The 143,899-nt window shown below is 42.0% G+C and overlaps 7 protein-coding genes across 9 annotated transcripts; 2 read left to right on the top strand and 5 right to left on the bottom strand.

Moving 5' to 3' along the window:
• Positions 1-30,695: 30,695 nt before the first annotated feature.
• Positions 30,696-35,172, bottom strand: LOC133891436 (glutamate receptor 3.4-like). Its single transcript, XM_062332149.1, has 8 exons — positions 34,970-35,172; positions 34,688-34,879; positions 34,233-34,593; positions 32,328-33,667; positions 31,943-32,220; positions 31,817-31,848; positions 31,326-31,732; positions 30,696-31,253 (listed from the first exon to the last, which is right to left on the bottom strand). Exons 3-8 carry the CDS (start codon positions 34,516-34,518, stop codon positions 30,807-30,809), a joined length of 2,790 nt encoding a protein of 929 aa, XP_062188133.1. The 5' UTR covers positions 34,519-34,593; positions 34,688-34,879; positions 34,970-35,172; the 3' UTR covers positions 30,696-30,806.
• A 16,715-nt stretch (positions 35,173-51,887) lies between these two features.
• LOC133890589 (putative disease resistance RPP13-like protein 1) lies at positions 51,888-55,563 on the bottom strand. The gene is made up of 2 exons (XM_062331033.1): positions 52,297-55,563; positions 51,888-52,144 (listed from the first exon to the last, which is right to left on the bottom strand). The coding sequence occupies exons 1-2, from the start codon at positions 55,292-55,294 to the stop codon at positions 52,083-52,085; spliced, it is 3,060 nt and encodes a 1,019-aa protein (XP_062187017.1). The 5' UTR covers positions 55,295-55,563; the 3' UTR covers positions 51,888-52,082.
• An 834-nt stretch (positions 55,564-56,397) lies between these two features.
• On the top strand, positions 56,398-63,855 carry LOC133890587 (putative disease resistance RPP13-like protein 1). 2 transcript variants are annotated; one of them, XM_062331031.1, is made up of 3 exons: positions 56,398-60,838; positions 63,095-63,312; positions 63,404-63,855. In XM_062331031.1, the coding sequence occupies exon 1, from the start codon at positions 56,445-56,447 to the stop codon at positions 60,807-60,809; it is 4,365 nt and encodes a 1,454-aa protein (XP_062187015.1). In that variant the 5' UTR covers positions 56,398-56,444; the 3' UTR covers positions 60,810-60,838; positions 63,095-63,312; positions 63,404-63,855. The 2 variants fall into 2 exon arrangements, with proteins under 2 accessions (XP_062187015.1, XP_062187014.1); XM_062331030.1 differs by having other exon boundaries at positions 63,095-63,288; positions 63,404-63,854.
• Positions 63,856-86,624: 22,769 nt separating this feature from the next.
• LOC133890089 (phospholipase A I) lies at positions 86,625-95,204 on the top strand. Its single transcript, XM_062330536.1, has 18 exons — positions 86,625-87,379; positions 88,512-88,659; positions 88,806-88,884; positions 88,978-89,131; positions 89,222-89,431; positions 89,533-89,778; positions 89,865-90,027; positions 90,123-90,383; positions 90,458-90,576; positions 90,658-90,819; positions 91,042-91,234; positions 91,372-91,508; positions 92,086-92,224; positions 92,393-92,599; positions 92,681-93,146; positions 93,227-93,443; positions 93,514-93,603; positions 94,500-95,204. Exons 1-18 carry the CDS (start codon positions 86,816-86,818, stop codon positions 94,932-94,934), a joined length of 3,990 nt encoding a protein of 1,329 aa, XP_062186520.1. The 5' UTR covers positions 86,625-86,815; the 3' UTR covers positions 94,935-95,204.
• Positions 95,205-95,232: 28 nt separating this feature from the next.
• On the bottom strand, positions 95,233-96,536 carry LOC133890090 (protein LHCP TRANSLOCATION DEFECT-like). Its single transcript, XM_062330537.1, has 2 exons — positions 96,131-96,536; positions 95,233-95,745 (listed from the first exon to the last, which is right to left on the bottom strand). The coding sequence occupies exons 1-2, from the start codon at positions 96,422-96,424 to the stop codon at positions 95,491-95,493; spliced, it is 549 nt and encodes a 182-aa protein (XP_062186521.1). The 5' UTR covers positions 96,425-96,536; the 3' UTR covers positions 95,233-95,490.
• A 1,275-nt stretch (positions 96,537-97,811) lies between these two features.
• Positions 97,812-100,623, bottom strand: LOC133889932 (uncharacterized). The gene is made up of 2 exons (XM_062330353.1): positions 100,366-100,623; positions 97,812-98,593 (listed from the first exon to the last, which is right to left on the bottom strand). The coding sequence occupies exon 2, from the start codon at positions 98,580-98,582 to the stop codon at positions 98,103-98,105; it is 480 nt and encodes a 159-aa protein (XP_062186337.1). The 5' UTR covers positions 98,583-98,593; positions 100,366-100,623; the 3' UTR covers positions 97,812-98,102.
• A 27,357-nt stretch (positions 100,624-127,980) lies between these two features.
• Positions 127,981-136,846, bottom strand: LOC133890591 (microtubule-associated protein TORTIFOLIA1-like). Of its 2 annotated transcripts, none has more exons than XM_062331037.1 (6): positions 135,705-136,846; positions 133,636-133,827; positions 133,478-133,550; positions 132,823-133,391; positions 130,678-131,556; positions 127,981-128,499 (listed from the first exon to the last, which is right to left on the bottom strand). In XM_062331037.1, the coding sequence occupies exons 1-6, from the start codon at positions 136,488-136,490 to the stop codon at positions 128,305-128,307; spliced, it is 2,694 nt and encodes an 897-aa protein (XP_062187021.1). In that variant the 5' UTR covers positions 136,491-136,846; the 3' UTR covers positions 127,981-128,304. The 2 variants fall into 2 exon arrangements, with proteins under 2 accessions (XP_062187021.1, XP_062187022.1); XM_062331038.1 differs by having other exon boundaries at positions 132,823-133,388; positions 135,705-136,845.
• Between the last annotated feature and the right edge of the window lie 7,053 nt (positions 136,847-143,899).

Below are 143,899 nucleotides of genomic sequence, written 5' to 3'. Positions count from 1 at the left end.
GGGTCTTGATCTTTCAGATTATGATTTTCTTAGTGTCTGCAAGGATGGGTTTGTGCCTGTGGTTGTAAAGCCAACTTGTGATAATTAGCTTTAAAATGTAATGTATCAATGAGTAGGGATAGAAATTTTGAATGGATGCAAAAGCATATGGAGCAATATCGGTAAAAAAAAAGGATATTTGTGAAGCAATTGAAGATTTAGGTGAGTTAGATAAGTTAGTCAAGGTCTTTCATCGGCCGATCCATTAGAAGAGGTTGATATAGGTGATGGTACTATACCAAGGCCGACATTTGTAAACAAAAATATGAAAGACGATTACAAGCCTAAAGTAATCGAGTTGTCTAAGGAATATATCGATTGTTTTGCTTGGGAATATCATGAGATACCTGGAATAGACCGAGAGTTAGTAGAACATCGGTTGCATATTAAAGCGGGATTTTAGCCTTACAAGCAGCCAACTAGGAGATTCAATCCTAATATGTATGATCGGATTAAAGAAGAAATAGATCGATTGTTGAAAGTTGGATTTATAAGACCTTACAAGTATGTGGATTGGATTTTTAACATCGTCCAAGTTGAGAAGAAGAGTAGCGATAAGTTGTAAGTTTGCATTGATTTTAGAGATTTAAATAAAGTTACTCTCAAAGATGAATATCCTATGCCTATAGCCGACATGTTAATTAATTATGCTTCAAGACATAGAATAATTAGTTTTCTTGATGATAATGCTGGTTATAATAAAATTTTTATGGCCGAAGAAGATATGTCTAAAACGGCTTTTTGGTATCTTGGTTTTGTTGGTCTATTTGAGTGGGTGGTTATGACATTTGGGTTGAAAAATGCGAGTGCTACTTATCAAAGGGCTATGAATTATTTTTTTTTCATGATTTGCTTGGTGTGATTTTGGAAGTATATATTGATGATATAGTTGTTAAATCAGATGACAATGATTCTCATTTGGCCGATTTACGTTTAGCTTTTGAAGGTTGCATCGGTATGGTCTGAAAATGAATCCACTCAAATGTGCTTTTGGCGTGTCGGTTGGAAAGTTTTTAGGTTTTATTATATATGAGAAATGCATAGGGATTGATCCCAATAAAGTAGAAGCTATATAAAAGGTTTAGGCACCTACATATAAATGGGATATGCAGAAATTTTTAGCAAGGTCAATTACTTGAGAAGATTTATATCAAACTTATCCGGAAAAGTTAGTGCTTTTACACCTATACTTTAATTAAAGAATGAGACGAATTTACTTAGGGGGCAAAACAATAACTTGCATTTGATGAAGTCAAGAAATATTTGTCTACTCTTATAGTGCTTCAGGCACCTAAAGCTAGATTGCCTTTTTGGCTATATATTGTTGTGGGGGATAATGTGATTGATGGTGTTTTGACACAAAAAATTGATAGTAAAGAGCATGCAATTGTCTATTTGAGCCGACATGTTTTGGAAGTGGAGACAAGATCTTTGTTGAAAAATTATGCTGATCACTATATTATGCTTGTACAAAGTTAAGGCATTATTTGCTATCTAATACTTGTGTAGTAGCATGTCAAGCAGATGTAGTTAAGTATATGTTGCAAAAGCCAATTTTAAGTAGTAGAATTGATAAATAGGCTTATGCACTTATAGAATATGATTTGGCTTATGAGTTTTTGAAATCTATGAAAGACCAAATTGTAGCTAGTTTTATTGTTGATCATCGGATTGATGATAAGCACAATTTAGAAGTCAGCTATATATCTATCAAACTATAGAAGCTTTATTTTGATGGTTTGGCTTGCGGGGTTGGACAATATGTTGGTCTTATTTTTGTTTCACCTAGAGGTTGAAAGTGTATCTAGTCCTTCAGTGTGGTTTTGATAATTAATAGCAATATCTATAGACTAACAATTTTGTTGAAAATCATTAGTAGGTTATTCCACATGTGATGCATAGAGAAGAGATATGCATTAAGATGAATGAGCTCTATATGATACTCGGGTAAGTGGTGAATACCTATGGACTAACAATTATGTTGAGAATTATTATTGGGTTATTTCAGAGGAGATGCATAAGAAATAAAGCATGAATTCGTTGAAGAATGATACGAGATCAAAAAAATGTATCATTGTCATTGAGCTCTAAGTGATGCTCATGAGAAGAAGGATAAGCTCATGAAGATTAACAATAAAAGTTAGGGCTAAGTTGCTTGTGAAGATCGAGTAACTTAGGGTATGAAATTGTTAATTAGGTTTTATGGACTAGCCCATATGCTTTGTGCTTGAGAGTGAGTTGGGGTTAGGTTCCATAAGAAGACATGTGTTGAATTGAGATATTCAATATGTCAAGTTGGAAGAGCAAGACCAAAATAAACTTAGTGGATAACTTATATGCTTGAATGCTTGTGGTTCATACCTCGGTGGTGAATAAAGTAAAGGGTGTGAAGATCCTGTATACAAAGTGGCTTTTTATGACAAGACGATGAAGGGTAAGCAATACTCGGATGCGATGGACCATCCGGTAGTGAAGGGCAAGCAAATAGCTTGGTGCCAAAGGACCAATACAGCGGTGAAGGGTGAGTGAAGGCTTTGCGCCAATGGACTGTGCAATATCATGGAAAGTTATGGGTGATTCGCATCAATCACACGAAGATAAAGAAGGGAAGCGAGGATGAACATCATCATCATCCTTAAGTGAAGAGTTGATGACAAGCCTTGAAGAGCTACGAGAAGTATCGTGACTTGGATGATGTGTTCGTCAAGTTCGATGGGATTACTCAAAGCAAAGGTATAATTAGAATATGTTTTCTAATTTTGTTGGTCTCAAGGAGTTTAGTGGGAGACCGAATTATAGGTATGCCGCATTATTAAGAAGGACTGGCGAAAGTGTTGCTCGATTATTGTGTCGAGTGCTCAAACCATGTGCTTAGTGCGGGATGGGTTTATGTTGAGAGTTCGCTTTAGGAGTCTAGTGCTGAAAGTGTGAAAGTTTCCAAATTAGGTTTTGGAGTGTTCATAGTTTTATTCTATATGTTTGAGATCATGATTTCTGTTGGGACAGGTAGCCCTCTAATTAAGCTTTCCGTAGAGTCTAAAATCACCGAAATCGGACTTCGGGATCAAATGTTATCACCGTTTTTCAAAATGTCAGTTGTGCCGAACTCAGAAGTTTCGGGCGAGATCCGGAAGTTCCAGGTAGCCGGAACCTTCGGATAAGCTACGAGCAAGGGTGCTCGGTTTGAGCTTTTTAGTTTTACCCAGAAGTTCTGGATTGATCCGGATCCTCCAGATTATGGTGTCCTGCATTGTAACCTCTGGATGGAGTCTAGATTGGGGTTCTCGGTTGCTGAGATTGTGTTAATCTAGAAGTTCTGGGTTAGGCCAGAATGCCCTGTAACAGCTAGTTCCTAACTGTTGGGATTCTTAGGACCCAGAAGTTCTGTGTTGTGCAAAATTTGCCCAATGACTAATTTTTGAGAGTACGGTATAAATACCCCTTGTTCTCCTAGCGTGGAGGGGGTTACTTGGCTGGCTTTGTGCTAGTGGTGTGAGGTGTTTTGAGCTTGGTGTTCCACCTTTGAGTGCTCCCTCTTCCTCTCTAACAAGATTTGGTGAGAATCAAACCTTGGTGGCTTAGTGAGTAGAGAGAGGTGTGAGAGGGTGTGGTGCTTTGGTAGTCCACGGATTGCCGCATAGTTTGCGTGTGTTTGAGCACTTGGTGTTGATCGTCGAGTTCAGGAGTTTGTTACTCTTGAAGCTTGGAGCTCCTAGGCAGTTAGGCGTCGCTGGCAAGCACCCAATGTTGTAGTGTGCAGCAAAAAGTTTGTGAAGGCTTGGATTTTGCCTCCGCAGCAGAAGAAATCAAGAGTGAAAGTCCAAGCACAAGTGTGACCGAGCTTGGTGAGGAAAAGGGTTGAAAGAGACCCGGCTCAAGTATAACAGAGCCCCTCAACGGAGACGTAGGAACCTCAAATGGAGGTGTCCAAACTTCGGTAACAAATTAAATGTCTTCGTGTCTCCTTTACTTTTATGCTTAATTGCTATATGCTTGCTTGCAATTCGTTCTATCTCCTTTTGTATATCTTATATAGTATTGAATTGCATGCTTGTATCTATATTTGTGATATCAATTCTTGAACCCTCTTGCATATGTTGCTTAGAATTGTTATGCGTGCCTATCACCCTAGGATTTCAATCCATCACACTTCGTTTAGGGTGTTAGAGCACTAGTTGAACCCAACGTGTTTAAGTTCTGCTCTAAACCTAGAAGTTTCGGATTAAACCCGGAAGTTCCGGGTTATGTATAGTACACTGTGAAGTTCTAATTTTGTAGGAACGCCTATTCACCCGCTCTAGACGACATCAGTGTCCTTTCAGAGGTGCTATTTTTGAAATATTTTGTCATTTAGATTATTTTTGTACCAATAATCAAGCCGAATATGAAGTTATCTTATTAAGATTAGAAATTTTAAGCTCCATGGGTGTAAGGAACATAGAGACTTTTGGTGATTCGTTACTAGTTGTGCAGCAAGTTTTCGATAATTATCAATGTTTTGACGAATCACTAAATAGCTATCTTGATAGATGTCTAGACATTATTGTTGTTTTAGATGGTTTTGCTATTAACCATGTGTATAGAGATGATAATTTTAGAGCTAATGACTTAGCACAACAAATATCCGGTTATCAAGTTAATAGAGGTAAATTTTTTGTGATTGGAAAGCCGATGCTTGGGAGTGTTGATCATTGTACAGCCCAATATAAATTTGTGGGTTCTGTTGTGTCTTATTCATCAGAAGAAAAGGTTGAAGCTCTTTAATTTAAAGATTGGAGGAGACCTCTCATTGATTATTTGGAGGATCCAAGCAAAAGTGTTGATAGAAAAATTCAATGACAAGCTTTTAAATATACATTATTAGATAATGACTATATCGCCGAACAATGGATGATGTGCTTCTTAAGTGCTTGTATTAGGATCAATCAAGAGTTGCTATGGGTGAAGTACATGAAGCCATATGTAGTACACATCAATTAGCATGTAAGATGAAGTGGTTATTAAAGAGAGTTGGTTTTTATTGGCCTACTATGCTTAATGATTGCTTCAGATATTATAAAGGATGTGAGACATGTTAAAAGTTTGGTGATATTCAATTGGTTCCTGCTGCTATAATGCATCATATCATCAAGCCATGGTCATTCCGAGGTTGGGGGATTGGATTTCGTTTGCCAAATACATCCTCCATCATCTAAAGATCATCATTTCATCTTGGTTGCTACGGATTACTTTACTAAGTGGGCTGAAGCTGTTCCTCTCAACAACATGACACATATGGAGGTAATTGATTTTATATTGTAGCATATTGTTCATAGATTCGGTATTCCGCAAATTTTAACTATAGATCAAGGTTCTTCATTCATATCACATCAGGTACGTGAGTTTGCCGAGTCATTAAAAATTAAGCTTCTTAATTCATCTCTATAGTATGTTCAGGCCGAGTTTAGTAATAAAATTTTGATTAAGCTTATCAAGAAGAAAATAGAGGAACATACTAGAAGGTGGCATGAAGTTCTATCGGAGGGTTTGTAGGTACATAACATATCTAGACATGGTGCCCCTAAAGTAACGTTGTATGAACTTGTTTATAGACATGAAGTTGTTTTACATGTTGAAGTGAATCTTAATGCTTTGAGATTGGCCGAGCAAAATAACCTATCAGCTATGGATTATTATGATTTAATGATGGACATGATTGATGAAGTGATGGATGAACGGTTGAAGGCTTAAGATAAATTGAGAAAGACAAGTTGAGGGTAGCCAAGGCCTATAACAATAAAGTAAAAGCAAAATCATTTTAGATCAATGACCTTGTGTGGAAGACTATCTTGCCTATTGGACCGAAGGACAACAAGTTTGACAAATGATCTCTATGTTAGAAATATCCGTACAAAGTTGTAGGTATCGTCCCTAGAAATTCTTATTTGCTAGAAAGTTTGCAAGGGGAGAAATTGTCTAGAGCTATTAGTAGGCGATACTTGAAGAAATTTTATCCTAGTGTGTTGCAAGATTCTTGAGGAAATATGGCTGATGTATCCGTTACCATCGTTCTAAGGAATATTTATGGTCGATATCTTGATTATTACCCTAAGAAAGGTAGAAGGGGAGATGATATGTCTTTTGGCGTGCAAGCTTTACCAAAAAACAAGGAGACATGTGTTGATAACCAAAATTGACATAGTGTGGAGAATTTCGGAGCTGGAGAATTCAACGGGTTGGAACATTCGGTCGTAATATCAGAACTTCCTATTTTTGTAAATACTGGATGGTACGACGTTTAGAAATTTGTTCTCACTAGAGTTTTTATCGGAACATCCAATTTTTGGATCGGAACTTTTGGTTATATATTTTTGTCCAACCCGAGAGTCCCATATTTGGATGAAATCAGATATTCTGGCCGACTGGAACTTCCGATTTTTTTAATCAAAACTTCTGAATAAATATTTTTGGCCAAACCGAGAGGCCGTTGTTTGAGCAAAAATGTACTTTCCGGCTATATCAAAACATGCGATCGTAAGATCAAAATATCCGATTAAATATTTAAAACCAAACCGAGAGCATCATGTTTGGGGAAACCCGGATATTCTGATACAATCGGAACTTCCGATGTTCCCGATCGAACTCGGACCTAAGATTTTGGGTAGAGATAGAGTCGAATTTGAATGAGAGTTTTGATAGATTCTAACTCACAACGGGGCAAAATCATCCCTATCTATAAATATGAAGGGACATGGCCGATTAAAGAGGACCATCATCCAATCGAATCAATACAATGTACTTTTATCTCTCTTTTTATCCCTTTTGCCTTAATTCGTTTTTCCAATCTATTTTGCTTCCCGTTATTGATCTCCACAATTAAGGACAAGCCACTGACCAACTACGCTTTGACGGGATCCCTCCCGAACGCGGGTGACGATGAAGGCGTGGTGCCACAGCGACGGTGTTGCCCGCTGAGTACACAGGCTGAAACTTCTGGAAAAGTTTCGGTTCGATATGCACACGAGATGTTCGGTGTTTGACGTGACCACTTTTAGCATCAACACAAGCTAATGTATATGGCCATATGAATAGTCTTGGCGGCTATTACGAATGATGACATGAATTCTGTTGCAACATAACTCTAGGTGGAATGATCATGTCATGCCAATAACAAACAAATAAGGTCCTTGAATTCATTGATACTAGGCAGACACGTGTCATCTTTAATCCTTGTGTCGCAGCTGACAACAAATACCACAACTAACAAGGACAATTAAGCAATGATGCTTACGGTTTAGGACTGCTGTTCGTTATCCATGATAAGGTAAACTACAAATGCCCAAACAGTTATACGACCACTGCTTGCAACTGAAAACCATATATACCGTTGATTCTCAGCACCATCCGTACCTACCGTTCTGGCCTGAAGAAAAAAGAAGGTTTCTTGCATGACTTGTAAACCTCTTGCGTGCATGGCTCACGTTAAAAATCTTGTAGGTTTTGGTTTATGTGCTGCAACTAATGTTGCAACCACTATGTGCTGCAACTAATGTTGCAACCACCGATCGTCCGAAAATATTAATCGGACCGCAGACAAGAGTGTAAGGTGTGACTTATTCTATACTTGCCTACTGAGATAATTAGTCTATACATATAGGCTGCATGGTATGGGTACGGTTGATTGATCTAGAGGAGGGCACCATATTAGTATATTAGACTCATGCTCAGTCAAATTTGTATCTTTGATTTAAGAGAAGTGCAAGAAACCGAGAGCTAACTGCTTCTGTTTATGGTGAACGATTCATCTGAGCTGATCTTTTCTATCTTTCTCTGAAAATTTTATACTGAAATAAACAAGGAGTAGAATTAATGCATTATGATACATTGGGATGGGAAAAAAAAGAAGTATGTTTTCTTGGTGCTGGTAGAGTCTCTTTCCATGGTAGCAACGCATGGTTATATATACTAACAATTTGTTTCAATATTTCACCTGACAATAAACTGACTGACCAACCAGCAGAAGATTTAATAACATTACGGTATCTTCCCTTTTGAGAAGCACTTAACTGGTTTCCTTGACAGCCCTACCACTACCGAAAAAGAATTGAGCACAAAAGTAGACAAGTGGAATCACAAACCACAAGCACAAACGAATACTTTTCGAGCTCTTTGCCTTCCCTTGAAGCACACCACTACAGAGAACTGCATGAAAAGCTACTCATGGTTCCTGGAAAAAAAGAAGGTACTCATGCCCCCATCAAGATCACATATATAGAGATACAGATTGCTCCAACCGATGGCTTTGTTTACTCGCATATATCACCGGGCTCATCATTCATCCTATCAGCAGCAAGAAACTAACAGCACGAGGACTATGTTACACCCCAGCATGTTGGCGCCACAGTACATGATAGGAATTTGGTGTCTCACACCTTCTGCACCGGTTGTCTGGTTTGCCATTGTAACAGTTGAGCTTAATCTTTTTCACATTTGCTAGGCGTAAGTAGACCTGTTCATGGGCAACCTGGCTTGAGGAACCCGACCTGAAAAAGCCTGACCTAACCAGTACACAGCCTGGGCTCGGGTTTCAAAACATAGACCCGCCGTTTCAGCTGGACTGGGCTCGGGTTTCAAAATAGGCCCAAAAACCGGAAAAACCAAAAAAACCCGGTCGACCCCAAAAAACCTGAAAAAACTCGACCTGACCTGAAAAAATCCAATGTTGGGCTGGGCTCGGGCTTAGCAACCCAACCCGACATCAGGCTTAGGCCAAGCTTGGGCCTGCGGGTTTCCTATTGGGCTTTTCAAAGACCGACTTGAAACCCAATCCAACCCGATGTTTGAACAGGCCTAGGCATGAGTCGACTGAAATTGGGAATGTTTACAATCGACATAATTCGCCCGGAGAAGAACAGTGACAGAGAAGTTAGGGGAGAGTTCGCCGGTGCTGGGCTTAGAGGAAAGGCGCCGGGAGGTGACCGGTTTGGAAAAAGCAATGGACGGTGGGTGGGGCAGCGAGGCGAGGCTAGGTGCCACCGGCTGCGGGTGGTGAAGGACATCTTGTGAGTGGTGTCGGCAAGAAATAACAGAGTGGTTAGTGCGGTGATGGTGGCGGGTGAGCCATTGGAGACAGGAGGGGTTGGGTGGGGCAAGGGCGAGCACACGCAAGGAAGAACACGATGGCTGCATGGTAAGAGAAATAGACATAAGTGGCTTTGGGAGGTTGAAGATGGCTGTGAGGCGTTGGAGGCCCAACGGTCATCGATAGTAACTAGGTGGTTTTCAGTTGATTGAAAATTAGTCGGTCCCAAATCTTTTTCACATATAACACACTAAGTTATCTGAAGAATATATATACACACACATACAGGGGCTCTATTCTACACGGTGAAATTTTTGGTGCAAACGGTTGTCTCCGTGCAACCGTGCAAACCGACGATCTGGACCATGCGATCCGCACCCAACGGAGCCCATGAGCCCACCATCCCCTGGGCTTTTTTTTGAAGATAACCCCCTGCACCCTCGCGATTTGGTGCCAAGTTTTCCTGAGTGAGGGGCCTCTGCCGTCGCGCTCGTTGCCACCGTGCCCATCGTCATCTCGCTCGTCACCGCCGTGCCCATCGCCGCTGCGCACGTCGCCGAGCCTGTAGCCATCTAGAGCATCGATGCCGAGCCCGTAGCCATCCAGGGTGTCACCGCCGAGCATGACGCAGCTAAGCCCAATGCAGCGAAGCCCGTTGATGCCGACCCCATCACCCCCGAGACCATTGACGCCATGCGCGTGTCACCATCCGCACAACGTCCACCTCGGTGAGCGCCATCTTCCTCTTCCTCTGCCCCCTCCCCCCCCCCCTCTCTGCTTAGCGTTGTGCCGTCGAGCCAACAACCTGTGTCCTCCTGTGTGTCGCTGCTATGCTCTGCTTCTCCCTGCCGTGCATGTGTCACCGTCCCGCTCACGTGTGCGTTGTCCCAAGCCCCACCCACATGCTACCCTAGCAGAGCCTGGTTGGTCGTCTCCTCTCGCACTGCCTGGTCATCCTCTCCGATTCCTCTCTTCCTCCTGCCGCCACACTCTTCGCCACCACCCTCTACTCCTTCATGCTGAGACACCGTGCCATCTCGGCTCTTCCCCGCACCGTCGCATCATGCCATGCCGCTGCTCATACGTGTATCGTCCCGGCTGCCATCGCTATCACGCTCTGCATCCCACGCCGCCCTCGTGCCGCTGGCCCACACCACCCGCACGCATCACCGCTGGCCCAAGCCAATGTGTGCTCCTTCGTGCCTCGAGCCACCACCTGCAACTCGATCGAGAAGCCCGATCGGCCATCTCCCCGCGCGAGCTACCTTGGCTGAGTTCAGCGTTGCTTCTTTGGGGCAATAGGGTCGGCGATGATGAGCTCAGCACCGATGGGCTCCGCTGTGTCAATCTTGGCTTGGTCAGGCTCGGCGGTGACACCATGGACGACTATGGGCTCAGCTACATGCACAGTGGTGATGGGCGACAAGGTGGAGGCCGCTCGCTCGGGCTAACTAATCACCAAATCACGAGGGCGCAAGGGGTTATCTGCAAAATAAGCCCAACATGATGGTGGACTCGTGGTACTCCATTGGATACAGATTGCATGATCCAGATTGTCGATTTGCACAATTACAGAGAGACAACCATTTACACCAAAAATTTCACCATTCTTTATTCTACACCCACCCCGATCCGCACCCACCACGTCTCTCACGCCCCTGCCCCGCACGCCGCGTGGCTGGCAGTTTTAGAGCCTCCTGTCCAAGCCGTATCGGCTGCCGTGGGTTCTCGTGCGCGGTAGCGGCGAGACGGACGGATCGCATCGGTTGTCGTAGGTTGGACATGTCGACTGAGTGATTCGCCAGCGAGTGCAAATCATTTTGTTTTACTGCGACGTCCAGTCCGTTCTGAACATGGTGAAAACAAGAGAGAAGCTGGATTATGAAACTGGTTCGAAGTCTTTCGTTCAAAGAGAGAGAGAAACCATGTCAAGTCAACGATTCCCGACACATGCTAGAAATAGCATGAACCAAGAAAACAGGTTTGATGGGCGCATGCACTATTGTACGCAATACACAGGTACCTTGGAGTACATCTAGTAGACTAGTACACCTCAAACATGGACTACTGAACAACTACTGACCACTAGGTTACGAACTAGTTACCGATAACTACTGAAACAAACTATTAAACAAAAACTAATAATACTACTGAACAAACTACTGATACTAATGGTAACTATTGATAACTATTGACACAAACTACTAAACAAAAACTACTAATACTACTAAACAAACTACTGATACTATTGGCAACTACTAACACTACTAAAACTACTGAACAGTTACTAACATAACTACTGAACAAAACTAATAACAACTACTGAAGCATTCGAATCATAGAAAATTATTGAAGAATTTCTGAATGACAACTACTAAACACTACTGTGCTGGGCGGGAGGTCGCAGGGGCGCGCGGGGACACGTGGTGGCACGGGGCGTGTGGGGCGCAAGGGGGCGAGCACATGGGCACGTGTTAGGTGGACTGTGTTGGCGTGGGAGGGGACGTGGGCGTGTTGGGCCGGGGCGTAGAATAGTTATTCTACACCCCAATTGTACAATAGCACATGTATGTGTGTGTATATACAACAAATATATTCCACGCATATGTGCAAAACAGACCTCGACTGCGCACTGGTCGGCCGATCGAGCTATGCTTCCTTCCCCATGCGCGTGTCGGCTGAGGCAGCGTCCCTCCCGCACGCCCCCGGCCACTCCAATGCGCGGTTGACTGAGTCCGCCTTGTGCTATAATGTAGTTATAACTTGGTTCTGTAGTTATGATTTAGAAACAACTGAGTTACAACATGCTTAACAACATAGTTAAAACATGGTAGACAGTCTAGTTACGATATGTATTGTTGAGTGAGTACTAATTACAACATGATAGACACTCTAGTTATAATATGGCGAACACTCTAGTTACAACATGGTGAACACTACAATTACAGCATATAGACACTCTAGTTATAGCATGGTAGACACTCTAGTTACAACATGGTAGACACTTTAGTTACGATATGCATTTTTAGTGTGGACTAATTATAATATGGTAGACACTCTAGCTACAACATACTAAATACTATAGTTACAACATGTTAGACAATCTAGTTACTGTTGGGGAACGGGTAGGCTACACTAGCCTAAAATAAATAAAAAAATTCTACCATATTCACCTAGAAAATTATGCTAGTAGGAGATAGCGTTTGGTAGCCTCAAAGTATGTCACTACACATTCTGGGAATCAATGATGATCTCAGGTCTAAGGATCCCGCAGGTACATCATTTGAGATAACAACTGATGGCACATCATAAATAACAATCCTAACAATATCTTAAGATGGGTCTATCCAGCATCATGTTCTCTAACATAAATGTCCATATTATTGACCTGATATCTCTATACTATGATCCATAAAACATGATCATCAATCAACATATATATTGGTCTATGTATCATCACAATGATATGCGACCAGGGATCGACTAAGAATAACATCATGATATAAACAAAGAGTTTAATGAACAAGTTACATACTTGCCAATCAATGTAAATGATAGTCATTCTTGGAATAACACATTATTCGGTAGTACATGAACATAGACGTGTGATACAATCATTTCTATGATTGCCTCTATTGCATATCACCTTCAGTTACAACATGCTGAACAATACAGTTGTAACGTTGCCGATTACAACATTCTGAACAATACAATATGCATATACTTATAACCATTCTATGTCTGTAGTTGCAAGTTACATTCACTATATATTACATGCTGTAACTCATATATGAACGTAGTTATAACTGGTTGCAATCACTACTCCTAAGGTGGGAACACGCTCGGTAATCCAGTGGGCCTATGGGGTCAGTGGGTGGAACCGTACTCTATACCTATAGTTGCAACATGAAGTTACAATCACCCTATGTTTATAGTTATAACTTCTCTATGTACGAAGATGCAACTGGGTACAATTGCTGCTCGGTCTTTAGTGGGCCCACGGGGTCCGTGGTGGGAGCGCGCTCGGGGCACGGGTGGTGCGTGCTCGGTCCGTGGGGCTGGCGAGCGCGTTAGAGCCTAGTTGGCTATTTGCTTGGGCGCACACACTCGGCCTATGCGCATTTTGCAGGCACCTATAGAATATACATCCACTATATATCTACCTATCTATCTATCTATCTGTCTATATATATATATATATATATGTATATGTATATATATATATATATATATATATAGGAAAACTAGTATGTACTCCTGGGTGTATGTACTCCCACCTCTCATATACCACTTTTACACGTGTGTTATACTTCTTTATCACTTTAAATATACTTCATTAGTAATTATAAGATACTACAATATAAATCCCACGAAAATTTTTATGAAATTCCATGATTTTTATCTTAATTTGCGTATATACTTCTTTTATGTATAAAAAAGAGTATATAGCAAAAATAAAAGGCTAACATTGAATTTTTTTTCATACAACTCATATTGGAGTATCTTAGAATTAGTATTAGAGTATACTAAAAATGATAAAAGAGTATAAAGTGTTTGTTTAGGTGGTATATTACACGTGGGAGTACATACTCCTAGGAGTATAGAATAGGTGTCCTATATATATATATATATATTATGCACAGGCTCAACTCTAGTTAATGTTACGTCACCTTCAGTTACAATCTAAAAAATAGTAGAGTTACAATCCATGAGACAAGGAGTTACAACCAGATACAAAAAAAAAAGTTGCAATTGCATTATAGATGAACGTAACTCCTAACGAATTCATTGCCTAATGATGTATAACCTAAGGAATACGATTGTAATCGAAGTAGAATCTAAAACGCAACTCTGGTCCTTATATAAATGATTGTAACTCGTTACCTTTCGTGTTGTAATTATATACTTCTGGACGCACGGTTGTATTTGGTCTACGTAGTGGACTGTAACTGATAGTTTTTAAGTTGTAATTAGGGGTGATGCAACAATAATTAGAGTTCAGCCTAGGCGCATGTTGGGGGGAAAATAAGCCAGTCTGAGGATAACGGTTGAAGATCACCATCCCGGTCCCCTCGAACCCTCTGCTAGAAGCTCGATCTCTGATATCATCAGATCCTCTCACGGTACCCCTTCGCGCCGACGAAGCCTTCCCTTGACTCCGCTGGCTCAACCCCCCGAGGCCTTCCAAAACACGGCCTCCCGAAGCCTCGATCCTCCAAATCTTCGGCCTCCCGAAGTCCCGGCCCTCCGGGGTCCCGCCTCCAAACGCCTTTACCTCTCTGCTCTACGCCTCCCAAGGCCCTCGCCTCAGGATGGTCAGGCCACCTTCTCGAAGACAGCAGAATGAGTCAGCAGGCCCTGGGAAGATCTGCCGGAAGGAGAGCACCGGTCGTGCTTTGCCTGCCAGGAAGTGACCGACATTAAAGGCCTAGGCTGATGGGCGCCATCCTGGCACCCTGGCGTAGTGAGGGCTATCCTGACACCCTTAATAGTGCAACGCTGGGCGGCAATTGGCAACCAGCTTGCCCCCTTCAGGGGGCAGGCACCACGATAGTTACTACGGTGGATATTTATTTCCCAAGAAGGGTAGAGTTATCTGGGATAAGGCCCAGTAATTCGATCAGATCCCAGATATTTGTACATTGTGATAACTTGTACGCCAAGCTACGCATGGCCCTATAAATAGGAGCCCTGGTCGCCTGGGCAGAAGAGGGGGCTAGACGGCGGAAAGACACAGAGGTGGAAAAATACCAAGTCACGCTGTGATACTCCCCCTAGATCGATCCATTTTTTCTGCCATCAATACATTTGTAGTGTTCCTTCCTCTTAAACTTCGTCTCTAAACTCGAGTCTCCTCCTTAGAAGAAACTCTCGCCGTACTTACTGGGCCAAGACGAACTCTTGCTCCAACAGCGTGGAATATGCATTAGTACAGCATCGCAGAGGTATGTGTCATAGTTACAATTGCATCACCCTTATGTCAATATTTGTCCTTTTTTCTTTTATTACATGTCCATACCCTTGTGTGTAGTGAGAAGGTCTTTCCACTGGATGCAGAGAAAGCATATGAGGCACATCCTCCTTCTCGAACCCCTCCACCTGATGATCGTGATGTGCCTCGGTCCACGCTAAGCACCACATAGGTATGTGTTGTAACTTGCCACTTTTCCCATATTGAAACTAATTATTCTCATAGTTTGCAATTGCATCACCCTTATGTCATTCTTTGTCATTTTTTCTTTTGTTACACCAGGTCCCTAAGGGTAGTGATAAGGTGGTTCCACTGGATGAGAGAAAGCATCTGAGGCACATCCTCCTTCTCCAACCCCTCCACCTAATGATCCTGATGTGCCTCGGCCCGCGCTAAGCACCACAGAGGTATGTGTCGTAACTTTCCACTTTCCAATGTTGAAATTTACAACTCTCATAGTTGCAAGTGCATCACACTTATGTCATTATTTATTATTTTTTCTTTTGTTACATTTCCAAGCCCCTGGGGGTAGTGAGAAGGTCTTTCCACTGGATGCAGGGCAAGCATCTGAAGTCCCTCCTCATTCTCCAACCTCTCCACCTAATGATCTTGATGTGCCTCGGCCCGCGCCAAGCACCACAGAGGTATGTGTTGTAACTTGCTATTTTGCAATGTTGAAACTAATAACTCGCATAGTTGCAATCGCATCACCATTCACGTTTATCTCTTTTTTCTTTTTTGTTACATGTCCAGGCCCTAGCGGGTAGTGATAAGGTTTTGGGATCACATGCTACCAAAGCAGCTGGTGCACATATCACTTATGGACGGACCTTCAATCTAGGAAAGATGACGCACATGCAAATGCGAAGAAGGATGATGTCGCCAAGAAGGAGGAGGGTGGGAGGAATAAAGTGGTTGATGCCAAAAAGAAGGGTGATGTGGGCAGATAGAAGAAGATGACAGGTACCGAAAAAGAAATTACCAAGTTTAATGAAGAAATTAGGAAGGCGACAGAACTGTCTATGGCTAGTGCAGCTAGGCAGGTTGAAATTGATGCTATACTGGCTCAAGTTGAAGCTTCAAAGGATGATGCTTGAGGCGGTGAAGATGACGAGGATGTGCAATTTATAGATGATGAAGATTCTTTTCAACTGTGTATGCCGCCGTTCACTCTACCTGAAGAGCAGGCTACGCAATAGTCTATAATGGATGATGCACGAGAATTTTGGATGGCCATGTATGAGATGCTTGGTGAGAGGCTGTGTTCAATCCCGAGCAAGTACACTTCCCCTTCAATTCAAAAGGGCAACGACCACAAGTAACAATGTCCAAGGTTGTGGCTCTTAGAAGGAAGATAGAGCGCGACCCTAATCTGAAAAGGTAAGAAACTAGTCACAACTGTTTCGTTTATTTCCTATATTTTGTTAGCCAAATTATCCATTTTGAATCACCTCACCTCATTTTTTTTTTCTTTTTCTTTTTTGTTTTGCACTATTAAACTTAGCGGTTTTAACATGTTTGTTCAGCTAAGCGGTGAAGACATTGTTGACTCATTTAGTGATGGAAAACAAGTGGATCAGCAGGTTATTGATTATATTATTGCATGTTTGTGTTGTGACGATATGATACACGCGGTGGATGCTTCTGGATATAGGGTCTTCATATCCCTTGATTTTTAGTGAGTCATCTATTACTTCTGCTTAGTATTTATCGATACACATATGTTTGTTATTTTTTTTAGGCACAGTTATATGATGAGTTTTAACAAGTTTACCATGTTGTAACTAGAGTTTTTAGTATGTTATAACTTGAGTTTTTACAATGTTGTGACTCGTTTGTTTACCATGTTGTAACTGGTTTTGTTTCACCATGTTGTAGTTGATGTGTTCAAAATGATGTAACTATTGTGCTTCCGCATGTTGTAACTGGATTTTTTTTTGCTTACCATGATATGATTGGTTTGATTGGGGTTTTTATAACATATAATGATATCTTGCATTTTACTTGTTTTGCAGATACATTTGAACAATGATAATTTTTTGATTGCTCTATGGAGTATGAATATGTTGTTAAAGTACTGAGAGTTGAGCTAGAAAAATATTACGTCTCCAAGGGAAAACTGGCCAGTTCTTTTGATATGCAATTGATTTTATTTTATTTTTCATGTTGCAACTGTACTAAGTGACCATGTAGCGACTAAATTAATCCCTTTTTCTACTTTACATGCAGATACTGATTCCAGTGTTTCACTCTTTGCACTGGTTATTATATTGCCTTAACTTTATATATAATCGCATCGATATTTTGAACTCAAATGATTATGTCCTGAAGAACACAAACAAGGTTGAGTGGCACAAATCGATCAAAGCAAAGATCCTACTAATGTATGATGCATTCATGGAGGCCATAGGGTGGAAGAAGATGCCTAACTTCAGGAGATTTAAAGCTTCTTTCACCGATTGCCCAATACAAGTGCTTAATAATGATTGCGCCTTCTTCCTTTGGAAGTTCCTGGAGACGGGAGGAGGCTAGGATGGACTAGGATTAAAAAATCAAATAGATCTGGTTAGTTATCTTTTTAGTTTCTCAACCTCATTTGTTCCATTCTTTAAAAGAGATGGCTAATAATGCACATTTGTTCTTTTGCTTTATTTTAGATGAAGGGAAGCGTGTACAGAGCTGAGCTACTGCACTACATGCTCTACCACCCCATGAACCAAAACCATGATCTACCTCACTCGCTTGATAGGTTCAAGATAGGAGGAAGGCAGCAGGAGACATGAAGATGATTTTTGGTCTGCTAGCTAATCATAGTGCAATGATGTTAGGATAGGAGACGTGATGCAAAGCTGCTTTTGTTTATCACTCTATCAAGTGCAATGATGTTGCAGTGCACACTTTTTCACTAATCGTGTGACAAGTTTATGTAATACATAAGTAGTATGACACTTTTATCTAGTGATTGTCATTGTGTTTTATTTTTGGTAATAACTAGTTTGATCTTCTTATTGTAACTAGTCTTTTGTATTAGCCAGCGTACCTGCCACTGTTATGTTGCACCTGTATTTCATTTCAGATTGGAACTAGGCTGTGTGCTAGTTGAAACTCGGGTCCCTTTGCATGTTGTAACTACACTGCCTTGCATATTGTAACTGCCCTTCCTTGCATGTTGTTACTGTCATGCCTTGCATGTTGAGAGCCTAGCTTTCATATAAAGTCAGGTTACAAAAGATGCATATTGTTTTTGTGGTGAAATAGGTAGGATAGCAAAACACTAGCTTTATATACAGGTTTTACCCTTGTAGATGCTTAATTCTCAAATAATATCATGTTTCTGCTTAGCCATGCTTTTAGATGAACATGTAGTATGTAGGTGATGAATCATGAGCTATGAAATTAAAAGTTGACATAAAAGTGTGTTAAGACAATTGATGTTGTTAGGGAATTAGCAACAGAGAATCCAGGGTTTGGGCAAGAAGGGAATGTTGGTATGTGCCTGTTGATGTGTTCTAGGCATGGTTATTTTGGATGTATATGTTTGGTGATAACACTCGTTGGATGATTGGTGGTCTTCCCCAAACCATGTCAATGACCGATTCGTGGAGTGATCACCCATGAAAACAGTACAACCACGAGACCTATATGGTACGGCTTAGCTAAGTAACTAGATATTTTCCTAGTGGTATATGGGCTAGATGGATGTGTAGAGAAGGAAGTGGTACTTCACGATTCTACCTAGCACAAGAGGGGGCATCTGGGGTAGAAGGTTACTCTACTTATGTACAACAGTGAAATCTCAGTGGAAAAGTACATACTAGGAGACTCTTTAAAAAAGTCTCATAGTGATCTCTCGGCGCACACTTGATAAGTGTGTAAGGTACAGACGGGTATCGACAAAAGAGTTGATCATGACTCGTGGGTAAAGTGTACCAACTCTGCAGAGTGTCAAACTAAATATTCAGTCGTGCTCACGGTTACGAGCAGCACGGACCCTCGCATGATTAGTTGAGTGGATGTTTTCCATGGTTAAAAACTGGTTGAGTTCTCGGAGATTAAAGGAGATCTTTTGTACTTCTTTTCTTTTTTAAAAAATTGTTTTCTGTAGTTATTGTCTAAAAACTAGCTTTTATGCAAATTGAACCTTAGAGCATAGGAAATCTTGGTTTAAGCCTCCATGTCATATTCCCCCCACCTGCTGAGTATTGGAAATACTCACGCTTGCTTTTCAGAAGGTGAAGTTTTCTAGGAATATCCTAAAGATGACGCAGAGTTCTAGGTCTGTGGAGTTTCCGATCAACTGCTTGAGGAGTGGGCACTGTGTTGTGTTTTCTTTCCGCTGCTATGTATTTTTTTAGACATGTGTTGTTATTTTATAATAAATGACGTTGTAATAATGAATATTGTGTCTATTTTTCACTAATGACGTCGCTATATGTATGTGTAACTGATCCTAGCATACATATAGTTTACATTCGGTTTGGCCTTAAAACCGGGTGTGACACCTTTTCAGTACTTGGTCATCCCCTTTTCCTTGTACCGCTACGTGCTTTTCCTATTATTTTCATCTCTACAACATGACTTTGGTTAGGGTTCATCTCGCAGGTGGTGGAGTAGTAGCATGTGAGCTCACATTGACCACACGTATGTGGTGCTGCTGGCTCTTCAATCTGCCTGAGTTTGTAGGTGCTTGTAATCCGACCTTCACTTACGATTGCAATTTGCTTATGTGTTCCTGCCTATTGCCCTTTTGTTTGTGATACAAGTGGTGCAGATACAGAGATAGGCACATATGCAATGACCATCTTTTTGCTTGGTGCAGCCTCCGAGGGTGACTGGCCCCTGTGATGAGGTATTGTCTCAATAATTTGCCCCAACTTTGTCACTCCTTTTAATGTTTCCTCGTGCACATGATTGGACTTGCTTACCACCCGCGCGAGTCCTATTACTATTGGTATAAGCTTTGTCAAATGCGTCTGAACAGTACAACCTTTTGGGCCAATTTATACGACATCATGCATGTCCCAGTCAATTTGGGATCAAGTGTCTTGTGTGTATCTCTTCGTAAAATATTTCAATGGGATTTTTTGACTTGAAGATTACTGAACGCCTTTAGGATATACATGCAGAAAAGTCATGCATCATAAGTACAACTAATCAATTGCAACTTAGTAGCCACATTTGTTAGTAAGAAACATATATCAACTTTTTTTAGTGTTTTTTTGCATGTTGTAACTAGAGTTCTTAGCGTGTTGTAACTTGAGAGTTCATCATACTGTAACTAGAGTTATCACCATGTTGTAACTGGTTGTGTATCATGTTGTGACTGGGATGGTTACCATGTTGCAATTGGGATGTCCAAATTGATGCAACTATGGTGCTTATCATGTTGTAACTGCATTCATCTCTTATACAAGGTGCGACATGTTGAGCATAACAACTCACCAGTGTGCTCCCATTGAAGGCATTCGCAGCTGTATTCTCCTCTAGACACGTTGGCTTTCACCTTGAAAGCATGCTTGGACCAGTAAAAGTCATATGTCCCCTTCTCATGCTTTACAAGGTATGAGTTTTCTTCGGTGGGATCAACATCTAGGTGGAATGTTGTGTTGTTCAACCATGTCCTTTTGTATCCCTTGTAAACTTTTCTAGTATACGTCCTGTTGAATTGATCATCAAACATAGCAAAGCGGGTCTTTACATTCGGTGCCTACTCATTTGGATACAAAACAATCTAGAATAGTAATCAATCATTGTTCATAGTAGCAACTGCCTTTCATACAAACAGTAAGTGAAGTGCCTCCCCCGCTTCTATATGATCCACATGTTGAAGTGCCTCCAGCATTTTTTCAGCAAACATGTGTAGTGAATTCATACCGTTTATAAACCCATCTTTTAGCACCCTATTAGTGCTTTCACTTCTTTGTGTAGATGTCATTCTCCCGCAATATATCTTTTTGAAGTAGGCAGCGATCCACATAGCTCTCTTATCCCACAGGGCCTTGATTGCTGGGTTCTCCCTTATGCCGTATGTGTCCACTGTTTCATACTAGGCCTTCTCAAATCCTGTTGGCGAGAGTGGCCGGTTGATCAATGCTTCCAACTTCTCTTTCAGCATGTGAGGGAAGGAGAGGCGTTGTCGCACAGAGAGAAGATGGTTCGTTGAGAGATGGCTCAATCAGGTAGAAGCATGTGAGGGAAGGAGAGGCGTTGTCGTGCTAGCTAATTAATTAGCTCCTCGCGCCACGTGCAGAGGTGGTTCTTGGTCAGACGTGAGCGATGGCTTAGTCGGGCGCGCGGGAGGTGGGAGCTTGGGTTGGGTTTAGTCTGGTAAGGGGAGTTCGATTGGTTGGGTGAGATCTATGGTGTAGAATAGTATTCTATCCTTAGATATAAAATAACATTTCGCGCATACATATACATACATACATACATACATACATACATACATATATATATATATATATATATATATATATATATATATATATATGAAGCATATTTGGTACTCCCGGCAGTACAGACTAATTTTTCTATATATATACATCACATAAATGAACTAGATATACTCATTCTAAGAGTATACATTCCACTTAGATGATCTTATATACTCACATGCTCCATATACATACTATTTATCACATGAGATACTCCCTATATTATGAGATACGTATGTGGGAGTACCAAATATATATATATATATATATATATATATATATATATGTTGTATGTATATTCTGCAGGTATGCTCACTGTAGTTTATGTCTGCGCACACCTCACAAGTTGCTCACAGTGTTTCGGGTTGTAACTGGGAGATGTGCATAGTGCGAATAACAAGTTGTAACTCACAGTGTTAGCTTCTCGTGTTGCAATTATGTATTTCTAGACGTGAAGTTGTAACTCACAGTATTTCGAGTTGTAACTGGGGGATGTGCGCAGTGCGAATAACAAGTTGTAACTCACAGTGTTAGCTTCTCATGTTGCAATTATGTATTTCTGGACGTGAAGTTGTAATTGGTCTACCTAACAAATTATTACTTACAGTGTTTGGAGTTGTAACTGGGGGATGTGCGCAGTGCGAATAACAAGTTGTAACTCACAGTGTTATCTTTTCGTGTTGCAATTATGTATTTTGGACGTGAAGTTGTAACTGGTCTACCTAACAATTTGTAACTCACAGTGTTTCGGGTTATAACTGGGGATGTACGTAGTGCGAATAGCAACTGTGCATAGGCGCATAATAGCCTTGTGTGTATGTGTATATATATAGCTTTGAACCCACGCATGTTGGAGTTCTAGGCATGGTTCATAAATTCGACTGTAACCGAGCAAAAATCGCGATAACCGACCATCTTAGTCCGGCTCGGTTTCATAAACCAAACGGTAACCGAATTTGAAATCAAACAATTTTAAAAAATTAAAAAATTAAAAAAACTTCAAAAAAAATTCTAGAATCACTAGACACAATTCTAAGATCTTATGTGAAAAAACTTTTCAAAAATAATGTCATTTGCGTCATATTCTATAGGGAGAAAGTTTGAAAAAAAAAATTGAAAAAGTTGAAGTGTGCGGCTCAGTTACTAACTCATGTTAAGGAAAAATTTAACATGCAAAAACATATTTTTTGTGTAGAACGTATCTTAAGAGGATCTTTAAAATTGATTTCACTTTATTTAGAGTTTTATTAATTTATCTATGATTTTTACAAAGTTCACAAGCATAAAGTGAATATGTTAAGAAATAGCACTGTAATTAACTTTTTTATATCTACTATTATTTTTTCTACGTAAATCATAGTATAAATAAACTAATAAAAGTGGTTTCACTAATTTTGAGGTGTGATGGGTCAGTTATGAATTAATCTAGTCGCAACACATTTACACAATCCTGCATGTTACAATAACTAATTCATGAGTTCATGTATTTTTAAAATACATAGCATCATGTAAGAAGACTAACAAAATTAGTTTCATGATTTTTGGATTAGCAAAGAGTAAACTATGCATTTAACTTGGTTTACCAAATATATTTTCTCACAGAAAATTTTGAACTTTTTTATGAGTATAAATACTTTTATCATGTAGATCATGTTACAAGGAAACCAACAAAATTTGATTCACTTGATTTGAAGCTCAAATGAATTAGTTATTGATTTTACAAGATTGAGATAACTTTTGGTTTTTTGTTGAACTTCGTTGAAAATCGAGAAAACTGAGCGGTTACTGATAATGCGAAAAATTCGAGAAAATCGCTCGGTAACCGGTCCAATTCGACTGATTACCGATCGGTTAAAATCGCGATTTTTTTTCCTAAATTTCAGATTTATTTAAATAAATTTTATCCAAAAATTTTTAAAATTCAAACGATTATCACAATAATCATACTTTTTTGGTTATCAATGAAGCTCGATTACCGAGTTTCGATCGTTACCGTAAACCTTAGTTCAAGGACCACCTCGGGTGGCCATCTCCTCGTTGAACGAGAATCGTCTCCTGCTCCAGCTGTTCGATCTCATTGCCGTCATGCACCTCGATCACCATGCATATTTATCTTCTACCTATGAGTACGTTTGCTTGTGCAAGTTGGGCACCGGCCGGTCGCCGCCATGCCATGCCATGCCATGCGTACGGGACGGCCACACTTGAGAGCAAAAGAGAGCGAGAACCAAGAGACAAAGATTTCTCGATCGCATCATCCTGGACACCTCACCGTGTTGTGCTGGTGCCGTCTAGTACTTTGCCTTGCCCGTGCATGGCGTGTACTAGTAGCGAACCTTCACGTACGTGTGTCTACTTTGTTGATGTGATCGTGCGACACGAGTGAAAACCCAGGAGGAACGAAATAGCTACACAGTGGTCGGTCTCGGAAGTCGGAACAGCCGGGCCTGTGTAAATTTCTATGGACCTGTGCCAATGAGCTTGCTATATGTATGGTACTCGGTACCCCCTTTGGTAAAAAAATATAATATAAAAAAGGACTTTTGGGTATGAGTACGGGCAACTTCTATTGGTTTTGTAATACCTAGTGTGTTCTTAGGTTCAGTTTGTATGATCTAAGTGTTCTAATGTAATAAGATTAGTGTCATATTGATAGTCTAAAAGGATTTAGGTTAGCTTATAGACCTTTGTTATCCAAATATAATACTTTTACATAAAATGAGGACAAAGGTGTAAATATTATAGAAGTATTGCTCAATTGAACATATATATATATATATATATATATATATATATATAAGAGAGATGTTATACATACATAAGACTTAAAACCATTATAATACACAAAAGTATTTTCTCGAATAAATATATACATGCGTACAATTTTAGTATGACAAATCTGAAGATATCTTATATCATGCTCCCCCAGAAAACGGGCAACATATCCTGTGAATCCGGGGAGACCGATGCATCCCTGCATCTGTTGGGCGTGAGCGCTCCGATGGAAATCCAACGTACCGGCAGCGCTGTGGTGTTTCCCGAGCCCCTCACGCCCGAGCGCTCGGTGCTCACGCCGTCAGCCAATGCCAAACGGAGCCCCCAACCGGTGCAGCCATCAGCCAAACGGACGAGCGCTCACGCCCAGACGCGCTCGAGTCCCTGGCCCCGTACTCTTCCCGAGGGCGCCCTTTCGTTCCTGACCGGCGCTGGGCGTTCGGCGCCGATTGGGGACGGAGATTGGCGCGCGATTAGTGGTGATTGGGGACTGCGATCAACGAGCGGCATCGGAGCCTCGGCGCACAGCGTCAAGGCGATCGCCCGGTGGTGCTGGTCGTTCGAGGACCCGAAGCGGGAAACCCTACAGCGGCTGGTGGTGCTGGCGATCGGACGGCAAAAGGAGCCTCTTTGTTTCTACCTATTCAAGTTTCTAATTCAGTGAGCCATTAGAGGTAATTCTAATTCTGGGCATGCCCTAATTCAGTGACAGTTTGTACATATCAATTTTTTTCACAAAGGTATTTGTAAGTGTGAAAGATACTCCGTGGTTGCCGTTTTAAGTCGCTTATCGTGTGCCTAAATGTGTAGTGATGGAATCAGTCGAATCCTTGCAAATGCATCTAATGAATGAGGATGGATTAAGTTCACCCAAAAAGACAGGGAGCATTCCTCTTTGTGTAAGTGTTATGATTTTTCATATGTTCTTTGATTTAGTGAATTATGCAAGATGTGCTTATTGCAATTCATTTGTTATGTTGCAGTGTTCATCTTATGTACCCGAATGTGACGAGGAATTTAAGCCTAAAGTAGGTATGGCATTTGAAGGTATTGAGGCTGTGGAGGAATTCTACAAGTCCTATGCACACCGTGTGGGTTTTGGAGTCCGTGTTGGGCAGCAAAAGAAGTTACAAAATGCAGTGGTACGAACCAAGCGCTTCTTGTGCAATAGGGAAGGATTCAAAGAAAAAGGGTAATGAGAATGTTGATCCCTCGAAGAAAAGGCATAAGATGAAGTCCAGTAGATGTGGATGTCAAGCGCATATCTTCGTCAGGTTGTGCGGTGATAACACTTACAAGATAGACTCATGGGTTGAACAGCATAACCATGGTCTTGTGTCTCCCGATAAACTTCATTTGATTAGATCAAATCGTGAAGTCAGTGAGAGGGCAAAGAATACACTATACACATGCCACAAAGCAAGCATAGGCACCTCCCAGGCATACAAGCTCCTTCAAGTCAGCGAGGGTGGGTTCGAGAATGTCGGATGCACAAAGAGGGACTTACAGAATTATTACCGTGACTTAAGGTATAAAATTAGGAACGCAGATGCTCAAATGTTTGTGGCCCAGCTAGCTAGAAAGCAAGAAGTCAATCCAGCTTTTTTCTATGACTTTGTCGTAGATGATCAGGGTAAGTTGGTGCATGTGTTCTGGGCAGATGCAACAAGTAGGAAAAACTACAGTCACTTCGGTAATATATTATCCTTTGATTCTACATACACCACTAATCAGTACAACATGATTTTTGCACCATTTACGGGAGTCAACCACCACTTGCAAAGTGTGTTTTTTGGTGCTGCATTCTTAGCAAATGAGCAGACTGATTCATACATTTGGTTGTTTGAGACATTCCTTAGAGCAATGGGAGGGGTAGCACCTAGACTCATAATCACCGATGAAGCTAAGAGCATAGCAAATGCTATTGTTGCAGTTCTTCCAAGCACGGTTCATAGGTTATGCATGTGGCATATCATGGAAAAAGTGCCCGAAAAGGTTGGTCCGGCAGTTAGAGAAGACCCTGAGTTTTGGAATAGGATAAACTTGTGTGTTTGGGGATCAGAAACCCCGGCTGAGTTTGAGTCACAGTGGAGTTCAATCATTTCAGAATTTGGGCTAGAGGGGAACGAGTGGTTTGCTAATAGATTTGACATTCGAGAGTCATGGATACCAGCTTATTTTATGGACATATCTTTGGCAGGCATTCTCCGAACCACGTCACGGTCGGAAAGTGCAAATTCGTTTTTTAACCGTTTCATTCATCGCAAGCTTGCTTTTGTTGAGTTCTGGCTTAGATTTGATACAGCTTTAGAATGCCAACGACAGGAGGAGTTGATGGCGGATAACACTAGCATTCATACGACACCTCAACTTATAACACTGTGGGCAATTGAGAAACAAGGAAGTGTAGTATTCACATATGCAGTGTTTGAGCAATTTCAGTGTGAAGTTATTGCCGCAAGAGACAGCTGTTGTGTTCAAGGTATTTCACATGATGACAATGTAAAAGTTGTGTCCCTTAGAGATGGCCCTACTAAGGTTAGGGAGGTCCGTTACAAAAAGGAAACCATGCTAGCTGATTGTTCATGCAAGTTATTTCAGTCAAAAGGTATCCCATGTCGCCATATTATTCTAGTACTGAGAGGTGAAAATCAAAACGAGCTTCCCGCGTACTACATTATGAAAAGATGGGGAAAAAGGTGTAAAAGGTACAAATAAGCTTAACAAATTGTTGCATAGACATCTGAAATTAATTTGACTGATGGCACTTATTTCCTTTGTAGGGAGAGTATTTATGATGACCAAGGCAATCCACTAGAAGAGAAGCCCACTGATCCATTGGATGCGGCAATGAGAAAGAAGATTTCGACTGTTCGCAATAAGTTCGAAGATCTCATTCAAATGGCTAGGCACTCAATTGAAGGAATTGAGTTCTTAACCTCGAGTGTGTTCAACCTTGAGGCACCTCTACAACATATGGTTCCGGCTATTAAGCAAACTAGGCAAGAGGAATACGAGGCTTTTATTGGATGCAACATTCCTACCGAAGTCAACATACACCCACCAAATGATATTAATTCGAGGGGGAGAAGCAAGAGAATTAAGAGGGCGAAGGAGATGAATCAAGGTGTTCAAAGAAATAAGAAGAAATAAGCTAACAAAAGAGTGGCACGCCAATGCAAGACATGCAAGCAAGTGGGGTTTCATGATACCCGCACCTGTCCAAGCAAAGAAAAACAAGAATGATAATTGGGGTTTCATGATACCTGCCATTTTGCGCTTTTGGCTAGGTTAATTTTGATGTGGTGGAAGTGTCTTTACTAGTGCGTTTGAAAGCTTTTGTATGAAATGATGAGTAGAAGCTGTGACTAGAAGCTGCAGTCCTATTTTGAGTTTTATTATGATGTACATGGTTGGTACTTCAATCCAATATTTTATACTATAAGCTTATAGTACACCAGTACAAGGGGGCAGCTCTCAGCTGCTCTTTTACAAAATCTGAAACACACATATTTGTTTGGGTCAGAATGATGTGAGCTGCTCTGATTTGCAAATTTATAACCTCGAGTGTGTTTGGGTCAGAAAAGCTCTTTTACAAAATCTGAAGGCATGTTTGAAACATGGTGTAGAATAAGGTTGTCATGATCTCCATAAAATATTTCTGAAACCAATTTAAACCAAGTTTTTCATTTTCTCTAAAAGGATTACACAACTTGATTGTAAATATACGATGACAAAACTGGATACTTGGCTTTAATAGTTCCATTTCCATTCTTCTTGGCATTAAGGACAAGATGTCCATTAGACAACTTCAAACACTGCTTTCTCTGTTATATGTTCAGTTTATATCTTGCAACAGCCTCCATGCTTATATCTTGCAACCAGAATTAAATCACAAAAAGGAACTCCGGGCTCCAGAGAAACTGATACAACAAATCAAAACATTATCGACACCCAGATGATTCAATATCCTTTTTCTTATTTCAACACAACATCACGGAAATTTAACATACAAAGATAGCAATAGTTATTCGGATACATGACATGAGCATACAAATATTATGAAGGCTACAGACAGCAAACAGACACAACATTTCGGCTATCAGCTACATCAAGCAGTTTCTCCCTCGACACTTCACTCTACAAGATTTGGGCTCTCTTGCCTTTTGCCTTACCATCAGAAGGTACTTAACTAAATCATTGTACATATTGGCTTCCTCAGCAGCACAAATGACATCAAGGAAATGTGCTGCATCATCTGTGCGAATGAAGGACTCAATTGCTTCACTGACTAAACCTTCACGTAACAGGGCCTTAGCAACCTGGCTCTAAACAGCATCTTCTTCAACACGGAATGCAAACTCTTCAGCTCTTTCTATATATGCTTCAGATGTTATCCAAGAGAAGCTCGATCAGTTCATGAGGAAGGTTAGCTGTCATGAAAGCCTTAACAGCAGCAGACACTTGCTCAGAGATCTTGCTCTCAGGCAATGCAGTAGAAACCACTTGGCCATTGCCAACAATCTGAACCAGACAAATTACATCTTCAAATCTGCAGTTCAACAAATAAGTCAATGAATCTTCACTAACACAGAATTGAATTCAACACTTTAAATGGACGAAAACAAGTCTACCATCGCCGGTCCACATTTTCTTTGTCTGAACATGCATCCATTGGCAGAAATGTGAGCTCACACATCCATCAACCAAGCAAAAACCATGAGACGAGGGGAGAAGAGAGAGGCGCGTTGGGGGCGTCGACGACGCTGCTGGCGGCGGCGTCCCAGTCGGCATCCTCATTGGCAGAGCGAGAAAAGGAGGGCGCAAAGGGGTCCCAGAAGTCCCAGCTCGACGACATTGGAGGCGGCGACGAAGGGCGGAGGGGGCAAGAACGCGGACGCAGAGATCAAGGAGGAGTTGGTCGTCCAGGACCTTGTGGTCGGGGTGGGGCTAAGCGGCGGCGGCGGCGGGGGAGGCGGAGGCAGCGTCGGAAGCGGCGCCGACGAGGGCAGCACCGGTTGGGGTCTGGGCGTGAGAGCTACTGCGCGTGACGGGGCCGGTTGGGCGCTCCGTTTGGCTGACGGCGTGAGCCTAGGGCGTGCGCGCTCGGGCGTGAGGGGCTCGGGAAACACCACAGCGCTGCCGGTACGTTGGATTTCCATCGGAGCGCTCACGCCCAACGGATGCAGGGATGCAGCGGTCTCCCCGGATTCACAGGATATGTTGCCCAGAAAACGTCATCCTTTTCGACGCAGAGTGAGGAACTGATATGGTGAAGGGAACTCTACACTTGCGGCAATCTACCATTTTAAACTAGATGGATGGCAGATAAAGATCCTGTCGTTGTCTTCTAACCGACCCCAAGCATTTCCCAACACTTGTAAGTAGTAGTTGCCAATATAACCACATTGTATACCCTGGATCCGACACGTAGTTTACATTTAATCTCTACTACACACGTTGGAACCTAACCTAAGCCTGCGAATTGACTTGTTTAGAAACATCTACATTTCCATGAAATCCATTCATTCCAATCAATCATAGGTTGGTACCAACTCATTTTCTGAAGGAGAAGAGGATTTGAGCGATGGTAGTAATGTTAATAGGACTGAGTTGTCCTTATGAGCAGAATGGGGGTCAGGGATTTGGATACCTTGGCAACCAAAGTTAATTGTAGACAGCACTAGGTCTAGATAAATGCTGGAACCCAGGAAGATGTGTTCATGTCACCTGCCAATCCTCGTCAGTTTTAAGGCTGGTCCATCGCATGAAGAGTTAACATGTAGAATTGGTTTATTTTCAGTTACGAACACAAAGTTTTTTTTAAACATGTCGAGTTGGCTTATTTTCACTTACCAGTACAAAGTACGGTAAATCAGTTGCTCTCTATCAGAAAAAAGTTTTCCTGATCTAAATGCTTTCATTCAGAACAGAATGTTAATTTGGAGTGGATGAGAGTCTGCTTAAATGGGAGAGGCCAGAGCTTTTGCTCTGAAATGGTTTCTTTGCGTAGCTGCAGTGGATGAGGTGGATATTATTTCTAAAAAGTTGCAATAGTGAATGAGGTGGAATAGTGGATGAGGTGGCCACATATCACACCAAACACAAATTTTAACCTATCAACTTATTTGGAAGATGCTTCAGATAGTAGCTATATGAACTTTGGTTAAAGTTACTTAGTAGCTATATGAACTTTGGTTAAAGTTACTTAGTAGCTATATGAACTTTGGTTAAAGTTACTTCGAAACGAGGAAGGCCAACTTGGCAGAAGTTGAAGCTGCAATCGAATGCTGCTACTCCCAGAAAATTGCGGCTAGGAGATTCAGGTTTGTTGCTGTTGGGAACATCTTAGACGTTGCGGTATTTCTCCAGAGAAAATACTCTGGACCTTTTCGTAGTCACAAGTCAGAACAGCTCACAAGAAAACCCCTTCTATCACCAATCAGGCCTCCGGGTTCGCAAAACTGTCACTTCAGTGCAAGATTACACGCTATTCTGGTACATTAGTCATGCAGCCACATAGATGTCACAGTGGCAATGTAGATTGTTCTTCTGTACTGCCAGTGCTTGGCTGCTGACTGCCATTAGGTCTTTTCTTGAGAGCGTTCTTCACCTCCTCCTCTTTCTTATCCACAAAAGAGATCAATGACTTTATGGTACTTAACCTTGCTGGACGATTTATAATCTGAGGTTCGTGAAACTGAACCTCAACCTGGTTATTGTACCTGCTGTACTGACAAAATATGCGAAGGAAGAAAATCACAAGAGCAAGGACACATGCAAGGCCACAGATGAGGTAGAGGCCCCAGAAGCTTGACAGGCTCAAGGAGTTTGTCCCAACCCTGGTATTGTCTGCACCGCACTCTGTTCCAGTTAACCATTCATCATGGATCCTCTGGAGATTGCCATTCTCCGATAGTGTCAGGATTGCTGTTGACAAGTCCTCAGCAAGAGGAGAGTCTCTTGGGAAGGCCTGCAACAGAATACAGTACAATCACAAGATATTCTGAAGAGATAATTGTGAGCTATTTGATTATTCACTTACAAATCCCCATCCACTTTTTGTGAAAACCTCACCAACTGTCTTGAATTTGCAGTATCTGGACAGGAAGATCTCAATATATGGAAGCTCATCGATAATTGCAGCAACACCACCATTTCCTGACCCTAGTTCTAGTGCTCTTGCATAATCCGATGGGGTGTTTAGTGGCACCAAACGGGACTCGGCGATATTGAGCTCCTGCACAAGGTAGTTTCTGGAAAAAGATCCAACTTGATAGCCAATTGCACTTGAACTCGAGATCAAGCTATCAAGGCCCTGTATCCCAGATGTCAGCTCCTGAACTGTCAGAAGTGATGTCAAGCTTGCCGTATAGCTTGAGTTAATAATGAGCACAACACAGAGCCAGATAAGCAGGACAAATCTACCAAGAGCACTAACTGTGTTCTCTCCTGTGTAAAGCAACGAGAAAGGAGGATATGAGAGTGAACTAAGAAACCCTTGAATATTTTGACAAGTTTCACTTCAATACTTACTGTGTGAAAAGAACATGGTAGAGAAACTAAACCTGAAAGGGAACAAAAACTCCATGAGTTAAATAAAGAACGATATTTTAAAAATTCGAAGAGGGAAAAAGAGAGATACCAAATGCAGATACTAACCAGCACACTGTCATAATTTGTTGCCTTGGAGGTCCACGGAACTCAGTATTAGTGCGGTGTTCAAGTATCCAAACAACTGCACCCACAAAGAGGAACAGAACACCTAGAACACACCACATTTGGAAGGTGAATGGCTTCAGAAAAGCCCAAGCATTTGATTCAATTTCCCTTGCTCGAGCTACAATAATGAGACCTGATTCTGTATACGGCTGGGTAAAATCAACAAGTCTTGTTCTATTCATCACTATTGCAATGTCCCCTATTGCAGCGTCAAAGTACTGAGTGGGCAGGAAAAACGGAATTAAGAACATTCATATAACAAAATAGTAAAGGCACTAATCTATTGGAAATATCACAATTGAATGCTATGGGGGATGTTACTCACATTGTCGGAAACCTTCTGAATAAGGTCATTGTAGCTGGGATTCTTCAAACCATCTCCGAATAAAAGAAACTTGCACGTAACAGGGTAGGGCAACAAGCTTATTGCAGCTTTAAAAACATCTACTGAAAACCCCTTTACTCCATCAGGTCCATTGTCTGGCATCACAAACTCTTTGTAGCTCGTTCGTAGAGGCACTCCAATCCTCAGATGCTTCCCATGATACGGAAATACCCAACCACGAGGTTTCTCAGAAGTCTGACCAGGCCATATAACATCATGAAGCTCTATATTGTTGGTTGAAGAGTTCACTGCTGATGAATGTAATTTTTCTGGGGCAACAGCTGTGAGACCAGAAAAGTTTGACCAATATCCAATGGTCCTAAAACCTGTACCACAAATATTTAGGATATCATAAGCTGGGTGGATCAAATTACGGTCCAAAGTAAATTGAACTGGCCCAGAAACCCCTGTGAACTTTGCACGCCACACTTTCTCCAGTAATTTATCTCCATTGCTGAAAATCCTGAGAGAGTCTAACTGAAGGCTACTTCCTTTTGTAGCTAGCAAATTTGGGTCTGCAGAAAAAGATACAGCATTCCCTTCACACAGAAATTGCTCAACAGCATGTGCAACTAGCCATACAGAGTCATAAGCACGCATAGTGTAAGAACTCAAAGACGAACTTCCATTCCTGGTCATATTATTCCATTTGGACAACAACGAATGCTGAATGTTGGAATCAGTGATATGTTGCCGAAGCACAAGAACACCCTGTGTATGTTGCATTACATCAGGACTAACATGCTCAGAAGAATCTATCACTGCAGAAAGCCAGTCTGTTGCTATCCATACATAGCCACTGCTCATCATCCCCAAAGATTTTGCAGCAGAGAAAACATTGACACCGGAGTCAGGGTTTACATGGACAACATAGACGCGAGACTCCATTTCATTTACCTGCATCAAGATATCCTGGATAGTAGCCTTTGCAGCACCAGGTGGTAACTTAGCTTTGTAAGCTATATTGGACTTCTTTTTTGCAAGGGCATCACCTAGCACTGTGATCCCACCTCTACCGTAGTCATCATCAACATAGATGGTGATGACTTCTTTCCATTGATACTGACTGATGATGCTAGCTATAGCATCCATTTGGAAGTAATCACTTAGTGTAGCCCTTACAAAATAAGGGTATTCAAGGGAAGAAAGGGTAGGATCGGAGGCTGCGAATGAGATAAGCGGGATATGGAGTTCATTAACAGCATGTGAAATGACATGAGCAATTGACGAGGATTGTGGACCTAATACACTGATCACATCTTTAGCAAGAAGCTGCAATGCTGGACAAGAAGAAAAGTTGTTAAAATCTGACATGCTACCAACGCAGGATAGTTGCATTGTATAATCACTTCAATTTAATAAGATTAAATAATGTGAATTTCTCTATACAAGAAAGACAAGCAAGTTCCACTTTCTAAGTATATGCGGCACAAGATCAAGCATTAAGTATGACTTATTGCATATTTTCAACGTAGGCTTTGGAAATTTCCAAGCCTAATTTGTAATTTCATTGGAACTTGAACAACATGACAATGTTTGAGCTAACAGCTAAGTGTTGCTTGATTGCTAAGAATACGATGACAACAGTAGACTATAAAAATAATAATATAATTGCAGAACCTGAAGCAAAGAGTCCAAACTCCCATTCAGGCGTCAATTTGTTTGTTTTCTACGCATGCTGATTTAAAATGGCAAATTTCTGATTCCAATATGACCACTCTAGACTAACTCCTAACACAAGGGCATAGAAAGAGGAACCGGGTATAATAATATGTCTAAAATGTAACTGAAAGATAGAGTCGAGATCGAATTTCAAAATTTGATGCAAAGGAAGAAAGTTCAGACCATCTATGGTCCCAACAAAGCCACTGCAATTGGTGTCCTGCATAAGAACACTCAATTTTGTCCCCGGGAGTATGCTAGGATCGGCATTGACATCTGCAACAGCAAGCTCAATAGCTGGCCTCACTGCCTTCCCGATAACCGAATCAAATGTGAACAGCGCACCGATCCACACCTCGGCTGGCCTTGCAAGGTCATTGGTGCGATTCTGGTTATCTGCCATGGTTCCACTGACGAAAATGCGGGCACATAGAAGCAGGGCAGCAAAGAGAGCAGAGCCCATCTCCATGGACCAAGAAAAGAGTAGTAGAGTACTGTGTTCTTGACCACCTTTGATGTCTAAACGGCCTCTTCAGTTAAAACTCTGCAGAGAATGAAATGGGGGATCAGAGCTCGCATCCAGGAACTGGGAGAATTCATCTGGTTTCTTGACTAATAATTCTGCAATTACAACCAACCAAGCGCTGAATTGCTCGAGGGCAACATCCAAGACATCGCTCGCCTCCGAGACTCAGGAAACCCCAATCTGCCCATCGGTTTCGCTTATCCAACAAAACACAGAACAAATGCGTTCTTGCTTTGGCGACTGCCTACCAACTGTTCGACGGAATGCTCGACGGGTCGAAATGGCAGCAGAGCGCATCACTCATCTGCAAGAGAAACACACAGTCGAATTCCAGTAAGAGTAAGCTCCGCGCTCCTAAAATCCAAAGGAAAAAAGATCATTTGGTAGCCACCACCTGCTTGACGAGGCCATGGACGGTGAAGTGGAGCTCATCTACAACTACAAGCACCAAGAAGACGCTTTTGGGTTCTTGATCCCTGGTCCTAGTGGAGGACAAGAGCACTGAGCTGCTAGTGTGGATTTGGAGAAGGTTTTTTTTTTTTAAGCTAATGCGTGTGAAGAAGCGGCGATTGCGAGAGTATTATAGACCAAAGCTAAAGCAGCTTTGTGCCCTCGCAAATTGCGATTGGATTCCTTTCCTTTCCATCAAAAAGAAATGTTTTTTTCTCTTTTTTTAAAGCTGGAAATGTGTTTTTCCTTTTTCTAAAAGTATCTATACTTCTATAAAATACTAGTAGAGTACTAGTGCTAACGCTACGGTTTCTAAACTTACCGACATATATTATATTTTGACTTAACGTGACTTGAATATTTAACGATTAGAGAAGTAATATGTAATGTGTCTACAAGAAAAATAAAATATGCATTAAAATTATTTAAAATAACCTCATCCCATCAGCAAGTATTCAGCAATATATTAACCAATGATTGAACATTCCGATGAATGCAATCTTCTTACAATATATTCCTCAAATATGCATTAACTTAAACACAAACTAAGAAGTTTCTATACTCAGTACTAGGCTCATGTCCATGCAACCGCAAAATCATCATGTTCAAATAGTACTGTCTGAGAAACCAATGCAAGGGGTGCGGGTCATGATGATCATGTAGTTGCAATACTCGTTAATTCGCATGGTTAGGATCGAACCGTATCTCTGCTTTGACTTGCCTCCCTGACCATGGGGCAACCCTATTATGATTAGTGCATTGTCATATCAATTTCATCCAAGCCCTTTTATGATTAGTTTGCTTCTCTTCGCCACATTGTTAAAAGAAGTGGACATACATGGTAAGCAGAGATGAATCCAAAAACTATGCGATGCTTTCGTGTGTAGTTATATTCATGATACATAATCAAATATGGCTCTAAAATATAAAATAAAATTTGGAGTCCTGGAAATATACAAGCTCTATGAACCTAACAGAGTATGTTATAGACCTCCATGAGCAGCTACTATATATTTGCATACTCATGAGCAGGGACGAACAAAGCTGGTACTAAAATCACAAACCAATTACCTCATTATCGATGTTAACAATAAAGGATCCCTTGTCAGGAGGGTCCACACCGGCAAATGCCAGATAACAATAGATATTTTCAAGACTGTGGACCACTGTGCGACCAGGTGGGGCTCTGAAAGTGCATCTAGGCCCTTTGTGGGTTTTGGCTAATTGATGACAAACGATTAAGGGACTAATTAGTTTATCGAGTTTATGAACAGGTTTTAGTCCCATTGAAAAGGTTAAAAAAGATCGATGTCCTTCAAAATGAAAAGAGAAGCGACATGAAGAAACTCATAGGGTTTAATTTATTTTACTTTTGAATTTGAGTTTAGGAATGTCGTACTATTAAGAGGGATACATTTTGGTAGTTTTGCTAGTGTCTCAGTGCTCAAAGTATCATGTTAAAATCAAATTTTGAGAGACACAATCACTCACGAACATCGAGAAAAAGGGTAGAGTTGTCTAAGCCCGGAGTCTCTAGGTTAGCCCGGAAACTCTGGATTCTGCTAAGTGTTCTGGAGTCTCCGAGTGAGGCTCCGAGAGAAGGTCTCTGTCTAGTCTGAGCCCGAAGTCTCTGGGTTAGCCCGGATACTTCGGACTGTGTAAGTGTTCCGGAGTCTCCGAGTGAGACTTCGAGAGAGAGCCTCTGTCTCGCTTCAAAGCCTGAACCCAGAGTCTCCAGGTTAGCCCGAATATTCCGGATGCTGTTAGTGCCCCGGAGTCTCCGAGTGAGACTCCGAGAAAGAGTCTCTATTTGCCGAGGGTGCTAAAGCCGGAGTCTCCGAGTTGGTCCGGAGTTTCCAGGTTCTAATGCTTCCGGACCTTCTGGGCATCCTCCAAACTAGGGTCTTGGCCGTTTTTCTCAAGTGTTACTCGGAGTCTCCGGGTGAACCCGGAGACTTCGGGTCAGTGTAACGGCTAGTTCTGACAGGTTAGGTGCGTGTGTTTCTGTGCTACCCAGAGTCTCCGGGTGAACCCGGATATTCTGAGTCTGTCTGAAAAGCACAGTAACAACTAGTTTTGGGGGGAGGGTATAAATACCTCTTCATCCCCTCCATTCAATACTGTTAAGCTACCTGTGAACCAACCCTCTCAAGAGCATTCAATAGCCCTCCCAAACCCCTCTAATGCTATCTTTGCAAGATTTGAGAGTTAGGGTTTGGGGAGTGAGATTTAGAGCAAGAGAGCAACAAGCAAACCTTTGAGCATTTTGAGTTCTTGTCAAGCTATGATTTGCGTTCTTTACTCTTGAAGCTTCGTGCTTCTAGACAGCAAGAGGTCACCCGTAGAGCACCCAACCTTTGTGGAGTGCCACGGGAAGTTTATATTACCCGTGATTTGAGTAAGAACCTAGCTCGATCTTTGTGGTCGTTTGGGTGAGGATAGGGTTGAAAAAGATCCGATTCTTTGTGAGCTCCTCAACGGAGACGTAGGTATTTCTTTGTGAGGTGGCCGAACTTCAAGAACAAATCTTGTCTTCATTTACTTTCTTACACTTTACTCGTTCAAATTGTTATTTGGGGATTTGCCTCAATATTGTTGCTTGTGAGTATTTGAGTGCAGGTTATTGTTGAAGAGGAGCATATACATCTTATAGATACTGTGGTAACTCGTAAACAATATTAGACTTACTTAGATTTCGAGTTCCTGTATAGTCCGGATAAGCCGGTGAACTTGAATACTCCGGAACCCAGAGTATCCGGATTGAGCCGGAGTTTTCGGACACTGTCTGATCCACTGCAGAGTTTTAATTTTTCAGAAACAACTATTCACCGCCCCTCTAGTCGACATCAAGTACTTTCAGGCTCGCCAACCAGTCCCCTGATCGCAGAACAAAGCCCCGCAACTAGCCCTCCTTGGTCGCGAGGCAGGTACTCACCTAACCAGTCTAATCTCATTTAATGTCATCCACTCCAATATTTTATTTCTCCAGGCACCTCCTCCTAACAAGCATAGCCGTGGCCAATGCAGAAGTACAACGCCTGATCGTCCTGTAGACCCTGTCCCATCAATCAACTGGTACCACATCTGCCTACAAGGCCATCGTAGCATTTAATGCTACGGGACGTAGCGTTGAGTGGAGTTCCAACAGCTAGTTTCTGAGTTTGTGCTCACTGGATGATCCGGTGTTAGTACTACTGTTCTCATCAAATCATCCGGTGTTAACAGTCTTTCTGAGTCGTTGAAAAAACAATTAGTTGGTGGGTTTGAGGCTATAAATACTCATTCACTCAGTCATTTAACATATGACATGTTGCTGCAGTCTAGAGGAAACTCATATACACTTGAGAAGACATCCAAACCACCAAAGTGGTTAAATTGATCATCTAAAGTAATAAAGTACAAGATTAGAGAGTATTTAATGCTTCTATGCCTAGAGTGAGTTATAGCTAGGTGTTTCAGCTTGAAGAAGGAATCAAGGAGTGATCCTAGCTTGTACCGAGTGGTACGTTAATGCCTTGAAGTCTTTGTGACTTGTCAGCATCTTGGGTCTTGGTGGCTCAAGCCTGTTGACCCTCCGACTTGGTGTGAAGCTGTGGTAAGACACGTATACGGGGACACGGAGACTCTTGCCTTGGTAGCTCAAACTCCGAAGTAATCATGACCGCAAGAGATCGGACGGGAGACTTATGGTGAAGTCTTGCCTTTGTGGCTTGGTGGCTCATTCGGATTGAGACCTTATCTTTATAACTTGGTGGCTCAATGGCCGTGTCGACCGGGAATATATCCTTTGTTGAGCTTCAACGTAGACTAGAGATGACATTCATACCATCGATACTAAGGGATAAAAATTCCTTATACCGAGTCTGTCTCTCTATCTTATTTATATTTTTGTATTTACATACTTACAATTTACCTTGCTAAAATAGGTTATAATCCTCTTAAATAGTAGAGTAGACACATTAAATAATCTAGAGCATATTTAGATAAAATTTGAGATAAATCTCTCTTATGAAGTTTCTGAAGCCAAATAGTTCCTAATTATCTTAATTTACCTCTCTTATAATGTCACTGTTACTCTTAACACTCTAAGCTCCTTTTTTTTCATGAGAAGTAGGAGAAGAGCAGCGAGATGAGGAGGAGATTATCCCCTCTATGACTTCGCTATGGTCGCCACTGGCGGCATCTTCTACAGTAATTACTTAAAATTAATCCCAACATCCTGGGTCTGCTTCTAGAAAAACCACCCCTGAATCAACTACGACTAGAAGAACAGCGACGAATTCGTGTGTATTATTCCAGTTCAGACAGCGACGACGTGCCAAGACGGAAGTGCTTAGAGCATCGATCGTCGTCGCGAAATCACAGGTGAATTGCGATTGGGAGGCTGGAATTCAAAGCACAAGCTTCTGGAATTCTAGAAGGCTGGAGCCGGCCACAGTTTGCAGCTGGGCTGTGATTATTGAACGTTAGCTAGTGCTGATGACGATTCTATCCTTGAGACCTCTTGACCATGGAAAGCGTCGATCGGCAGTGTGTTCCTAATCTTCCGCGAAGGGTCAAAGAAGTTGGGTCACGTTACGTTCTACCCGAGCATCACGGCCCTGTTCCCGTTTCAAATGATCAAACGTGAGTCTAACTGAATCGTAAAACATACAAAGCTAAGTATTGGTACATTATAACTAAAATGTAAATATTATGTATGACAATATCAATTATAAACTAAATGTATGAGGCATATGGATGTACCATGAGAACGCTACCGTACGAATACATCGGAAGCGATGCTATAGTTTGATTTTAGATGCGATTTGAAAAAGATCAAAAGATTATCTGCTAATTTTCCTCTTTTTAATTTATTTTTATTAGTAAAATAGATTTTATATCCGTAGCCGGTAACGAGACAGAGAGACTGAAGGATGAGAGTAGATAACAAAAGTAGATAAATTATTTAAAATTTATGATTTTTATTAGATAGAAGGAGCGTATGAGAAAAATGTAATACGGAACTCATTCGTATTTTATATAGTAGAGATTAGTTGAGTGAATTAGGTTGCTACATCTAGAAAATTACTCTCTCGTCCATCACGTAATAGAAATTCATTGTCACCGGGCGCATAACTCCACAATATAAGCATGTCGAGAGAACAAGAGTGTAAGTATTGTAATATTTTTGTACTATGCAAATCCTACTTAAATGTGTATAAGTTGATGTGTAAATGTAATAGGGCATTTTTTTTTATATACTAGTTAAAGGCTTGTACATTGTAACGAGATAAAATAAATTCACAAGATAGTATAGTTGGTTAGTGACCTTTGATTCAAAAAGGCATTGAATGTATAAGATAATATAGTTGCTCCAAATGAGTATTCGGCATTATATGGCTACAAAAGTGAGGATATTTGAGTATTCCATTCGGATTACATCTACATGGAAGATGGAAAGAATACATGTGAAGAACATTAGTAGAACAAATGAACATAAGAACAGAAAGTAATATCCACAGATATATAAAAGGAAGGCATTTAGATGTCATGTTCATATCATATCTGGCACGGCATAGCCTTTTAAATGAGTTGCTTATACTTCGGTGAAAACAATTATGTTTTTTGCCACATCTAACAATTTACATAAAAGCCATTGGTAGTGGAGCTGGATAATTCTTTGAACAGTTCATAGATGAAGGAAGCAAATTTACTCTAAAAAGATATTGGAATAGAGAGTTCAATTTTTTCTGTGCCTCAAAGATACTATGAAAGTATTTGGGCCTAAGATGCGTTAAAACTTGACTGCATAAATAACAATTTTTGCCTAAAAGAAATGGCACTGGGAAGTATGTAAGCATGTATATTGCAGAAGCCGATAAACAATAATACATCCTACAAACAATGGATCATGCATCAACAATTGACTTCAAGGTTTTCAGATCTTACCTTACTTTCTTTCACAACAAAATTTAAGCCTCGTGTTCTGAGAAAGGCAATTGTTGTACCGAAAGGGCATATTGTCGACCACCTACAACGCAAGAGGTAACTGAAGCAAGCAAGCTACTGGTTGAGCTAAGGCTAAAAACGGTCGAAAACGATCAGAAAAGGCTAAAACTGTTTTCAGTTTCACATTTTTTTCGGAAGCGATATCGAAAACGATAAGTCGAAAATTAATACGGCATCGGTATTACGGAAATATCGGAAACGATAAAGTTGGACGGAAATTATGACGGTATTGATCGGGAATCGATAATTCATAACCGATATACCGATCTGTAGCTCACAGTCCACATATCTCATACAACAAGATCGATGAAGTCACATATGACTTCACGACATAATGACAATACGAGTTAAAACACATCTCATATGAATATATGATAAAGGATAAGACACATTTAATATGATAAACATAAATTCATGATACATACGAATATACGAGAACAAGTTCTAATGTTAAACATAAGTTCATAGATCACATCTCACAACTCACAAATGACAAGGCACATACGTCATACGGACATACCCATAGACATAGACACATAATGAAGTCTGAACCAAAATGACATGGTTTGATAGTCACACATGAAGTTTAAACAGATGAACCAACAGGACACATAAACATAGACATAATTTTACAGAATAATAGTTAACATAGCATCAACTAAAATGACACAAGTCTAAAGCAAAAGATAGCCATCTTTCATTCTTTCTTCATTGCCTGTACCGGCCCATAGCTGAAACTCTGGCTCATAATCATCATTATCACCTGCTAAGTCTTCCTCTTCATCCTGCAGTTTTGTAAAGCAATAATTCAATTAATTTTTAGTATGACAGCATGTCTTTTTACATAAGTAAGAAGGAAACATAGAAGTGAAAACTAGCAGCTAGTTGTCCAGCAATACTTTGCACATTCAGATCAAGAAACAAGGTGAAAAGGATAGAAGTTGTATCTCAACCTGTAGATTTTCAACACCATCTTCAAGAGCCTCAATTTCAACGAGCAATGAAGAAACTTTAGGAGAATTTGTAATGAAAAGGCAGCTACATTAGCAAATTGGTAATGACTTCTTGCACAACTAGAACTAAGAACCTATTCTGATTTTTACCTTTTCTTGCTGCAGCTATCCAATCTTTGGTGCAAATCAGTGCTTGTACCATCTCCGGATCAAGCCTGCTACGATAGGGATCAACAACACGACCACCAGCACTAAAAGCATATTCTGAAGCTACAGTTGAAACTTGCATGGCTAACACATCACGAGCAAGCAGGCACAAAATAGGATATTCATCCTTTTGGCGCTTCCACCATGATAGAACATCAAATGTATTCTAATTGGCTTTATTAAGCCTTAATGGTGGTTCTGCCAAGTATTTCTCCAAGTCATTTGCAACATCATCATTAGGGCCATGTGTGTCATATAGGAAGTCATCAAGTTCGTCACCAATACTCTCCATAAATTGATCTACAACAGATGAAGTAGTAGCTGCATTGCTCTTTGAAGATGATGGTTTAGTAGAACTAGAAGCATAGCATTGATACATCTTCTTCAAGACAGAATTAAAATTTTCAAGTTCAGCTTCAAAAGAATTTCTGTAGAACTTTTTCAAGTAGAATTCTACAATTCTCCTCTTGTAACTAGGATCAAGAACACTTACCACAACAAGGGTAACATTGGACTTCTTCCAATATTTGTCAAACTTAACACTCATAGAAATTGCCGTGTTACTAATATTGTGATCATTATGATTGCACCAATCACTAAGCAGCAACTTTATCTCACAAAAACCTTTGAAAAACAAGTTTGCAGTTGGATATAATGTACCAAAAAATAGCTCGTGAGATCAAATAACTTTTTCAAGCATGGTAAAAGAATTCTTGCCTTGTCCCATTCTACAGGGGATGGAGCAATCTTCTTATATCTGCGACGTTCATAGAACATGAGCCTCTCAAAAGCAGCCCTATAGTATAGGGCATCCCTCAACATGGTGTAAGTTGAATTCCACATTGTGGAAACATCAAGAGACAAGCCCATCTTTGTGTCCAATCCACACTCAGTAGAACACTTTAAGAAATCCTCCCATTGCAATGGAGATCCCTTCACAGCTAGTACAAATGCCCTAATATTCTGAATAGGAGATGCAATGACACTCATACCATCCTTAGCAACCAAATTGAGGATGTGATTGGCACATCTCATATGAAAGAACTGCCCATCACAGATTAATAGGCTATGCTTCTTGAGGTCTTTAATAACATCTTTAACATCAACTTCATTAGCTGCAACATTGTCTAGAGTCAAAGAAAACATCTTCTTTTCGATGTACCACTTCAACATGCATGAACTAAAGGTATGGCACATATTCTCACCAGTATGCCGACCTAGGATATGGAAGAAATTCAGAATTCTCTTCTGTATATGCCAATCCTCATCTACCTAATGCACAGTGACAAACATATACCCCTTGTTCTGATTTGAGGTCCACATATCCGTAGTTGCACTCAAGCGGCATGGAAGGGTTTTGAAATATGCATACAACTTTTCCTTTTCTTTCAAACAGATGTCTATAAGTTCTTTTCTAACTATGACACAAGACTTGATAGGAAAGCTAGGATGCGTAGATTTTATCCAATCAACAAGATACTCATGATCAACTATGTTGAATGGATACTCATGCATGATAATTGCAGTGTAGAACTTCCTCAAACTTACTTCTTGATCATACTTGTATGGTTCAACAACAGTAATGCCTTTCTCAGGATCTCTTTCTGATTTGAGTTGTCGTTGGCCTTTAACAATATTATGATAGTGCTTCAAATGAGTCCAAAACCCCGTGGTTCCTCGATTGCTCTCAGCTCTAGCCTTGCTGGTCTTGTTATTGCAACCTTTGAACTTGCATTGTGCCCACAACTGCTCAACTTGCTTGCCATTCTCCTCCACTGTTATAGTATACTTGTTGAAATATTGCCATACATCCGATGTGCACTTCTTCTGCTGTTTGGCAGGAGGCTGTCCATCATTTTCCAGGTCCACATCTATTGCATCATCTGCATTTGCACCCAAAGTGCCACTTCCACCAGTGCCAATTGTTGGGACTGCATTAGCATCACTTGGTTCTAACTGCCTCTTAGTCTTAGCTGAAGAAGATGCTGTTGCAGTAGGTGTTGCGGATGATGCACACACCCCAAGACTCATATTGCCACTTTCACTTGTAGCTAGCACAACCACCAATTGCTTCTGATTTCCTATAAAACAAAATGAAAATGAAAAATGTTCAATCTTCAGTCCTTCAAGAAATGCTAATGCAGTAGCTTACTAGTCTACTTCAGTCATTCAAGAAATGCTAATGTTCAGTCTTCTGTTCACCAATTGCTTCTGACTTCGATTACCAAGTATCCTACTCCTAGTCTAACTAAGGTCTGATGTTCATTGTTTAGTACATTTGCAACAAGAGTAATAGATTACTAACTACCAAATTGTCCAAGTGATAAATAAACAAGTGGCAATGTGGCATGCCTACCAGGACATGGTGGACTGGTTGCAGTCAGCGAGCTCTGAGGGGTGGCCTCACGATGCTGGGTTGGCGGTTCCATGAGCCTGCGTCGGGACGATACAGGTGCTTATGCTTCTCCTACAGGTGGCATCGTTGTGTGGAGGTGGCGTTAGTGAATGGTGGCGTCGCTGGCTCACTGCTGCATGGTGTCATCGGGTCATGGCGTGGATGTGAACTAGCTGCGGCATGGCATAGGCGTGTGGTGTCGCTGGCTTGCTGTGGTGTGGCGTCGGCGCGTCGCATCATCAGCTCGCGGCGTCGCTGCCTCGCTCTGGTGTGGCGTCGGCGCGTCGCTGCCTCAGCTCATGGCGTCGATCCACCATGAAGATCTGGTGCGGTGGTGCCCACTAATGTGCTAGCGGCGTAGGAGTCTGGAGGGACGCGCGGCAGCGTAGGAACCTGGAGCAAAATGCAGCGAAAATCGCGGCACAGGAGTTTGGATGAGGAATTGAGGATGAGGGAGGAGCTGCAGGACTAAGGAGTCACGAGTCAGGAGCTAAGACATTGGGCTTGGCCGCCGACCCAGCGTTGGGCTAATGGGCTTGGGCTTGGCCGCTTGGGAAGGCTCAGCCACTCAGGAATTTCTGAATCAAGAGCTTGGGCCGATCCGATCGGGAGTTGTGAGTATTCGGTAATTATCGGCAAAAATTATCGGCTACAAACAGAAATATTCGGAAATGGTCGGAAGGAGGCAAAATTGTTTCCATTTCCGTTTCTGACTCAAATTATCGATATAGTTTCCGATTCCTCGGGATACCGATACCGCAAGAAACGGTCGGAAGTTCGCGAAAATGGTGTCCGGTAAAATGGGAATTTCCGCTACCGTTTTCAGCTCCTAGGTTGAGCATCAATGGCACGGACGAACACCTCCTCTACCTTGGCCATGAGCGTGATGCACGCGATGGCTGGCCGGTGCTTGCCGACAGGTTGGAATGCATTGCCGAGGTACGTGGCAGCGAGCGAGCCGATGAGTGCGGATGATCCAAAGCTAGCTGTGGCATTGGACACCCACCTGACTCCCGCCTCCCTCTCCGCCACGCTGCCGCAACCTTACTCCCCCTCCCCAGATCCCAGCGTCATCGTGTGACACTACCACATCATGGTGGTGAGTTTGCTTACTGGATTGAGACTAAGATGGTTGCAGCCATCATTTTTTCATTCCAGCTGAGGTATTTTCATGTTAGTTCAAGCTGCAACAACAATCTGACATGAGCTTCAGTAAATCTATCAACTATACATTGCAGAGCTAATAATCCAACATCAATGTACACATAGCTAGCAGCATACAACTAAATTGACGCATACAGCTGAACAAGCACCTCCTCTCCAAAGGGCCAGTCTGCGCTGAAGGAAATCTTTGATGAGAAGACAACGAGGAAAGGGCCGGTTTTGCCTGCTCCAACAGAGCTCAACGACGACGTTGTCGGGGCGGACAGCGTGGGGGATGCGCTTGACGTTGGCGATGGACTCCGGGGAGAGGTTGTGAGGCCCCAAGGATCCACATGTCCTCGAGTTCCTTAAAGTCCAGTAGCCGCCACGCCGGTAAGGGCTCGAACTTCCACGGGACGCACACCAGCGAGCTGGAGTCGACCAGGATGGCCAGCGTCGGGTGCCCAGCTGCAGCGGCAGCAAGCAGCGAGTATGGCGGCCCTATAGTCGAGGTTATGCCTGTTAGATCGATCAACTCATGGCACATACCGAACTTCTCCTTGTCGAAATAGATCCCCCATGCCTGAACTGCCATCATCCCCTCTTGGATCGAGTGCGTCGTGGCGTGAACCGAATTCCTGATCATCGAAATCAAGCTCCTTGCCCAAATCAAAGCTCTCCCATTCCGGATCGAGTGCCTCGACACTCTCAACTCCCATATCGAATGAGCTCCTCTTCATCAGAATCGAGCTTTTGCCTCTTGCTGTCGAGATCGAGCTTCAACTTGTAGCCTTGCAACCAACCGATCACACGTGGTATGTGGCAACTGTGACACCGTCAGGATACAGGCAGTGGCATGTTGGAGCGAGAGCAAGAGGGGAGGAGGATTAGGGGGGATCTGCTGTGGATGGTGACGGTGGTGGAGTGGGTGATGACGGGGTGGCACAGGCGGCGGCGCATTGGAACTAGGGCAGGAGGGGAGCGGCGACGCGTTGCCTAGCGTGGGAGACAAATTTTATAAGAATGGGTCTCACGGGTAGACCTGAGGGCCAGACACGTGTCTTTTTACCATGTAGCGTGTGTACGTGAAGGTCATCGGATCGAAGGTGTATAGTGTGGATGAGGGTCTAGTAGTGGTTTTTTCTGCGAGGGTCTTATAGAATTTGTCTCCCCTAGGGTGGGGATTAGGGGAGGGGGGTTGTAGGTGGGGACGCTTAGCTAAGATGTGGGGGTCCTATATGTCCGCACATGTTTTATCACTGGAGAGGCGTGATGACCGGAACGGGAGGAACAAAGCTAACAATGTATGGATTAGAGATTTTTTAAGTAAGAGAGATGGTCTGACATCATTGACATCAGAACAACTGGGAGTTGGGCGGCCCCACTTTCTCGGTTCTTTTGGGAACGTGCAAGGGTGGGACCCCAATGAAAATTGTAGATGGGTCGGACGCTTCGCGTGGGAGAAACAACACTAATGTACGAAAAAGGATCCTCTGCAGTCAAGTTATCAATGTAGAGAGTGAACAGTGATTTGCATTAGGAGGTCTCCTTAGCTGTCGGATCAAAACTCAATGACTAATATCAGATGCAACAGTCTTGGTGAATAGTAGAACCATCGGTACGGTAAAAGCGAAATACTGTTACCACAGGAACATGCTACAGTGTTATGCTAGAGATCTGTTTGCTCTTACAAATGGCTAGAATGCTGCTACAGTGTTTGCTTTAGCTTCATTACTGTAGAGGATATATGTCATGTATGGAAAGTGATCCTGTTACAGCAGAGATCTATTCACCCCTCACAAAAGTATTGTAGTGATGATACAGTGACCTACATTAGCTTTGTTACTGTAGAGGATCCGTGTCCCTAGTGTATGGCTAGACAGATCGCCTCCTTGCCGCCTAGTAGTTCGATGTCCATGCGCGTATGGAGCTTGAAGCTGCCATGGCCCATGGCAAATTACTCCATCTGTTTAGAAATTGTAGGCGTATTTCTTTTAGGTTCAGTCTTCAAAGTTAGCTTTTAACTAATATGTTCTCATAAAATATATCATTTATAGCTACAAAACTTATATAGTATAAAATCATTTTGAATTATAAACCTAGTTGTATAATTTTTATACACTAGATATTCTCATAATTTGATTAAATGTTAGTCAAAGTAAACAAAGTTTGACATTTTCATAAAGAAATACGCCTACTTTTTCTGAAAGGTGGGAATATTACTTCCTCCGTTCAAGAATACAATGTGTATTTTGTTTTGGTTCGCTCTTCAAAGTTAGACTTTGATCATTATTTTTTTATAAAATATATAGTTTATAGCTACAAAACCAATATAGTGTGAAAGAGTTTTGAAATATGAATCTAGTTGTATATTTTTTATGCACTAAACATACTTAAATTTGATTAATTATTGATCAAAATATATAAATTTTTACTTTTTCAAAATAAAATATGCTTTGTATTCTTGAACAGATGAAGTACTTAACTGTCCAATACGAGTATAATTTATTCAACTTGGACGTATTTAGCGTCTATGCACTAACCAGTTTACCCAAAAATCTAAGCTGATAGAGAACGAGGAGTAATTCATTTATATATACTTTAACATTCCATCTCACGTGCAAACTCCTCCGAGTTACAAACATGGAATAAGAGTAGGTAACAATTTTTTTAATATATTGTGTTGGCCAAGACTCTATCTAAAGTGCAAATGACGTTGTTGGTGGTTGGTGGTTTGAATGGCACTTTTGTTGGGATGTGTAGGGGAAGGAAAGCTGAAGGAAGATATCATGTGTCAGGAAGAACTCAATGTTGAGTGTGTTGAAGAATTCGCGGCCATTGTTAGCCTGAAAGCAACCAATGAGAAGATCAAACTGAGTGCACACATATGCTAAAAATAGAGAAACATGCCATGAATGGCTGATTTTTTGGAGTAGGGGAAGGCCAAGAAATAGTGTGAATGATGACAGGGGATGTCCAAATATCATAATAAACTAATTGAAACAAAGCAACACTAATAGAACTGGACTGATCAAACAATAGCATACATGTTTGCTAAATTGACATGCATGACAAACAGATCGACTGACATTATTACATGACATGAGACTTGACTCATGGAGCAAAGATATGACATCATGACTGGGATGACCGAGGTGGCTGCGATGATAGGTGTTGAAGGGGGCGGTGATTCCTATGTTTTCAATAAGTGTTTGGGGGAATAGGCACATCTGGCAGAGAAAAGTAACTAAGGTCAATGGCACATCTGGCAGAGAAAAGTAACTAAGGTCAGTACAAGTTAATAATGAATTATGTTTCAATTCTTTGCATTTATATATCATGAATATTAGGAGCGCACGGATATAACAAACACAAATGATACAATTCTAAGTGGAAACAAAGGAGTTTCAAAGCTAGCAAAAATTGCATATATAACAGTAAATAATGTGTTCAAATATAATTGTGAAGCCTCATCAATTCCATCTGATAGAGTATCATATTGTTAGAGCTATAAGCATTTACATGGCAAATAAATAAGCCAAAACCTTCAAATAAGCATATCTAGAATTTCATTGATTTTGTAACTCATATTTATTGATTTGCACGTTGTCAGAGCACATCCCATGTTTAACTTCTTTCGATCTTGGAACTTCAATCAATGATTCTCCTCTAGCGCAAATGCTATTAAAGACTCTCAATTTCATGTTTCGTGCTCCAAGAGATTTCCTCCCAATCCAAGCCAATGGGAAATAACATATGCGATGACTGCAAACTCACGGTCACTTTTGTCGTGTCTTTCATAACCTCTAGTATTCCCCCCCCCCCCACACACACACAATTAGGAGCTCTACATAACTCACATAGCCATTCAACATATACTAGCTCTATCTCAATCTTGAACCAACCTTGCATATCATCAGCTAGGGTAATCAACTCTTATACTCAAGCACGTCAACATCTTTAAGGTGTTACCATATTTATCGCCGGAGTCACCAAGGTATAAGTGTAACCTCTTCACTATCTTGTTGATTTTTCTTGATAAAAGCAGAGCACAAATTGTTGTGCTTTTGCTCCATTACATCCCATAAACAAGGTATATTAATTATCACAACTTGTTCAATTACAAAAATCTCAGTAATAGTATATTATCATTAACTTTTTTCTACTTAAAAACCATCAATGATAGTGGGTCATATATTACTGATTGCTCAAATTAAGAACCATCAGTGATGTCATTGATAATGTATTATCACTGACATTGTTTTTCCACTTATCACTAACGGTTCCATTTAAAAAATCATTTGTTATAAGATTATCACTAATAATTTTTAGAATGGGTGGTGATGAGCCATCAAGGATGTTTATTTCTTCTCATAGTGGGTCTTTCATGCTGATATTTCAGAGTCTTTTTATCTTTTTTCTCGTTATTTGCTTGCTAGTGGCTCTTTTGATATTTGGATTTGAGGTTAAATCATTTTTAATCTTTTAACCCACGTAGTGGTTTAGATCTTATTCGAGGTTTTTCTACATTGAGGTTTGTGAAGGATTTGGATTGTGCTCCTTGTCAGCATGGTAAACAATTTACTGCTTCTCACCCACATGTGAACTGGGTGATGATTGATGAACCGGGCAAGCTTCTACCCATGTAGATTATTGGTCCTATCCGGATCCAATCGGCAAGTTGGAAGTGGCATGTGTTGGTTGTTATGGATGGTTTATCTCACTACTCTTGTATGTTTTTCTTGGAGAGAAAGAATGAGGTTTTTGAGTATTTTTACAGCTTTTTCGAGAGCTCTAATGTGCTATAAGATCTATATTACTCTCTTTATAACGATGGCATCGCAAGAAGCATGGATGTCTACTAACACTTGTACAGGTCCATTTGAGTGGTGGCAAATGGCAACTATTCGCGGCCTACAACTAGATCTCTAGTATGGAATTCTTTCTTAATGTATCTAGCGCCAAAACCTTTTTTTTCCACCATGGATAATCTATTATATTATCTTTCAAAGAAATATCAAGCCATTGTTTGTTTTGTAGTAGTTCAAACTGCTTGAATCTTATGATTCAGAGGCTCAGATAATATTACTCTATTATTAAAAAATGTTTTATGGGTAGCTTGTTGGAATTTTGCCCTTTTTGCTTTAGACTTTTAGCCGGCTCAAGGTGGTTAATTGGGCCGAATTTTGCCAACTACTTGGGAGAGGTTCCATTTGGGCCGAGAGGGAGAACGGGATTCAAAAGGCACGCCAACGGTTACATCCCGCCCGCGCTTTCGTCCCTCTGCTCCCAACAGCGGGCGCCGGCGGCGGAGGGCTCGCCAACTCGGTGGCTGCTGCTTACGTATCCTGCAGCGCAAGGTTGGGTGGGATCTGGCGCCGCCTACGGGGTCTACGAAATGGAGGCACTGTTGCACTGCCTTGCTGCCTCCAACACGGCAGGTGAGTCGTGCTCGCGAGCTGCTCGACGAAATGCTCACGTAGATTTGCCGCCGGTGTTCTTATCGAGTGCTGGATGGCAGGTTTGTTCCATTGGTCAGCACTCAGCAGGGTCCATGTGCGCTGTGCGGATCTCAGATCTGAAGTTTGGGCTCTGGCGTGGCCGCGTGCGTGGTGGCACCGGCGGCTCCCTTTCGTATGATGTGCCGCGTGGCTCGACAAATAACGAGAGATCGAGGTATGTTACGCTCTTCGCGCGCCTCCCGTTCTGGTACTAGACTGAAGGACTGTGCACCGTGCTTATTGAAATGCAACGTGTAAATATGTAATACAAATGCAGCTCAAAACCTCCAAATATTCTGCCCATAATGCTTGGCTAGCACCTTAAAATGTGAGACCGTAAAAGTTAACTTGAGCATCCATGCAACATGGCCAGGGCAACTTGAAGTAATCCAAGAAATCAGTGATTTTAAAAAGGTGAAATCGATTAAAGAAAAGCCATATGCTACTCTCTGGTGGATAAAAGTTCAGGGTGACAATTAATATAGTTCCCAAGACCCTTTTACCCATCAAAATTTCGAAGTTTAATTTAGTTTTCCTTAAAAAAATAAAGTGGTTCTCATAGTACCCATAAAAAAAGTGAGGAGGAGTTCATGAGTACTTTTGATGAAACTGAACATAGAATTACATGCTTGAGCATAGGAAAGACAGAAACATTGAATTTTAGAAATAAAATATATAAACGAAGGTAGGAGCTATACATACAGTAGAACAGTTATATTCACTATTCCTGTGTAAATTGAACAAGTGATATTATTAAATGAGCTGTACTATGCATTTTGAGTTCAACAGGCTGGATTACTAACATACACCGGAGAAGTATTATCATGATCTTTGATCCTTGCTAGGGTTTTATCAGACTAACTTTTCTTAGGAAATTGATGCTTCAGAGTTCCAGTTGTTGACAAAGCATGATGGCAAGTAATGAACTCCTACAAAATAGCAAACAATACGAACAAGTGTTAGCTTATGCTTCCTAACCAACCATATAAATACATTTTCATGAAAAATAAATAAAGTTTTAAAGTATTTCATAAAACATTTTTCCCCTTTAAACTTCTTACTAAGAAATAATTGAACATACCTTTGGAAAGTAACACTTCTAGAACTAACTGCTCTTTCCTTATTGCTTTGAATTCATCCAAGTTCAGTTCATGGCAATCACTGGTTAAAATCCTCCTCAGTTTGATGATCTGTCCTCGACCTCCATGGAAGTAAACCTTGCATGTTTGAAGATTCAAAACCTCAAGTGATCCCAACAAATCGCACGGAAGATAAATTCTCCCCAAGCAATGGTGGATTTTTAAACACAAGAGACATTTTAACCCCTCTAAACTGCTTGGTTTACATGCAAATATTTCATTACATCCTGAAAGATCGAGCTCCTCAAGTGATGCTTGTAAGCAACATAATGGCATGCCACTCAAAACTTTGCAATTCCTGATCTGAACCTTTCTAAGATGTGGAAATGGAAGGGCTCGCGAATCTTGTAATTCTTCTATGTCCGACCACTCCCTCCAATTTGGCATATCAAGGAACTTCAGCTCCTCAAGAGACGGGAATACCCTGTAATTTGTTCCATAAAATTCACTTCCAATTTTTTCAACTACTGATAGGCCTTGCAACACTAAAATCACGAGGGATGGGAGTTGCCCAAGAGGCGGAAGTGTTATTAACTGTTCACATTCAATAAGATGAATGTGCTGCAGTTTGGTGAAATACTGCTCGTCAGCCATCCATGCTGGAAACCCAACTCCCATGTAACACTGAATTCTCAGCTCTTCAAGATTTGCATTTGGTTTTAGGCCAGCAAGTGTCCTCATGCAACCATCAGATGCGATTGTTGACGTGCCTGCTGCCGACCCCCATTTCAACACCAACTTCTTTAAGTGTCTTTTTCTGAATAGTTCAGGTTCGCCGCCCTCTATATCTGTGCAAGTTACTTCCTCTAGATTACAGATACAGAGTCGTCCGCTAACTTCATTTAAGTCCTTCAGTTCAGTTATTTTGTGCCCTTCTGTTTTACCAATAGGAAACTCCTCTAACCCTTGGAGATTTGTCAGCTGCCCTATCTTGTATATGAGAGAGACTGTCCGAGCTTCCGCATATAAGAATCGGAGGCTAATTAACTCATTCATAGCTCTAGGTAACTCTTTGAACTGACATCCTCGCAGACCGAGAACTTGCAGAAGGTGCAGCTTACAGATGGAGTCTGGGAGTACTGTAATCTCAGTAAAGGAGAGATCCAGAAACCGTAGGTGATGGAATTTGTTAATGAAATCATGAGCCTTTCCCAGTTTAGCTTCGTAGTAAGAGAAGTCTAATACCCGTAGGGCACTAGGGTGAGATAAAATATTAGCAAGTGCTTCGTGTGGCTTAATTGTTTTGCGCCCATCAAAAAATAAAATGGTCCGCAACTTATTAGCCTTCCCTAAGTCCAAGTGCACATTTAAATCAGGAATATCTATGGCTAGGTGACGATAAAGTTGGAGGCTTCTTTTAGGTTCTCCTGAATCTGTAGCTGCATGACATTCTTTTTGAGCAATGCTGTATATTGGCTCTCTGATAATATCAGGTATGACGTACTTGTTTTTCCATATTGTAGGCTGGAAGAATGAGCGGTTGGATAGCTCATCAAACCATTCCTTTTCCTTTTCCTCCATCCCAATTCCATCATGTTGTTGCATGAAACTAGCTATCCACATGTGAATCAGCATGTTCTTTTCAAACAAATAACCAGACGGGAATATTGAACAGTAACACAAACACTTTCTAAGATGATCACTTAGATATTCACACATAATTGCTACTGAAGGTAGAGCAACATTTTGACTATCATCATCTTCTGCAAAGTGCCACCAATGACTTCTGGAAATTTTTTGCCAATGTCCCTCGTCTAACTTTTGTCTCAGCAGCCTTCCAATAGCTTCTGCAAGTAAAGGTAAGCCATGCAAATTTTGCACTATTTTCTTACCGATTAATTCGAGGGAAGCATTCTTCTTCTTTCCAAATGCATGATGCTCAAAAACTCTGCACAAGACCGGGAACGGTAGCTGCTCCAGTGTAACATGGGCTGTCGTTCCAAAACTATTCGCAACCTCTTCTGATCGAGTTGTTAGCAATACAACACTCCCATTTGCCGCCCCTGGCAGTGCTGACCTTAGGGAAGCCCACATTTCGTGCAGATTAACCTGCACATCATCAAGAACAAGGAAGAACCTCTTGTTTTCAATGGCACTAAGCAAATCACACTCCGATGGACCGGGCATTGTTTGCAGATTGTCCTGTTGCTCGGTCCCAAAAGAATCGATAATATCTTTGGCAAAGTCCCCCGAGTTGCGGCTGCGACGAGAAGCCAACACCCACCCCCTTAACGCAAAAGCCTCCTTGACATTTGGATCGTTGTAGATTACCTGAGCAAGAGTCGTTTTGCCCACACCAGCTGCTCCTACAACAGGAATGACAGAAAACTGCTTGCTGGATTCTGCGCCATCTCGAGGCGGTGGCGCAGCTGGGAACATCATGCTCAGCAGCTGCTGCTTCTCCTCATCCCGGCCGATGACCACCGGTCGTGTCGGTGGCAGGATTCTCATCGTCACCCCCTCCTCGGCGTCGGCTAAATCCAGCATGCTATGGAAACCGGTACCACCGATTTCACTGATGATCTTATTCAGCTTCTTCAGGACATCTTTGAGCCTCTGGAGATCAGTGTCAGAGAGGAGGAGGTTCCTGACGTACTTGAGCGCAAAGGACGCCGCCGAGCCGACCTTGCTGCCCTTCCTGAGGAGCTTCTCCTGGATCCTCTTGGTCTCGAAGTCGTCAAGCAGGTCCTCGGCCTCTGACACGACGTCCTTGAACTGCTGCAGCCACGCGGCGAAGCTGCCGTTGGAGATGGCCCTGCGCTCGGTCACCTCGACCAGGATCTTGATCCGGGGAAGCGCCGCCTCCACGCTGTACATCATGTCGCCGGCTTCGGCCTGCAGGGCGTGGTGGTCCTCCATGATGGAGCGCACCTTCGCCACGAAGTTGGCGATCACGGCGCCGGCGAACCACCCGCCGACCGTCAGCCCGGGCCCTACCATTTCTCGATCGAGCTTGTGCTTTCAGGGATCAGGAGAGAGGTCGAGGAAGAGTGAGGGGACTCCGGCGAGATGTGCAGTTGACCTTAGCAGTGCTCAACTCGTGTTTGCGTGGTAGTGGGTAGGAAAAACTTGATTTTTTTTTTCGCCGCTCCTAACTCGGAAGCAGTCATGATTCGTGTTTGCGTGGTAGTGGGTATGCCGCTTGTTTCTTTTTTCAACCAATTTGTCAAAGTGAAATGACATTTTCGCCCTTGGTCGCTTAGGGCATATTTGGATGGTCGGCTCCCCCTCATGCTTGCATCAGCACGTGCAGTCGTTTGTGCTCAGCGCGTGTTTGGTTGTCTGGTTCAGTTCTGTCGCCTGCACCTGCGCGTGCAAACGCATCGAGCGAGCCTGGCTCCGCGCATACACCGGAATCGGGCGTACGCGCCGGGACTGGCTCGCCAGATGCAAAAAAAAAATACTGTGCGTGATAATTTTTTATTTAACTTTAGATTTTATTTAGTGGTACAAGAGTGATCCAAAAATTCTAAACGTTTTCGTGAGCAAACTAGAGCTCACTACCAACCCATTTTAATTAATTTGATCTAAAAAAATCTAAGTCAATATTTAATTAAAATTCTTCAAAAATTATAAAAAATTCACTAATATTCTTATCCTGTGATGTACTCATTTATAAAAATATTTCTAACCTAGGTTATTTGGTAAAAAAGTGAGTTTCTTTGTAATGCAACGTATACTCATGCGGGTAACCAAACACAATCTTTTTTCAGCTAAACTCAGCACATACAGCCAACCAAACAGACCCTCATGCATCAACTCAACCTGACTCAACTCAGCTTGCATGACTCGTACGAACCAGACTGAAGATATTTGGACAACTAAACAGACCCTTACTGCATATGCTCAGAGATATGCTTATCAGAGAAAAACCTTTTTCTTTTTGCATCTGCTAAAATATTGGGTTTACAAATAAACGACGTGTAAAACCATGTGCTTTGCTTTCACCGAAAAATAGTTTAAGGTTATTACGGTGCAAGTTGGACTCGTCCTCGCTCCTCAGGACTTGAGGTACACCAATCTCTTCCCTGTGCCCCCCCCCCCCCCAACCTAAATTCCCCATTATACAGATCTTGCAAGGACGAAGAAGATGGAAGATGATGGATGGTCTCTGCCAGCGGCCATCGGCAGGGTGGTGGGGAAGCTGCGTTTCTATCTGGGAAACAGCAGAGACTCAAACAAGTTTAAAGGCACCATGAAGATGCTCGATTTGTTGGAGGAGAAGCTCAAGCTCCTCCACGAGGAGAACTTGCAGCGCGTCAGTGTCGACAGAGAGGACGAGATGGAAGCATGGCTGAGTCAGGTGAAGGAGGCTGCAGACGACGCTGAGGAGCTGGTCAAGGACATGGAGGCTGAGCTGGAGACCGGTGAGTCTGCAGTTCCTGATGTCATTACTTGGTTCCATTCTGATAGCAGTTGCCTCCTCAGAATGAAATACACCATCGGTAGACTTGTTAGCATGTGCACTGAAGGTGAATCAATTCTTGGTTTGCCAAACATGGATGAGGATCGCAGGGAAGCCATGCGAAATGATAGCACTTCTTTGTCCCCTGAGCATGCCTATGTTGTTGGTCGAGAAAAGGAAATAGCTTTGATATTGGAAATGATACTAGATGAGGTCCGTTTCAAGGCGGCACCGTCGATTGAAAGCTGGGAAAGTGCTGAGAGCTTGCAAGTTTCTCAGAAAGGACGGATCATCGAGACACTCCGGAACGTAGATCTGTCTATGCAGAGACAGGAAGATGCAGAAGTAGCACCAGACCAGAAAGAAATGGGCAGCAGTGTAGAATACAGCCGGGTGGGCAATGATAGTGAAATGTGGAACCCTGCAATCATTCCGATAGTTGGAATGGGTGGAGTGGGTAAAACAACTCTTGCTCAGTTAATTTTCGATGATGAAAGAATCCAGAAGCACTTCCAGGGTCAATCTGCATGGGTCTATTTCACCGACAACATCAGAAAAGAAGAATTGATGACACAGATCTTGGTATCGTTGCAACCGCAACAAAAGATTCTGGCTGATGTGCTTGATCTGAAAAGGCTCCATTTTGAACTTCAGAGTTTCATAGAAGGAAAGAGGTTTTTGCTTGTATTTGATGGCGTATCTGATGAGATACGCGCAATGTGGAGTGAATTAAGGAGTGTACTAAGGAAAGGAGCACCTGGAAGTGTTGTCTTGGTGACAACCCAAATTTATGGTGTGGCCAGCTTTATGGGGACTACAACGCCAATATTTCTGTGTCCCCTGCAGCACGATGACTTGTGGAAAGTTTTTAAGCATCATGCATTTGCCAGTAATCAAAATACAGAAGTTCTGGAGTCAATTGGTAGAAAAATAGCAGACAAATTACATGGATTTCCTTTAGCAGCAACAATGGTTGGGGCATCATTGAGAAATTATTTAGATGGAATGCTTTGGGATAGATTCTTAAAAAGTTGGTGGTGGAACGTTTCAAGTAACAGTTTGGGCGTCCACATTGCAGCTTCTCTCAGAGTTTGTTATTGTGAATTACCTGCATATTTGAGGCAGTGCCTGGTGTATTGTTCAATATTTCCTAGAAATTATGTATTTGGAAAATATGAGTTGATCCAGATGTGGATAGCTAATGGTTTTATTGAACTGAACAACCCTGCTGGTTCTAGAAGTTTGGAGGAGGTAGCTGCTGAATGGTTCAATGAACTTGTCAATAGGTGCTTCTTGCAACCGACAATTTGGAAAGTTCGGTATGTTATGCATGATTTGGTCAGGGATTTTGCAATTGCCTTAACTTCTAATGAACATTGTGGTGTTGATTGTAAACTGGTAGATCTTCCACCAAATGTCCGTCATTTATCCGTAGACATGGATAATATGAATGTGCCATGGGCTGACTATAACATTAAAAGATTGCGGTCACTAATATTATTCGGTGGTGAAGGTTACAGAACTGTAGATAACGTTTTGGAGTGGCCTGATGACACTGTTGATAGCACTTCTGAGATATCTTATGATAATGTTGATAGCTCTTCAGAGATATCTTATGACACTGTTGATACCATTTCTGAGTGGTCTTCTGACACAATTGATATTGACCGTGCTGATTTCATTTTGAGATCTTGTGAGAATGTTGGCATCATTTTAACGACATCAACAAGCCTGCGCTTATTGAACTTGTCTAACATGAGGGCCAGTGCTGCAGAGGCATGCATTGGTGATCGTCTCCTTGATGAAGATCATATTGCTTTGTTTGTGAAGTTCATTACGAGACACCAGATGCTGCCACGTTTGACTCACCTCAGATACTTAGATTTTTCATACAGTGGCATCACAGAACTGCCTGATTCATTATGTAGCTTGTGCAATCTCCAGGTTCTTGGCTTGCGAGGTTGTAGATTCACACAGTTACCAAGAAGCATGAGCTCACTAATTAGCCTACGGCACTTACATGCAGATGCAGATACAATTGCTCTAATTCATGGCATTGGAGCGCTAACAAAGCTTCAAGAATTACACGAATTCTGTGTTAAAGCTGAGGATGGCCACAGAATAACTGAGTTAAGGGACATGAGGTACATTCAAGGTCCCCTTTGTATATCAGACCTTCAGAAGGTGGTCCATCAAGCAGAGGCAATTCAAGCTAACTTATTCAGAAAGGAGTATGTTACTTGTTTAGATCTAAAATGGGACAGAAATCAGTCTCCGAGTGGTAAATATAACCCATACAGAAAGGAGTTGAAACAATATGATAGAGGTCAAAAAGTGCCACTCCATGCTAGCTTACTTGAGGGATACTATCTGCCTTCTTATATGTCAGGATTAATTGTAAATTCATCAGAGGTAACTACACCTGGTCTAGCCATGGAGATACTAGAGTGTTTATATCCACCTAGGAATCTGCAAAAGCTGAAATTTCTTGGTTACCCAGGGTTTGCTTTTCCAGATTGGGTGGGGCAACTCCGGTATATACAAGTTATTGAGATAAGACAATGCACAGAACTGCAGGTACTTCCGCCTATTGGACAGCTTGAGCATCTCAGGAAACTGAAGTTATATGAGTTGCCTCTCATAAAAGATGTCAGTTCTGATGTCTATGGAACCTCAAATGTGGTCTTTGGATCTTTGGAGGTGCTTAGTTTTGAATCCATGGTGAAATGGGAAAATTGGGCAGATGCAGGGAGCAGAAAATTCTTTCCAAACCTGCAAAAGCTTCAGATTAATAGGTGTTACAACTTAAAAGAACTACCTTTTATGGCCTTAGGTGCAGCTATCAAAGTACTCTCACTTTCGGGTTGTGGTTCCTATTCTGGTACCGTCTCAAGCTATTTGCATAGACTAACTTGTCTCACCCATTTAAAGGTGAATGATTGCTCACATAAGTTTGTCCTTCCATGTCAACAACTGGTAGCGCTGGAATATTTGCACCTTTCAAATTGTAATGCGCTCTGCTTTGAGGGCGGAATTCTTTGTCTCAACAACTTGAAAAATCTGCATATTTCCAGCTGCCGTATAATCACATCATCATTAGATGGAGAGACGAATCACATGCTCTCCAATCAGGCATTAAGGTTACGAGAAGAGGAAACACTTGCTCATAAAACCACCAGTCTACAGTTAGTCAAAGAGGTGGGCGGAAAACAGAGAGAGATCCACCTTCCTGGTTCTCCTGCAGATGGATTAACCAAAGAGTCAGGCAAAAAAAGGAAAGAGATCAGCGAACGTGCTTCTATAGCTGGACTTTATGGAACTACAAAGGTTATTACTAGAGAGTCACCCCAGAAAGACGAAGGCATTCATGTTATGCAGTCTCTCACTGACCTTACAATGGATAACCTATCCCTGTCTCTAAATCTTGATAATATTCTTTCCAAGCTTTCAGCACTTCGAACTCTATGTCTTTACAAGCTTCATAAAATATCGGTTCTTCAAGAACAGTGGCTTGAGCAAATTAAGTCCCTACAAGAGCTGGAATTTTCTTGTTGCTACTTTCTAAGGAAGCTGCCTTCAAACTTGTTCACTCTGTCGTCCGTGAAGAAGTTGAGTCTGCAGTCATGTTCCCGAATTCACTCACTACCATCAAAAGGCCTACCAGGTAACCTGAAGGAGTTACATATATTGGGCTGCTCACCTATACTGCAGGCAAGATGCCAGAAGGGAGATGGAGAGACATGGGCGAAGAAGAAGGTAGGGGAATGGCCGAAAGGGACAATAATTGAACATCGACAGGAGGAATTAAATGAGTTCTGGCAAGGGTGGCTGAAGTACGAAAAAGAGTGGGTGCAGTGTGACGAAGAGCAGCTGAAGAATAAGGGAGAGTGGTTGAAGAATGAAGAAGAGGACTGGCTGAAGAATAGTGCAGAGGAGCTGGAAAATAATGAAGATGTGCGGATCAAGCCTACAGGAGAAGACTGGCCAAAGATTGCTCACATTCCTTATATCCGCGTGAATGGAGATATCATACAGAATCTTTATCTCTGAAGCTGCAGCTCCACAAAAGCTGTGTAAAGGTGAAATTCAGGACTATGTTACTACTTGCCCTCTTATTCACTTTACTGGTTAAATTGCTGTTTGTGTTTGCCCTCTTATTCTCGGACATATACTAGTGCAAACTATGCATTATGTGCTAAACTGCTGTTTTAGGATCGAGATAAGCGATTAGACACGAGTGAATAAGCGTCTTATAAATTTCTTGCGAAATAGATGGCTTACTCCTTGTTCACCCAACGCATCTCAAAAAGAAATCACCATAAAGAGCAACATAGCAGAAATTCAAGCTCAACCCGGAAGTTTCAATTCAAAAATCAAATTTGAAAATCCAACAAAAAGTAGGTTCATGGTTAGAATCAAACCCTAGGTTCCACAACAAACCAATTTATAACTCAACCTCATACAAAAATTGGATCTTTAGGAGAAACACCAAAAACTTAAAGAGATGATCACCGTGTGAAGAAAACCTCCAAACTGATGGATTAGAGGTAAAGGAATTCAATACCCAATTATGTACTTTTGTACGCGAATTTTATATTTCTAGCAACTAGAAGATTAACTCTAATAAGGTGGAAAAATTCAGCTCAAGTACGAAAAAGAAAATCGCAACGAGATTGAAAACATGCAAAAAAAAAAAAACAAGAAAACCAATAGAGGGAAACTAAAATGAGGGGAATTTAAGCATATGCAAAAGCATAAACTTCATTACTCAAAGAGGTCAATCCTATTTTAAGCAAATTACAAAAAAATTTCTTTCAAAACTCATATCTATTACATAGGTTAAGCACGCATCCTTCCTTTTCTCTAAAACCCTAGCACAAGACTCTCAAATGGGTGGCACAAAGGGCTCAATTGGTTGGTTCAAACTCTCTCATAACCCTATCTCTCTATTTATAGGTCTAGAAAACTTGACTTCTAAGTTTTTTAGCTTGTTACCAAAATGTCTCTATCTTGTAATACACTTCTACCTACCAACGAGGGTATTTTGGTCTATTTTTTCTCCGTCCATAGAACAGCTGTGGCGTCTTCATGACTTCATCTCAACGCAAGCTTCGCGATGGTGCCACATACTCCTCCAGTCCTCCTACGGTTTTAAGTCTAACCGTGAAACCCTTTGCACGCTTCTCAAGACGTAACTCACCACTTGTTTACACCTTAAGCAAGCGCTCTGATGTCGACATATGTACTCCGTCTTGCGATCTTGACCGCCGACAAGTCTTTTCTGCTCCCGATCACTCGGACCGACTTGTCACTTGTACCGACATCCCTTTCGTTTGACTTTGTCAACACGTCATCTTCATCCTCTGTTTCATGTTTTGCTTGACATGCACGTATACAGCTAGGATCGCTCTTGACTCCGTCCGGCCTCCTTGGTCGTCCGGCACTAAACACCCGCTTAACTCCGATCACCCGCCGTCGACTGTCAAGTTACATCCAGCATCTGCATACCATGAGACAAGCAAACACATTTCTCAAAATGCTCAAATCAAGCTCAAGCAATCCAAAACTTAACAAACCAAATCAATAATCTTGTCAATCACTCATTACATATAAACCAAGATATATTTCAACTTGGTTTCTCAGCTGTCTTATTTTTTTATGCGAATATGAAGTAAATACGAAAAAAAATCCCCAAAGAAGCGTGCCAACCGCCAAAGTTATAAGGCGTTGCTGATGAAGTACAACAATTACTTCACAGATTATATGGCATGCGTTTTCCTTGAGCTTTATTGCGTGCAAACTGATAAGTTTATTTTAGTTTCTCTTGAGTTGTGCGGTACAATGTCTTTTACATTTCCCCAACTTAGCTTGGCATATTTCTTACCCTGCACAATGTTCCCTAGGTTGCACAGGAAACGTCCATTTAAATATACGCTAGTAAAAACAGTACATTTTTAACGAGGCGTCTAAGCGTCTACAACCTTGGCAAAAGTTCTTTTTATGGCTATTAGGTATTATCTATACAAAAATAAGGTGTCATAACATGTAGACCTATAGGGTTTATTTTCTTAGATTTTCAATCGTTTGTGCTCACTTGCTGATTGACAAGGGGACTGCTACATAGCGGGCTTATTTCCTTCAGTTGCTCCAGTCATCACCCAGATTACTCAGAAATAACAAAAAAGAGTAGGTCCTTGATCTTGCGGATAGATTGGGCGATAGTGGAGATCGGTATATGTTAAGATGGAAATGAGATGAAGTACATGCTCTTTTTCATTTTCCATATTCTTAGACTGACTTAAGCAAGTGACTAAGGAACCCTTTATGACTTGCAGGTATATTTGTTTCTTCCAAGAAGTGACAACTTTTAGGGAACTCAGGAACTGTACCATAAGACACTCCGTGTCTGCTGTGCAGCCGTGGAACCAACTGAAGTCACGCATGGTCTGGAGTCTAGTCTGGTGCACTTCGCTTCAGACAACACCGTAGCCGGCAGTTTGGCGGCTCAGTCTCCTCAGCAGACTGTCAGGTATGCATCGCATGTATATAACATGTAAGGGTTGGTTTCTGTGAAGTATTCAGAATACGTCGGGGAAATGTTGCCGCTGGATCGTCTAATTCATCTCCTGATCTCCACTCTCCAGTACTTCGCGTTCTTAAGCCCGGAGAGCCTATACATCTAGCAACCTCCTGCTGCTGATGGCCATAGCAGGACTTTCTCCTCTTTCTGCCAGAAGACAGCTAGCCGTGGAAGTTGGAACCGATGGAGAACACCATTGTACATTGCAGCAGTGTTAAGCGCATTGTGCTGAACGGATGCAGCGGCTTCAGGATTCAGAGTCACACACATGATGCTCATGTGCTGGATCCTGTGGATCCAGAGAAGCAGCATGATTTTCGGTGACAAGGACCGAGGAGAGCTGCGTGCAAGGCTTTGAAGCCAGAATAACTTGCCCAAGAAAAACGTGAGGCGGCCGGGTGCAGCCGTAAAGCGGATTATGTAATGTGATGTGAAGACGGGAATAAGACCATCTTCAATGGTTTCATGGTTTTCCTTCAGGATCTAGAATTTTTTCATAAAGGGATTTTTGTTTTTTCAATGTTTCAACGGTTTTTTTTCACGGTTTCTGTCACGAAGTAATTTCTAAGATTATTTCTTTCAGTACGAGATTCTCTTTTCTTTCCTTTCACAAATTCTATCAAATGGAAGCTGATGAAAATAAGAAAAAATAAAAAAATGGAAATGACCAGGGAAATCGGGAAAGAAACGAAATAAAAGAAATACGGTCAGAGATGATCTAATATGCTTGCTCTAGTAAATGCTATGTGGTTCTTGCTCACGAAGCACACCCCATTACAAGTTAGGATAATTCTGGCCAATCCTGCTAGTGATCAGACACAGATGCGATCTATAACTCTGTATATTTGGAGCGCGTTAATCTTTTCTACGCTTCGGTAGCCTACCTAAGCTGTGGCCTTGTGCTGCTTCAGACTCAGTCACTGCTCACCACGAGTTTTGCAGCAGTTTTTCTTCTTTTTTGAACGAACAAGCAAGAGATTGTGCCTATTTCATTAAAAAGAGAAGAAGTTTACGATGTCCGAAGGCTTACATTAAATAGAGAAGAAGCATAATCAGAGTACGCGTGGCTTTCTTCGGCGCTCCATGGGCGCTAGCTAGTGCAGCCTACCATTCTGACGCCGTACCACTCGGTGTGCGGTTGTGCCAGCCAGTTAGCAATTGAGCTCCAAATACGTTTGGTGTATCTGCATTCAGCGAGGAGACGGTAAGTTTGTGGCGTGTGGTGACGAAGGTTGGCACAAGTGATTGTTAGGACATCCTCGTGCAGCTAGCCTATCTGACATAATGGGGCACAACCATCGCAATCTTATGGCACGAGCAAATTTTTTCTAGTTGCAGGATCCCCAAACCTCCTAATTCCGTTGGTCAGCATACTCTCGACCAGTTGACTTTGAATTTTCCTCCCGAAAGGTTATAGTATTCAGCCCATAAGAAAACTGGTTAGGATATTGAGAGGGCCGTGAGAAAGTAAACAGGTTGGGAGGAGAGGACCGTCTTGACTAGCGTTTAGAGATGTAAGTGGGTACCTAACGGATAGTTTTAGGTCATCATTTAATTTATTTATTTTAACTTAATTAGGTGGAAGTGAATTTTTAATTTATTTTTTAAAGTTTTGGGTCAAACCAATGTCCAAAAATACAAAACTTGCATCCCTACTGGCGTTTGACATCCCGCTTGGCCGAGGTTCTTGCCTTGCCAAGTAGAGAAGCGGTCAGCCACCTTGTTAGCTAAAGGATGGTAATCGAGGTGGCACAGTCTCCTAATCGCAAGGGGGAGACCAAGGTACTTCATTGGGAAGCTAGTGCGTGTTGCAGGGATGTCCACCAGAATGTGGTCCAGATCCATTGTTTATGTCTTATTGGTGCTACTAGAGTTTTTTGGAGGTTGTTTTTTAGGCACATTGCTTTGGACAGTAGGCGCTAAAGCATATCAATAGCCAGGACAAACAAAAGGGTGACAGAGGGTCCCCCTGCCTCAACCCTCGTTCATGACAAAATGACAAATCCATGGTGTCGATGCACCGTTCAAGAGGGTCTTTGAGGAAGAAGAGGCAATGATGGCCGTGATCTAGTTTCTCCATTTCGTTGTGAATCTTCAGTGTTGCATGAGGGATAGCAAGTAATCCTATCTGACTAAGTCAAACACCTTGGAGATATCTAACTCGAGGAGGAGAGACGGGATTTTGGTCCCGTGGAAGGGGAGAGACCATGATATTATAGAAGTGGGCATGGACAGCTTGCTCCTTTTTGGCATGCGTGAATGTACTGGATGTGCTGGATATGATTATTTCCTCTTGCATTCGCTTTCAGGTGGAAATACTTTGAGTTTGCACCGCCCTCCTTCACATTGGTGGTGTGGGAGGAATGTCTTTTCCGCACCCTTTCACTGACCGCAAGCCCCATGACTCTTCATTTGGGGGCAGCCCGCAAGAGGAACTCTGCTTGGGATAGGAGGAGGTTCCCTTGTGCCACATCAAGACGAAGGATCACGTCTACAACCATGTGTAGCTTGAGTTTAGCATAAAAGATTATTGTTTTACTCCATGATCTAGGTATTCTTACTGTGAAGAGGAGCTTGTGGCTGAGTCAATGGGAAGGCTCCGTGTGAGGGTGGGGGAGGCGCATTCCATGCCTCTTGGACCATTTCTTGAAATCACGGGATCTTTGTCCAAAAGTTTTCGAACATGAAAGGTCTTGGTCATCATGGGTCGCTTCGGTTGGATAGGAGGAGAGGGCATTGGTCGGGGGCAGCAGCTGGATAAGGAGGTGGCGAGAGCATGTAGGACATGGTTCTCATGTGCTAAATCCCATTCTTCATTGAAGAAGACTCTATCCAAACCAACCAAAATCGGGTTGCGTCTCTCGTTGCTCCAAGTGATTTTTTTTGTTCTGCAATTGGATTTCCTAAGTCTCACAAAAGTTTAGTGCCACCCTAAATCTTCTAATGAGACTGAGGTCGAGATTTCTGTTGTTTTTCTCCCTTGCCCAATAATCAAATTGAAATCGCCGAGAATAAGCCACGTGTGGCCATTCGGGGCCTCAAGGGTTTTAGATCACACATCTCTTGGAGGAAGCATTGCTTCTCAATGACCCGATCGGGGCCGTAGACTGCAGTGACGAGGAAGGTAGAGGAGGTCTCTCTAACAATGATGGTGGTTGATATGGAGTAGCGCCGAATTTGGATGTCTTGGAGGTCAACAATGTTTTCATCCCATAAAAATAGGATGCCACCTCTAACACCTACTGCCGGTTTGTGGGCGAATTTATTGAGTTAGAAACCTCTCAGATAGGTCGCCAAGGCCGGATCCATGTTGTGTATTTTTTTCCCTTGAAGGCAAGCAATATGGTTCAGATTGGCTGAAATTATCTCATGGACTGTTGTACACCTCACAACTGAGTTAAGACCTCGAACGTTCTAGCATATTACAACAAAGGAGTGCCCAATCATTTTGAACAAGTTGGGTCGCTATTCTGATCAGCCTCATATGGATGACAGGTCGATCGTTGGTAGAAGGGGAGTGGTGTGTGTGAGGGACCACAACAGTATCTCCACAATATCCACACATCTAGGGGTGGACATACTGTCAGGACAAGAAGTCGCAGACCGTATGGTCCATGTGGAATGCCTTGTCACGAGGAGGACGCAACAGACACGAGGCATTATGCACAACTAGGGAAGGGCCATCACAAGAGTCTCAAGAATCCTAGCACCCGTGACGCAGGAGGAAGTAGAAGGTGAAGTCGGTGGCCAACGCGACAACAAGGGCGTAGGTGTGGGGCGGCATGGAATCTTAATCCATTGTATATGAAGTAGATGATGGGCAACAAGTGGAGGGCGCGGAACCGACGGAGGAAGGAAGGGTCGGCGATGAGGCGACAAAAGGAGCAGGTGCCCGAGGCGCAAGCAAGGTCAGCTGCCATATCAAGGGAAAGGAGGATCTTCTTGGCAATCGGGGATGTTGAACTACGTCCGTGAGCTAGCCATCACCTCTAGGGCCTCAATGTCGAGGGTTTGAATTCTGAATTTTAATATCATATTTTTTTATCAGAAATGATATACATTGCGTGCGCAATAATCCAAAATCACCACCAACTCAAGTTGTCATCTTTGTTTTCCTCGCTTCCTCCTATGCCTACACCTCCTTTCCCTCCACCGGTTAGGGTTCCAAGTTACTGTTTGGAGGGTTAGGGTTTGGGGTAGGAGGCTCCCTGGCTTAGAGGGAAGCCTTGGGCCTGCAGTGGGCAGCGAGGCAGTGGTGACGCTAATGGAGCCAGCGGTCGGCGCATCAAATCAATTGCCTGGCAAGAGACAAAGCAGAAGGGGGGAAGGTGCAAGAACGACGAAAAAATGTCATCGGAGGCGAGGACTAAAGCGAAGAAAGGTCGGGGAAGAAGATGAGGGTACAAGTGTTGCGCGGCACACTTGAGATACTGCGAGCAGTATATATTCAATCCCAGTTTTACCCATTGGGGTTCTTTTATCTACTAGTCAAATTTCCTGCGTTGCAACGATTTTTCCTTTTAATTATTTTCAAAACTTCCTTAATTAATATTTTAAAATTGAACCCTCTATTTTTTTCAAAATGAACTTTATCTTCCCACACCGTGAACCACCGACTCAGATGTGAGTTGTACGCCCTTACAAGTTCAGCTAAGTCTGGACAATCCTGTTATAGAGACGTTGATGCCTATCTGTTTGAAGCACATAAACCTTGTGTATTTCTTGCATATGAAATACACTTTCGTAGCCAAGCTGTGCTCTCATATTTTTCCGCAGTTACTCAGAACGACGAGTTTTGCAACTATGACCATCCTTAGATTTTGTTCCAAGCATAAAGGTTTTGTGCTGGTATTCGTAGGACAAAATATATAGACTGTGCGGCATGCATGACCTTGACATGAATTTCTACATTTGTCATAGATGAACCTATTTGTGTAAAACTTAGGATCTTAGCACATATTATATGTTAATCGAAGCTAGTGTCACTAAGTAAAACATGCACCCATGGCATTTTTATCAGGAGAAATTCCTAGAATTCTGGGAGATGACAAGAGAGGGGGGGGGGGAAAGCAGCCAAGAATAAAAAACAGAGTAAGATTTGTAAGATGAGATGCCAAAAGGGGAAAAGATCACTTGTCAATGTGTAACATGAATAATGAGGCTGAACTTGACGCAGATCTCATTTCAGTAGACAAAAACTATGCATGAGAAGGATAGTCACCGAAACCAATTTGATGATCAATTTCAAACATGCAGACAGCCAAGCGCAATCAAAATACGATCTTTTTATACTGATCACTAGATAGTTTCTCCTTATTACAAAAGTTTGTGAACATGGCAAAGATGTAATTCCAACTGCTTCAAATCAACTCAGTTAATGAAACATTCACAGAAATGGGAAATGCCATTTCTCATCAATGCATGCTACAATTTGCTCTCAAACACCAAACATGAGGCTGAACTTGGTAGCAAGAGGGATAGGTACGACACCAAATATACGGTGCGAGATAGAGAACGTAGCGCTTAGCTGTGGCTTCTTCAAAGGAAGATGGGGCGACAACGGATGGTTTGCAACATGATATGATAGGAGACGACTTGTGTGCAGGGGTCGGTTTCCGGATGGAGAAACATTAGGTCACATAGCTCCTACGGGAGAAGATGTGTAACCCCTAGCTTGCTCAACATTTGAGTTTGAGCTACCAAGAGAACCTGAAAAGATGAAGACAACAAACTTAGAATGGTTAATTGTGTGTCATGAACTGTAAACTTCTATAGAGCAGCAAAAAAATTATACAAGGGACATCTACTGCATTTCACCAAAGCGCGTGCAACACATTGTTGACAACAGTACATTCAGATATGACCATAACTACAGCCAAAAATTCGCAAAGTTGACAGATGTTTCTCCATGAAGATGAAGATATATATCAAATTATGCACCTATATCCAAATAAAAGTAAGAAATATAACTAAAAATGGTTAGCCATGAGGCATGCATGATTTTTTGCCCCCGGAGCCTCACAAAGTTCATGAGTAACCAAGACAGCTTTCCCTACCAAATATAATGGTGTAAAACGACCGTATATGTATCACCATTGTTGACCTTCGCTTAAGGTACGGACTAGAGCATACTATTGTGATGTACTGTTCAAATCATATTACTATACATCATACATGGCATAATGTACTTGGAAAATGCTTGTGTTCCCCCACTATCACCTGTAAGGTAAATCTTTGGTGTTATTGTATCCCAAAACTACACTATAAGTACTGATAACGTATATCAAATCAGTGCAGGGGTTCTTACCACGGAGAGCAAATGGAGCATCTCTAACAGGTGCAAATTGAGTGTTGATGTGATACTTCCCCATTCTTGCACTAACAAGAGCAACAAAGATCATACATTAGCCTCAAACACAAAATCAGTTTGGTTTAAAAAATTATTACACAAATTTTGCAAACTTAAACTCAGAAAGAGCAGATTAACCAGAGAATCTCAAAATCAGATGATACTACTGAAATTGGTTCTTTGGAACATAGGCCAAGTAATGCATATTAAAAAAATTCCTAGCCAGAAAAAGCTATGCATAACCTGGAATATGAAATGCAGAACAGAGGTAAAAATTATGTTGTGGTTGACAAATTCGTCTCATTGCAATGATGCACAATCAAACAAAGAACAAAACAACATAAGATAGTATCTTTTTCATAGATTTTTTCTGTAGCTTCAAACCAAGCATTGATGATTTCCTAAATGGATGTAGACCATACTTGAGTATTGATTTCATAGCCCTTAATGGCAGATGGAATGGGCATCTAGCTTCTGCCATAACCTTAGATGGATACAACTGGATGTTTCCAGATGCATTTGGATTCTTTAATGCTGAGACTACTAATAATTGAACTTGGTTTATGCAGTAGCTGCAAAAGTCAATAGGGAATCTACCATACTTAGTAATAAGCTTTGATGCTTGTAAGGGGCTAGAGAATGCTGTAAAGAAGGTGTTTCCTTGGGAAGAGCATAGAGAATGTTTTTGGCACTTAATGCAGATTGTTGTGAAGGTGTTTCCTTGGCAGAGCATAGAGAATGTTTTTGGCATAGAGGGGAGGATAGGTGAGAGACTTGAAGGTACTATGCTCCCTGTTGTAGTTCGCCAACTCAATGCAATGACTAGGAGCTGCAACCACTTGAGGGTCACAGAAGGTGCTAGGGATGCAACAGAGGTGACTGAGATCACTAGTGATCATGAGATTCTTAGGCATGTGGTGCATCTTGGGAATCATACATGCTCATGTAGAGAGTGGCAAGTTTCTGGAAAACCATGCTTGCATGCATTGGCACTCATAACAACAATTAGAAACCCCAATATGGCTGATTAATTGCATCCTTACTATTCGGTGTACCATTTTAGGTTAGGACATACATATGTTATCCAGCCCCTACCAAACAAAGTCCCAATGGCCCCAGTTGACCTTGGCTTCAAATTGATGCCATCTTTGGCAAAGAAGCCTATAGGGAGACAAAAGAAGAACCGGTATGTTGGCTGCCCGGAGAAAGGAAAGTCTAGGATCAAAGGCGTGTGTAAAGTCCAGTGCAAGAGATGTTTGGCCTATGGCCATAGGCAGACATCCCCAAAGTGTCCTTTGAATGGTACAAAGAAAAGGTAAATCGATATCCTAACATTGCTTGTCTTCCATTTCAATTTGAACTATATCTTCCTTGTTTTCCACTTTCAGGAAGAGTCATGCCAAGCAGGGGAGGCCACTAGGTTCAACCAAAGGAGGTGCAAGTAGCAGCACACCCAAAAGGCAGAATGTGGCAAGAACTGATTCATCAATACTAGTCCAGGACCTATCACAAGGAGGTAAGAAAATGCTTTTTTCTGTTTTTGTTGACCTTATATGGGAGCTTACATATTCTTTATTGAATCAGGCAATTGGCATTGACTATGGCTCGTGGAGATAGCACAAGTCAGCAAAACACCACCCCACCAAGGCTGACAAAATCCCCAGTAAAAACTGCAAAGAAGAAGCTCACTCCAAGGAAGGGGGAGAAATTAGTGCAAGGATGGTTGTTATCAGTTGTATTTGGTGGCGCCTTTTGTGGTTGAAATGGGCAAGGAACTATGACCCTATATGGTACTGTACTTCAAATTAGTCTGACAAAACTATAAACATGTATGGTATTGTAATCCTAATTGTTGAGGAGACTATGAAACTCGATGATATTGCTACGTGTGTGAACCTGAAGGACATGTTACGATTTTGAATCTCTGTTTTATTCACTTGGATGCTTGTTTGGGTACATCTTGCCAAAAAAAATTCCCTTCTAGTCACTGTGATGCATCATAATATGCAATTCACAATTGACCAGAAAAATGCATCGTCATATTTCATTTTTACAGTCATTGCACTAAGCTCTATTCATTGCAAAAATCTGAATTTTTACTGTCACTTTTCATTTCATCGAGTGCATATTGAACCTGAAACATGTATGCAAGATGGCAACCTGCATTCATTTTATTCATGCAAAAACCTGAATTTTTACTTATCCCACCACTAAGCTTGGCAATAATTTTTATTGTTTCTTCCGGTCACTTGATCAAAAGTTAGCTCCAGTTCATTGTATTCATCAAAGATAGCTCCAGTTCATTACATAATCATCATCGCATGTGCTTGCACGTGTTTATCTATCAAAAAACTAGTTAAACATGTCTCAAACACCTTATATATGGTTTAGAGCACTTTAGAGAATTCCTACATACCTTGGAGAAGGAAAATAATAGAAGGAGGATAATGAGAGAAGACTTAGGAAAATTTCAGCAAAAGAACCCTCTCGCAGTCTGATCGGTGTCACCCGTGGTTTGACCGACAGGTGCACTGCCACGTTGATTTCTTGCAGTCTGACCGCCAACACACAGAGGTTCAGGTTAAGTGTATGATCACTTTCTTTTGCTCTTTCTCTCTCTCACACTTTTCTCTCACTCTCTATCTCTCCACCGACTCTAGAGAGAGAAAGAGAGCTCTTGTCGCGTTCAAAGTCCGAAGATCAGAGGTGGGAACTCCCATGAGCTTCCTAGAGGACTTTCCCAAGTTTTCCTCTCTTCTCCCTCATCGGAGAACCGTTCATCGACCGCTAGCTTTACCATCACCCCGGGAGCTGATCCGTGAACCGGAGCCTCCCTGAAGCATTCCAATCCAATAGAAAGTTTCCATAAGCTGAGGTGAGCTCTCTCCTATCGTTTCCCCGTTGTTTCCGAGCTCGATTTGACCATCGTGTTGTTTAGGCCCAAGTTCAACCTAGCCTAGATCTAATCCATGGGGTGTTTTTGAGTTTAGCTCGATGAATGATATCCAAATCACTTTAGAAACACTCCACTAGTCCCATAGAGAATTTTGGTACCCTTCGTTGTCGAAGGTTTCACCGGAATCCTCGTCGGCAACCCTGTAAAGACGCTACCGGTAAGGTCTAGCGGTCTGATCGCCGCTAGGGCCAGTCTGACCACTAGTAGGGACCAGAGAATCCGATTTGAAAACTTATATAGGAGTCTAACCGCCACTTGTGCCGATCTGATCGTTAGTGGGCGGTCTGATCGCCACCATGCTTACGGTCAGACCGTCAGAGGCCAAAACTCTCTACTGGCCACCGGTCAGACCATCACCTTTACGTTGGTCTGACCACCAGCCTGTTAAAGCTAGGTATACTTACGTTACATTGTCTGGAGTTTCAAACTTCAAAACCCTAATTACTTAGCGGTCTTTTGCAAATATTTTTGAAGCTAGATGCTCTATTATACTTTAATCATACACCATTTGCGTGTTTTTTCCATCGTTCATTTGTTTATGCATTGCATTTTGATTCGTTTAGAGGGTGTTGCACCGCCGGTCCAAGCGATTGAAGGCGACGCTAACCTTCCAGAGTTTTGCGAGTGTTGTGCGTGAAGTATCACGCAAACCCCAGAGCAGCAAGATAAGCATCTAAGCATGTTGCACCCTTTGATTTGAATTGTGGAGTCTAAAATTGGTAAATTATGCTTTATGTAAATTTACATGTTCAATAAGTCGATGTCGGGCTTATATGGGTACAACCTATGTGATGTATTATCCTACCTTGGTTATTGATGATCCATATCCTTGATAACATTGTTGATGTCTAACTTGAAAGTTATTCGAAATACGTAGCAATACATAGGTCCTCGGTAGAAGTCGAGCGATAATGCAACCATTGTTCGCAAACTTAGGGTTTACTTATTATTCATGAATATTGATTATGATGCCAATGGTTGGATGAGATGTGAGGATGAGACGACATGTAGGCAGTGTTAGGGGTGTTTTCTGCCCCGAAGGAGTTCCTCAGGGTAGTTCGGGAAAGGAGCCCGAGCACCATAGACTGTTTTACATCGATTAAGCACCGTCCATTGATGCAGTTGGCTTTAGCACTTATTGTACTCACCACATGCTGATCTAATGGTAAGGTAAGCCGGATACCTTTGTATCTATGATCATTTGGGCCTGAACATCGATGGTGTGAGCGGGTGGGCTTGTAGAGACACTTGTGGTTGCTCCAGGAATTAACCAAAGTGAACTACACATCGAACGATGCACGATCCAAGTGGTTGGGGCTTATTAAGAAATGTTGACATGAGTACTTCTTTGTATGGACCTATGTGGTCATGCAAGCCGTATGGTCATCGAGTCTTGTGGGTAAAGTTGTACCCTCTGCAGGGTGTAAAAATAATTTGAATTACCGCGCTCTCAGTCATGAGCATACTTCTGTTTATTTGCATCGGTCGTAGAGTTACGAATGTGAAATGGTGGTATGGATAGTATGTTGGGAAATATTGATGACTGGTTATTGATGTATTACGATAGTTCTATTTACATTTATATGCAGGTTGGTAGTTACAGGTTTGGGAAGGGTATGTTGGTTAGGTCTAGATGCTCACACATATGTGTCTAGGTTACGGGCGTATATGTTTTAATCAACCTTGTGGCATGTTTCCTTGCTAATGACTCAATGCATATTTCTTGGAGTCATGTTATTTATATGTACCATATATGGATTAAGTCTTGCGAGTACCTTCGTACTCAACTGCTCTACAAGTTTTACATATGAGGATGAGACGGTGTTTGGCTACTTCACGTCTGCCAATGTTAGCGGTAGAAATGAGTAGGCAAATACTCGGAGGTCGCGCTTTTGGGGTGAAGCCTAAGGGAGAATGGCTTCACTCATCTTTTACTATCTTTAGCTTTTGTTTCCACTACGTAGTTTTCTCTGTTGGCTAGGAGTTGATCAGTTTTGATATCCTCCTAGATCTCTTTTGTTGTAAATTATTAAATTTGTAAATGCTTAAGAACTTATAATATAATTTAATTACTTGCTCTTTATTAACCTTGGTTGTGATTGCTTATGTTGGAAAGGCATGTGTTCTAATCTTGGGTAAAAAATATGTGCCGGAACTATCAGGATAATATTCTGGTTAATCGTTGAAGTCATGATCATGTAGATGATCGACTTGGTGATTAGTTAGAATATTATTTAAACGGTTCCCCTACGGCTGGTATCAGAGCCTGGTTTCATGAAGTGGCCTAAAAACACTTAGAACGTGGGTTAGCAAAGTGTTAAATCTACTAAGCAACCCACTAAAGCTTCTTTTATACCTCCTCATGATTAATATGTATGAACTTGCCATATTATACCCCTAAGTGTAATACATTGTTGTATGCGAAGCTTATGTCGTTTAGTTTCGTATTGGGATGTTCCTTTTCATGAATCATGTCACATCAATGAAAAAGGTAAGGAACGTATCCCGATGGTAGTAAATATTGGAGGCTCAACCAGTGCAAGGTAGGGGACTGATGTGTCTTGTATAGCGATGGTACGGGAAGTGAATACATTGGCAAGAACGTATGAAACGGTGCTTGTGCAGCTCACATCGTTCGCGCAAGAAATAAAAGGTAGCGTGAAGGGTGATGGTTGAAAATTATTGTATATATGAATGCCTGTGATCTTGAAGTTTGTTGCGGAGAGACACATTCGAGAAAAAAAACCATGTAGATAGGAATCAAGCACACCTTTATTTTCTATAGCTCATATGCATGCATTTATCCAAATACACGGTATTACGGGTCCAAGTAAATGATATCCAGCTAATGCTATTATACTAAGTCAGAATTTGACTTTTCCCTTTTTATTTTATCATCACAACAGGATGAGAACCCGCCAAAATCTCGGAGACCTTCCTGAGGGTTATAATGAGAACACCACCAAGTATGGTGGATGTGCTCATGCAAATAGAGCAAAACCTTCAAGCGTAGACGGCTCTCCTTGAGGCTCTCATGCGCACAACCCCTCATGGAGGAGGTGGGGCCAGGCGCTGAGATGATTTCTCGAATGTTCCACGGACCCAGCCGTCTACCTTCACGCGTGCTGAGGACCCCCTCGACACTGATCATTGGCTTCACACCATCGAGCAGAAGCTCACGCTCCTTCAATGTGAGGACACCGAGAAGGGGCGCTCTTCATCGCCTATCAGCTCCAAGGCACGGTGGGCATGTGGTGGTCTAACTTTTTGGCCATGCACCCTGTCAATCGTCGGGTGTCTTGGGCGGAGTTCCACCAGGCATTTCGTGATATTCATATTCATAAGGGTCTTATGGAGATCAAGATGCGGGAGTTTACGGACCTCAAGCAAGGAGGCAGATCGGTGATGGAGTATGTGTAGGTGTTTTGCAAGACCGGCTATCGGTGCATGAGTTTGCCGACTTCAACAAACTAGTGAGCACCTCTCTCACGGTGGAGTTCAAGCTGAAGAATCACCAAGAGGAGAAGAAGCGCAAGAGAGTTCTGTCGCCTTCCATGGACGAGGGCTCTCAACGAGCACGGACGGAGAGTTAACCCCCTCCATCTCACGTTTCGGCCTTGACTGCTTCACGATCAATGTGGATGGTGCAGCGTCCATCCTTCTCCGTTTCGCAAGGATAGCCTCCAAGACCTACTGGTTCTCATGGGAGTGTGACAGGTGGCCTTAGCGGCCCATGTTACAACTTTGGACGTGTCAAAAATTATGCGCGTGATTGCCCTTATGAAGTCAGGAGCTGTGGTGACTGCTCAAAAGCCTTCACAGTCCGCCCAACCCGCTCCACAAGCCTCCCAGGCTATGCATGTCCCCAAACGTGCCCGAGTGTGTTACACCACCGCCGAAGAAGCTCAAGAGGGTACGAATGTGTTGATGGGTACGTTACTTGTGAATTTTAATTCTGTTGTCATTCCTACAGTCGTTTTTTTTATTATGGAGCTTCTCACTCATTCATAATAACAAATTATATTCGGTGTCACAAGCTGAAAGTTAGCGCCACCTCTACACCTTATCTCATAAATGCACTTGGAGCCAACATTCTTGTTAATCAATGTGTGACCAAAGCATTGGTTGTTATCAATGAGATATTCTTTGGTGCAAATTTATTAGTAATGGACTCCAAAGGGATAGATATTATTTTGAGAATAAATTGGCTCACCAAGAACATGGTTGTCATTAATTGTGCTCGTAGGACAGTCACTCTTAATGATATGTACGGCACCCAAGTCTATTTGAAGCTTAAGGAGATCCATCCTTACTTTTATACCCTAAAAGTTGTCTCAGTCACAGATCTTCTGAGTATTCCAGTCATTTGTGAATTTCCTGATGTCTTCTCAGAAGAGTTGTCAGGAATGCCACCCGACCGAGTAGTAGAATTCTCAATTGATTTTTTGCTCGGAACAGCCCCAATTTCTAAGAAGTCTTATAAGATGCCGGCAAATGAGTTAACCGAGTTGAAGAAACAAATTCAAGGGTTGTTTTCAAAGGGTTTCTTTCGCCTGAGCTCCTCACCTTGGGGATGCCCGACACTCTTTGTGAAGAAAAGGGATGATACTATGCAGATGTATGTAGATTATCGTCCGCTGAATGAGGTTACAATCAAGAATAAGTATCTGCTTCCTAGGATCGATATTATGTTCGATCAGTTGACCAGTGCCCGAGTTTTCTTAAAGATTGACTTAAGACTGGGCTATCATCAAATCAAGGTCCGACTGGAGGATATTCCAAAGACAACCTTCTCTACCCGCTATGGGCTTTATGAGTTCGTTGTCCTTTGGCTTGACAAATACGTCGGTATTCTTCATGTATTTGATGAACATTATGTGTATACAGAACATGATAAGTTTGTCATGGTTTTCATTGACGACATTCTTATATACTCCAGGACTGAGAAAGAGCATGCAGAGCACCTCCGTGTTGTACTTGGCCCCCTTCGAGATCACCAACTATATGCCAAGTTCAGCGAGTGCGAGTTCTGGCTCAGGGAAGTCGCATTTCTGGGTCATGTGTTGTCTAAAAATGGTGTCGCAGTTGACCCAAGCAAGGTGCAGGATGTGCTCAATTGGGTTCAACCCAAGAATGTCACTAATATCTGGAGTTGTCTCGGACTTACGGGCTATTACCGCTGGTTCATCGAGAATTTCTCCAAGATTGCCAAGCCAATGATTGAGCTGTTGAAGTAAGGGAGTGTATTTGAGTGGTCGAGTGAATGTGAGTCAGCTTTCCAAACCTTGAAGAAACTGCTCAAGACCGCTCCTATTCTCGCTCAGCCTGAAGTGGACAAAGGTTTCGACGTCTATTGTGATGCCTCCCACATAGGCCTTGGATGTGTCCTTGTGCAAGAAGATAGAGTTGTGGCTTATGCCTCACGTCAGTTGAAGTGCCATGAAGAGAACTACCCAACCCATGAATTAGAGCTTGCGACAGTGGTACACGCTCTAAAGATTTGACGTCATTATTTGTTAGACAATTTGTGTTGTATCTATATGGATCACAAAAGTCTCAAATACATATTCACTCAAGTCGATCTGAACATGAGACAACGAAGATGGCTCGAGTTGATCAAGAATTATGAGTTAGAAATGTATTATCATCCCGGCAAGACAAATGTGGTCCCTGATGCACTAAATCGAAAGGCTCCATGCAATTGCATTATGGTCAAGCCCGGGAATACCACACTTTATGATGATTTTCGATGGCTTGGACACGAGATAGTTCCAAGGGATTTCTTGAAAACTTGGAGATCAAATCCACCCTCCTGGATGACATCAAAGCAGCTCAAGAGGATAACAAGAGCATAGCCCGAATCCGAGACAAAATGAAGGAAGGCAAGACTATCTGTTTCTCTGATGACGACCAATGTGTCTTGTGGTTTGGGAACCGGTTAGTGGTTCTGAGAGTCAACACATTGAGGAAGAGAATTATGGACGAAGCTCATGACTCTTTGCTATCCATTCATTCGGGGAGTACTAAGATGTACCAAGACCTCAAGTCTAGATTTTGGTGGACTCACATGAAGCGGGAGATCGCTCGATATGTTGCTGAGTATGATGTCTGCCGAAGGGTGAAGGCCGAACATCTCAAGCCAACCGGTACACTCCAGCCTTTGCCTATTCCCTCCTGAAAGTGGGAGGGGATCGAAATATATTTTATTACTGGATTGCCAAGGACTTCTCAATGCTATGACTCAATTTAGGTCATTGTGGACCTATTGAAAGTGCATCTAGGCCCCCTAAGTGGGTTTTGGCTTATTGATGACAAAACGATTAAGGAACTAATATGTTTTCTAAGTTATGAACAGGTTTAAGTATTAGTTGAGAAGACATGTGACGCTTGACGCCCGTCGAAACAAATGGAGAATCAATGAAGAGTACTCAATAGGATTTAAATTCTTTTATTTTTGAAATTGAGTCTAGGATAGCCGCTCTATTAAGAGGGTTGCATTTGATTGCTTGGTTAGTGTCTCAATGCTCAAAATATCCCTTAGAACCAACTAGTTGAGAGACACACTCACCCACGGACACCGAGTTAGTTCTGTTGGAAAAAGACCGGAGTCTCCGGTGTTCACCGGATACTCCGATAATTTATGGGTTGTTAGACCGGAGTCTCGGAGGGAGACTCCGCCAGAGAGTCTCGGTTAAGTCTTTATTTTAATTGAAAAAGACCAGAGTCTCCGGTGTTCACCGGATACTCCGGTAAGAGGATAAGTTTTAACCGGAGTCTCCGAGAGAGACTCCGGCAGGGGTGTCTCGGTTAGCTTTTAATCTTTTTGATAAAAAGACCGGAGTCTCCGGTGTTCACCGGATACTCCGGTACTTGGAGAGGCCGGAGGGTCCGGCTAGTCTCCGGACTTAGTCTTTTTGAAAGCCCTGTCAGGACCGGAGACTCCGATGTTCACCGGAGACTCCGGTAACTTAACAGAATTATAACGGCTAGTTCTGACAAGTTCTGTGACCGTTCTGACGCCGTTTTTGGATCTAGGGCCGGATACTCCGGTGTTCACCGGATACTCCGGTCAGTTCTGACAGAACAGTAACGGCTAGTTTTTTAGAGAGGGCTATAAATACTCCCACACCCCATGGCATTAAAGGCTTGTTGTTGCTGGTGAACTTTAGACTCCTTGAGCACTTTAAGAGCATTCAAAGACCCTCCAACCACCTCTAGTGCAAAGTTTGCAAAATTTAGTGAGTTTGTGTTTGGAGAGGGTTTAAGCCACTTAAGCATTGAGTTCTTCCTCGAGCATTCGTTGCGATCATTTCTCTTGAAGCTTCGTGCTTTTAGACGGCAAGGCGTCGCCCGTAGAGCACCCAAACTTGTGGAGTGCCACGGGAAGTTTGTAAATATCTTCGAATTGAGTAAGAATTTCTAGCTTGATCTTGGTGGTCGCTAGAAGAGGATAGGGTTGGAAAAGACCCGGCTCTTTGTGAGCTCCTCAATGGAGACGTAGGCACTTCTTTGTAAGGTGGCCGAACTCCGGGATAATCTCTCGTTCTTATTCGTGCAATTTGCTTAATCGTGTGAATTTGTGATTCTTCATACAAATTGCTCTAGTGATTATCTAGCTAGTGTTAATTGTTATTTTAGCCCTGTGATATCCAGTAGACCTAGCTTCAACTATAGATTCTAGCTACTTGCTTCAATTCATAGTTGTTCTAGATTTCCTGTATAGAGCGAAGACTCCGGACTAGACCGGATACTCCAGACCAGACCGGAGTATCCGACTTTCACCGGAGTATCCGGCAGATTTAATCCGCTGTTTTAGTTTTAATTTTCAGAAAAGTCTATTCACCCCCCCCCCCCTCTAGGCACTTTCACCGATTGAAAAAGTTCACTCATTTCCTCCACATCGAGACCACGTATTCGGTCAAGCAATATGCGGAGCTATACCTCACTCGAATTGTTTGCCTCCATGGGATTACGAAGAAGATCATTTCTGATCGAGGCACTCCGTTCACTTCTCATTTCTGGAAGAGCCTTCATGAAGTTATGGGAACCGAGCTCTTCCACAGCATCGCTTACCACTCCCAGACTGATGGTCAAACGGAGTGGGTGAATTAGATTGTGGAGGGCATGCTTCGAGTTTGTGCTCTCACATATGATAAGAAGTGTGAGATATGCTTGCCATTCGCCGAGTTCTCATACAACAATAGCTATCAATCAAGTATTGAGATGTCCCCGTTTGAAGCTCTCCCTGGCCGTATATACCGAACACCATTGAATTGGTCTAAATCCGATGAAAGAGCTTTTCTAGGCTCGGATTTGGTCAAGGAGGCAAAAGAGCATGTTATGACTATTCGGAAGTGTCCTCGGGGTAGTTCGGGAGAGGAGCCCAGGCACCATAGATCGCTTTGCATCGATTAAGCACCATTCGTCGGTGCAGTTAGCTTTAGCACTTACCGTACTCACCAGATACTGATATAATGGTAAGGTAAGCCGAATACCTCTGTAGTTGTGATCATTTGGGCATGAATATCGATGATGTGAGCGGACGGGCTTGTAGAGACACTTGTGGTTGCTCTGGGAGTTAACCAAAGCGGGCTCTGCACCGAGCGATGCACGATCAAAGTGGTTGGGGCTTATTAAAAAAGGTTGACATGAGTACCCTATTATGTGGACCTATGTGGTCATACAGGCTGTATGGTCCTCGAGTCTTGTGGGTAAAGTTGTACCCGCTGTAAAAATAATTTGAATTGTCACGCTCTCGGTCATGAGCATGCTTCTGTCATTTGCATCGGACGTAGAGTTATGAATGTGGAATGATGGTATAGATAGTATATTGGGAAATATTGATGACTGGCTATTGATGTATTACTATGGTTACATTTACATTTATGTACAGGTTGATAGTTACAGGTTTGAGAATTGTATGTTGGTTAAATCTAGATGCTTACATATATGTGTCTAGGTTGTGGGTGCATATGTCTTAATCAACCTTGTGGCATGTTTTCTTGTTAATGACCCAATGCATATTTCTTGGAGTCGGGTTATTTATATGTATCCTATATGGATTAAGTCTTGCGAGTACCTTCGTACTTAGCTGCTCTACATGTTTTGTAGGTGAGGAAGAGACGATGTTTGGCTACTTCACGTCTGTCGATGTAGCAACGAGAATGAGTAGGTAACTACTCGAAGGTCGCACTTTTGGTGTGAAACCTAAGGGCAAATGACTTCACCCATGTTTTGCCGTCTTTAGCTTTTGTTTCCGCCGCGTAATTTTTTCTATGAGCTAGGAGTTGATCAATTTTAGTATCCTCCTAGATCTTTTTTACTATAAATTGTTAAACTTGTAATATAATTTAATTACTTGCCCTTTATTAAGCTTGATTATGATTGCTTATGTTGGAAAAGCATGTGTTCCGATCTTAGGCACAAAACACGTGTTGAGATTACCGGGATGATATTCTGGTTAATCGTTAAAGTCGTGATTATATAGATGATCGACTTGATGATTAATTAGAATATTATTTGGATGGTTCCCCCACACTAGGTTACATATCTCTCTCTTGCTACGACCCTAACCCATGAGGAACGTCGAAGATGGAGCTAAGATCCCTTTCCAGACTGGCAAGGCAATGCCAACACTTGGAAAGCTGCATGAGACAATGCCCCAAATCCACCATCAGGACGATAACCATCGATGAACGACCATTGGTTGTCGCTTCATCGGAGAAGGAAGAGAGCAAATCCGATGCATCCAACTCCAAAGGAGTCAACATTGAATGCCTAGAAGAAAAATCCGTTGCCGTCGAGGTGGAAACCGTCAACTTGAGATGAAAATAACTTGAGAAAGGGGATGAACACCCACCAACCCAATTACGCCAGGTTGTGGTAGACATACCTTACAAGCAATTTGCTGAAGAACATACCAAAGAAGGTAACACCACCAAAGATTGCTTGGGGGAAGCAAACCCGTCATTGTATCATCGTGAATATAACTAGTTAGAAACCCTAGACCTATTGACCTAAAAACTAGTAGCCTAGCTATAGATCTGAATATTTCCAAGTTGATCCCCTCCCCTCCCAGCATCAAAGAAGACACAAGAGGGGAGTGATCAAAGAGATCGCAATTGGAAAGCTCTCTTGCCCTTTTACGCCTCTCCGCAGAAACAATGGATTGGTTAGCTAGCTCATGTTATGTATTGATTGTCCTTGACAACTCGTAATTCGAATGGCCAGACGAGTCCATCTATTTTTTTTTTGTATACTTTGTAAGTTGATGAGATTAAGTAATTGTAATATTGAAAATCCATAGTGGCTTCGAGTCCCACATATAGGCAAACGTCTGGGCTAGCTACTAGAGAAGAGGAATGTGTAGGTTGCATGAAAAAGGAAAGAGGATAAAGCATATGAGCAAGTATCTTACAAGCTATGTCATGTCTAGTTTCCTCGATTAAACAAAATTAGAGAAGGGTGTGATTGCCTCCTAATTATTTCAATCATATAATCCCAATTTTAAGCACTATAGTATCATCTAGCGTGTAAGTCATAGTCATAAAAAGTAATCACCAAATAATATGTACTAGAGAGAAATTCATTGTAGTTTTTTTTCTTTGGGAGGAAGACTTGAGGACTTAAGGGCTTGTTTGGATACCCCTAACCCCTCCTGGACCTAGCCCATACCTAGGGCAGACGCGGCCTATGGGTTTGCTCCCTTGCCAAACCCAATGGCTGTTTGGATACCTCATGGACTGAAATTTTCTTAGTCCATTCCACTCCTATCCTTGTCGATCCACAGGGAGGGAAACCCCCCCCACTTGTCAATTTCTTTCCTTGTCACTCTCTTTCTCTTGCCCACTCCATCTCATAACTCGTCCATTCATCGACCACCTCGTCGCCTATGCCTTTGCCTTCGTCTTCGCCTTCGCCTCCACCTCCTCCGGGTGGCAGCATGGCTCCTTCCTCCACGTGTTCCACCACCACACACATGGAGTGAGGCATCACCAAATCTATCAAAGAAACAATTTGATTTTTTATTTTATTTTAATTCTAGCTTTGGATGTTACTGGGTGATTATTTCTACGGATACTGGATCAGATGCTAGTACTAGCTAATCTTTCAAATGTAGATTTGATTAATCATTGTGCGGAGTTCAACACTTCTCTAATTTTTTATTTTTTCCCGATTTTTTTGATTCATTTTTGTTGGGTGGAATTTTCATTCCTTCTCTCACAGATTATTAGATGAGAGGGGATATCCACAGGTTTGATGGGATGTCATTTGCACGTGTTCCCCTTTGTGATTTAATTCCATATTGTGTTCCTCCCTAGCATCCAAAAAAGCCCTAAGATGTGCCCAAATCCCATTCCCCTCCCCTCTCATCTAAAATTCCTCTAGTACAAGCTGGAGCAAGTAGCATTGATCGCCATCGACAATCACTGCAGTTGCATTTTGCCATTATACACTAACATGGTTCCATGTGACACACTTCAATAGGATGTGGCATGAGAGGACGCAATGGTTATATCGTTTTGTGAAAAATGCTAGCAATCATAGTTTTTAAAAAATGCTAGCAATTGGCCATCAATTCCACACACCCTTATAGATGTCCTTTCATGTGGGGTTGTGATGACAAATGGTGCAGTGAAAGTGTCAGTGAAGATAGACTTAGGGAATGATTTATTGTCTTATCAGAGAGGGACGACTTAATAGAGGAGAGATGAAGAAGGAAGAGATATTGAGCTTCACTATTCTTGGAATATGTTCTAGAGAAAACATATCGGGCTTCACGACTTGGGGAATGATTTACCGTAGTAAAGTCAATTCTTGGAATTAAGCAAGAATCGTTTGACACTAGGTATCTAGGGTTGCCAACGTTGGAGTGTCGTATGAAAAAAGGGAAATTTCAAAGCCTTGAAGCACAGTTGAGCAAAAGACTCACTCAGTGGGGTGATAATAATTTATCTAGCGGGGGAAAGGAAATTACAATTAAGGCAGTGGCATAGACAATTCCGGTGTATGTCATGGGGGTGTTCAAACTTCCCGAGGCGATACTAGAAGACCTCACCAAGTTAACCCAGAATTTCTGGTGGGGCGTGAAGAATGGGAGACAGAAGACTCATTAGATTTCCTGGAACAAGCTAACTACTTCAAAGAATAGAAGATGCATGTGTTTTAGAGATATGAAGTTATTTAATCAAGCGTTGCTTACATGCCAAGCTTGGAGGCTTATCCAAATGCCAGATAGCCTTTGTGCAAGGGTGCTAAAGGCACACTACTACCTGAATGGTTGCCTGGGTGATACTATTTTCATAGGAAGTGCCTCGCCTACATGGCACGCTGTTGAACATGGCCTAGAACTCCTAAAACAAGGGTTGACTTGGCGTGTGGGGAATGGAAATCTGATAAGAATATGGAGAGACCCGTGGATCCCGAGAGACACCTCATGCGATGTCATAGCTTACAGGGAAATTACAGGATTAAGCGTGTGTCGGCCCTCTTGGATGCAAATGGTGCTTGTGATATACAGAAGTTAAATGAGACCTTTCTGCCTATTGATGTGATGATATTGCAAAAATCAAAACCTCAGTGCGATATGGCGATGACTTTTTGGTGTGGCATCTAGAGAGAAATGTTATTTTCACTGTGCAAAGTGCATACAAGCTAGCTGTAGATCTTCAAAGGCATGAAGCTGGGTGCGAAGCTGCGAGTTCATGCTCGAGTGGCTGCAATCCTGTATGGGATCATATTTGGAAGTGCCTTGTCGCGCAAAAGGTACTCATGATTGCTTGGAAGGCCACCACTAATAGTTTGGCTACTCGGGATAATAAATGATACTGTTGTCTCGAATTAGATGACATGTGTTGTGTTTGTGGAACGGAAAAAGAAGATGTTTACCATGCACTATGTCATACCCAAATGCCCAAGCTCTTTGGAATGCTATACACCAAGTATGACGATTGCCCTCTGCCAAGGAGCTGCAAGTTGTAGGTATGCAATGGTTGTTAACTTTATTAGATAATATCTCTTGTACAGATTGTATGATGCTGCGTATGTTGTTATGTTGTGTTTGACATGTGTGGAATGAGCTAGTGCACCATAAACCGATGCCACCGGTGGAGGCTTCCTGGAAAGGTACATCCAATCTCTAGTCTTAATCAAGCAGTATCCCAATCTGGACGGGGCAGAAGGTAAGCAAATCATCGGGTCTTCTTTGGAGGAGATTTGAAAGCAACAGCGCGACACTACATTGAGACCCATAGTGGCCAAATGCTAGGCATGTCCCCCTCCTGATTGGTACAAACTACATATTGATGGATCCTTTGTCTTATATGATGGGGGTGTAGTTATTGGTGTGGTGGTACGAGATAGCCATAGCAAAGGACTAGACACTTCATGCATGTCACTTTTGCATTGTTCATACCCTTTGCAGGTTGAGCTAGTTGCATGCAAACAGGGCATAGAGTTAGTGTTACAATATACATCGTCATTGATAATTAGGAAAATTGATTGCGCCAATGTTATTCACCTAGCCTCATCTCGAGAAGACGACCGTTCAACCTTTGTCCATGTGGTTAGCGAGGTGAAACGACTGTTCACCAGATAAAGGGTACTGCAGATAGAAAAAAATCGACCGAAATTAAAATATAGTTAGCTATGTGTTAGTGAATCATACTCGTATTCATGGTACTAATGTGGCTCGGATAGGGCAAGAGGAGAGCATTGTAGTGCGTCTAATACTCTAATTCATAACGATGCTATTTCTTCTGGCCTTAGTTAATATATCATTTGTGAAAAAAAAAAATTAAAGGCTTAACATTTTGCCACCATCCACTCCATCTATATACACACACAGACAGAGACATGATGTGCTTAAATAAATTACTCTTGCACTGACCACACGGAACAGCCATGCCGCCGTGCACCATACTCTTCTAGCGCTTGGCGGGGTGGAAGAGACCGGAAGTCCAGAAGCCCGGGGGGTGTACTGAAATTTCCAAACAGACCAAACCGAACGAACCAAGCAAGCGCAAGGCCTCCGCCCCCGCCCCCCCTCCGCTTCCTTCCTCCTTCGGCTTCCTCTCCTCGTCGGCGTCCTCGCACCGCCCCTGCCCCCGCCCCCGCTTCCGGCCTCCGAGCCCTAGCCCTGGCCCCCGCCATTTGATGCGGGCGCGGCCGCCATGTCGTGGGGCCTGGGCTGGAAGCGCAGCTCCGAGATCTTCCACCTCACCCTCGACTACGGCGACTACTCCGACCGCCAGCCCTCGTGTCCGCCCCCTCCGGCGTCCCCTTCCGCGGCTGCCGCGGCCGCGGCCCAATCGTCTTCGCCGACGGCCACCTGCAACGGGGATCTCGGGTTCCGCATCGAGCTCGACTGGTCCGCCGGCGACGACGAGGACCAAGTCGCGCTGCGGCTCCAGTCCCAGCTCATGGTCGCGCTGCCCCCGCCCCACGACGCCGTCTCCGTCGATCTGAGCCCCAGGGGGGAAGGGGAGGCGGAGGAGGTGGGGGTGGAGATGCGGGTGGTCAGGAGGCGCGAGGCGCTGCGGTCGGTGCGGGTGGCGCGGGCCCCCGGGTCCGCGCTGGGGAGCGGCGACGGCGCAGGGGTGCTCGCGCGGCTCATCAGATCCAACCTCGCCCCCGCGCCGGCTGTGGATGGGCCCACCGCGGCCGCGGGCGTGCCCGTGCTCGCGGATCACTGGCGTTCCGTCGCTGTGCTCAGCCTCTGCAATTGCGGATTGTTGGTGAGTCCGTCGTTCACTCGTTGGCCTGTGATCCGCGTGAAACTTTCCGTTACTCGTCGTTGCCATGCGTGATTTATTAACGAAGAATTCTGGTAGTTGCTGGATGGCGCAGCCATTTCGGAGGTGTCATTTTGGTGTTTTAGGTGTTAATTAAGAGATTTTGATCGGATTTATGCAAATGACACTTAAGCACTGTGTTTGGTTGCTCTGTATTCGTCTACTGTTAGTTCTAGAGATTCTGATCAGTTGTAACCAGTGAAACTTTGGACATGTTGCTATATGAAAATGTTACTTGTTTTCCAGGCCTCTGACTTTTGCTACAAAATTCGGCCAGTTCCATTGTTCATGTGTTCTGCTCGTGTCAAATTGTGGTTGCTACTGGGCATCGTGTAGCTGTCTACTTGTGTGAAATCATGTCTGATTTGGTAGAGTTTGTTTGATTGTTTTCTGTAACTGTTTGTTAAACATTCCAGTTACAGAGATATGAACTATCTATTTGTATTCACCAATCACAATTGGAATTTGTTGTGTGACATTCTCTGGACTTGTAATTTTGTGCGGATTAGTATTACTTTAATGTTGTAGTGACGACATTAGGATCTTGTTGGATGGTTTATATCATGTTTGAGTATTGTTACGCTTGATTGGCTATGGAAATTTGTGAATCCTATATATTAACAATCTGATCACCTTTTCACTTTTAATCAAGTATCTGATTACTACACCTGTTGAAAATCGGCTGCATTGTGGGTTAATTGATGCAGTGTATCTGCTGAACACAGTTGAGTTTATCGATGCAGCAGATCTTCTAAACTGAAACGTGAGGTTGGTTTGTCAGTCAAACCTCTCCAGGAGTATCAGTGTTTATGCCCACTAAGAGTTGGATGTCATCTGTTTCAAGAGCCTGAAAAGCGTATTTTCATGTAAACAGCAGTTAAAAGCAGAGAAAGATATATGAATTCAATGTTGCTGTTTTTTCTGATTTCTGAACATAATTTGTGTGTGTTGAATAGATTCCAAAGTTTCCTCATGTCTTTGTCACCTACATCTGTGGCAATGTAAATTTATAGAGTGATGGATATCTAGATACTACTCAGTCTAACCATGAAGTGCAATTAAAAAAACTTGGCAGGTGCTTCCAGTTGAATTAACTCGCCTTCCACTTCTTGAGAAGCTGTATCTTGACAACAATAAATTGTCAGTTTTGCCCCCTGAAGTTGGTGCTTTGAAGATTATGAAAGTGCTGTCAGTTGACAACAACATGCTAATTTCTGTCCCTGGTTAGTGCGTGCCTGCAATTCAATCTATAGATCTAAAGCTGTTGCTTTATAGCTTATTTTAACAGCTGCAGATTTCCATTTGCTCAAGATTACGCCTAATCAACTCCTGTTGCAACAATCTAAGAATTTTTTCTTCTAACAAGCAGTAGAACTGCGACAATGTGTTATGCTGGAAGAATTATCATTAGAACATAACAAGCTTGTCCGCCCGCTGTTGGATTTCAGGTTATTTGTTATCTCCTTAGTCTTTTTTTTCTGTGATTGCTTCTCATTAGTGTTATACTCATAATTGAATAATTCATTCTTTATTTTCCACAGGTCGATGCCTAAGCTTCGTGTCTTGCGCTTGTTTGGAAATCCTCTAGAGTTTCTTCCAGAAATTTTGCCGCTGCATAACCTTAGGCATCTCACTCTTGCAAATATTAGAATTGAAGCACCGGAAAGTCTTAAATCTGTCACTGTGCAAATAGAGGTAGATAAACTATCTTGGTTTTCTATTGTTCTCTAGGTTATCTCATAACTACCAACTTTTTTGATATGTGTGTTTGGGTTTTGTTTTCAGACTGAGAATAATTCCTACTTCATTGCATCCAGGCACAAACTTAGTGCCTTTTTCTCTCTTGTTTTTCGTTTCTCTTCATGTCACCATCCTTTGATAGCTTCTGCTTTGGCCAAAATAATGGAAGATCATAGCAACCAAGTTGCTATTAGCAAAGAAGAAAATGCTGTCAGGCAGCTTATAAGCATGATAAGCAGTGATAATCGTCATGTGGTACATACTACATACCCCACACTCCCTCTCTGTAGCTGCTTCATGTTTCAAGCATGAACCATTTTTTATTATAATTTATTAATTTACAATTATTTTTGCAGGTTGAGCAAGCATGCCTTGCTCTTTCATCACTGGCATCTGATATTTCATCAGCAATGCAGCTAATTAAGTGTGACATTATGAAACCTATTGAAGCTGTACTGAAATCATTTGATGAGGAAGAATTAGTGTCAGTATTGCAAGTTGTAGTCACCTTAACTTTTGCTTCTGATCATGTTGCTCAAAAGATGTTGACTAAAGATGTGCTGAAGTCACTGAAAGCACTTTGTGCACACAAGAACTCTGAGGCAAGATGAACTGGATTTAGACTCTGGTTGATGTGTTGTTTGGATAGCCTCCATAGAGCTCATCATTATTTGCTTCATTTTGTTAGGTGCAACGTCTTTCTTTATTTGCAGTTGGCAATTTGGCTTTCTGCTTGGAGACTCGTCGCACCCTCATGCACTCTGAAAGCTTGCGTGATCTTTTAATCCGCTTAACTGTTTCACAAGAGCATCGTGTCAGCAAGGCAGCCGCACGTGCTTTGGCAATTCTAGGTATACTTGTTCTTGGTCCTGAACTCCTGATTGACTCGATCCATTCTTGTGAATATTTATGTTGATGTGTTTCTCAATCTCTTCGAACTCTTTAGGGGAGAACGAGAACTTGCGTCGAGCAATAAGAGGAAGGCCAGTTGCGAAGAAGGGTCTACGCATTCTATCAATGGATGGCGGTGGCATGAAGGGCCTTGCAACTGTCCAAATGCTTAAACAGATAGAGCAAGGAACTGGGAAACACATACATGAAATGTTTGACCTCATATGTGGTACATCCACAGGTGGCATGCTTGCTATGGCTCTTGGAATCAAGCAGATGACTTTGGATCAGTGTGAAGAAATATACACAAAACTTGGTGAATCTCTTTTGCCCCTTGAAGTTTCCTTGCTGAAGCCACTGTGTTGCCAACTGAACTGTTTATTTTCCTAGGGAAACTTGTATTTACTGAACCTATCCCTAAGGACGAAGCTGCTACGTGGAAGGAGAAGCTTGATCAACTTTTCAAAAGTTCGTCGCAGAGTTTTAGAGTGGTTGTACATGGGTCCAAGGTATAAATGAAGTGATAAACTTGATACTGTGTGTGCGGCTTCATGTTGTGCATGATGTAGTGACTAAGGGCTTAATTACAGCACAGTGCAGATCAATTTGAGAGGTTACTAAAGGAAATGTGTGCTGATGAAGATGGTGACCTTCTAATAGAATCTGCTGTAAAAGGCATTCCGAAGGTTTTTGTTGTATCTACTTTAGTCAGTGTCATGCCTGCCCAGCCATATATATTCCGAAACTATCAGGTTTGTATTTTCAGCCTGCTGGATCACTTCTTTGTTTTCAATTCCAAAATAGTTTGCGCAGCTGTATGACAGTTCCGACTTAATTCTCATAATTAAATAATAAATATAGCTAAAATATACTTTTAGTATTACATTGGCTATCGCAACATTGCAGTTTTTTTCCCTTTCTTGACTCTTGAGTATTGGGCCATACTCATATGGTAACCTGACAACATGTTCCAGTATCCACCTGGCACTCTGGAGGTATCACCAGGAATGGCAGAAAGTCCATCAATTAATGCAATTGGAACAGCTGTTTCTGGTGCACCAGTTGGTATTAAACGCGGTGCTTTCATGGGGAGCTGCAAGCATTGTGTGTGGGAAGCGATAAGAGCATCGTCTGCAGCTCCATATTATCTGGATGATTTCTCTGATGGTAAATATCTGTAGAACCAACTGTTGCTTCTCTTTTGTGCAATGGGCACTATGCTTCTATTTCTTGAAGGCCTCAAGATATCGATGCTCCTCAGTCATCATTCCTTTTTATTGTTTTCTTCTCGTATCTTTTTTCAGATGTGAATCGTTGGCAAGATGGAGCTATTGTAGCCAATAATCCAACAATATTTGCCATAAGAGAAGCACAACTTTTGTGGCCAGATACACGAATAGATTGTCTAGTTTCGATAGGATGTGGCTCAGTTCCAACTAAGGTAATGCAATACTTCATGATTTGTGGTGAAATTATTCAATACTCGGCAATAGGCCGTCTGTGACTTGTATAATCAATTGTTTACTGAATATATCAAAATTTACTTAAGAAAATAGATTTCATTTTTTCTGCTGTTGGAAGATATCAAACACATCTAGTGTACGGTATATTGTCGTTGTGGAGTTTCATTGGTTTGGTATTGAGCCACATAGCGCCAGGCTTACAAATTTGGAGGATATATTTTGTTCATTTTCAGTTATTAGTTCTTTGTCTTCCACTATTCTTTCTGCCTTGTGAATTTTTTATTTTTTAAGTGACCTCATAAGGAATCTAACATATTTGATATTTATAGTAGCATGTACTGGTCCCCGCCCTGTAGAATCCATGTATCTACATTTAATATTGTATCTACATTAAGAGTCACTTAAATGACCAAAGATGAAAACTGATTGCTTGTAGATTTGAAATGTTAACTTCTACAATGCATTACCTTTAGACCCCCAGAGAACTTTTATATGAGATATACATTTTTTGGCCCACCTTTCTTATATATAGGTTTATTCCATGTTTGCATCTAGAGTAGGAGAGGTGGATGGCGCTACTTGGACACAGGGCAAGTGTTAATAGAAAGTGCATGCTCAGTGGAGAGAGTTGAAGAAACTTTGGATACACTGATACCAATGCTTCCTGAAATGCAATATTTCCGCTTTAATCCAGGTAATTCAACTTCCAAGGAAACTGTTAACATTCGCTTAAAAAAAGAGGAAAATGTTGCATGTTGAAGACGTAGCAACATAATCATAATTTATGGTGTGATGCTTTTGATATGTTTTAACATAATAAGCTTGAATATTTAAATGAGTGGGATTCTTGTTATGTTGGCAGTTGATGAACGGTGTGGTATGGAGCTAGATGAGACTGATCCTGCTATCTGGCTTAAGTTGGAAGCTGCAACTGAGGAGTACATTCAGAAAAATTTTCTGGCTTTCAAGAATCTTTGTGAGCTTCTAGTCCCAAGATACCAAGAGGAAGAGAAGTCATACGATATTACCAAATCCCTGTCATTTTCAAGATTGACGTCGTCAAATTCAGGTTTGTCTTCCCCCATATTTTAGCGTTTTGAAACATTTTAAGGAATATGTGGTTGATAAGTTTTTTCATCCTCCCTACCAGGTTTCAGCGGAAGTAATCCTACCTTAGGATGGAGGCGTGTGGTTTTACTTGTTGAGGCTTCATTTAGTCCTTATTTTGGGAAGAAAATAAATCATGCACGTTCCCTTGAAACATTCTGCTCCCAGAATGGTATTAGGCTAGCTCTAATGAATAGTGCTTCTGGACTTGGGAAGCCAGCTACTGCACTTCCTACTCCAATAACTTCTCCCTTATTTACTGGAAGTTTTCCCTCTAGTCCACTTCTATATAGTCCAGAGGGCACTCAACGAATCGGTCGAATTGACCTAGTTCCGCCACTTAGCTTGGATGGTCACCCAACTACGAAGTCCTCACCACCGACATCACCATTGAAGTCAAGACAGCTGTCTGCACATGTTCGGTCACTGTATGACAAATTGCAGAATATGCCTCAAGTTGGTGTGATACACCTGGCTCTTCAAAATGATTCAACTGGTTCAGTATTGAGGTATATTTCAAATGCTCGGTATAGTTATTATTGGTCTTGGTCTATAGTTCTGATTATGTGACACAAAACTACTGTTGCAGTTGGCAGAATGATGTATTTGTAGTTGCTGAACCTGGAGAACTTGCAGACAGGTTTCTGCAGTCTGTGAAAACTAGCTTGTCAACCTTGTTGCGTGGGTGCAAGAGAAAGGGCACATATTCCTTGTCGAAGATTTCATGTTTATCTGAGTTGGTTGCCGAATGGCCCTCTTTTGAAATTGGTGGGATACACCATCGCTATATAGGTCGTCAAACACAAGTAGGAATTGCTCTTTCTGGCTCTTTGTTTCCAATTAAGTCATTATGCATGCTAAGTTATCTTGCCACAGGTAATGGAAGATAACCAAGAAATTGGTGCGTATATGTTTAGGAGAACAGTGCCCGCTGTTCACATGACACCTGAAGATGTTCGATGGATGGTAAGTAAATATGTGTAGCTTGCACTCCCTTTGTACTGCTTTTAATATTCTGTTCCGTTTTCTAGTGAATCGGCTGTGCATAGATAGGAAGTTTCCTGCAGAATGCTCCCATAACTGAAATATAGATGCCAGAACAGCTTGAACTAATCTTTTATAGTATGGAAAATCTGTGGTGCAAACATGCAAACAGCGTATGGCGTCCCTCTGATCCTTATCCAAAGGCTACAGTTGATCCCACCATCCTATCAGGGGAGGGGTTGATTCGTGATATTTCGTGGCCGCACGGGGGTTTTCTGCAAATCAACCCCTCCACCGATGGGATGGTGGGATCAACCGTAGAGGGATGGTATTCGCTGTTTGCACGTTTGCTTGTTTGCACCAAAGATTTTCCCTTATAGTACAGTACCACAATTAATTCCTCAAATCATGCGGTCGTTGTTATATTTTTTATGATGCCATTGTCGAAACGATATGATAAATCAAAGGTATAATTGTCTCGCTTTGACAATTGACCAAGCCAGAATCTGACCAGGACTAATGCCCATCATGACTGAAAAAGTTGGCCACTGACCAAAGAATGAAAAAATAGCCAAATTCATTGGCTGCCAATGTAGTGGAAAGGGGCCAGTTTGCGTATCATACAACAAGAGGGATTAAGTATGGCAACCCAATCTGTCACAGAAAAACAGTGAAATAGATTGAAATTGAAAACATGCCAATGGCACAAAATTGGTTCAGTTAGCTAAAATTTGGCCATAAAAATAAACACTAGCCAAATTGAACTCATTTGACTAGTAAACTGGTACATCACATTTGATTTTTTTTCCCCTTTTGCTTCTTTCAATGCCATCTGGAACTTAGGGCATTCTGGATTCCTTACATATATGATGTCCCAGGTTGGAGCATGGAGGGAAAGGATTATTGTATGCAGTGGCCGGTATGGCCTTGCCCATGGCTTGGTCAAGGCATTCGTGGATTCTGGTGCCAAAGCAGTCATCTCGTCATCCATTGAGCCTCCGGATTCCCAGGCAATAGCATTCCATGGCATGGATGTAAACGGAGGCCTGGAGAACGGGAAGTTTGTCATCGGGGATGACGAAGCTGATGAGTTGGAGCCTGAACCTGTTAGCCCTGTAAGTGACTGGGAGGACAGTGATGCAGAAAAAAGCGGCGACCATGATATGGATGATGAGGAGTACCTTGCTCAATTCATCTGCCTGTTGTATGACAAATTGTTCCGTGAGGGCGTGACAGTGGATACTGCTCTACAGCAAGCGCTCCGGTCGCATCCGAAGCTGAAGTTCAGTTGCCACTTACCCAGTGTCTTCTAGTTAGTGACTCCCAAAAACCATACAAAATATACCAGGATGGAAATGATAGTACAAGAAAAGGAATAAGGATCGGGCGGATTCATAATGGGGCTATAGAGTTTATACTCGTATTCATTGTGCAGGCGGAGGTAACAGACTGTTCCCCTAATGAATCTTTGGGCGCGAATGCCTTTGTAAACTGTATATGTAGTCATGGACATGACAGTAAGCTAATGAATAAAAAGCATGAAGGCTCGCAATCTGCGTCGTGATTCGGACGTAAGCAACAAAGCAAGTGGTGTGTTTTGGTGTCCGACTCTTTGTTTAAACCTCATATTGCATAGATTAACAGCTTTTACAAAGCATGGCCTCATTGAGGCGTCGCGCAGTGCGATGGAACGTCGTAGTAGTACACACTCTGAATTCAGTGAGAATGCAAGGTACAGAGGAAGCTACCTCTGCAAACAGCTTGCGAATCTCCCGGCTAAAACTCGCTACCAACACTAGAAACGAAACGAAGCAAAAATTTACAGGCAACGAAACGTCGTCCATCCACTACCAACAGAAGAGGGAGTGTTCAGGCCTCGTTGGCCGCGAAGCCGAGGATGAAGTCCCTGATCTCGTCGGCGGCGCGGTCGAGCGCCGTCCTGCCGTCGACGTCCTTGACGTGGTGCTTGGCGCCGGCGCGGAGCAGCTCCTCGATCTTGGGCTTGTCGCCCTCGGAGGCGGCGAGCATGAGGAGGATGTCGACGGGGTGGATGTCCTGGTTCAGCAGCGCCTCCATCTTGTCGTAGCTGCCCTCCACCGCCAGCATCCCCATGTAGTTGAAGTACTGCCGTTGCAACAACAAAGCGAATGTAAGTTGCATTGGGAATCTTCAGTGAACATTGAATTGAACAAACAAACATGCATATTAAAATCTGCATCTCTGTCGTCTCAAACATTCATAACAACTGACTTGTGCAGTAGGATACATGCAGCTAGGAGTAAACTACCGGCAAGGGCCCATGGATTTGTTCTTTTATTTGCCAGTGAAATATGATCAACAGAGAGAAGATATGCATCATTTCAGTACGCATTGTTCTTATAACTATTGTGTTGAGCTTGATCCAGCCCAACAACTGCGATGGTCGGGTCAACCAATTATCAAGAAAAGCTCGTTCAACCAAGGAGGAGGAGGAGGAGAAGGAGAAGGAGAAGAGGCAGAGCGGGCTGACCTGCTCGACGTCGTCGCGGTCGAAGTCGTCCCTGCCCTGGCTGCCGTAGATGCCGGCGCCCTCGGCGTCCTTGTTCCCGAACCTGAACCAGCACGTCGGGCCCACCCGCCCGCTCTCGCTCGCCGGCACCACACCGCTCAGTCGCGACGGCCGCAGCCACCCCAGCCGCCGCCCCGCGCCCAGCAGCTGCGTCATCAGCACTCCGCCTCCCTTCCCCGGCGCCGCCGCCGCCCGCGGCGACAGCCTCCTCGACGTCTTGGCGCTCAGCTGGATGGTGCACGGGATGGACGCCATGGCTTCCTCCTCGCCTTCTTCTTGGCTCTTCCTGGAGCGTGGACGTGCACGTCAGGAGCGAGAGGCTGCGAAGGGCACTGAGCTATACGGAGGGAAAGGATAAGTAATACTATACCACTACCAACCTGAACTGTTTGGCACTTGTTTATATGGAGGCTTAGCCTGAAGAGTTCGGCAGAGGCAGGTAGGTGATCACTGCCTGAATTATGAATCTCTCTGCTACTTTTTATTTGGTGCAAGACAGATACCCAGATATTCAGAAAGTGCAGGAGATATAAAGTGTCTTTTCTGTTCTGCAGAAAAGTTGAGTGGCTGGACAAAGGTTTGCGAGGAATTGTGTCAGGGTTGGTGTGAGATATATACTGATGTGAGAGGGTGAATCTGAGGCTACCTTTGGGCTTCAGATTTAGTCAGTCTGTTTGCAAGAAAAGGCTGGTTAGCAGCCAGCAATCATGTGGACAACAGGTGCACATGGAAAATGTGAAAAAAAGAAAAGGTATTTCTTAAAGGTAATGTGGAAATCGAGACATGTAAAAGGTGAGTGTGAAAGGTGGATTTGCTTAGTGCCATATTGGGACATATTTAGCAGGCTGCCTTCTGCCTAAACCTGGGATAGGGCCCTTGTGTGATGGACCTGGCATGTGGGCCATATTTAGGAAGGGAAATTTACACAATGGCATGCAAACGTATGACTTATCTCGACCGTATATTTACGATGAGATTTATAATAGAGGGGTAGGTGAGAAAGAATCAACAGATGGATGAGTATCAGATGTGACAGATGGACGGCCGTGATAGATCATACGTGCGCAACAAGTTGCTTTTCTTTGTGCAGTTGTTTTTGGCAGTGTTTTTCCAGCTTTTATGTAGCATGTCCTGCTGTCACTGGTTGGCATGTTAAGAATGCTGCATAAAGGCTGTAATGCATGAAGCTGGACAGAGGATGTTAACCAATTTTAGCCGAGTATTTGCCTGATGGCACCTCCAAAGATTGTGAAACAACTTCTGGGATGAGCAAGCATGCCATGCTTCCTGCTAGCCTATCGCTTTGTTGTCAGCCATCACCACTTGGATTACCGTCAGAGTTGTGTCTAAGGTTAATATACCGGTTAAAGAAAAAATCCCTCTTTGCTCATGGACCACCACAGGATTATGAAGATATGGTATGCTCTCTCTACTATCTGTCACATGAATCCAGCATCGATGGAAGTAACTATATTCTCCTCACCAAAGGATTCAATCATTGACAATTTAAATCCAGCCATGTTATTTTGATGTATTAGGCTGATTTAGACCATCAATTCAATATTGCAGTCTGCAAAGGTTTCCTGCCAAATTTGCATAGTAGTCTCAGATGACAAACACCCCGCACTCTCGACATCTGGTGGCACAAAATGCATCATTGCATCATCCATCATGATCTTATTTCTCATGGGAATCACTTTTTTCATAAATTGACTTGTCATACACAGAGCACAAGGGCAGTTTCCACAGAGAAAAACCAGCAGCAAGGAAAATTTGACTAGTAGATGCATACTGGACATACAAGGATGATTAGCACATGGAATGGAAGGTGCCCTCCAAAGCCTTCGAAGAACCAAAGATGCACTCAGGGAAACGGCAGCTGAGCCTTCAATTTCAGATGTTGGGGATGGTCCTTGCCGAATTTCCATCGAAGCTACGCAAACGTCTCCGACAGCTTGGAGAATCCGAGCTTCCTGAGACGGCTGCTCATCGGGTTGCTGCACTTGACGTCCACCACCTCGACGCCATACACATTCCCTTTCTTCTTTGCCTTGTCAGCGTTCGGGCTTCGGTCCACGAGCACACTATCTGAGTGCAGCATTGGGGAGTTGAAGGTTTGTCTTCGGGCGATCCTCCTCGGCTTGCAGGCTTCTTCAGCACTCGCACGATCAGTTCTGCTGCGGCTGCTACTGGAGACATTGGATGAGTTATTCCTTAGGACAATCTTCCGAGGACTAACTCCACATGGCACTGAAACCGGGCAACTTTGGCGCCTCAGGCGCCGGGTGGTGGCTGCTTGTGGCGCGACTTTGATGGTCTCCAGTTCCCTAGTCATGAGCGAACCGATGGTGCCGGTTGTGCCCACTTTGATCGCGCCTCCCTCGCCATGGACAAGCTCGGTGGCGCAAGGCATGATCTGTTTGTCTGACAGAAGACAATTAACTGGTTAGTTTTTTATACTAGTCACAACTTAGCAAAGCTTGAAGCAAACAGTTGGATCAAGCAAGAGCTATTGATTGGTGAAAAGCTAGCAATGTACTGCAAAGGTTAAAAGTCAGGAAAAGGTTGCGTAACTAGAAGAATAAAATCATGGTGTTTCGAACATGCAAGATGAGAGGTGAAAAATAACTGACACTTGACACCATGATTGCCATTTGATGAAACAAAGAGCAAGATAGGATTGCAATTATTCAACCACCATGATTACATGGCGCCAACCCACTTGTGTTCCTAATTCAAGACTTCTGATATATCTACACTAACAAATGCAACCGATTGTTCCTACTTTGAGAAACATGATATCCACACAAATAAATACTATCATCATGCCAATGGAGTAACTACTTCAAACCTACATTTATCCGTAAATATGATCAAGCAAGCCTGACACCAGTTGCCACAAAAAAAGTTTGTTTTATCCTCTTCTTTTTTTTCCAGAAAAAGACATTATATTAGCTGTTCAGTATTTACACAGTGAAAACATGATGCATTACCGGATGATCAGCTAATACTATAATTAATGTAGCACTGACTAATAACACAAAGATTGGGAAATCTCAACAATCTGTAAAGTAGTGGACTTTGTGGCGATCCTGATATAACAGGAGTTAATGGAAGGTGACATCGAATACGATGTGCCGTCTGTGTGGTTTCTAAAGGATTTCAGTGGAAGATCCAACAAACTGAGGTGTAAAGATGCACTATGCTCAAACATTGCTCCCCTTTTCCTCCCATCCTTTCTATCCCTTCCTTTCTGCCTGAACTTCCTCATTGCATTGCATCTACTCATGCCAACTTTTTAGGCCATGTATTGTGTAGGTCACTTTAGCCTGACCTTCCTTTTCATCTTCTTCCAGAAAAAAGTAGTTCTAATAAAAGTGATTTACCACCAACAGCAGCAAGGGAGAGAAGCAAGTGGTGGTAAGCATCGGGCATCACTTCATGGGATGCCAATAGGGCAAAGTAAAGAACCTACTCTCTTCTGTCCCCTTCCTCCTACTATTTTTTTTTATCATTGGATTCCTTAGGCTACTGATTTATTGAATAAATCAAAATGCGGCACCAAATCATGTGATGTTGTTCACCAAACTCATTATATAATATACAAGAGAATGAAACAAACAAGAACTAGAACAAAAAATTGGAAGAGAGTTTCTTGAGAACGAGCGATAAATGAGTGCAGAAGACAAGAGTCCGTATTTCCATTCCAGGATTAGGACAAAAATTTGACTATTGGATGCAGATTTAGTTCGTAGTGCCACAATCTTACAAGTCAAAGGCTCAAAGCCCAAAACGCAGATTGGAGAACAGAAGGCGAGAGCTCTGACCCAGATTGATTGGGCTCCATCAGACACAGCAAGAAGCAGACAAGAAACGAATACAGAAGAGAGAACTAGCCCATTTCTATTTCTACACAACAATACAAACAGACTGAACCAACAAGAATCAGAAATCGACAGCACCAGGAGCGAACGAAAAGATTCGGGAGGAACAACAAGCAGCAAAATTTGGAAGAAACGACACAGAACAATCTAGATTTGTTCAGCAAATCCATTGCAAGAACACAGCGCGATACAAGAACATCCGGATCCCCAATGAGTCTGCCGCTAACAATTGTACAACAAATCTTCACTCCCCAACAACAACACCGCCATTAAATCACACAAGGCAGCTAGAAATTGGAGCTTGAGCCATACCAGTCTTCTGATTCTTGAACCGCTGGAGTCTCTGCGCACCGGGTTGGGAGCAAGGGAGGGGCAACTAACTTCTGAGCAGAATTGAAGAGCAAGGGTGGGTGAGATGAGGGAAAGGGGGTCACATTTAAATGACCTGAGCAGTATTGCCTCTCCCCATTTATTGCCCTGCCTTCTTCTTCCTCGAGTTGTCCTGGGGAGCCTCCTCCTCCTCCTCTCTCTCTCTTTCATTCGTCTTTACTAATGTCAAGTCATGTGTGTGAACAGTTTTTCCTTTCTTTTTATTTTCTAGGCCGGCTTGCCATTTATTTTCAAGGAAAGAATCAGGCATATGACAGGGGGTTAATTACATGCATATTTGCTATTTGGATAGGTTACATATTAACTGAGTCTAAGTTCTTTTTACGTGTGGCTGGCGATGCAAAAAAGGGAAAAAAAATACTTTGTCCGTTGACCTTCATTTACATCACCAGACGTGGCACATGCATGGAGACCAAGCGGCATTGCTGGCTTGCTACTTCACTTTAGCAGAACCTTTCCTCTTAATCAGGACAGGTCACAAATACACTGGAAATTTAATTAGAATTAAACATGATGAACAGACCTCTTAAGTGAAAGAGAAGGAACTAGTAGCAGTGAGTATTGTAGGCCTGTTTGGTAGTATTCTGACTGAAATTAATGAGATCTTTGTTAAACGATAGTTTATAGTTCTTAGTTTTTAAAATAATTTTGTATAAACGATTCTTTGAAATGAACTGGATGTTGAAAGTTAAAAAACTAATTTCTCTTGATTTACTTTTCTCATAGAAATATTTCCACTATAGAATTTATTTTATTTAAAAAATCATTTTTAACTACAGAATTATTTCCCCGTAAAATCACGTTAAAAAAAGAGATCGGATTAAACTCTACCAAACAGCCGGTATAAGCACTAGTGAAAGGAATCTTTTTCTTGTACTGATATTGCACACAAACAAAAAACAATGAAAGAGCCTTGAGTTTTAAAAATTTTGCAAACCTACAGTGATTGTAACTAGAGAATTTCCCCAAAAAATTATAGCTAAATAGAATGTAAATTAGTTGGCATGGTTTTTTTTTCAGACCTAAGCAAAACCGCACTTTCCAAAGATTCTACAGATAGAGATATAGTGGGGGGAAATCTCAAAATTAAGAAACTGAGGTACTAAAATATTTGGAAAGCCATTCTTGAGAGGGCAGAAAGGCGGCAGTCAAAATTCTGGTATCGAGTCCTGCGCCTCTCTCTCAAGACGGAGCACGCCCCCATCACGCTTCCTGTTCCCCGCAGCAAAAATTCGAATCAGCTGATGATCTGGTGCACTGCACTACGGTATCGACGAAAACTCGATTGAATTTTGTCAGGTTTGACCAACGCCGAGCAAATCACAGGAAATGCTCCGTACCATGCACGATGACAATTGACAAGAAACCATTTCAAATAAATTTCTGTGAACAAACGAACCGTAGCCGGTAGCTTGTCAACAATGTTGTAGCGTTGAGAAAGGGGGAAAAAAAAAAAAGAAAAACCGTGGCGATTTTTATATGGAAGGCGTTCACCAGGTTGGGCTCTATCCAGAGAGTGGCGTCGACCATTTTTTTATGCAACAGAGCAATACACTCCTAGTGTTTGTCCAACCGTAACGTCTTATAGAAGGCTTTTTTCTCCCGTCGGTTCTAATCGGGTCAACGGTAATCCCGATCGTGATGGAGTATGTCATTAGTGTGGCATCGAGGTTTACGACTAGAGAAGATATGAGTAGATGTCTTAATAAAGTTTTTATAAAATTAATAATTTTTTTAATATCTATATAAGCAAATCATAGTAGAACGCAATACAAATACGCAACGAAAAAACTACACTAACTCAAAAAGTTCAGAGGCTCCGGAGAAAAATAAAAAAAAAACAAACTTAAAGATTCAACAAAAGTGAGTCTTATGGTTAGAATCGAACACTAGATTTCACATTAAACCAATTCACGACTCACCCCACACAAAAGTTGAAACTTGAGAAAAGATCACTTAAGGATCAAGAGATAAACACCAGGTAAAGAAGATCTCTAAGATGATGGTCTAGATATAATGGAATTCAAAATCCTATCATATATACATATGCATATGAATTTTATGTCTTTAGCATTAAGAACAACTCTTTAAGGTGTTAAAATTTCAGCTAAAAAGAAAAACCAAAATGAACACAAAAAAGAAAAATTTGACATGAGGCAAGGGAACCTAGAGAGGAAAACTAGAAAACTAGAAAGAGGGTAATTCAAACATATAAAACAAAATGAATTTTATTACTTAAATAGGTCAACCATATTTTATGGTGAATTACAAAGATTTTTCTATTAAAACTCTCACCTATTACATAAGCTAAGTACTCATCCTCCTCTTTTCTAAAACTCTAGTACAATGCTCTTATATGGGTGGTTGGTTCATCCTCTCTCATAGCTCTACCCTTCTATTTATAGATATAGAAAACTTGACCCTAAGCTTCATAACTTTTTCCTAAAATACTCATATCTTGTAGTACACTCCTACCTACCACCTATGGCACTTTAGTCTAGTTTCTTCTCCATTCATCGAATAGTCTCGATACCTTCACGACTTGGCTTCGCCTCGACGCAAGCTTTATAATAATGCCACGTACTTCTCGATTCCTCTCACGGTTTTGATACCAAATCGCGAAACCTAGCATGCTTCTAAAAGCGTGACTAGCTGCCACTTGCTTTCACCTAAAGCAAGCGCTCCGATGATGACACGTGTACTCTGTCTTACGATCTTGACCGCCGATAAGTCTCTCCCACTCCTGATCTCTCAGACTGCCTTGTCATTTGCACCAACATCCCCTTTGCTTAACTTTATTACCATACCATCTTCATCCTCCGTTTCATACTTTGCTTGACCTCCATATGTACAGCTAAGATCACCCTTGACTTCGTCCGACCCTACTTGATCATCTGGCACTAAGCACCTGCTTAGCCCCGATCATCCGCCGTCGACCGTCAAGTAGCATCCATCACTTGCACACCATAAAATAAGCAAACACATTTTTCCACACTCTAAAATATCTCCAGGTTAGCACAAAATCAAAAATATCAATTCAGAGCACATCTTGCAAAAAACGTGAAGACCGGATATTTCGGTGTATTCTACTTCTGAATACTGGACCACCCGGTGAGTGTAGCACTATCAGTTCCAGGAAATTTTTGCTCTCTGCAAGGAAATGTCTAGTGGAAGCTTCTGGTGATCTCATGACCATCATCGGATAATCCGGCGTGTGCCAATCCATTGAACCACCTTTCTGCAATCTCTCTACAATAAAAGTTCCGGCGCATTCTCCGGTGTTCACAGACTCAGCACCGGACCATCCGGTGTACATATTCAAACTTGGCGTCAAAAATCTCCTCTCTGCAAAAAAAAAAAAAAATACTCCATCGCTCTCTAAATCCATCGCCGGACCATCCGGTGTTTGCTTCCATTTCTGCTTCAGCACTGAAAATACTCCGGTGCTCACTTCACCGTAACACCGGACTATCCAGTGCGATCAAAAACCCACACACTGGACATTCTGGTGAGGCATAATTTTCTGGACTCTGAAACAGTCTGCTCCAATTTCAACTTTAGTTAGCCATAAATACGATCACATATAAACAAGCTCACGCCAACCAAAATCATTTCAAATCCAACGTCGTCAATGACTCATCACATGCAAAATAAGACACATTTCAACTTGGTTTCTCAATCTCCCCCTTATAAGTGCATTGACAACCCTCAAAACATAAATATTTAGGTTTGAAGAATTGAAGCACATCCAAGTGACCAAAACTCGAAAAAGAGTAAAAATGTGTCACTTGGCATAATAAAAAGGATTGCAAAAGGCCGAAGGGAGGCAAAGACAAGCCAAAACCTCAAAAGAGCGAGAAAAACTCAAAAATTCAAAAACATATGCTCTCCCTTGATGAATGCACATTTTTCATTTTTTTTTGGTTTGTTGCAAATATTCTCATTTCTCTTCCTTTGAAGCATATTTATGCATATTCTTTTCTTTGTGCATATCCTCTCTCCCTTTGGCAATGCAAACATTAAGGATAAAACATTATGAATATGCAATCCTAAATAAGTTGTTACAAGTATACCACAAAGCAATAACGAGAGCTAGAAATATCAAAGAGCTCTGAAAAGTAGAACGTAGAGCTCACAATCGCGTAGAGGCTCAAAAAGAAACAATGACATAAGAACATGAAGCTTGACAAGCTAAATCCGAAGAATTGTTTGGCGCCTTTAATTTCACCTAGCCGAATCATTTTCAAAGTGACCATCATATAAACATCCACTCATGCCGAGGCAATACAAACATTAAGAACTAGCCAATTTTTAACCTAAAACTAGACAAACAAGTGTTCATAACAGTAGACTTTGCAAATGTTCACATATGAAACCAAGACTTGGAGTGATCAAGTGAAAAAAAATAAACAGTTAGACATATTTCTTTGAATTTTATTTTATCCTCAAGTTGCCTCTTATTCAAGCAAAGCGTCGTGCGACTAGGTATGGCAAACACCTTAAGGCTTTAAGACAATCGTATTGGATCACATTTTTGCACAAGCGACTTGATTTTTTATGATTATTCAATTCACACAAGTTATCAAGATGGTCACAAGATCAAGTTAAGTAGTACTTTTGCGACACCAAGAACATATGTTCCCCCAATATTCTATCATGAGTTAAACATTTAACAACATTTAACAAAGACAGAAAATATAGTGCAATGTTTCCTAATCCACTGTCTTGAGCCAAGAAGACCTGGAGAAAGATATTCATGAAACTAGTCTTAACACAAACATTGAGTAAGCCTAAGCAATTACGAATATAGTGATCAAGTATGTAGCATTTTATAGCCTACATGATTCATAAAATTATCAAATTTCATCTTAAGGAAAGCAAGCTTGCTTGAAATGTATCATATCAAAGCATCAAGGAGAGCCTAAAATTAAAAGATTGCTCCACACAACTACTCAACTTAGTCCAAATCCAAGTCTAGCAATCGAAAATGCTAAAGACATACAAAGTCAAAGCTCAACTACTATGATTATCTTACATAATAAAATGTAATATAAATACAATAAAAGTAAGATAGAGTATGTACAAACAATAACTCCCCCTCACACAATACCATAGGGATGGAACACATTAAGCCCTCCTCTCAAATAGGCAAATCTTGTAGCATCTAGAGGTTTGGTAAATATATCGGCTAGCTGGTGTTGGGTATCTATGTAGCTCACCTCAATGTTTCCCTTCTCATTGTGGTCTCTTAGAAAATAGAATCTCACATCTATGTGTTTGGTTTTGGAGTGTTGAACTGGGTTGTTAGCTAAGCTTATGGCACTGGTGTTGTCACACAAAAGTGGCACACTCCTAACATTCAACCCAAAATCCTTCAAAGTAGCAACCATCTACAAAATCTATGAGCAACAACTGCATATTCAGCTTAGTAGTAGACTGCACAACGCTAGACTATTTGTGAGAAGACCAACATACAAGAGAAATACCCAAGAAGTGACAAGTACTAGAGGTACTTTTCCTATCAATTCTACAACCAGTAAAATCCGCATCCGAAAAAGCTCAAAGAGAAAATAGAAAATCAAAGGACATACTCAAGAGTGTGCTTGAGGTACCTCAGAATGTGTTTCACTGCTTGATGGTGAGATGTCCATGGTGAAGTCTGGAAGCGAGCACACAAGCAAATGGCAAAGTAGATATTGGCTCTTGTCGCCGTCAAGTACAAGAGAGAGTTGATCATGCTCCTGTACTTCCGTTGGTCCACCTCCTTGTCATCTTCATCTGGATCAAACATGGACGAGGTAGCCATCGGTGTCACCAAGGGCTTCGCATCACTCATGTAGAACTTCTTCAGTAATTCCTTGGTGTACTTCGTTTGGTGGATGAATATACTTTGTTTGCATTGCTTGATTTGCAGCCCAAGGAAGAAGTTGAGCTCACCCATCATCGACATATTGAACTCCTTGCTCATAGTTTCTGTAAACTTGGCCACAAGTGCATGAGAAGAGCCATAAAAAATAATATCATCTGCATATATCTGAACAAGTAAGAAATTGTTGCCATGTCTAGGAGTGGACAAAGTTGTATCAGCTAACTCCATCACATACCCCATGCTCTAGCAAGAAAGACCTAAACCTATCATACCAAGCTCTAGGTGACTGCTTAAGCCTATACAAAACCTTTCTAAGCTTGTAAACTCTATGTAGGTATTTAGGGCGCTTAAAACTTGGGGGTTGCCTAACATAGACCTCTTTCTAAATGAAACTATTTAGGAAAGCACTCTTGACATCCATTTGAGACAACTTAAAACCCTTAGATGCCGTGAATGAAAGAAGGATCCTAATGGCTTCTAGCCTAGCTACAGGTGTAAATATCTCTCCAAAGTCTATCCCCTCAACCTGAGTGAAACTCTAAGTCATTAGTCTAGCCTTGCTTCTTATTATAGATACATCCTCCCCCTGTTTGTTTTTTAAAATCATTTGGTTCCTATGGTGTGAACATTAGGGGATGGCTCTACAAGAACTCAAACTTGGTTTTTCTCAAAGTTTTCAAGCTCTTCATGCATGGCATTGACCCAGCTCGAATCAAATAACGCGTGTCTAACATCATGGGGCTCAAAAGAAGCAACGAATGCAAAATCAGTAAAATGAGCATAAGAAGCAGATTTGGACCTCGTTAGCCTCTCATTGATGTCACTGATCATCATCTGTGGAGGGTGTCACCGTTGAATGTGTTGAGAGGCCTCACGTTGTGAGTGTACCTCCCCCTCAAACACTGCTGGTGTAGACTCGAAAATAGCTGAATTGGAAGTAGAAGCTGCAAGACCCTCTGCTAGAGTAGAAGAAGCAGGAGCCAACTCTGGAGCAGGTGTGGTCAAGGGAAGTAGTGGATCATCTATCTATAAAGATACTTTCTCTCATCTCCTGATCACTTGCACACTTAAGGCCAGAACTTGCACAGGAGGTTGACTCATCAAAAGTTACATCACAGGATTCCATGATGGTGTTAGTATCAAGATTGTAAACTGTGTAAACATGACTATGAAGAGAATACCTTAAAAACATACCATCGGAAGAACACGAATTGAACTTGTTAAGATTGCCACGCTTTAGGATGAAGCACCGACACTAAAAAAACTCAATGCAAAACATTCGGTTTTCTCCCAAAGTACAACTCATAAGAAGTCAAATTCAAGATCGAGCGCAAGAAAATTTGATTTGAGATATAGCACGTTGTGCTTATGGCCTCAGCCTAAAACTTTCTAGGAGTCATATGCTTATTGAGCATTGTCCTAACCATCTCAACCAAAGTCATGTTCTTTCTCTCAGCCATGCCATTCTGCTAAGCAACGTGTGGGGTAGAAAACTGATGTTCAATGCTATGCTCAAGACAGAAAACATCAAAGAGATGGTTCTTAAACTCGGTGCTATTATCACTGCGAATTGCTTTCAATGCACCAGGGAGTTCCTTGAACAGTCTCAAAACTAAGCTCTAAAAGTATGAAAATACTTCATCCTTGCTCACAAGAAAAAAGACCTAAGAGTAGCGAGAGAAATCATCAACAATGATAAGAACATACCACTTCCCACCCACCGAACAAACCCAAGAAGGACCAACAGTGTCCATACGGAGAAGTTCTCCTGGTCGTTCAGTCATCACCAGATTGACTGGTGGGTGGGAAGGCAACAATCATTTTGCCATACCGATAAGGAGCCACAAACAAGATTCTTCTCAAACTTAAGCTTGTGCAATCCTTGGATCAAGCCTAGGACACTCAAACAAGTAAGCAAATCAAAGCTCATATGCACTAGTCTTCTATGTCACATCCAAAGCTTAGAAAAAAGTTAACCAATCAAACAACAATAAGAACCAAGAGACTCAGAAAAATCAACTCCATAAACTCTCATAACTTGATAAATCTTGCAAATCAAAGTTCTAGAAGAATAGAGAACTCGAGAAGTATCGAGTTTGAAATGCACTTCTAAGTACGCATCCAACAACTAAGATACAGAGAGAATGTTGTATCCTAGATGCTCCACCAAAGCTACATCCTTGAAAGTGAAACTCTCATTCACCCTTAGAATACATTTGGCTTTCACCCTTCCTTTCCAATCATCCCCGAATGTGATGTACTCGTGTCACTTCACGAGGGTGAGACTGGAGAATCATGATGAATCTCCGGTCATGTGGCACGAACAACCGGAGTTAATAAGCCACTTGTTCTCCAGGACTCCGCCTGCCACCTACATATGAGAAGAATAATAGGTGGATGACTCAGTACCGGGTAAAAAACCTCTTGGGAATCATGTATTGGGTCATTTGCCCTGAAGTGGTAAAAGCAGGTGCAGGTAAAATAGGTCTAGTACGCTGAGGGTGAGTACCACGATGAGAAAAACGTGGTCTGCCAAAGTGCTAGGACTCAAAGCCTCTTACATGTGGACCAAAACCATATGAGTCATGGCAAAATCCACGTCGAGTAATACCTCTAGGAAGAGACTGAAAAGCGCTAGGGACATGTAAATGGAAGCGAGAAAAAGGCTGTTGTACACCAATAGATGGTCGGTACATGTCCTGGGTGCTTCACTCCCACTCACACTACTCATCTCTCCTACGGCGAAAGCAAAACCCAACCAAGTGACTCTGCCTCTGGCAGTAGGTGCAATGGTAGCGTCTCTCAAGAACTCGTCTGTCGGTCACTCAGGGCTCTCTCATAGGCTCTCTTATCTTAGGTTGTGGAGCTCTCTTGGGTTGTGGTGCGGGTTTCTTTTTTGTGGGTTGAAGAATGTGTTTCTTGATGTGTTATGGTGTGGCATTATAGACTTCTTAGCTTCTAACGTAGTAGGTGTGGTGAACACAGTCTTACTCTTCCCACTGTAAGCCACCCTCTCAAAACTCAACCCAAGTCAAACCCGCTTTATCAGCACACATCTTGGTCTTGACCAAGATCAAATTCATTTTTCCTTTACCCTCTGAGCACTTCTCCACCAGAGAAAGGAGGTACTCATTCCTAGTTAAAAGCTTTTGAATCTGCCCTCTAACCCAGCTAAGTTTGTCCTAAAAGATGGTGCAGGTGGAACAATTTAGCTACACATCCTTAGAACTCACAACACTCTCCAATTTAGACTCTAGCTCCTTTAAACACTTGTCTTTCAGTTCAACATCATTTGCAAGCAAAGGGCAATTCTTACAAGCACCTAAGAGGGTAGACCTAGGCTCCTTAAGGAACTTCTTCTCGGCACTCTCAAGTCGATTACCAACTTGAGCATGCACATTACGAAGCTCGGCAAGTTCAGCCATGATAATCAGGTAACTCTCACACTCCTCAATATTGGGCCTAGAACTAAGCAACGCAAGTTCAGTAGAGACAGATTCATACTTAGGCCTAAGATCCTGCAACTCACGCATAGCTTTCTTAAGTAACATATCTTGGCTAACGAGAGCATAATTCAAGGTATCGACTTGGATGGAAAGCTGCTCGTAGGAAGGCAATACCTCGGAAGGATCTAGCTCAGGATCGCTGTCGTCGTCGTTGTCGTCCGCCATGAAGCAGAGGCTAGTAAAGTCCTTGGCCTTCTTCTTGTTCTTTGCTTGCAGTTCATCCTCCTTCGAGCTCTCCTCCTCACTGGAAGAGGTGTCAATGTCACTGAGAGCCGCCACGAATGCCCTAGAAGCCGCCTTGGCTGCCTTCTTGGGCATCTTATCGTGGTTCTTCTTCAAGAAGTACTTCTTGTTCTTCTTCTTATGCTTGTTGTAGTCGTGGTCATCGTCCTGCCTCTTCTTGAGCTTAGGGCAATCCGCTTTGAAGTGGGTAGTGTCACCACACTCAAAGTAGGTGAACTTTTTCATAATCAGTGCAAGATCCTCATCATTCAGTGCGTCCACCTGCTCCTCTGTGACAGAAACCAAAGAAGACAAAGCAAATTCACTCGATGAAGTGTTAGCACAAGAAAAGTCAGCTGCAGACTGATTGACACCACCAGGTCCGAAAACTAACACCATATCTAAGACATGGGATTTTCGAGACTGATCCGAGCCACCTTAGCTATCTCAGTAGACTTGAGCTTGCTTAAAAGCTCATCATAAGTCAACGTGTCCTAACCTGAAGAGTCTTCAATACTCAAAATTTTCACTTCTCATATCCTACTGTTAAGAGTATAGAGAAGCTTGATCGCTCTCTCGTGATCAGAATAGGGCAAAACACTAGTTGATCGAAGATTGCTAACAATTCCATCAAAGCAAGCAAACATCACATTCGAAGACTCGCCGGGGCCTTGCACAAACATTGGTATTCTTGGTTATATGTGCTTTGGCATCCGACCTTAATCTGATTAGTGCATTCATGAAAGATACTTAGAGTATTCTAGATCTTCCGAGCAATACGGAGGTGCTGGACCCTGTCAAACTCATTCTGACTCAGGCTAGTGAACAGAATATTTCTGGCCTTGTTGTTGATCTCATACTGTTTGATTTTAACCTGAGTCGTACGAGCAGCAGTGATCTCGTAGTTGGAATCAACTACTTCTCATATTGCACTTCTTTGGCTTAGAAGATAAGCCTCCATGTGCACCTTCTAGTACAAAAAATTAGGTTCATCAAACAACGGAATCTTCCCACTTCTCTCCATGTCGCATACGGATCACAAAGCCAGTTACAGTCAATAAGCGATCAAACTGGCTCTGATACCAATTGTGGGATCAAGAGTGGCAAGTACAAGGGGGTTAAATATATGCATCAACATATTTCTTATGAAATTGATGGTTTTCTCCTATTTGATCATCCAACACACCTCTACAAGCGAATCACAACAGAATGTAACACAAATATGTAGCAGAAAAACTAAACCTACCAAGAAAGTTCGGAGACTCTGGAGAAATATCAAAAACCAAACTTGAAGATTCAACAAAAAGTGGGTCTCATGGTTGGAATTAAACACTAGATTTCACATTAAACCAATACATGACTCATCCCCACATAAAAGATCAAGAGATGAACACTGGGTGAAGAAGGTCTTCAAGATGATGATCTAAAGGCAAGAGAATTCAAGATCCTATAACATATACATGTGTATATGAATTTTATGCTTTTAGCATCAAGAACAACCTCCTAAGGTGTTAAAATTTCAGCTCAAAAATAAAAACAAAAATCAACACCGAAAAGGAAAAAAATGCACATAAGGCAAGGGAACCAAGAGAAGGAAACTAGAAGGAGAGGAATTCAAGTATATGAAACAAAATAAACTTCATTACTCAAAAAGATCAACCCTATTTTAGACGTATTACCAAGATTTTCCTCTCAAAACTCTCAACTCTTACCTATACTAAGCACTCATCCCCATCTCCTCTAAAACCGTAACACAATGCTTTTATATGGGTGACACAAGGGGCTCAAATGGCTGGTTTATCCTCTCATATAGCACTAACCCTCTATTTATAGGTCTAGAAAACTTGACCCTCAAGTTTCCTAACTTTTCCCCAAAAACCCCCTCTCTTATAGTATACTCCTACCTATCACCGAGAGTATTTTGGTTCAGTTTCTTCTCCATTCATCGGATGATCTCAGCACCTTCACGACTTGGCTTCACCTCAATGCAAGCTTTATGATGATGACACATAATCCTCCATTTCTCGCACGGTTTTCAGGCCAAACCGTAAAATCCTAGCACGCTTCTCAAAGTGTGACTAGCCGCCACTTGCTTCCACCTGAAGCAAGCACTCTGATGATAACGCGTGTCCTTCGTCTTGTGATCTTAACCGTCAGCAAGTCTCTCCTGCTCCCAATCCCTCGTGCCACCTTATCACTTGCACCGGTATCCCCTTCGTTTGATTTTGTCACCACACCATCTTCATCCTCCATTTCATGCTTTACTTGACCTCTATGTGTACAGCTAGGATTACCCTTGACTCCGTTGGGCCCTACTTGATCGTCCGGCACCAAGCATCCGCTTAGCCCCGATCACCCACCGTCGACCGTCAATTTGCATCTGTCACCTGCATACCATGAAACAAGCAAACACATTTCTCCACACTCCAAAACATCTCCAGGTTAGTATAAAATCAAAAACTTCAATTCAGAGCACATCCTGCAGAAAATGTGAACACGAGATGTTCCAGTGTGTTCTGCTCCTGGACACCGGACTATCCATTGAGTGTAGTACTACCTGTTGCAGGAAAATTTTGCTCTCTGCAAGAAAAGATCCGGTGGAACCTTCCGGTGATCTCATAACCATCACCGGATAATCTGACGTATGCCAATCCACCGAACCACCCTTCTGCAACCTCTCTACAATAAAAGGTCTGGTGTATTCTCCGGTGTTTACATACTCAGCACCGGACCATTCGGTGTACATATTCAAACTTAGTGCCAAAAATCTTCTCTCTGCAGAAAATACTCTGGTGCTCTCTAAGTCTATCGTCAGATCATCTGGTGTTTGCTTCCATTTCTGCTTTAGCACTAAAAATGCTCTGGTGATCATTTCATCGTAACACCAGACTATCCAGTGTAGTCAAAAACCCATACACTGGGTGTTTCGATGAGATATAATTTCCTAAACTCTGAAACAGAATGCTCTAATTTCAACTTTAATTAACCATACATAAGATCACACATAAACAAGCTCACATCAACCAAAATAATTTTAAATCTAACATCATCAATTAATATCATATGCAAACCAATGTATATCTCACCTTAGTTTCTCGATTAGGATCCTTCCAGTCATGACTGCATTTAATTTGGACGTATCACCGGCCTGCAGGACAACAGTTCATGTTTGTATGTACGTGGCAGAAGCATATAATCCAGCCAATGCAATGTAAGCCTCTCTCGCACTCTCTCTCTATCCCACACACACTTGACTCGAGACAACTTGTCGGGTCGGTGAGCCAGATGCCAGAGCCAACTCGACAAGAGTGACCTTGTTACATTCCCATGCATCGCGGAGCGCCGGTCGCTGCCTAGCAGAGCTGCTTTGCTGGACCTCTAGCTCATATCCTACTGCCGCTAGCTGAAAAATCGATCGTCCGACGGTGTTGCCTTCACCGCCCGCGTCGGTCCGGCGCCGCCCAAAAGCCTCAACTAATTTGCAAGGGATCAACCATGCGCATCTCTTCAGCTGCTGCATGCGAACGGACCCCTGCAAACCCTTATGTGCCTTCTGATATGGTGGATGCACACGTGTCTTCTCTTTAGGAATGTCTGCTTAATTGTCTCACCTTACTTTTTTGTAATGATATTTAAAAAAAAATTGGTACGAGAACTACCGATTATATTAATAAGAGGTACCTGATGAGTAAAACAATAAAAAAGAGTGACCGAGGTAAAAAAAAAAGAAAAGAAAAGCATATTCACCCCGAATTAGACGGCAAGGTGCCCTGCTCCTGCAAATTCTCAAGTAACGGCCTCGTCTTTGATTCCCAGCTGGCTAGAAGGATGATAGACTTAGCCCCTGCTTGTGGATGCCTAATATGCTAGACAAGGTGGTCCACCATTGATGTGTTGAGAGTGATTAGGGCCAGTGGGTCGACTTAAGTCAAGATTGCGACACCCAATCCGTAAGGGTAAGGCATGGCCAGACTTGCCTGGTGAATCTACATGTAGCAAAAAGATGATGATAACTTTCTGGTTTCTTCCTACATATCGTGCATTGCGGATTATGCCCATGGTTTCCATATTATGCTTTGGAAGTTTGTATCCACTAAGCCTAAAAATTGGGCTAGATAAGCTGAAGAGGATGTGTACACACCATGCTCCGTCATTTTCCAGGTAATGATGCATGTCTTGGAATGTTGTCCATAGCCATACGAATTTTTCAATCCACTGGGTTGTAATAGTCCGACCGTACTCGAGATCTTTCATCTATGAGTTGTCTATGATGGCTTGACGTAAGGTTTGATGTTTCCTAATGGAAGTAGAGAAGACATGAGGAGCCAAGTCCTTTGGTCATCGCCCATGCAATCAGGTGGAGAGCAAGAATGAGATACTCTTTCCATCACCAACGGTGATCTTGGTGCATGATGCGAACAACAATCTATATGTGTCATTGCATAGGATGTTGGATTTGTCCCAAGGCATGAGTTGGTATTGCTACTCCTGCCATAGCCAATGTAGTCTGATAGCTCTTCCAAAAGTGCCAAGGTTAAGGATGCCTAAGCTACCATTTTTCATGGGTATGCAAACCCTCCTCCAATTAACCTTGCACTTGCCACCATTTAGGGCCTCAAATCTTGACCACAAAAATTGCATTCACATGTGGTCAATGACCTTAAGGATTCTTTTTTGGGGCTTTGAGAGTAGTGAGAAAGTAGATCGGTTGGGCAGTGAGGACCGCTTTGACCAAGATGAGGCACCCACTCGGATCTAGATTTTTCTCTTTCCATCTCGCGAAAGGTGCAATTGCTTTGTCAACTAGCGGTTGAAATCAGCTCACCTCAATCGCTAAGTGGTGAGGGTAGACCCAAGTACTTGACTGGGAAACTTGCTCAAACTATCGGCAAATAAGCTATGATGTGGTCTAAGTCCACGGTATCACAGTTGATTGGTACAACCAATGTCTTATGGAAGTTAGTTCGTAGCCCAGACACCACACCAAAAAAGTTTAGAATTGGCACTAAAGCTGAGAAATCATTTCTTTTTGGTGCAATAAAGAAAGCAACATCATCAATGTACATAGAGATGTGCACTCTTACAGTGGTACCTCTAAAGTGCGTGAGTAGCTCAGGTCTGATCGCTAAATTAAGGAGCCAGTGCAGTGGGTCCATTGCCAAGATGAAAAGAAGTGGCAAGAGGGGGTCGCCCTGCCAGAGGCCTTGACCATGTCAGATTGGAGCGTTGGGTATTCTGTTTACGAGGATTCTGGAGGAGTAGGTTGCAAGCAGCAAGGAGATCCAATCACGCCAACATGGTGGGAAGCCGAGGTCTCAGAGTAAGGATAGGATATATTCCTAGTGAACATAGTCAAATACTTTAGTGATGTCAACCTTGAATAGAAGGGACGATGTCATGTTTTGGTGCATGCATTCAGTCATGCTCCTTGTTTCCATAAAATTATCGTGGGTGATCCGGTTCTTATTGAAAGCATTCTGGCATCCTGAGACCAGACTATCCATGTGAGGAGTAGGCGCAAAGCAAGGATTTTTTGATTGAGTGAATAAGGTTGATAGGCGTGTAGTCCGAAATTGTCATGCCCCTTGTTTCTAATACAATATTGGTCGTGTTCAACAAATGCATTCCAGAACCATGCATACTATAGAAAGCTTGGACCATAGCCAGTATGTCCATCTTAATAATGGGCCAACATTTCTTGAAGAACAAGCCGGTGAAACTGTCTGGACTTGGAGCCTTATCAGAAGGTGTTTGGCTAATAGCATGCCATAATTCTTCTTTTAAAAAAAGGTGTGTTCAACAAGTGCAGATCGGTGTTTGGCAGGCAGAGAAAATCCCAATACAGATCATTGGCCTGATCACAAGTGTGAGATATAAACCTAATGAACTGGTCCTGTGCGACTACCGCTTTCTCCTCATGCGTGGTGGCCTAGCCATAACCACACTGAAGTTTTTGAATGTGGTTTTTGAAGGGTTGCGGGTAGGCTACGCTAGCACAAAATAAATTTTCTCTACCGCATTCAACCAGGAAGCCATGCGAGTAGGGGATCATGAATCGTTACCACTTGACGAGCAGTGCAGCGGAAGAAGAGTTGGAGCAGACCAATCCAACGTCGTGCGCGTCAAGTAGTCGATCGTCAACCTCGTCCCGAGCACGTCCCGAGCACGTCCCGAGCACCTTCTGAGTACTCGCGGGTACGTCCCGAGTACTCCCGAGCAGATTAGCACCGCAATAGTAGCAGCGCCTCTACGGTATCCACACGTACAAGGATGGAATCGCCGTGCGCCGGTGTGCTAGCACCGCGCGCCCGGCTAGGGTTTCGAAGGGAGTTCGGGAATAGGAGGCGGCTAGGGTTTCTGAAAAAACTCAATGCGCCTTGGCCCCTGCCTATTCCTATATAGAGCACGCTAATGGGCCTTTAATCAACATTAAAGCCCATTATGACTCTAAACCCTAATGGTCCTTTAATCAACATTAAAGCCCATTAGCAGATCCAATCCGCAAACTCGATCGCCTCTAGGGCATATTACCAACAATCTCCCACTTGCACTAGAGTCAGCACAAGTTTTATATTCCATCCCCTTAAGTGTGTGACCCGTTAGGTTCATGTGTAAACGGTCGCTATCCGGAAACCCTTTTCCGAATTGCAAGTCAATAGCGGTACCTAGCAGGACATATTGACTCCCGAATGCACACAAAGATCATATCGGCTAAACCTTGATATACTCATGCACCAATCCCTTTACCACACGATACCAGTCAAGCTCAAGGCGAGATTCGTGCCACCCTTGTGATAGCTCGACCATTCACTCGATCAAGTAGTGGATTCACCATGATTAACTCTTTAATCACATTGGCATGGCCATGCACTTTCCAATCCAACTACCTCGAGGGGCCCAGAGATATCTCTCCCGTTATTTAGGAGGGGTAAATTCCATCTTGATCACTCACATCCCACGACATGTTTCATAACATACCCGAAAGCAACATTTATAACTACCCAGTTACGGAATAGCGTTTGGAAGCTCCTAAGTGTGTTACTACACATTCTGGAATCAATGATGATCTCAGGTCAAAGGATTCTGTAGGTACACCATTTGAGATAACAACTGATGGCACATTAAAAATAACAATCCCAGCAGTATCTCAGGGTGGGTCTATCCAACATCATGTTCTCTAACATGTGTCCACATTACTGATTTGATATCTCCATATCTATGATCCGTGAAACATGATCATCATTCAGTCAAATGTGCTAATCTATAAATCATTATTGTCCCACACAATGATATGAGATTAGGGACTATTTAGAATAACATCATAAAAACAAAGAGTTTCACAAACAAGTCACATACTTGCTGATCAATGTAAATGATAATTATTCATGGAACCAGATAACAATTATCCAAAAGTACATTAGCATAGACAGAACACATTCTCTCACATGCACTAGAGTCTATCCCGCAAGTATCTAATACCCATAGAGCTCAAGTGTGCCTCATGCTTGGGCTGTGAGATAGGCTTCGTCAACGGATCAGCAATATTCGAATCCGTGTGCACCTTGCATATTTTTACATCACCTCTATCAGTAATCTCTCGAATGAGGTGATAGCGCCGAAGTATGTGCTTGGACTTCTGGTGCGACCTAGGCTCCTTGACTTGTGCAATGGCACCACTATTGTCACAATAGAGATCCATTGGACTGGACGCACTAGGGACCACACCCAACTCAGAAACAAATTTTCTGATCCAAACAGCCTCTTTTGCAGCTTCCGAAGCTGCGATATACTCGGCCTCCGTCGTGGAATCAGCAACCGTTTCTTGCTTGGAACTCTTCCAACTCACCGCACCTCCATTAAGGCAAAACACAAAACCAGACTGCGATCTCGAGCCGTCCTTGTCGGTTTGGAAGCTAGCATCGGTGTAACCATTTACAACGAGCTCCTCCTCACCTCCATAGACTAGGAACATATCCTTAGTTCTTCTCATGTACTTGAGGATACTCTTTACTATAGCCCAGTGACATTCACCTGGGTTCGATTGATATCTGCTCGTAACACTTAGAGCATAGGAGACATCTGGGCGTGTACAAAACATAGCATACATGATGGACCCGATAGCAGAAGCATACGGGATCGTACTCATCCTCTCGAGCTCATCAGATGTCTTAAGACATTGATTCTTGCTGAGAGTGATGCCATGTGACATTGGCAAGAAACTTTTCTTGGAATCCTGCATATTGAACCGATTCAATACCTTGTCAATGTACGTGCTCTGGCTTAATCCGATTAGTCTTTTCGACCTATCTCTATAGATTTTTATGCCCAATATGTATGCTGCCTCTCCTAAATCTTTCATTGAAAAACTCTTTTGCAATAAAGATTTGACAGCATCGAGCATTGGAATATTATTTCCGATCAATAATATGTCATCCACATATAAGACCAGAAACACAAGTGCGCTCCTACTAGTCCTTTTGTAAACACAAGGCTCTTCTTCATTCTTGATGAAACCAAACCCTTTGATCACTTCATCAAAACGAAGATTCCAACTCCGAGAAGCTTGCTTTAGTCCATAGATGGACTTTTGCAGCTTGCAAATCTTCCCAGCATTTTTCGGATTGACAAAACCTTCAGGCTGTGCCATGTACACATCCTCACTTAGGTTTCCATTAAGGAAAGCCGTTTTGACATCCATTTGTCATATCTCGTAGTCGAAATATGCAGCAATTGCTAGGAGAATCCGAATAGACTTTAGCATTGTGACGGGCGAAAACGTTTCATCATAATCAACACCTTGAATTTGCCTGAAACCTTTCGCCACCAATCGTGCCTTATAGATGTGAACATTTCCATCAACGTCTATCTTTTTCTTAAAAACCCATTTACACTCGATAGTTTTCACACCATCAGGTGGATCGACCAAGTTCCAAACTTGGTTTTCTCGCATGGATTCTAACTCGGATCTCATGGCTCCAAGCCATTTTTCAGAGTCTGGTCCCACCATTGCTTCCGAGTAAGTCTTAGGTTCATCATTATCCAACAATAATATGTCGCGCTGCCCCGTGGTTAGGAACATAAACCGCTCGGGTGCACGACTGAACCTTTTCGACCGACGTGGGGCTGGTGTCTCAACAACAGGTTCTGCAACATCTTGCATACCGAGTTGTGGTTCAATAGGAGCTGAAACACTTTCAAGTGGTTCCCGAATTTCTTCGAGTTGCACCGTGCTCCCACTAACTCTCTTCGCGAGAAACTCTTTCTCAAGAAAGACACCATTCCGGGCGACAAACACTTTGCCTTCTTCCCGGTTATAGAAATAATATCCTTTGGTTTCCCTAGGATACCCCACAAAGAAGCATTTATCAGATTTGGGAGTGAGCTTATCAGACGGCAAACGTTTTACATAAGCCTCACAACCCCATATCTTAAGGAAAGACAATCCGGGACGCTTCCCGGTCCATATCTCATATGGTGTCCTCTCTACAGCCTTAGATGGAACCCTGTTTAACGTGAAAGCAGCAGTTTCTAGAGCGTATACCCAGAAGGACAATGGAAGATCAGATTGGCTCATCATCGACCGGACCATGTCTAACAAAGTTCGGTTCCTTCGCTCGGACACCCCATTCCATTGTGGCGTACCCGGTGGAGTCAATTGTGGAACGATTCCACATTGCCTTAGATGATCACCAAATTCATGGCTCAAATATTCACCTCCACGATCTGATCGCAGAAATTTAATTGTCTTGTCTATATGATTTTGTACTTCATTCTGGAACTCCTTGAACTTTTCAAAGGATTCAGACTTATGCCTCATTAGGTAGATATAACCATATCTACTAAAGTCATCGGTGAAAGTAATGAAATACTGAAAACCATCTCTAGCTGTAGAACTCATCGGTCCACATACATCTGTATGTACTAGGGCCAATAATTCATTTGTCCTCTCACTTCGACCAGTGAAAGGCGTCTTAGTCATCTTGCCAAGTAAACAAGACTCGCATGTATCAAATGATTCGAAATCAAATGAATGTAGAAGACCATCTTTATGGAGCTTCTGCATACGCTTCTCATTTATATGACCTAATCGACAATGCCAAACAAAAGTGGGATTCAAATCATTAAGCCGAGACTTCTTTGTATCAATGTTATAGATAGTTATATCCTCAAGATCCAATATATATAATCCATTTATTAATGGACAATTACCATAGAGCATACCATTCAAAAATATCGAACAACACTTGTTCTTTATTATGAATTCATAACCATCTTCTTCCAAACATGAAGAAGAGATAATGTTTTTGCCCAAGGCAGGAATATAATAACAATTATTTAATTTCAAAACTAATCCTGAGGGTAGCGATAAGGAGTAAACGCCAACGGCCAACGCAGCAACTTTTGCACCATTACCGACGCGAGCATCCAATTCGCCTCTTGCACACTTCCTAGTCCTTTTCAGTCCCTGCAACGATTTGCAAGTATGAATCATTGATCCGGTATCAAATACCCATGAATCATCAGGACGAGTAGCAAGATTAATTTCAATAACATTTATATCTGAAGAGGAAGTCTTACTTCCCTTCTTCTTTTTGAGTTCTTCCAAGTACAATTTGCAGTTCCTCCGCCAATGACCAGTCTTATGGCAGTGGTGGCAAGTGTCAGAAGCGGCAGGGCTAGCCTTGGGCTTTCCAACAAGTTTAGGCTTAGAGCTCGAGATCTCATCCGAAGTTTTAGCCTTACCCTTGCGCTTTCTCTTCTTGCTATCCTTTTGAACCATCATCACATGACTAGAGCTCTTCTTAATGCTTTCCTCAACAGTTTTTAGCATCCCATGCAATTCAGCCATGCTTTTCTCCATGCTGTTCATATGAAAGTTCAAAATGAACGGCTCGAAGCTCGCAGGGAGCGACTGGAGAATTACATCCGTAGCCAACTCAGGGCTAAGGGGAAAACCAAGTTTTTCCAGGCTCTCAATGTAACCAATCATTTTGATCACATGAGGACTGACTGGACTGCCTTCTGTTAACCTACACGCAAACAAGGACTTTGAGGTGTTGTACCTCTCGGCCTGAGCTTGGTTCTCAAACATGCCTCGGAGTCCCACAATCATATCATGGGCATCCCTGTTCTCATATTGCTTCTGAAGCTCAGAGGACATACAGGCAAGCATGAGGCAGCTAACATCCAGTGAATCGTTGGTGTGCTTCTCATAAGCCCTCCGATCCGTGGCAGGAGCATTATCAGCTGGTTCATCAGGATAGGGGACCTCTAGAACATATTCCTTTTTCTCTTGTTTGAGAACAATTCTCAGATTTCTATACCAATCAATAAAGTTTGTTCCAGAAAGCTTCTCTTTTTCAAGAATCGATCGCAAATTAAAACTGCAAAAACGAGTTAAGCGTAGAATCGAATTCTAATGTCGTGATGGGATCATGTTATTACAACAATCTATGCGTGTACGTGACGGCGGTCCCGCTCGGAAATACATAGATCGCATCTATGAAATCGCTATGAAAATCTCATCGGATCGATCGTATCAAGCCAATTCCGAGTCATTCATAATGCCTCAATTTCCATTAGATCAATCCCATTGATCATCGCGTGAGGTTTTTCCAGAAACGATGACAGCACACACGACCTCGATCTGCTGTTCTCCCGACCATGTCGCGATGCACGCAGTTAGCCCCGATGGTGATTCCAGCCGGTAGGGGCAAGTCGCACGCAAAACCAGGTGGGAGATCAAGCTAATCTTTTTGGCTATATGGTTTCATCGACTGGCATCTCATCCGATCTCTAATTCACCTAACCAACCGTGCATTGATCAATCCATCATATGAACTGATCAAAAACAATAGATCTAATCTATTTCTATTCACATATCTTCTATATGTGACTGATCCAGATCGAAAACTACGCAGGATGGCTCTGATACCACTGAAGGGTTGCGGGTAGGCTACGCTAGCACAAAATAAATTTTCTCTACCGCATTCAACCAGGAAGCCATGCGAGTAGGGGATCATGAATCGTTACCACTTGACGAGCAGTGCAGCGGAAGAAGAGTTGGAGCAGACCAATCCAACGTCGTGCGCGTCAAGTAGTCGATCGTCAACCTCATCCCGAGCACGTCCCGAGCACCTTCCGAGTACTCGCGGGTACGTCCCGAGTACTCCCGAGCAGATCAGCACCGCAATAGTAGCAGCGCCTCTACGGTATCCACACGTACAAGGATGGAATCGCCGTGCGCCGGTATGCTAGCACCGCGCGCCCGGCTAGGGTTTCGAAGGGAGTTCAGGAATAGGAGGCGGCTAGGGTTTCTGAAAAAACTCAATGCACCTTGGCCCCTGCCTATTCTTATATAGAGCACGCTAATGGGCCTTTAATCAACATTAAAGCCCATTATGACTCTAAACCCTAATGGTCCTTTAATCAACATTAAAGCCCATTAGCAGATCCAATCCGCAAACTCGATCGCCTCTAGGGCATATTACCAACAGTTTTTTCCTTCTTATAGCATTGGATTTCAAGTGGAAGAATTTTGTATTTGTGTCTCCCTCCCAGAGAAAGGACACACGAGATGCCTGTTTCTTTTGTGCCCTCTCAATTATCGTAAGTCCCAATACACACTTCTTAAGGTGGGCTTAGAGAAAGTGTTCCACATTTGAGAGAGCCTTGAATTCTTGAGTGGTATCAAGATGAAGTATGACATCAAGGGCTATGAGGAGTTGAAGATTTGTATCCAAGAGGAGCCCCTTGCTCCACACTCTAAGCTCATGGCTTAGGGTGTGTAGAGGATCATGATGGTTTGTTGGCATATTCCATGAAGCAGCAACAACGCTCATGAAGTTGGGGATCCACGCCTAGAAATTTTCACACTCGAAGGATTTTGAACGTCTAGGGCCCGACTAATTAGAGAGTAGTGGGCAGTGATCTGATAGGGACGTTGATAGCGCTTGAAGGGCATGATGGCCAAAGACACAGTCCCATTCCATGTTGCAGAAGACTCTATCAAATCTTACCAATGTTAGGTTTTGCCTCTCATTGCTCCAGGTGCACTTTCGGTTTCGTATGTTAATCTCTCTAAGTTCACAGTCGTTTAGCATGTCACAGAATTACCCCTCGAGATTGTGGTTTAAGTTATGATTGTTTTTATCACTGGCTAAATGACAATTGTGGATGAGATTGAAGTCTTCAAGGATAATCCACAGTTGTCCAGCCAGTGGTCTGACCCTCATTAATCCCCACAGGAAGTCAGGTTTCCTAGTATCACTCATTGGCCCATAAACTGTGGTAAGTTGGAAAGACATTAAGCAATCTTTTAAATTCAAATTAGCTGAGATGTGAAACTCGCATGTTTGTATGTTCTCTAGAGTGACCACACTATCGTCCCAGAGCATTAGAATACCTCCCTTGACTCTCCTCTGTCGAACTGACAGCTTGTTCGCAAAATAGGATAGTTGGCTACCCCCAAGGTGTAAGGTAGTAATCAATTGTACATCATACAATTTAGACTCTTGCTAGCACACTATGTGGCAGTTGGAAGCAGTGATTGTCTCGTGGATAGGGGTGCAACTAGTGGGAGAGTTTAGTCCGCTAAAGTTTCAGCTGAGTACATTTAGGTTGGGACCTATCATTGGGTTTGGTTTTTTGGCTCGACTTCCACGGACTGCGGTAGCCGGTGTACTTGGTCTTTTGAAGAATAATTCAGTAACACTTTCATCAATCAGTTTGGAGAGCGTTTTGCATCCTGAAGGTTTCTGACGTGGCCAAAATTGTTGGCAAATTAGGTAGTGGCCAAAGTTGTTGACCCCGGTTACAGTCTAGATGTCTAACTGAGGCATGGTTCGCCATTACAAAAGCTAAAAGAGCACCAGTGCACCCCATCCTAAGTCGCGTGAGGAGATAGCTCCTTGTTCACCTCCGGTGTTGCCTGTCCTACGGATTCTGCGATCGCTCTGTCCATTCTGGCCATCTCGTCGTTGTTGATGTCGAAGAGGGTCATGAGCGCTGCTATTGCAGTCTCCTTGAGAGGTCCATTTTACATCACCACATACTCTTGCAGTGCAATGGCAAAGGTTTGTGATTCATCCTGCAGAAACCCTAGTTTACAACATAAGTTTCATTTCTCCCTTTGGATGGAGATCATGCCATGCACATTGGAGAGTCGGGTGCTACGAAGTACCTGTGACATATCATAAGTCTTGACCAATCTCTTATGGTGAGCCGACGTAGTGGATAGTGCAGGCGAGGTGGGCTTCTTAGATTCTGTCGGATTGGACCGAACAACCCAATCATTAGGGAAAGCAAGCTAGGCACTGACATTGCCATCACAAACACGATGAGAAGTCCTGGCATTGGGATGATAAGGGTTGGGCCTATACAGGCATGAGCCATGGTGCGGCCAGGAGCAGAAGTGGATATTGCCGATTAGCACATCGTCTCTGCTACCATGGAGGTGATGGCAGGGGCATGCGCCTTGACGATCACGACTAGTCCCAAGCCAGTAATAGCCAAAATGCCTGGTGGCATAGCAGGAGAAATCGTTGTGGCAGCGCTCGCATCTGCGAATGACATGTAAACGCAGCACATTGCCTTACTGGCTCAGGCCCTAGCCAGAGGGAGACACAGCCATCGAAAGGTAGCCACCAAGTGTTCAACCAGCTCAAGGTCGCCCAAAATGTGGACAAAGACCCCGGTGATAGGGATGTCTAGGCGGGGGTCCATCGTCTTGACCTAGGGATGGTAATAGGTCGAGTCGGTGCGTGCAAAGCAGATCCGTGCCCGTGAAGTGTGATAGATAGAATATTATACCCATGTATGTGCCTACCGGGTATCCGAAACCCACAGGTCGCCTGTGGTTATTTGACAGCAGAAACAACCAGCAAGGCAATAGCAGGACATAATGGATTTCAGTGAACAATCATGACAAACACCACATAATGGATAGTTTTGAACTTCTAGGCCAGTCAACTCAGCATTAACTTGGAAAACAAGCTCCGTAAATTGAGAAATACATCTCAGGAAAAATTTCTACAAGATACCTTGTATTTTTATTGACGTGATTTTGCTCCTACAATAAGAAAAGGGTGTGAATTTTTAGTTCCCTTGTTTGGTCTACTGTTATGTGTTTTGAAGAATCTTCTACATGTTTGGAAAAAGGTCAGGCGTCATAGACATATGTATGATCGGAGATCTGTTGGTTGTTTAACCATTGCTCACCAGTGGAACATCCCAATGAAACTAGCCTGCTCCAGTTTGACTACACGAGAGAGAAACATGACTGCAGTTCTTCTCTAATGGTCTTCTTTGGAACCAAATCAAACAACATGACTACATGAGAGACCGAGAAAGAGTGAGCGAAAGAGATCAAGCCATCATGGTTCCTTACCGACAAGATCAATCCAAGTCATCATAGCCCGGTTGGGGATGGCGGCTACATGAGGGAGACTGTTGCCTGGGGCAGCGCCCGACAGGGAGGGGTGGCCGGCTATGGACGGCATCCGGCTGGGGGCGACGGTTGGTTGAGGGTGGCACCTGGGATGTCTGTATGATGGTGACGGAGGCTGGGTGAATGTACGTGATGTCGCTTAGAGGGAGATGAATATGTGTTTTCTGGAACTTAAAACATCATAGAGGATTACAGAGTTCAGATACTCCGGGTCAATTCGGAGACTCCGGGTTGTATAGGACCCAGATACTCCGGGTGAACCTGGATAGTCCGAAAATAACAGGAAATCAAAAACTATGAATATTTAAGCGAAATTAGTTGAGTATATGAGTTACCACATACTCTAATTGATGTATGAGCTTATTTTCAACAGCCATTTGCGATCACAAACTCACAAACAAGTAGATTCGGGCAAATCGCCCAAAAGATCAACTAGAACAAGAAAGTAAAGAAGACAAGTATTTGTTTTCTGAAGTTCGGATCCAACGATCCTACGTCTCCATTGAGGTGCTCACAAAGAGTCCGGTCTCTCTCAACTCTTATCCTCACCGAGCGACCACAAAGATCGAGCTTGGAGCTTACTTAACCTTCCTCTTCCCTTACCAGGGAGGAGGGCGAGGATGACCTTCACAAACTTTCCAGGGCACTCCACAAGCTTAGGTGCTCTCTGAGTGACGCCTAACCTTCTAGGAGCTTGGAGCTCCAAGAGTAACAAATGCGAGTCGACGACTTGACGAAGAACTCAAGTGCTCAAAAGATAGATTTAAGCTCACTAGCACTCAATCTCACTTTCCAACCCACACTCTCAAATTCTTGCTAGAATTAATGCACTAGAGGAGTGGGAGGGCTCTAAAGAAGCGATGAAGTCTTTTATCTTGAGTTGGTTCAGCAACAATAAATGAAAGGGGGCGGGGGTATTTAAATCCAGCCCCCAAAAACTAGCCGTTATAGTACTTTTTGTACTGATCCGGAGTATTCGGGTTGGCCTTCGAAAGCTCCACAGAGACCTTTGTCAAGAGTCCTATCCGGAGGGTCCGGACCTTCACCATATCCCGGGGTATTCGGGTCTACCCGGAGACTCTGGATTGGGCACTTAAGCTCAAATAGAGAGCTTGACTCGAAGTTTAACCCGAAGACTTCGGGTCACTGACCAGAATTCGGAGTATCCGGGACAACCCGGAGACTCCGGGTTCAGTACTTAGGTTCTAACCGAGCACCCTGCCCAGAGCCTTACCCAGAGGTTCTAGCAACCCGGAGACTTCAGGTCAGCCCGGACACTACAGGTGCAAACAAATACTAAAACTTTTCCGGTGTCTATGGGGTGATTATGTCTCTCAAATTTGGTCTAAAAGAGTCATTTGAGCACTGATACATCTTCATGTCAACCTAAACGCATCCCTCTTGATAGAACGGCATTCCTAAACTTAAGTTCAAAAAATAAAATAATTTAAACCTAAAGTAACTATATGCCGCTTTTCTTTTCCTTTTGAGGGACGTCAACGTCGTTTATCTTCTCCAATAAAACTAAAACCTGTTCATAATCTCAATAAATGTATTAGTCCATTAATCTTTTGTCATATATTATCCAAAACCCATATAGGGGGCCTAGATGCACTTTCACTGGGCCGGGGATTGGGGGGGCGATGGCCAGCGGGTGAGGTGCGCCATGCACGTGTGATACTGCGGTCCATGACGGCCAAGGGTGTTAGTGCGGATGCAGCTTGGGGAGATTGGGGAACAGGATGCTTGAAGCCTTGAACACCTAGGGTTATAGACGTTGGGCTGGGTCAGAGAGCTAAAAGTAATTAGGATGGGCCGTTAGGTGTGCTTCATGAGTATATATGTGGGTATCTTTGGGTGGATTGTAATACCCGTGCCCGACCTATGTTTTTATCAATATTCGACCTGCCGTGTCTGTAAATAAAATCTCATATCTGTGTCCGTGTCAACCAGGCACGATACTCGAACCCACGAATAGGATTGTCATCACTATCTTGACCTGGCGCTTTGGCAGGGACCCGGGCAACGTTTCACCGCCAAGGGAAGCCAAGTCAACAAGGTCTCAATCCTCGACCGACTCGGGGGCATCGGGTTGTCCAGAACCTGAGCACGGAGCACCAGTTTGGCATCAGCCTTCTGAGCCGAAGCAAGTTTGGCAACCTGCAGATCATTCAACCAAGCGTAGAGAGTGGTTAGGGACCAATAGATATCCATAAATCTGGTCATTACCATAGTCTTTAGCATTGAAATTAGAGATGAGGATGGAACACCAATAGATATCTATAAATCTCTTAATTCAACTTAACTAATTAATTGATAATTTTTTTCATCTCGTATTGTAAAGTTAATTATGCAAATTAAACTAGAATGGATCCATAGATCATTCCACGTCCATCCCTAATTAAACCCTAATTAAAATGGACTGCAAATGCATAGCTCCTGCAAATGGGTTCATCCTCGCTTTGCATACAAGTGTTAACGCGGCGATAATATGGTTTTGCCGAAGAAACATTATATTGCTACTCATTTTAAACCTTCAGTGTACACTAATGCAACATTACATCACACCACATGGGCCACCCCGAAAGGACAAGGTTTTACAATATAATTGGAAAAATCAAACTATGAATCAGGAAAGATGACGCAGGTGAGACAATATCAACATCATACTCCCCCCTACAACCAATCCCATTCCAACACAGTGCCATTTCCATTCTGCCCAATCTAACACTTATACTCCTAAGAGCAACAGACCAAACAAGATAAGGTGGTAATGAACAAATGAAATTAACTCATATGTAAACAATCAGTGGTGTCTAATTGATAAGCTGCTGCAAGTCAATGCGCCAAGATGATGCTAGCTGCTTCATTATCTGCACTGGTGTCGCCCCCTCCCAATCATCAGGCAGCTCGATGGCGGTAGCCTCGTGAAGTCCCAGTAAAAGGTCCTGCTTTGCGTCTGAAGGGATCCCGAGATAATCAGATCCATTTTCCATTACAAGATCTGTCAACTGCACCAACAACCAACACATTCGTAATTTAGATATGTAGCTCAAAGTAATGCTTTCAGCTCAGAAATATAAAACCGTAATGACAGACTATATCTCTTGATTCTCTTCAAAAGAACACCAGCGGAGACTTTTTTTTACAAAGTTTGTTTGAAAAAGAAACAATCCCGTTGTTTTATGTTTACTATCTTTACATAACAAAGTTACAGTACTGCGTTGGTTTCATGAGTAAACTGAAGCAACAGCAGTAGTTTCACAAGCATGCAAGTGCATACTGTCCAGATGGGATACTTAATTATTATTACTATCGTTGAGCAAACAAGAACTATCCAAAAAATAAGAACTCATTTGTCCAATAAAGAAAGCATCAAATATCCTTCACATACTTCACTATCATTTTTGCCTTCAACCTTGTAGCAATCCAGAAAACTCATTTGTCCAATAAAGAAAGCATCAAATATCCTTCACATACTTCACTATCATTTTTGCCTTCAACCTTGTAGCAATCCAGAAAAAAGTGATGGGCCTTCATTCTAGACCAAATGAAAAGCCAAGATTCTGTTTGAGAATGTCAATCAATCACGGTTCTATTCTATCACAATTAATTTTTTTTACCAAAATATGTTACAACTTACGAATTCTTCAATTACTTTTCTTCGTTAGCTAAACATATGGCTATTAACAAAATAATTCACTCTAGATGCCATTCCTAGACTCTCTTATTCTCCCTAAAAAAATTGTCATGCTTTCAAAACTTGAAACCTTTACATATTCTTTGCCACGGCATGGTAGAAGTATCACTAGAGAACTATCAGATTGAATTAACTACTCAGGTATGCAAACAATGTCTGAATAATGGTATAAACATTACTCAGATTTGAGAATTCAGGAAATGTTTAGTGCCTTGGGCTCTTGTCCCCACCTAACTTCAGGGCACCATCATGCCACATCCAAAACTATTTGCATGGCTCACCATCTGTTCACTCACCAAAGTGTATCATGAACGGATAGTTGGGCACTGGGCTACAGGCACAGGATACCAAGGGTCTGTTTGGTTGAGTGTACGAGGATCATCCAGGATGAGGGCTCGTCCGCGCTTTTGGATGCTTGAATCGTCCATCGTCCAGGATGAAGCCTCATACAGATTCCAAACATATTCTCCTCATATGCTAAACCAACCGGTACGCCAAAATCGGCCAAACCACATGCTGTCCAAGACGAGTCATCCCATATATTCAAAACAGTAGTCTTCTGTTGCTCCAAAAATCCTAAAACTTTTTGTATGTATTCTATAATCCATGTGTAACCCATTTTAATTGGATTCACACAAAAAGCCTATGTAGAATTTAAACTAAAATTCTCCAAAAAAAAAAGACTACTTTTATAACTTCTAACAATTGTTATGGCCTCAAATAAATTCCCAAAAATCTGGAAAAAAAAATCAGTAATATTCTTCTTATGTGATGGACTAATTTTTAAAATTATTTTGAGCCCTAGGTTATATGGTGAAGAAATGAGTTCCTTTATAATGCTCCATTTATATGCATTTTTATCATTTGTGGTTAGTGATGATTAGTGACTATCAATGGTTATTAAAGATTTTTTGTTAAACATTAGTTACAATTAGATGTTATTGACCATAACTAATTATTATTGTGACTATTTAGTGATGATTATTGACAACTTTAAGTTATGATTAGCTAGAATTATTAATGATTAATACTAATTAGCATAGTTCATTGATAATAATGAATATAAAAAATATTATTTCTGTAAAATAATTAAGTTATACATGGATATAATGCATGGCTTTTAAGCAACTAAACATGTTCTCGTACCATCCCATACACAACCAAACATATTTTCGTACCATTACATATATCTAACCAAACAGTCTACTTGTACCGCCTCATCTAATATCATCCCATCCAAGACCATCCCATCCAGGACGATCACATCTCATTCAACTTCATTAACCAACCAAACACTACCTAAATAGCACACAAGTAATGCAGCAGTTTTAAAAAATGCTTAAAACTATGCACATTGAAATGCGCTTTAGAATGCAGTATCATAGCCTGCACATGAAATGTTTTGAGACCAAAAAAGTTCAAAGTTGAAATTTCCATGATATAATTGTCAATGCAAACATCTCAGCCTCTTCGGATAGAAAAATTATACCTGCTGGAGCCAGCTCAGAGCTATATCATAGAAGCCTTCTTCCACCAAGAACTGTCCAACAGCGTGTAGGACTTCATTTGCAACCTCATTTGAAAGTTGATCAACAACTGGTCCAGTTTGCTCCATTAACTTTACAAGTAGTTCAGCATCTCCAGTTGAAAGAACCTCAGCATAGGCAGAATCTACATCACCAACATGAACAGCATCCATTGCACGAGTCCAGGCCTCCCAAAGTGGGCCTCTTTCATCCCCTTGATTGTCACCATTCAAACCTTCTCCATCTAGCTCAGGAATAGCAACTCTTGCAGCAGCCCTTGAACTTCCATTATCTTCACCGGCCACTCTAATAGCTTCCAGTGTTGCTTCATCTTTTGAGGCTCGCCATGCACTTCGAGCAGAAGGACCCTCACCAAACCTAAAGGGCCCCTGGCCCTTATCCCAACCTTTCCTAGGACCTGCTTGATCATTATTCCGTTCATTTCGAGGCATCCTATTGTCAAATGAAACAGAATCTAATCCTCTCCTCGAATTCATACCACTTCTTGATCCAGAATAAGCGTATGAGTCCCATGGTTCAGAATCTGGTCTCAAAGATGGGCTTCTTAAACCAGAAGCCATACCATCTGCAGAAAAATACCTTTCTGCAAATCCCATCCGCCCATCACCACTCCTCCCAAATTTTGAATTAGTATATTCATGAAAACCATTGTATTTCATAGATGATCTGCCAGGAGGTGAATCAAAGCCCAGCACCGAACCACCACCTCTCCTGCCAGATGATAGTGATATTTCCCTAGCCATCTCCTCAACAACTCTTTCAAGACCGCGTACTCTATTCTCTAGAGTAACCATGCTGTCATGGGATCCTCCCATGAAATCCTGAAATTTGTAAAAACAAACAATATTTGGTTGTTAGCCACTTAACCAACAGATGTCTAGTGATAAGCTTGCATTCTATCCTTAAAAGTAGCAAACAGCAAGACATCTTAGCAGTATGTGGTCTCATTTTTTACCTGCATAAGAAATTTACATTCTTCCTAAAGGAAACAAGGAGCTATTATGACTTGCATCAAGACAACAGGTAATCAAGTACCACATTAGGTGGCCGCAAAAGCCATCAATTTTCTTCCAGAATATAAAAGATTATTTTAAATAACAATATAAGCAACACAATAAAGCTGTCAATGAGCTGAGCATGGGTGAGCCCAGCCAGGCTTGGGTCAACCTCAAGTTCAAGCTTGAAACTATCAAGGTTCAAAGTTCAGGCTGGGCTCGAGGTCACCTCACAGCATGATTAGGTCAGATACCTGTATATTTGTGTGCCTTTGAGTCTAGCTATAAAAGCATGAGTCTAGCAGATCCGAAGGATCACAAGCGTTGATAAAAAAACAAAGGCTAAAAAAGTTGCTCCCACCCTAAAAAATGCCTTATATATAATACACATTAAGAGCATTGCATTTAGACAGTACTCGCTGCATTGTCCCCATTTTATACATGCATCCTTGTTTTCTAGGTTATCTTTCAAATTTGATAAGGCAAATAACATGGGGTCCATGTGTGCATTGACTAGTGTTAGAATAGGCTTGACCTCAACTTAATAAGGCTTCACATTCTATAAATACCTGTGTTATATTATATATTATATGTGTACACATTCGAGCCTCATTTAGCTGAACTCAAGAGAGCTTGACTAAGCCCAAGTTCAGGCTCAATAAGGGTTGACCTCAAGTAAAGGCTCAAATTAGTCTCGATTGGGCTCAAACCAAGCTCAAAGCTTGTCAAAGCTAAACTTTTTTTGATAATCCCACATGTCAGCTCAGTTCATTTGTGCTGCTATGCAATGTCATCTCTCTAGTCTCTGATGGATTGCTAAATTGAAATTTTCACATCAAAAGATGGCCAGTACTAACACCAATTAATATTATAACAATAGAGTCGTATTTTCACCTACATGGGTTACTAAGCTGTGAAATCTTAGTTGCAGATAGAATCAGGTGTTAAAGGCTTATAGTTTCCGACAATAATTTCTTGTCATTAATCAGGAAATCAAAAGTGTGATATTCATTTCTAGATTCTTTCCTTAGCAGCACAAATGCACAATAGAACCAAATTTCAAAATTTTCACAGAAATAAACATAAACTAACCTGCAGCATGTTCATTAGACTGGTTTGCTGCTTCTCCAGGTGTGACAACTGTCTCTGTATTGCCAACCAGTTTGTTTTATTATTTATGGAAGGTCCTTCTCCAGGGATGTTCATTGTTGCAGAAGCAGGATCTTTTGCACTATTTTCACTTCTATCTTCAATATCCGATGTCCTAGCTTTTGTATCTTTGTTTCTATTTCCTCTTTGGCCAGCCCATCTATCTCGAATGTTCTGAAAGTTAGAGCTAGCACGCATTTGAGACAGATTTGCTTCATCGTCAGCTGATCCATTGCTGTTAGCAGGACCGACAGGGTCACCATCTTCTTCTGATTCATCTTTACTTCGCAAATGAGATTGTAATGTCTTGCGGGGCACTACCACCTCAACAGCCAAGTCATCTGCACTCCTTGTCTCAAGCTTTTGAAAAAACTCAGGGTTCAGTTCCCTGTCAGTTAATGCAGATCTTTTCTTTAAGAGAACAGCTGCTTTTTCAGCTATGCTATTACCATACCCTTTCTCATTGTTGGTAGGTGCTTCACTATCAACTGGCTCCTTATTTTTATCATCTGCTGCATGCAGGTTGTTTTACATAAGTATGAGTAGTAAAACCCTAAATTATATTGTACACTCGTTAAACAAAACAACAGATTGATACCGTTTCCATCTTCTCCCGTCAACTTTTTCCACAACTGTACTGCATCAATCATGCTATCTCTGACAGGCCTTACCTGGGGAAAATATGGACAGGAATAACTTACCATAACACAATGCATGTAAATTTTGGGCATCTGAAAAGGATCCATGTTAAGTTACCTTATCAAAACGGCAAGCCTCAAGGGCAGCAATGGTTGGAACCGTTTCGTCACCTATCAAGTGGACTGAATGAGTAGCCAGGACACATAATGTATCAGCAGCTGCTTTTCTAGTAACCCAATCACTGTTCTCAAGACAGTCACGAATACTTTGCAGTGTCTGCTGCATATTCTGAGGACTGATTGCTCCAACCTGAAAGGCAAAATATCAAGAGGTAATCAGACAAGGAAGCCCAATGACAGAGCCGATTGTTCATATAAAATCATTGCAGCATGGAATATGCAAAACAAAACAACACAACACTCGCATAGATGGAACTTTTCCATGATGAGACCATTTAATGCTCCTAAGAAGTGGTTTGGCAATCTATATGATTTCTTTAGATATTGATAGTCAAAGCTTAGAAGGTTTGACCAACAACAATCCTAAATGGACTTATATTTGGGATCCGAGGTAGTATATAGTATACTCTTATACTCCCTCCAATTACAAATAAGTGACGTTTTGGACATTGACATAGTCTCCAAAATACAACTTTGACTACTACTTTTTGTTGTAATATATTTATAAAACATAGCACAAAGTATACTATTCAAGCAGTGCCAGATGACGAAAAAATAGCGGCGAAAGGAAGGTTTTTCATTTAATAACACCACGACAATGAATCCATCCTCGATTGAACTAGGGCTGGCCGATATGACTTCCTGAAATTCTTTCCTGAGCTTTATATAGTGTGTTCAGTCTAGCTAATTGAAAGGGCCTATGAATGACTTCCAAGAAAGCGTGAAAGTACTTTTCGAAACAAATCTACCCGTACCGTTTTCAAACATCCAAACTCAATACATAAAAAGTAATTTGTAACCAAAGTTTGAAACGGTTGACTGCATGCAACCCAAAATGAAACTTATTTGTGACTGGAGGGAGCAAATAAAACCAGAAAAAAAAAAAGCTAAAAGAGACAAGTTTGGGTCTTATATTCATGTTATCGTAATAAATCAATCAGACGATCACATAACAAAAGTGAAACTAAAGCTCATAAGTACAAACCAAAAGCTACTCCATGCACCCACCAATCAGAAGTTCAAAAAACTTTAAAATCCTTCTCAAATATTCAAATGCACACCCGAAATTCTTGCGAGAATCATGTTAATGCATAACCACCATGCTGCAAACAGCCAACTGGCAATAGAATAGGTAAAAAGACAATCTTCCACTCTCGCAGATAATACATGAACCAATATATTGATATATAAATTAGCAAGAAAAAGTTAATTGAAACTCAAACGCATACATATCACATCTCTATGACAAGGTAAAAGAGATATCACAATCCATAACGAAACAAAAGAGAAAAGATGTCACCAGAAGGTTAAGTACGCTCGTATTTAGACCTCGAAAATCACAGCAGCATGACACTTCCCATTGTTCATCAAAACAAACAGCAATTACTCTTCTATGATCTGTGGCAGGACATCAAGCGCTAGATTTCCCACACTCACTCTATCAGAAGGAACCACATTGTGATCACAGTGCTTCCATTCCAACCCATGTCACAGCCTCTCAATGATAATTCAGATCGAAAACCTCCAGGCTCCAACTGACTCCATCCCTAAACATTTTAGAGAGATACACAAGCCACAATCGAAAATGGCTGTTATGAACAAACTAACTGCAGCTACAGTAGTGCCAAGCAGAAGTGAATCCACTGGAAGCCCTACCCAGAGTCTAGGATAACATTCATAGTATGATACTTGTGGCGTGACTCACTAAACAATTTACCTGCTCCCTGCAGACAAAAACCCTACCAGAATTTTCATCCCTAAAGTTGCAAGTGAGATGCACAGGCCGCAATCAAACCAACTATTATGATCAAACTAACAGCTTCGAACAGCATTTACTTCAAAATAAGCCATGCCCACAATCTATGGTACGACTCCTCCCTTAAGACTAAACAATCAAAAGTCCATATAAATAGATAGCTACAAAACCTTTCAATCACCTGGTATTCCTTGTGCCAATTCATCAAACATCTAGCGTGGAGAACAAAAAATTTACAAAGTGATCCTCACCTGGGCCAAGCTTCCGATGACGCCGAGCAGTTGCCCTTTCGCTTGCACGCCCTGGCCGCCGAGCAACTTGCACACCCTAGGACCAAGCTTCCCAAACATCCCGATGACACCGGGCCCAGGCCCCGCCCCTTCCACCGTCTTCGCCAGGCAGGCGGCCGCCCCACCCTGAACCACCTTGCTCTGCTCCCCCATGACCTCGAACAGCGGCTTCACGAACAGCGTCACGGTCGCATTGCCCGCCTCGGCAGCGCCGGAAGCGGCCATCGGCCGGAGGTACACCGCCGCGAGCTGGCCCGCAGCGTCGCGGCAGGCGTCGCGCACAGAGGTGTCGGAGGCCGGGTCCTTGAGCCGCCTCGCGACGTGGGCGAGCACCTTGTGGAGGTGCGGGGCCGCGGCCTCCGGGTGCGCGGCGCAGAGCGTGGCAAGGAGGCGCAGCGACTCGCGCCTGGCCGGGGAGGCGAACCCCTGGGAGTCGGAGGCCAGCGCGTTGAGCAGCATGGGCACGGCATCCGGGGACGGCGGCGAGCGGATGATGCGTTCCAGGTCCTCGACGGCGATGTGGTGCGTGTCGCGGTCGGAGAGCTTCGCGAGCGCGGCCAGCACGCGCGACTTGAGCTCCACCATCGCCGCGTTCTTCGACGGCGTCGCGCCGGCGGCTCCTGACGTCGGCGCCGCGCCCCCGCCCGCCGACGCAGCGGCGGGGCCCGGGTTCGGCGGCGGCGGCTGCGCGGTGGTGGGCGACCTCGGGTGGGATTTGGGTGTGGATTTAGAGAGCGCGGTCGCCATGGCGGCGGATTTGGGGGGCAGTGGGAGTGGAAATGGCGAGCTCAGATTTGAATTGGTGGGTGCGAGGTTTGGGTTCCGATTCGGGGCATTTGGTGGCAAATTTGAGGTGGATTTGGGGCGCTTTTGGATCGATCGATGGGTTCGGGTTTTGATTTCTGATTGATCTGGGAATGGGGTGATGAGATCTCGCCTTGGAGCGGAGATGGGGGAGACGAGGAGTGGGCGAAGATGGGGTTCAATATTCTTTGAGGACGATGAGAAGGGTAGAGAGGTCACGGCAGACTGGGCAGCGGGGGAGAGGAGAGAGAGTAGGAGTGAGTGAACCAGACCTGTTAAAAATGGGTCTGTCGGTCGGGTCGGGTCGGGTCGGGTCGGACCTGATTAGGTATAGATGGATAGGCTGCTAAGTTAGACGGGTCGTGTCCAGTTGGTCTGTATGCCGCGTCCTTGGCTTATGATATGGCCTGACAGTTATCGTGTCGTGCTATACATGGTCTGACGGCACAACGAGCTCGATGGGTACGGTGGAGGTACAATAGCATGGCAGGCCTGGCGGGCACAGGGCATGGTGAAGTTGCGGTCGGCTCGACGGCACTCTGGAAATAGAAAATTCTAAAATTATAGGTAAAAACTTAAAAAACTCAAAAAATATATAGAAAATAGATAAAAATGAGCTTTATTGATTGATTGTCCCATTAAAATATTTCTATAGAAGGAAAAAAGAGTACAATATTTGCTTTGAAAATTACATTATTTCTTTATAGACATGACATCTAATTCATTGTTGTATATATTATACTTAGCAAATCTTATATATTTCTCATTAACTTCTCTAAAGACCTTTTCAAAATATTGCTATACCTATGATCATGCATAAGAGTTCTCAGTGTCTTGATCTATGAATAGAAATATGGAATTATTTTATTAAAGTGGGCAAGTAGCTTTGTTGTTTAGCGGGAGAGAGTTTGGGATGGTGGCTTCGTGCGTGGCTCGTGGCTATTTATAGGCCAAGATGAGAGATTGAGAGGTGGGTGACGGGTCCTAGTCATTTTTGGAAAAAAAATCATGAAAAATCAAAAATATCAAAAATAATAAGGATACATAATTAATTCTAAAAATAAGTTTTATTGATACGTTGCTTCATTAAAAATATTTGTAGCAAAGGAAAAAAGACTAAAATGTAACTCAGAAAATTGGAAATTATACGTTCTCATTAACATCTAGATACAATATTTCGAATAAAGTCTCAAACTTAGTATTCTCTGCAGTGTGTTGCATTCGTACTTCAGCTTGTTCCAATCTTTTACTATAGTGAGCATTTCCACATCTCACTTAACAAACTTGTTATTCTTTCTTCGATTATCCTTCTAGTAAGACTGAAGTCAGCATCAGAAAAAATTATAGATACGGGAACCGTCAACAAATCACGTGCTGATAGTAAAAGCATTGGATAATTCATCTTGTGCTCATGTCACCATTGCAGTATGTTGGAGTTTTTTTTTCATGGTTGATAATATCGTTGTCAATGACGGTAGTTAGCTCCCCTCCGAATATTGGAAGTTTGGCACTCGTATATGATCATGACGAAGAGTTTGAACTTCTTGATGAAGAATATCTACTAAATATTTTTCCCATGTTATCGTCTTCTTACTTGTTATGAGTGTTAGTGGAGGTTGTTACAGGAGAACTCCATCATACTTTGTTTCATATTTATCATAATCTTCAAATAACTTAAAACAAATATTAGTATAATAATTAGAATAATCGTGACCAAGAGCATCAACTAAAACTAAGAAAACTCTATATAAAACTGCAATTTTAACTCTAGGATCTAAAATAAAGGTAAAGACGTACAACAAATGAATTTCTTTCTAACACTTTAAGAATTTAGATTTCATAGGAACTACACAATCTTTTAGAAGATTATCACTTTCATATTTATTTAAATAAGTAGCAATTTCAACAATATTACACACTTCTAAGTCGTGCTGACCCATGCTGTATCGTGCCCGAAACAGTCCGTATCAGTCGAGTCGTGTCGTGCCGGCCCAACATGCCACACGCTCAACCCAGGCACAGCCTGTCGCACCATGTCATGCCTAAGTCGTGCCTACAATGATAGGCCTCATGCCAATCCAATATGCACGACCTATTTAGACAACTCTAAAGTGAGAGCCCACTAAGATATAGTGAGAGAAACAGCTTGCCAAGCATGAAGAGGGGCTAGCTAGTAATTCAAATTTTAAATGTTTATTGAAGAGAACTTTGTGATTTTTATTAAGAATAAATTGTATAAAACTACAAAAATTATGTTATTTGTAACACAAAACTATAAGTATTATGTCTAGTAACGTAAAACTACAAGTATTATATATAGTAACACAAAACTACAAGTATTGTGCACTAATTTCACAGAAAACCTGATTTAATTAGATTCAAAAAAGTAGTAATATGTTCTTAAAAAACTTAAGAACTTTTTGTACATGTTCCATAATCTATATGTAACCTATTTTGATGGGATTCAACAAAAAACCTGTGTAGAATTTAAACTAAAATTATGCAAAAAGGCTACTTTTATAACTCCTAATAATTGTTAGGGTGTCAAATAAAATCCCACAAATATAAAAAAGTTCACTAATATTTTTCTTATAAGATGGAATAATTTCTAAAATTATTTCCAACCCTATATTATATGGTGAAAAAGTAAGTTTCTTTATAAGTATTACAAAGGAACTCACTTTTTAAAATATAACCTAGGGCTAAAAATAATTTTAGAAATTATTCTATCATATAAGAAGAATATTAGTGAATTTTTTCATATTTTTGGGATTTTATTTGAGACACTAACAATTGTTAGGTTTTATAAAGTAGCTTTTTTGGAGAATTTTAGTTTAAATTCTACACAATATTTTTAGTGAATCCAATTAAAATAGGTTGCACATGAATTATTAAATATGTACAAAAAGTTCTCGGATTTTTTAGAAATATAAGACCATTTTTTGATAAATCTAATTAAAATCATATTTTGTGTGAAATTAGTGTATAATACTTGTAGTTTTGTGTTATTAGGCATAATACTTATAGTTTTTTAATTACAAATAGTATAATACTTGTAGTTTTATTCAATTCACTCTTTTATTAAAGACACATCTAGAAATTATACATACATGATTTAGATTTATAGCATGCACACATATTTTTAGTAAAAAAATGTTTGAACATGAGTATTTTATTCAATTTTTAGACTTTTTTGCATCTAGTCTTGCAACACTTATATGTGACCCACTTCAATGTGGGGAAAAAAACAAAGAAAACATTTAATATATATATATATATATGTTCATTTGTTCTTAAATGAAGTTATGTAAGTAACTTTGTGAAAAATCATAAGCAAATTAGAATGGATCTGTGAGCAATTTAAGAAACAACTTAAAACAATTTAGATTGGATGTTTAATAAATTTTATAAACAAATTAGAATAATTCAAAGGCAATATCGTATCTAGCTTCTACATATTTTCAATAAAAAAATTAAGAACAATTTGTGAACAATTTTGCTACAAGTAAATTTCAAAAAAGTAAATTGGTTCAAACTCACAAGTAGTTCTTATACTTTTAGAAGCAAAATAGGTGTGCATACCATAAGACTAAAGCATGTACGTAAAGTTTTTATATTTTACCTTTTATTACATTGAAGGTTTATTTGTTTAAAAAATATTAGTACAACTTGCAGATACACGCACACTCACACTAGCACATGTATGCACGCACATACTCATGCAATGTTAAGACTGAAAAGCTTAGAGATTGATGAATTCACTATAAGACTGGAAGAAAATTTCGCCTCCGTGAGAAACAAAAGGAGCAAATATAGGTTTTGATCCTTAATAGGCAGAAACCACCTTCACTAATCACCCAAGCAAGACTAGTTCTAGAAAGGTTGGTATTATTGAATCGCCTTCAGTAAAATCTCTTCAGCCATGACAGTCAATAATTTTGTCCCAAATTTCAGTAAGTCGGTTTAGTAAATAAAAAATTCATGGGGGTATAGCCACGTGTAGGTGCAGATTAGCATGTAATATTATTTGATTTTGAGATTATTTTATATCATGTTTTCATCATATACTCTACCTATGTTAATAAGTTCTTTCTATTTTCATGGTCAATTCCTGTAGACAAGTGTAACGCACAAACTACAAAGTCATAGGGTTTGTCATGATTGTTGTGCAAAACCCTAAAGCAACATGTATATTTATGAAGGAGGTGGTAGTATCCTTAAACAAAAGAAATCGATTTGAATATTAATCGATTGCTACAAAATAGTGTTGCATCGTACTCCATTTGGTTTGTCAGTGATCTTTTAGGTCACAACAGTCTGCGCATTACGTGAATTATCGGCATTGCAAAGGGAGAAGCCAGCGAAAACACGGAGAACCAAGAAACTCTCGCGCAACATACAGTTTAATTTATAAAAGAAACAGCTAAAATTCGCCAAAAGAAAACGTTCGAAAGAGATAACTAAAACATTTGTTTTTGTGTTGGATGGGAGAAATGTGGCGCTTTGCATGGGGCAAGTACATGCCCGAGGGAGACGAGCTTTCACACTCACCGCCTTGCTCGGCCAACCGGCGGCCGGCCATCTGCCGGAGACAGGCCACTGTCATCGGTCAGACCATACTCCTACATTTGTGCGATTTGTACACCTGTTTGAAAATGGAATAAACTCCTACCGTGATTTGCACAGTGACATGTGTCCATTGGGGCCAAATGAATCGACATGAATTCGAATTCAAACCGGGAGTAAACTCCACTGTACGGTATTTATTTTGTCTGGTGAAATACTAAGTTCTACCCAAATCCTAATATAAGGCTAGAGGCCTCTAACAAAATCATTGGATGAGTGCAACTTTTAGCGCAATGGATATATATTGATTTTAAACCATTTGAATTATTTCCCAAATGGGAAGAAGCTTCTTTGAAATAGAGCGGAACTAGGTGTCGTCCTGTGACCGCAAGAATGGATAGCAAGTATAGACATCTACAAATAGGTTCCGCACATATTTTCTGATATCAATGTTCCACACGTTTTCATCAATTGCATAAAATTAAAGGTCAAAGAAGTTTATCAATTCATTAAAAATCGACCGGTCAACCGATTATCCTAAAATAGGCCCTCAAACAAAATGCAACTTCAAGCCTACAAGCACATATTTCAAGTAACTTCAACTGAACTTTGTCATCCTCCTTTGGTGACATAAGATGTTTGAATCCCTATGTTTCTCAAAATTGTTGGTCCCCCAGTGTCAATCTGTGTCCACCATTATCAGTCTTCCATTTTGGCTAAGAAAAAAAGTTACCAGGAAATGATAATTAGATAGGGGGGTTTGCACTCGTATTTTATTTTAGACCAAATCTGCAAACATTCTAATGCAAACCCCCTAACTAAAGCACCCCCTAACATATATTGAATACTAGCAAGACGTCAATTTTTTGGTAAAATGTGCCTTTATCAGCAGACGATATATGATCTGTTTCGGGCGCATTTTAAACTCAGACATCAATTTTATGGTGATGACTTTTGTTTCATCTTGTGGTGAGAAGCAAAAGCAACATGAGCCCGGAACTTTTGGCAGTAGTAACAGTCCAATCCAGGATGCGAAGAAATGCAGCGTTGTCCAACTCCGGTAGGAAATGCATAGACGTGCTTTCACCTCCAGCTTTCAGCTGATGGTTGGTGAGGTAGGTGCAGAAGACGCATTGGTGGGAGAGGCTTGCACATCAGCTACAGCTTGCAAGCTGCAACGCCCTTGTTGCAGCAGAAACAGATGGCGTGAGTTGTTCGCACGTCCATTTTGTTGCCTGCGAGTATGGTATCCGCACAGAGCATAATTTTGTAATCTTCTCAAGGAACAGGTTCAACTTATATACTACGAATTAATATGGAAAATATATGAGAATGTAGTTGTTTTGGCCAATTCATGAGTAAACACCTTTAGAAAACTCTTTTAAGCGTTTCGAGCGGAACTATTGCCAAAACAACCAGAGCCAGATGGCACCATCCTCATAAGGCACCCTTTGAGTTAGCTGTCACTACTCTTGAGTCTTGTCCATTGACGGGGCAAAAGTATACATAAATAAGACTGTCTTCACCTAAAAAATTTAAAGATAGTATCATGAGTATGAATTTTCTAGTAAGATTTATACAATATAAGTATATTGTTGGATAATGCATCTAGACATGTTATGTGGGTTTTGATGATTGACGACAAACGATTAAGAAATTAATATGTTCAATGAATATTTAAATAGGTAAAAGTTCAAATGATGAAAGCTAAATGACGTTGACGATCTCCAACAAAGGAAGAAAGAAGACGACGGTTGAATATTCCTATGGTTATAGCATTTTCTTTTATATTGAATATAGAAATGCCATACTATTAAGAGAGATGTAATATTGAATGTCTGAGTTTTCATAAGTCTCGAGCTCTTGGGTTAGAAGTTTTTTTTTTTTGCTAATCGGAAGTTTCGATGTGTGTTTTCTTCTAATTTTGGTTTGGGTGGAGTAGACAGATGATGTTACTATGCATAGATCGGAAGTTCCGATGTGAGCTGAAAAAACACATAATGGCTAGTTTTTGGGAGTACTCTATAAATACCCCTTCACCTCTCCCAAATGGTACGATATTGTTGATGTCTAACAACAAAGGTTAATCGAGATGCTTAGAAATGTATAGGTCATCGGTAGAAGTCGAGCTGTGAAATGTTCCATCATTCGCGAGCTATATGGTTTACTTATTGTTCACAATGATAATGACATTGGATTGTATGAGATATAAGGATGAGACGAGATATGGGTGGTGCTAGAGGTAGGTCAGGAGATAATACGGACATCCCAACCAGTCATGTAAACCAAGATGCTTCACCCCTAGTCCAAGGGCCGATTACACGAAGCCGTGCCAAAAAGATACAACAAGAGGTGAACTCGCTTCTTACTGAGTTAAACTTTAATAATGATGAGAATTTTATACTACCTAAATATTGTATATTTATTTTGCTAAGATTTATACCTGAAGAGAAGGACATTGCTCTGGATAGAAAGGCCTACGAGCAGCGCCACGTAATCCTCGACCAGCTCCCGCATACTCCTTGACCAGTTCCGAGTAGCACCGTTTGTTCTTTGACCAGCTTTGAGCAGCGCCACGTGATCCTCGACCAGTTCCAAGCAGTGCAGCGAGATACTCGACCACAAAGAAGAAATAGCGACCACGAAGAGGAAGTGGTCGATCTCAAAGAGGGGGCCTCGACCGCCTGCACAACCTTCAACACTCTCAGTCTTGTGACAACTGCTTCAACTTACATGAGTCATGCGACCAAGCCTGTGATGATTCGGCATGCATAATACATATAGTT

This window comes from Phragmites australis, chromosome 14 (assembly GCF_958298935.1).
Source record: "Phragmites australis chromosome 14, lpPhrAust1.1, whole genome shotgun sequence".
NCBI lineage: Eukaryota > Viridiplantae > Streptophyta > Magnoliopsida > Poales > Poaceae > Phragmites > Phragmites australis.
Note: the sequence above shows the minus strand (reverse complement) of the source record. Positions and strands in the feature narration are given on the sequence as shown.

Excerpts from the sequence above, each read along its gene's own strand:
- LOC133891436 (XM_062332149.1), bottom strand. The coding sequence starts at position 34,518 with ATGGAGATGGGCTCTGCTCTCTTTGCTGCCCTGCTTCTATGTGCCCGC. Across the intron at positions 33,668-34,232 it reads CTTTGTTGGGACCATAGATG|CATTGCAGCTTCTTGCTAAA; the intron begins GTCTGAACTTTC and ends CTTCTTGTCCAG. Across the intron at positions 31,733-31,816 it reads TACCATGTTCTTTTCACACA|GAGAGAACACAGTTAGTGCT; the intron begins GTAAGTATTGAA and ends TGCTTTACACAG.
- LOC133889932 (XM_062330353.1), bottom strand. The coding sequence starts at position 98,582 with ATGCCTTGCGCCACCGAGCTTGTCCATGGCGAGGGAGGCGCGATCAAA.
- LOC133890089 (XM_062330536.1), top strand. The coding sequence starts at position 86,816 with ATGTCGTGGGGCCTGGGCTGGAAGCGCAGCTCCGAGATCTTCCACCTC. Across the intron at positions 89,132-89,221 it reads CTGTCACTGTGCAAATAGAG|ACTGAGAATAATTCCTACTT; the intron begins GTAGATAAACTA and ends TTTTGTTTTCAG. Across the intron at positions 93,147-93,226 it reads TCAACTGGTTCAGTATTGAG|TTGGCAGAATGATGTATTTG; the intron begins GTATATTTCAAA and ends CTACTGTTGCAG.
- LOC133890090 (XM_062330537.1), bottom strand. The coding sequence starts at position 96,424 with ATGGCGTCCATCCCGTGCACCATCCAGCTGAGCGCCAAGACGTCGAGG. Across the intron at positions 95,746-96,130 it reads ACCGCGACGACGTCGAGCAG|TACTTCAACTACATGGGGAT; the intron begins GTCAGCCCGCTC and ends TTGCAACGGCAG.
- LOC133890591 (XM_062331037.1), bottom strand. The coding sequence starts at position 136,490 with ATGGCGACCGCGCTCTCTAAATCCACACCCAAATCCCACCCGAGGTCG. Across the intron at positions 133,392-133,477 it reads GACGGGAGAAGATGGAAACG|CAGATGATAAAAATAAGGAG; the intron begins GTATCAATCTGT and ends ACCTGCATGCAG. Across the intron at positions 128,500-130,677 it reads CTCTGAGCTGGCTCCAGCAG|TTGACAGATCTTGTAATGGA; the intron begins GTATAATTTTTC and ends TTGTTGGTGCAG.
- LOC133890587 (XM_062331031.1), top strand. The coding sequence starts at position 56,445 with ATGGAAGATGATGGATGGTCTCTGCCAGCGGCCATCGGCAGGGTGGTG.
- LOC133890589 (XM_062331033.1), bottom strand. The coding sequence starts at position 55,294 with ATGGTAGGGCCCGGGCTGACGGTCGGCGGGTGGTTCGCCGGCGCCGTG. Across the intron at positions 52,145-52,296 it reads AGAAGTGTTACTTTCCAAAG|GAGTTCATTACTTGCCATCA; the intron begins GTATGTTCAATT and ends GCTATTTTGTAG.